General features: G+C 42.4%; 2 protein-coding genes across 3 annotated transcripts; one reads left to right on the top strand and one right to left on the bottom strand.

The window, feature by feature from the left end:
- Nucleotides 1-7654: 7654 nt before the first annotated feature.
- FAM237B (family with sequence similarity 237 member B) lies at nt 7655-28989 on the top strand. Its single transcript, XM_089666416.1, has 3 exons — nt 7655-7785; nt 23754-24149; nt 27174-28989. The coding sequence occupies exons 2-3, from the start codon at nt 23759-23761 to the stop codon at nt 27200-27202; spliced, it is 420 nt and encodes a 139-aa protein (XP_089522542.1). The 5' UTR covers nt 7655-7785; nt 23754-23758; the 3' UTR covers nt 27203-28989.
- A 7260-nt stretch (nt 28990-36249) lies between these two features.
- On the bottom strand, nt 36250-123382 carry CFAP69 (cilia and flagella associated protein 69). Of its 2 annotated transcripts, XM_089666232.1 has the most exons (23): nt 122964-123378; nt 105280-105342; nt 102112-102177; nt 100367-100476; nt 95369-95445; nt 91476-91574; nt 86078-86230; nt 77097-77271; nt 73452-73575; nt 67536-67584; nt 66922-67043; nt 65046-65262; nt 61978-62142; nt 56605-56723; nt 53379-53497; nt 52350-52431; nt 50448-50640; nt 48433-48570; nt 48003-48079; nt 45240-45437; nt 40873-40959; nt 40074-40178; nt 36250-37405 (listed from the first exon to the last, which is right to left on the bottom strand). In XM_089666232.1, the coding sequence occupies exons 1-23, from the start codon at nt 123081-123083 to the stop codon at nt 37259-37261; spliced, it is 2805 nt and encodes a 934-aa protein (XP_089522358.1). In that variant the 5' UTR covers nt 123084-123378; the 3' UTR covers nt 36250-37258. The 2 variants fall into 2 exon arrangements, with proteins under 2 accessions (XP_089522358.1, XP_089522359.1); XM_089666233.1 differs by lacking the exons at nt 36250-37405; nt 40074-40178; nt 40873-40959; nt 45240-45437 and adding an exon at nt 46363-47005 and having other exon boundaries at nt 122964-123382.
- Between the last annotated feature and the right edge of the window lie 12421 nt (nt 123383-135803).

Raw genomic sequence — 135803 nt, 5'->3', positions numbered from 1 at the left:
CTCTGTTCCCCTGCCCCTCTCTCCCTCTGTCCTCCTGCCCCCCTCTCCCTCTGTCCCCCCATCTCTCTGTCCCTCTGTCCTTCCGTCCTTCTACCCCTCTGTCCCCCTGCCCCTCTTTCTCCCTGCTCCTCTGTCCTCCTCATTTGTCCCTCATTCTGGTCTGATCTCTGTAGTTGTATATAAAATGTACTATTTATCAAAAAGTGTTTCCCAGTGCCAAATCTTTCATCCATCTGTTATTTGGAGGGAGATTTGTGCTAGGAGGGGGAAATTGGGGGGAGGTTGTGCTATGAGGGGTGATTTGTGTTAGGAGGGGGGATTGGGAAGAGTTGTACTAGGAGAGGGGATTGGGAGGGGTTGTGCTAGGAGAGGGGTTGTACTAGGAGGGGGGATTTGTGTTAAGAGGGGGGAATTGGGGGGAGGTTGTGCTATGAGGGGTAATTTGTGTTAGGAGGGGGGATTGGGAAGAGTTGTACTAGGAGGGGGGATTGGGAGGGGTTGTATTAGAAGAGGGGATTGGGAGGGGTTGTGCTAGGAGGGGGGATTTGGGGGAAGTTGTAATATTAATGGTGATTTGGGGGGGGGGATTTGTGCTAGGAGTGGGGAATAGGGGAGAGGATTTGTTCTAGGGTGAAACATTTGAGGGTAAAGAGCATGTGTGCTAGGAGGGGTGAAGTAGAACTACAGGGGAATTATTTTTTTCTTGGTGGTGGGGGGGATTTGTGCTAATAAGGGTGATTGGGGGGGATTTGTGCTTGGAGGGGGGATTGAAGGGAGGTTGTGCTAGGAGGGGTGATTTTTTTTGGGGGGGGGAATTTGTGCTGGGAGAGAGGATTGGTTGGAATTTGTGCTGGGAGAGGGGATTGGTGGGAATTTGTGCTGGGAGAGGGGATTGGTGGGAATTTGTGCTGGGAGAGGGGATTGGTGGGAATTTGTGCTAGGAGGGGAGATTTGTGGTAGCAGGGGGGGATTGGGAGGGAATTTGTGCTAGGAGGGGGGAATTTGTGTCAGGAGGGTGGATTGGAAGGGGTTATGCTAAGAGAGGGGATTTGTGCTATGAGGGGGGATTGGGAGGGGTTGTCTCCATAGACCTGCATAGTTGCCAACTCTCATGAATTGCCCAGGACACTCGCAGATTTTTGAATGCTGTCCCGAGAGGTCTTTGCCTCGGGCAGCATCCCAAAAATCAAAGCAGGTCACAGACAGTGAAGCGCTGCGGGTGGCTCCTGCAGCTACGTCCAAATAGCAGACACATGGGGCAAGCTGCGACTGTGTGCTCCGTCCGCACTGCCTAGAGGAGTTTGCTTTCATGCTGACACTACTCTCCGGGGTCCTGAAACAACCCCCCCCTCCCCCACGTCTCCCCCATCAGCAATCCTTACCAATATCTCTACATTCCTTGTATGCAGAGGGAGGAAAGAAAATTTCTGCCTCCCCCCGCCATGCTCTGTAAACTCTGGATGGCTTCAGCTGGAGGGGTGACTGTGGAGGGGGGCAGAAATTATTATTATTATTATACAGTATTTATATAGCGCTAAAAGGTTTGCTCAGCGCTGTACATTATAGTGGGGGGACAGAACATGAGACAATACAGTAACAGAACAAAACACGAGGGATTCAAGGGCCCTGCTCTTTCGAACTTACAATCTAGGAGGGAGGGGATAGTGGTACAGGAGGAAGTGGCTGTGGGGGATGGAGTGGTAGGAGGAGAGGAGGAGATCGGCTGTTAGGTGAGGGCGGGGTAGGCTTCCCTGAAGAGATGGGTTTTTAGGGTGCGCCTAAAGGTGAGGAGGGTAGGTGACAGTCTTATGGATTGGGGTAGTGAGTTCCAGAGGATGGGGGAAGTCCTGGAGAAGTCCTGCAGTCAGGGCGTGGGAGGTGGAGACCAGGGAGCTAGAAAGTAGGAGGTCTTGTGAGGAGCGAAGATTACGGGTTGGGTGGTATTTGGGTATCAGGTCGGTGAGGTAGTTTGGGGCAGCATTATGAATGGCTTTGTATGTCAGTGTTAGTAGTTTGAATTTAATGCGTTAGGCATCGGGAGCCAGTGGAGGGAATGACAGAGGGGGGTGGCGGATACGGAGCGGTTGGTAAGGTGGATGAGTCTGGCCGTTGAGTTCAGGATAGACTGAAGCGGGGATAGTCTGCGATGAGGTAGGCCAGTGAGAAGGGAGTTGCAGTAGTCCAAACGTGAGATAATAAGGGAGTGAACGAGTTGTTTAGTAGTGTCTGAGGTTAGGAACAAACGTATTTTGGAGATGTTGTAGAGGTGGAGCCGGCATGAGTTTTTCAACGATTGGACATGGGGTTGGAAGGACAGGTTTGAGTCTAGAGTGACACCTAGGACTTTGGCTTGCGGGGTGGGACTGATGGTGGCGTTGTTGGTCGTGATGGAGAGGGGGGGGGCACGGGCTAGGGGGAAAATCAGGAGCTCGGTTTTGGAAAGGTTCAATTTGAGGAAATGGAGCGACATCCAGTCTGATATGTCGTTCAGTAGGTGGGTGATACGGGCGGAGACTGAAGGGGTGAGGCGAGTTGTGGAGAGGTAAATTTGCATGTCATCGGCGTAGAGGTGATAGTTGAAGCCATGGGAGTGTATCAGTTTGCCGAGGGAGGAGGTGTAGATGGAGAAGGGGCCCCAAGGACCGAGCCTTGGGGGACCCCAACAGAGAGGGGGAGGTGGTAGCGTTATAGGTAATCCTGAAGGAGCGTTGGGATAGATAGGAGGAGAGCCAGCAGAGAGCGGAGTCTCTGATGCCAAGGGAGTGTAGTATATTGAGGAGGAGGGGGTGGTCGACTGTGTCGAAGGCCGCGGAGAGGTCGAGGAGTAGGAGGACTGAGTAGTGGCCATTAGCTTTGGTGGTTAGCAGGTGATTAGTGATTTTGAGTAGGGCGGTTTTGGTGGAGTGTAGGGGACGGAAGCCAGACTGTAGTGGATCGAGGAGGTTATTGTCAGTGAGGTGGGCGCTTAGGCGATTGTAGACTAAGCGCTCAAGGAGCTTGGAAGTAAATGGCAGCAGGGAGATGGGTCTAAGGTTGTTCAGGTCGGTGGGGTCCAGGGAGGGTTTTTTGAGTATGGGGGTGATATGTGCGTGCTTTAGGGGGGAGGGGAATGCGCCAGTAGAGAGGAAGAGATTGAAGATGTAGGTGAGGGAGCGTAGGATGGAGGAGGAGGGTGACCGGAGGAGTTGTGTGGGGACAGGGTCAAGGGGGCAAGTGGTGAGGCGGGCTTCTGTGAAGACCTTAGTGACCTCCTCAGTGGTAGCAAGGCTGAAGGAGCGGAGTGTTGGGGTGGTTATAGTGTCCGGGACGTTAGGTGTGGTGGGGGGCAGGGCAGTTGCGAGGTCAGAGGAGGGAAGAGTTGGTGGGGTTATGGTGGGAGGGAGGCTAGGTGGGGAGGTAGGATGAGCATTGTCGATGTCCTTACGGATTGCGTCGATCTTATTTTAGAAGTGATTTGCAATCTCATGGGTGGTGAGTGAGGTACTGGGTGGGGGTGGGGAGGAGAGAGTAGGGAGTTGAAAGTGGAGAAGAGCCGGCGAGGACAGGTGGAGAGGGTGTTGATGAGGGTTACGAAGTGGGCTTGTTTGGCGGCGTGTGTGTAAGTGTAATCAGCGGTGCAGCAGAAAAGGGGTTAACTGTGGCAGCTCTGTTATGGTTGTTGATCGGCGATCGGCTTCTTATGCCTAAAACCGTGACATGCGCAGTTGCTTCAAGGAGGACAGATCTTCATGGGAGACAGATCTTGCTGCTACAGGCACCGATCATCAGGGCACTGATGATCAGTGCCCTGGTGATCGGTGCCCAGCAGTGCCACCCACCAGTTCCGCCCACCTGTGCTCAGCAGTGCTGCCTCCTTTGCCACACACCTGTGCCCAGAAGTGCCACCTACCTGTGCCCACCAGTGCCACCCACCTATGCCCAGCAGTGCTGCCAGTCAGTGCCACCAGTCAGTGCCCAGCGGTTGTGCCAGTCAGTGCCCAGAAGTTGCGCCAGTCAATGCCTAGCAGTGCCACCAGTCAGTGCCCAGCAGTGATGCTAGTCAGTGCCACCTATCAGTGCTGTCTATCAGTGCCACCTATCAGTGCCACCTATCCGTGACACCTCATTAGTGCTGCCTATCAGTGCTGCCTATTAGTGCCCATCAGTGCTGCCTCATCAACACACATCAATGAAGGAGAAAAATTACCTGTTTGAAAAATTTTATAATAGAAACAAACTTTTTTTTTTTCAAATTTTTTGCACTTTTTTTGTTTATAGCGCAAAAAGTAAAGTGCCCAGCGGCGATTAAATACCACCAAAAGAAAGCTCTATTTGTGAGAAAAAAATTATAAAAATTTCATATTTGTACAATCTTGCATGACCGCGCAATTGTCAAAGTGTGACAGCCCTGAAAGTTGAAAATTGGCCTGGTAAAGAAGGGGTATAAGTGCCCGGTAGGCAAGTGGTTAATAGGGATGCACCGATACCCTTTTTTGATCAGTGAGTATGAGTACCAATACTTTTGGTCAAGTACTCGCCAATACTGTGTACCTATACTTTGCGGTGTGATTTGCGTTACTACAAAATATATGGAAACCGATTCTATACATTTATTCAAAATGTATGAAAGCTGCTTCACAGGTCTGGAAATTTAAAATCCTGGTGGCCTTTTTGCAGTACAGGCTAGACCATGGCGGTGCTGACCAGTCAAAAGCAGTCCAGCTCATACTGTCATCCCTGCATTGAGAGGAGAGAAAGTCGTGGGGATTTAATATCCCCAGCTTTTCCTTCTGTGACAGAATGGGATTGGTGCAGGGAGGTTTCCCTGTGTGAACGTAGGCTATGACAAGCCCCACTGGAGCAGTGGGAAAACTGCCTGCAATATGGACAGGAACTGCATTCTTGTTCAAATCACATGCTATTCTTTGCGGTGCAATTTGCGTTCATACATTTTGTATTGACGCAAATCGCACTGCAAAGTATCGGTTTCAGGTATTGGGAGCATTTTCTCAAGTACGAGTACTCGTGAAAATACTTGGGACCGATATCAGTATTGGTGCTTCCCTAGTAGTTTAACTGATACTAAAGGTATGGCATGGACATGGCAACCAGACGGCAAAAGGAAGGTACCAGCATGGGCTCTTTGTTTAGCAAGGGGATTGGTTCTCTGATTTCCTTCCTAGCAGTTGTGCCCCAAATACTCGGGACTGGACCCACGTATCAGAGACCTCATGGACCTAGATGCAGGTACGGGAGGAGTTAAAGAAGTTGTCATGCACGCAGGTTGTTAAATTGTGCTACTCTATCATTGGGAGTGAGGTGAGGGGAAAGCTGGACTGGTGGAGCAGAACACAAGCTCAGCGGTGTTCCCCTCTAAATGCTACATTCCACAAGACAAGGTGTGCAGTAATTCCTCAAAGCATAAAGCCTCAAGCTTGTACGCAGTTGCACCAGGTATACAGCTCACTCAAGTTTGGGTGCCACCTTAATGTCACATATCAAGGCATTCACATGAAGGCGACCTCACCTGGTCCGGGGCATTAGAGAGCATATATACGTGAGAAAGGTACTCCCACATATAGGGTGAGTTTGCCCACCCACAAAATAAATACATTCTAAATTGAAAAACATTTGTATCTGGACTATTAATTTGTGGCTTGGTACGTCAATCTTAAATTCTTTTAGCTACATTACAAACAGTGGAAACCTTGGTGTGCAGAACCTGACAGCCCAAAATCAGATAGCAGCACCAATAGGACAATTTTAGGGTCCAATGCTACTTATGCATTTCTTTACAATTTTCTGCAACGTTGTTTGGAGGTGGCCATTTTCTTAGAGGAAAAGGTTTTACTTTCTATTGTCAACACTGCCCTTCCTCCCAGTTACTGCTGGGGTAATGAATAAGAAGCTGAAGAAAGGAAGGTGAAGAATAAAGCAGAATTAGGGAGGATTCTTGCACTGCAGGTACAGCTTGCTCACCAGCAAGGAGAACAGTGAGCAGCAGATTAGTGACATCACCAAATCTCAACCAAAATCTGGTGAAACTAACAGTCAGAGACAGCAATGTCTTAGATAATGTCACTCTGGAGAAGTTACAGCAACAAAGTTGAAAAACAGGAGTTCATAGAGAAAATGGCATGCCAGGACTATTGTTCACCAATTTTTTTTAAAAAAAAAGAATACTGTATATCAGGGCACAATTTACATTTATAGATGTCCCTTATAAAATAGCAAATCTTCATTTTGTGTACAGGTCCACTTTATCCCAGCATCAGCTTTCAATTCCAAGCAGAAGCTGCAAAATCAAAAACATTTTTTTGCTTGGGTAAAAACTGATACAAAAGGCAAGTAAAGCATGAGTCCTGTATCAATTGCTTGTAAGTCTGCATCATTAATATGGATGAGATCTGAAGAGGGTTTATAGTTTAGACACCAAATTAAGTACATGTAAACCATTTGCTCAATCATTATACTGTTTTCATCTTCTTATGAAGCTTTTCTTCATTGAAAGAAAATACAAGATGTTTACTAAATGGAGGAGCTAGAGTATGAGCAACTCGCTGATCTGAGTTCAGCCAGAACCGGAACTTTCAGCACTAGATGTTCAAGGGTAAGTTCATCTTTAGAACATGTTACATGTTCCACCCATTTTTAGGGTGGAACATGCAACATGTTCCTACACCTGTATCCCGCACCCCCAATTCCCCCCCTTCCCATGACAGCGGGCAAGAGATCTTATCCCCGCACTCGCTGTCACAATTTGAAAACAACATGGCTGTGCGGGGCTCCGCCCATGCGGCCCTGTCATTCATTCAGTTTCCTGAATGGATAAACTACACGTACCATCAGCCATTACGGCTGACGGCTTGTAGTTCTCAATGAACGGGGGCGAGGGCGCTGGTGAGTTAATTGATCTTCCTGTTCTCTAGTAACTACCTACCTGTATGAGGTACAGGCAGACAGCTATCCTGAGAGTCTGCAGGAGCCTGAGATTGCACCCACTATCTGCTGATTACAGGTGCAATCCTCTGCGTGCTCCTTAGAAAAAAAATAATAAATGCAATTTTTTTTCCTACAAAAAATGTGCCTTTTTGTATTTTTTTTTCAAAAGGTGAACTTGTCCTTAAAGCACTACCTGCACGGTACACGGCTGAGCGAAAATCAGCCTAGGCACATTAAACACACTTCATTACTATGGATTTGATTTTTTTTTGCTGAGTTCAGCTTTAACACCTGTGTGTATGTACTGTATATATCACAATATTTCCATACATAATTTTCCCTATATCTGCAAAAAAAATGAACCATATTATTTTTATGCTTTTTGTTTCCTTTTTTGTCTATTTAACAAGTAGCATTTTTACTTTTCAGATATATGATCACTATTTGACACAGATCATCATTCAGTTAAACTGTATGTGCTCCATTAGATGTGGGGATGGAGTGTAGCAGAGGAGTTGCAATGTGTTGTTTGTGCTGAGTGACTTGTTCCCGTGTCTGCGTTCTTCTTGCTCACAGCGGTGATCTCAGCACTGCACACTGATAGGAATACTCCTGACTCACAGACAGTATCTGGCCCCCCTTGTGACGCAGGACCGTAGGAGGAGCGTCAATATAAAAATTGTCTAGGCTGTCCCACTCCTCACCTGTCATCCTCCGATCAGAAGACTGCAAAGGTCTGCACAAGTCACTCTATCATCTCTTTCCTGCTGTATTCTCTGCACAATCCTATCCGATGTTACATACTTCTTGTAATAACTTTGTCAATTTTTTTGTATTTTTTAGGTCATATTGCACACACTGTAGGTAAGTCAACTTGATTATAAATGTTTTTACATTTCTTGTATACGTAAATCACTCTATAAATGGTTTTCTTGTTCCATTATTTTATTTATTCACTTTTTTAGTTTTGGATGGAGTGGTGAGAGGTTAGAATCTATGCCAAGTTTTTATTGCTGTCTGTGTCTGCTGGATATAGTCCCTCTCCCTAATTGTCCTGGTGACCCTTGGCAAGTCAGGTAAATGCCAAAATTGTAGAGTTGTCACCAGAACAAGAGGTAAGGGTAAATGTTCCAGTGGGGACACTTTTGACCCATCAACTGGTAACAATTGTCTAAAGCTCGGTTCACATCTATTTGTGTTGGCAATGCATGCAAAAATGCACTGATCTTTAGCAGACATGCAGGGTGCCGTTAATTCTTGATGGCACCCCTACACATTGGCACCCGACAAGCTGCAATTTTACAAAGGGGTCAGGGATTTTAGTCTTTCTCGCGGGTAGGGCAGCTCATTGAAATGAAGAGGATGCCCTACACATGATGCGCAAGATGCATAGGTGGGAACCAAGACTAAGGCTGGCCATACACCAAGGGCGGACTGACCATTTCGAGGGCCCAGGGTCAGTAGGGGGCCCCATGAGATGCCCCTGGTACCTTTTTCATAGGCTTTTTTGAGTTTGGGCAAGGACACAGGGGCCCCATGATCCCCTATTGCCCGGGGGCCCCATGATTTGTCAGTCCGCCCCTGCCATACACTATACAATTTTCTAACCAATTTCTGCTCAATTTCCTTTAGATTCACCTTCAGCTATGTAGTGCAAGAGCCTGCCTAATTGGATACAATTGAAAGTGTTGTTACGTTTGACCTCCTATTATTATTATTATTTTTGGTAAATCTAAACCAAAAATCTCAAGAAAATTGGATAATCTATGGCCAGCCTTAGGCCTCATTCATACAGGTTTTTTTTTATCACAGCTGCTGCAAGAGCCCAGAGTATTCCCAGGGCTATGCTTACAGGTGGATGCGGAGAGTTGCTCTCGCTCAGCCTGCACAAAGCATTGACAGGCTGATAGTAGGTGCAGCTGTTCACTGGTGTTTGGATATAGTTGCACAAGGAGCAGTCACCTTTGTTTGGGAACAGATGATGGTCCCTGGATGCAGGCTGTTTATATCCATGGGCAATCATCTGTCTCTAACCACAGGTAGTCACTCCATTGGTGATTACGTCCAAACACCCAAGGTCATCTGTGGCTGCTGTTGCTTTGTAAATGCTGAGCAGGCACAACTATCTGCATGTATTTGTATACACAGCTATGCGATGACACTGGGTTTTTGTTGCAGTTGTGAATGAGGCCTACAAGGGATTCCCTTCACTTTGTAGAGATCTCTTCTCTCTTCTTCCACGACAGGGGGTGCAAGGAAATCTCCCTAATGAGGCACAGACAGCAAAAAGAGCAAAAAGGGGTTATAACCATTGGGTACTCTGTCCAAAGCTAGAGAAGTTTGGATATGCATATGATTTAAAGTAATGAAAAGCAAAACTTTTTTTTACATTTTAGATAGTGTAAGGAAGATTTATATAAGTTTTGTTAGGTCTTTTTGCCATCTGTGTCCATTGAGGAGATTTCCCTTCACTTCCTGTCCCATAGTCAAAATGGGAAGTGAGAAAAAATCCCTCCAAGGGAGGGAATCCTTGGTTTTTACGAGAACTAGTTTCCCCATTGGAAGATTTCCCCGCTATTACTGTTCTGGGGACAGCTCAAAATTTAAGATTTTCTTTCTGTGATTCTGTCACCATGACATATACAGAAGATGAGTCTACCTAACGGGGACACAGACAGAAATAAGAACCTAACAGGGGTTCTAATCCTTCACCACTGATCCTAAACTAAAAAAAAAGCCTTTACCTTCAGCTATACTTTAACAAGCGTAATGTAAAGGATAAGTGTTCTTTCGGATCAAATACAGTGATCTAGCTTCCTTAGCGCCCCTGATCAAAATGACCCCCTATCTCTGTCTCAGATGCATAATTACCAGAATTGGACAGCTGCAGCCTAAAGCACACTTATTTTCACTTTCAATTTTTCAGCGGGAAATCCATTCTGTCAGCTCCAGCTTTCACCCTCTGCTCCCCACTCACCACTGTCACATTTAACCACTTGCCAATCTGCACACATTAAATGTACCGTGAGCGGATGGCACAGGCAGGCATGGCAACGTACTGGTACGTTGCCCATGCACATTAGCGCGCTCTCCGGGCATGCAGAGACGTGATCCTGTGACCACTTTGTCCATTGGACACAGCGAATCACAGTGCTCAGTGCCCAGGCGCTCATGTGGTCGCTATGATTAGTCACATGATGTTATGTAAACAAACTGTCATGAATGGCTTTCATTCATGAACAGTTTGCCTGTTGTTGTGATGCTGTGATTGGCCCACAGCTATCACATGGTACCTGGAACCCTGTACCATGCGATTATCTGTAGCCAATCATAGCATGTCAACAGTAAGCAAGCTGTCATGAATGGAAAGCCATTCATGACTGTTAAAAGTATTGATTATAACAGTGATGACATGTATACAGTAATGATTACTGTATACATGTCATATTACTATAATGGAGTACAGGGGAGGGGGGATATACATTACTGTATACATGTCATATCACTATAATGGAGTACAGGGGAGGGGGGATATACATACTGTATACATGTCATATCACTATAATGGAGTACAGGGGAGGGGGGATATACATACTGTATACATGTCATATCACTATAATGGAGTACAGGGGAGGGGAGATATACATACTGTATACATGTCATATCACTATAATGGAGTACAGGGGGGCTGGGATATACATTACTGTATACATGTCATATCACTATAATGGAGTACAGGGGAGGGGGGATATACATACTGTATACATGTCATATCACTATAATGGAGTACAGGGGAGGGGGGATATACATTACTGTATACATGTCATATCACTATAATGGAGTACAGGGGAGGGGGATATACATTACTGTATACATGTCATCACTATAATGGAGTACAGGGGAGGGGGGATATACATTACTGTATACATGTCATATCACTATAATGGAGTACAGGGGAGGGGGATATACATTACTGTATACACGTCATATCACTATAATGGAGTACAGGGGAGGGGAGATATACATACTGTATACATGTCATATCACTATAATGGAGTACAGGGGGGCTGGGATATACATACTGTATACATGTCATCACTATAATGGAGTACAGGGGAGGGGGGATATACATTACTGTATACATGTCATATCACTATAATGGAGTACAGGGGAGGAGGATATACATTACTGTATACATGTCATATCACTATAATGGAGTACAGGGGAGGGGGGATATACATTACTGTATACATGTCATATCACTATAATGGAGTACAGGGGAGGGGGATATACATTACTGTATACATGTCATATCACTATAATGGAGTACAGGGGAGCTGGGATATACATTACTGTATACATGTCATATCACTATAATGGAGTACAGGGGAGCTGGGATATACATTACTGTATACATGTCATATCACTATAATGGAGTACAGGGGAGGGGGGATATACATTACTGTATACGTGTCATATCACTATAATGGAGTACAGGGGAGGGGGATATACATTACTGTATACATGTCATATCACTATAATGGAGTACAGGAGAGCTGGGATATACATTACTGTATACATGTCATATCACTATAATGGAGTACAGGGGAGGGGGGATATACATTACTGTATACACGTCATATCACTATAATGGAGTACAGGGGAGGGGGGATATACATTACTGTATACATGTCATATCACTATAATGGAGTACAGGGGAGGGGGATATACATACTGTATACATGTCATATCACTATAATGGAGTACAGGGGAGGGGGGATATACATTACTGTATACATGTCATATCACTATAATGGAGTACAGGGGAGGGGGATATACATTACTGTATACATGTCATATCACTATAATGGAGTACAGGGGAGGGGGATATACATTACTGTATACATGTCATATCACTATAATAGAGTACAGGAGAGCTGGGATATACATTACTGTATACATGTCATATCACTATAATGGAGTACAGGAGAGCTGGGATATATATTACTGTGTACAGTTTTATATTTTGGACTCTTTATTTTAAAGAAAAATGTAATTTCTTAACCTTTAAGGGGGCGTGGTTGGGGTGGGTTTTGGGGCGGGCCAGGGGCGGGGATGGGGGCGGACCTGGGCAAGGTTGGGTAGTGCAACTGGTGGAGAGTAAGTTTTGTGACCTGCTAGTAGGTCTGGACTCGAAATTTTAACCCCTGCTGTAAGCCATCAGTACTGATCATTTTTCAGATATATATACAGTACCATAGTTTGTAGACTCCATAAATGTCACATAAATAATATAGATTGAATTGGGCTGAATATGTGCTGAGAATGGAAGTGAAGGCACTCATAAAAGGATGACCAGATATCTTCTGTTCTTCAGTGTCAGCAACATGTCTTCTATGTCCACCCTCTACTATTATGCATATATGAATATTATTAGGAACTTTAAAGTGACATTTTAGGGAATAACTACAGAGGAAAACTAGACCAAACTAGAAACCTGTATTGCTCGGTGTTCATCCACTATGGAGTGTACATCAAGGAGTTCAAGGAACAACGGTGAATCATGACAAGAATCAAAGGCAGGATAGGACAGTGTACTTATGTGACAAAGCACTTAGTGGCAGATGTTTTGAGTGATCATTTTAACCGCTTGCCGCCCTGCCACTGTGTTTATACGTGTGCAGGGCGGCAGTGGAGCGCAAAACCACGTTTAAAAACGGGTTCCGCGCTCCCGACACTTTCGCGGGCAGGGGGCGCGCGCGCGCGCGCCCGCCGACCCGCGGGTGATCCGATTCGATCCAGGAGGGATCAATCATTAGATTTCAGCCAGTGATTTCTGGCTGAAATCGGATGATCGGTCCCTGTCCTATCCTGTCCTGTGTTGATATTTACACAGGGCAGGATATGATGTCATTCTTCTCTGCCTGGACACATTCCGTTCCAGACAGAGAAGAAGAGACATTTAAACGTGAGTAAAACACTACACTAACAGTTAGAACACACTCTAGGACACATTTAACCCCCTGATTGCCCCCCCCCAGTTAACCCTTCACTGCCCTGTCACCAGTGTACCTGATCAGTGAAGCGATTTTTATTGATCACTGTATCAGTGTCGCTGGCGACTTCCAATAGTGCTAGCGCCCCTCCCAGATAGCGCCAGTTTGCCCCCCAGTACACCAATAAAGCCATTTAACCCCTTAATTTCCCCCCCCACCCCCCCAGTTAACCCCTTAACTGCCCTGTCACCAGTGTCACTGATCAGTGAAGCGATTTTTACTGATCACTGTATCAGTGTCGCTGGCGACTTCCGATAGTGTTAGCGCCCCTCCCAGATAGCGCCAGATTGCCCACTAATACACCAGTAGTCCCGTCTAACCCCTTGATCGCCCCCCCCCCCCTGAGTTGACCCCTTCACTGCCCTCTCACCAGTGTCACTGATCAGTGAACCAATTTTTACTGATCACTGTATTAGTGTCGCTGGCGACTTCCGTTAGTGTTAGCGCCCCTCCCAGATAGCGCCAGATTGCCCGCTAATACACCAGTAGTCCCGTCTAACCCCTTGATCGCCCCCCCCCCCTCCCCGAGTTGACCCCTTCACTGCCCTGTCACCAGTGTCACTGATCAGTGAACCAATTTTTACTGATCACTGTATCAGTGTCGCTGGCGACTTCCGTTAGTGTTAGCGCCCCTCCCAGATAGCGCCAGATTGCCCGCTAATACACCAGTGATCCCGTCTAACCCCTTGATCGCCCCCCCCCCTCCCCCCTGAGTTGACCCCTTCACTGCCCTCTCACCAGTGTCACTGATCAGTGAACCAATTTTTACTGATCACTGTATTAGTGTCGCTGGCGACTTCCGTTAGTGTTAGCGCCCCTCCCAGATAGCGCCAGATTGCCCGCTAATACACCAGTAGTCCCGTCTAACCCCTTGATCGCCCCCCCCCCCTCCCCGAGTTGACCCCTTCACTGCCCTGTCACCAGTGTCACTGATCAGTGAACCAATTTTTACTGATCACTGTATCAGTGTCGCTGGCGACTTCCGTTAGTGTTAGCGCCCCTCCCAGATAGCGCCAGATTGCCCGCTAATACACCAGTGATCCCGTCTAACCCCTTGATCGCCCCCCCCCCTCCCCCCTGAGTTGACCCCTTCACTGCCCTGTCACCAGTGTCACTGCTCAGTGAACCAATTTTTACTGATCACTGTATCAGTGTCGCTAGCGACTTCCAATAGTGTTAGCGCCCCTCCCAGATAGCACCAGTTTGCCCGCTAGTACACAGATAATCACATTTGACCCCTTGATTGCCAGGAACACGCTTACTTGCACGCTAAACCTTCATTGCTAGTATAGTGTCTGATTGGATCAATATCTTTGATCAGATCAGCGCTATACCAGCATTCACATTACTTTAGTATCCCCAAAAACGCAGTGTTAGCGGGATCAGCCCCAACACCTGCCAGCACCTGCGTTTAGCCCCTACGCCCCCCCTTCTCCCCCGGCAAGTGCAGTGTCAGTAGATAACTGTCACTTGATACATATTACACACAAAACCGCAGTGTTCACAGAATCAGGCCTGATATCTGTTAGCACTTGTCGGTAAATTTTTTGTAGCGGTTCAAGCAGTCCCTGACAGCCAGGCGCTCTTTTTCCCGTGAGTCGCACTAGGTACCTGTAAATTTAGTGGCCAAAATGTCTAAGCAAAGGTACACTAGTGAAGAGGCCTATAGGATTCTGAGCATGTCAAGTGAGAGCGAAGGGGAAGACTCACTGGCAGAATCAGGCTCAGAATACGAACCTATAGACAGCAGCGGCACCCTGACAGCTAGCTCAGGCGACGAGGAAGTGGTCCCTGCTAAGGTCAGGCGTACCCGATCCCATTCACAGGTTGCTGAGGTGGTACAAATGCATGATGACTCTCATATGCAGCAGAGTGCCAGTACTAGTGCCGCAGTATCTTTTGGTGAACTGGCGAGCACCAGCGGCCTAGTACGTCCTGGTCGTAGGCATACCAGCACTGCAGTATCACTTGGTGACGTGGCGAGTCCCATAAGTGCAGTACAAGCTGGTGCGGTGGCGAGTACAAGTAGTGTCCCGCGGCCACCAAGAATTCGCAGACAGGCCCGTAGAGCCCCTAGTGTCCTTCCGGATGTGCTTGCAAATCCCGATTGGCAGCCCACAAATTCTGCAGCACCCGTACTTCCCCCATTCACTGCCCAACCCGGAATTCAGGTGGAAACAGCAAATTTAAATACTCCCCTTAATTTTTTTGAGCTGTTTTTCACAGAAGATCTTTATGCATTGATTGTGGATCAAAGCAATTTATATGCACGCCAATTTATCGCCGCCAACCCAAATTCAAACCTTGCCAGACCATTCGCATGGAAACCCATTACGGTTTCCGAATTTAAAGTTTTTTTGGGCCTAACCCTCAACATGGGCATTAATGATAAAAATCAATTGCGGTTGTATTGGTCCACCGACCCTCTTGTTCACATGCCCGTGTTCTCTGCTGCCATGGCCAGGCATAGATATGAGAGTATAATGCGTTTTATGCACTTCTACGACAACTCACTCAGTCTTCCTCGGGGTGACCCTGAATTTGACCGGCTCCACAAAATTCGGCCCCTCGTAAATCACTTTAACCAAAAATTTGCAGATGTGTATACTCCCCAGAAAAACATCTGCATCGATGAGTCCCTCATTCAATATTCTGGCCGCCTTGTAATCAAACAATATCTCCCCAGCAAGCGTGCCAGATATGGGATCAAGATGTATAAGACCTGTGAGAGGGCAACAGGCTATACATGTAAGTTTCGGATTTACGAGGGAAAAGATAGTTACTTGGAGCCCCCCGGATGCCCAGACTACATGGGGAGCAGTGGCAAGATAGTTTGGGACTTGGCGTCATCCTATTTCCACATGGGGTACCACTTATACGTGGACAATTTTTATTCAAGCGTGCCACTATTTAGACATTTGTTCAATTTGGGAATTTGCACATGTGGCACTGTGCGATCTAATCGCCGAGGCTTCCCCCAACGGCTTGTAAATACCCGTCTTAAAAAGGGGGAAAAAGCCTGCTTGAGAAATGAAGAATTGCTCGCAGTGAAGTGGAAGGACAAACGGGATGTTTACCTCCTGTCTTCCATTCATGCAGATACGACCGTCCAAATTACCACGGCAACTGGTGTTGTTGAGAAGCCCCTCTGTGTCCACGATTATAACCTTAACATGGGAGGGGTGGACTTCAATGACCAGATGATGCAGCCGTATTTAGTTTCCCGAAAATCCAAACGCTGGTACATAAAAGTGTCAGTTTATTTATTTCAATTGGCTCTATATAATGCTTTTGTTCTCTATAAAGCAACTGGACATAGTGGATCATACCTAAATTTCCAGTTAGAGAACATCAGGGCCCTTTTGTATCCAGAAGGTGCTGTGCCCCAAATCCCTCTCCCAGATGCAGTTAGCCGTCTGCATGAGAGACATTTTCTCGATACCATTCCTGGTACCCCAACCCAAAGAAGACCCCAAAAAAGATGTCGTGTCTGCAGCAAACGTGGAATTAGGCGTGACAGCCGCTATTGTTGTCCCTCCTGTCCTGGCCAACCTGGCCTCTGCATCAAGCCCTGCTTCCGCCTCTACCATACACTAGTGAACTATTAGTATAGGGTACAGCACGGCACAGATCAGGGCACATTTACACAGGGTCTCAAAAGATGTTCGGTAGTCAGGAAACTGGCTATCGCATTTGGAGAGACCCTACCAGCTGTTTAAATGTTTGAAGTTTGGAAAAAAAAGTTAAAAAAAATAAAAAAAATAAATAAAAGTACAAATACCCCCCAAAAAAATAAAAAATGTAAAAACCAAAAATAGTTATAGTTTTTTTTGTTGTTGTCATTTTTGTGATTGTTCGACTTTCACTGGTTTATTGTTGTTTTATTGTTAACCATTTCTGTTTGCAGGAATGCTTTCAGCTGCAGCGCTGACCTGTTTATTCTGACAGCAACAGGAACTTGCTCTCAGAATAGACATAAGTCAGCGTGAGCAGCGCTGTTGGATGAGATTTTTCATCCGCAGTTATAAAAAACAGAATATATGCCAAAGCATGGGGGCCTGGGGTGGCCTGTGGGTGGATGGCCCCTATGCTTCGGCATATATATTTTATATTTGTTGGCACATTTCATGTGTGCCCACCATTAGAAGTGGGTGGATTGAGGGAGGTTTCTAATGGTGGGCATACCACCACACACTTTTCCTTATAAAGTTGTTTTATTGAGTTTATGTTTTATTGTTAACCATTGTTGATTTTTTTGCAGGAACGTCAAACTGCAGCACTGACCTGTTTATTCTGACAGCAACAGGGTCTTGCTTTCAGAATAGACATAAGTAGGTGTGTGCAGTGCTGTCGGATGAGATTTTTCATCCGCAGTTAAAAAAAAGAAAATATATGCCAAAGCATGGGGGCCTGGGGTGGCCAGTGGGTGGATGGCCCCCATGCTTCGGCATATATATTTTATATTTGTTGGCACATTTCATATGTGCCCACCATTAGAAGTGGGTGGATTGAGGGAGGTTTCTAATGGTGGGCATACCACACACTTTTTCTGGCAGAGATTTCTTCTCTTTTTTTTCATTCAGCCCACAGGCTGCATAAAGAAAAAAAGAACATAGCATATACACCCAACAAGGACCAGTGACGTACTGGTACATCACTGGACTTTGAATGGTTATACCAGGGTGATGCCTGCAGCTGCAGGCATCATCCTGGTTTTATTTTTTTCAGCCGGAAATGGGCTTTCATGTAAAAGCATTCCTAGTGGTTAATTAGCTGCAGAATTGCCTTTACAAGCAGCGGGAGAAAATGGCCCCCCCTCCCCCTCCCTGAGATTTGCTTTCCAAAAAGGGGTCATTTGGGGGTGTTTGTTCTATCCTGGTATTTTAGCACCTCAAGAGATGTGATGGGCGGTCAGAAAGTAAAAGCTGTGTAAATTTCAAATTATCTATACCATAGTTTGTAGACGCTATAACTTTCACACAAAGCAATCAATATACACTTATTGGGATTTTTTTTACCAAAAACATGTAGCAGAATACATTTTGGCTTAAATTTATGACTAACTTTGAGTTTACGATATATTTTTTATAGCTGAAAGTAGAAAAAATTGTTTTTTTTTCAAGATTTTCGTGTTTTTTTGTTTATAGCGCCAAAAATAAAAAGCGCACAGGTGATCAAATACCACCAAAAGAAAGCTCTATTTGTGTGAAAAAAAGGACGTAAATTTCGATTGGGTACAGCATTGCATGACCGCGCAATTATCATTTGAATTAGTGCAGCGCTGTATAGCAAAAAAAGGCATAAATTACAGTATCTATACCATAGTTTGTAGACGCTATAACGTTCACACAAAGCAATCAATATACACTTATTGGGATTTTTTTTACCAAAAACATGTAGCAGAATACATTTTGGCTGAAATTTATGACTAACTTTGAGTTTACGATATATTTTTTATAGCTGAAAGTAGAAAAAATTGTTTTTTTTTCAAGATTTTCGTGTTTTTTTGTTTATAGCGCCAAAAATAAAAAGCGCACAGGTGATCAAATACCACCAAAAGAAAGCTCTATTTGTGTGAAAAAAAGGACGTAAATTTCGATTGGGTACAGCATTGCATGACCGCGCAATTATCATTTGAATTAGTGCAGCGCTGTATAGCAAAAAAAGGCATAAATTACAGTATCTATACCATAGTTTGTAGACGCTATAACGTTCACACAAAGCAATCAATATACACTTCTTGGGATTTTTTTTACCAAAAACATGTAGCAGAATACATTTTGGCTGAAATTTATGACTAACTTTGAGTTTACGATATATTTTTTATAGCTGAAAGTAGAAAAAATTGGTTTTTTTTCAAGATTTTCGTGTTTTTTTTGTTTATAGCGCCGAAAATAAAAAGCGCACAGGTGATCAAATACCACCAAAAGAAAGCTCCATTTGTGTGAAGAAAAGGACGTAAATTTTGTTTGGGTACAGCATTGCATGACCGCGCAATTATCATTTGAATTAGTGCAGCGCTGTATAGCAAAAAAAGGCATAAATTACAGTATCTATACCATAGTTTGTAGACGCTATAACGTTCACACAAAGCAATCAATATACACTTATTGGGATTTTTTTTACCAAAAACATGTAGCAGAATACATTTTGGCTGAAATTTATGACTAACTTTGAGTTTACGATATATTTTTTATAGCTGAAAGTAGAAAAAATTGGTTTTTTTTCAAGATTTTCGTGTTTTTTTGTTTATAGCGCCAAAAATAAAAAGCGCACAGGTGATCAAATACCACCAAAAGAAAGCTCTATTTGTGTGAAAAAAAGGACGTAAATTTCGATTGGGTACAGCATTGCATGACCGCGCAATTATCATTTGAATTAGTGCAGCGCTGTATAGCAAAAAAAGGCATAAATTACAGTATCTATACCATAGTTTGTAGACGCTATAACGTTCACACAAAGCAATCAATATACACTTCTTGGGATTTTTTTTACCAAAAACATGTAGCAGAATACATTTTGGCTGAAATTTATGACTAACTTTGAGTTTACGATATATTTTTTATAGCTGAAAGTAGAAAAAATTGGTTTTTTTTCAAGATTTTCGTGTTTTTTTTGTTTATAGCGCCGAAAATAAAAAGCGCACAGGTGATCAAATACCACCAAAAGAAAGCTCCATTTGTGTGAAGAAAAGGACGTAAATTTTGTTTGGGTACAGCATTGCATGACCGCGCAATTATCATTTGAATTAGTGCAGCGCTGTATAGCAAAAAAAGGCATAAATTACAGTATCTATACCATAGTTTGTAGACGCTATAACGTTCACACAAAGCAATCAATATACACTTATTGGGATTTTTTTTACCAAAAACATGTAGCAGAATACATTTTGGCTGAAATTTATGACTAACTTTGAGTTTACGATATATTTTTTATAGCTGAAAGTAGAAAAAATTGTTTTTTTTTCAAGATTTTCGTGTTTTTTTGTTTATAGCGCCAAAAATAAAAAGCGCACAGGTGATCAAATACCACCAAAAGAAAGCTCTATTTGTGTGAAAAAAAGGACGTAAATTTCGATTGGGTACAGCATTGCATGACCGCGCAATTATCATTTGAATTAGTGCAGCGCTGTATAGCAAAAAAAGGCATAAATTACAGTATCTATACCATAGTTTGTAGACGCTATAACGTTCACACAAAGCAATCAATATACACTTATTGGGATTTTTTTTACCAAAAACATGTAGCAGAATACATTTTGGCTGAAATTTATGACTAACTTTGAGTTTACGATATATTTTTTATAGCTGAAAGTAGAAAAAATTGTTTTTTTTTCAAGATTTTCGTGTTTTTTTGTTTATAGCGCCAAAAATAAAAAGCGCACAGGTGATCAAATACCACCAAAAGAAAGCTCTATTTGTGTGAAAAAAAGGACGTAAATTTTGATTAGGTACAGCATTGCATGACCGCGCAATTATCATTTGAATTAGTGCAGCGCTGTATAGCAAAAAAAGGCATAAATTACAGTATCTATACCATAGTTTGTAGACGCTATAACGTTCACACAAAGCAATCAATATACACTTCTTGGGATTTTTTTTACCAAAAACATGTAGCAGAATACATTTTGGCTTAAATTTATGACTAACTTTGAGTTTACGATATATTTTTTATAGCTGAAAGTAGAAAAAATTGGTTTTTTTTCAAGATTTTCGTGTTTTTTTTGTTTATAGCGCCGAAAATAAAAAGCGCACAGGTGATCAAATACCACCAAAAGAAAGCTCCATTTGTGTGAAGAAAAGGACGTAAATTTTGTTTGGGTACAGCATTGCATGACCGCGCAATTATCATTTGAATTAGTGCAGCGCCAAACAGCAAAAAAAGGCCTGGTCATTAAGGGGGGTAAATCCTCTGGGGCTCAAGTGGTTAAACATGAAGGATAGTAAACAAAACTCTTCTCCCTCTGTCATCTTATTGACATTGAATTCTTGCAGGTAAACATCTTCAATGCACGCACAAGGTTGTTCTCTGAAGAGAATGTTGTTTTTGTTTACAACAGTGAGGTGCCGTTAGATTGAAGTTTCATGATTGGCAAATTGTCATGGACAAAAAGTTTGTCAAGAATCTCTTAAAGTGGTTATAAAGCCTAAACATTTTTTACCTTCATGCATTCCTTGCATTAACCAGTTGTCAACCGCCCTATAGCATCTTTACTGCTACAGGGCAGCTGCTGTATGCAGAATCACATATATATATATATATATATATAAATACAAACATACACATGAATCCGCACTTCCCAGTAGGGCGGATGTGCACTCTCGGCACTCTGCTTCTGCTGTGATTAGTCACAGCAGAAGCCGATCAGCGACTGCCAGCCAATGGATGACCACCAGCACTCGCTGATCGGCGAGGAGAGTGGTTTGGTTTACATAGTGAGGGTTTACATGTACTTTAATATTCAAATACTTTGTATGGGTGTTATCAGAGTAATTTTGTAACTTGGGAAAATACGACAAAGATTAAGCTGAAATTCAGGCATCATCATTATTTTAGCATATTTAGACTTAACATATCATTATCTTTTCACCTTTAAAGTGTTCCATTTTTTCTCATGACTTCAAACTGCATAACATTCTGGTTATTGCAAACATAAAAACTGCTGTGCTGCCTCCCCCCAAAAACTACTTTAAATAATTCATTAAATATTAAATTCTGGTTATAGTTGCTCCTGTGTAGAGATAAGAATCTTCCCTCCAATATTTATCCTGGTCCCTGCTGTCCCCGAAATTAGTGACACTGGTCACAAAAGAGGGTGCAAAAGCCTAGTGCATTATCTCCATCACTGTATTAAAAGATACAAATTAAACTCACAAACCAAAAAGGAATGTTAGCGTAACAAGGTTTCAGAATCTAGAAGTCAGCCCTCCAACTTCATGGAACAGCACTGATGACAAAACCAGCTTACAGATTTTAGGGGACTGGCTGCCTTCCTCAGAACAATGTCTCAGACACTTGAATTAAATGCCTACCATCACAAAACTGAAACAATCTTATTCTACATTGAGAGACATAGAGGAAGGAGCACAGCATAAAGTTCTCTCCAAAGGCCTAACCTGAGCTGACAAATTGCCTATATATGACAATCTTCTCGAAGGAGACAAGTGATAGAAGTGGTATTGGTAAGAACAGATGAGATCAAAGGGTCCCTAACTGAATTCAGGCATGGGAATGTAGGTTAGTGCAAGCACCAATTACTCCTGCCAATTGGAGTCCCTTAAAAGTATTTGTAGAAGACATACATTAGTCCACGGGAGAAGTAGTACTTACTGGTTCCTCATGTGCATTGGTGAAAATTACATAATCATATTCAGCCTTCAAGTCTGGATCTTCATGATCATGCAACTGAATACCTTAAAGTATAACTAAAGGCAAAACCTTTTAAAAGTTTTGGACAGAGTGGAGAAGGATTAGAACACCTGTTATGTTTTTATTGTTGTCTGTGCTCCTGTTAGAGAGATTCACCCTCTTTATTTGTCCTGCTTACCATTATTACCAAATGCTGGGTTGTCCCCAGAAAAGTAATAGAGGGGAAATATTCCAATGGGGACACTAGTTCTGGTTATGAGAACAAAGGACGTCCGATCTGCTGCACTCCAAACAATCCCCACTTTATTGAACCAAGATAAAACCAATACAGACAGTGGAAATACATTGGGGGACTGGCAGGCAAACGCGTTTCACATTAAAGACAGCATTTATTCATTAGCCAGTGGACCCATGTACAAAGTGTTGGTTTTAAGTAACAGCTGTTCCTCCTAATCAACACTGGGTCCACCTCCTGCTACACCAAACCAATTTAAAGGTAAGACCGTGTATAAGCACTGTCTTAGCATGAAATGCGTTTACCTGCCAGTCCCCCACTGTACTTCCACGGTCTATGTTGGTTTTATCTTGGTTCAATAAAGTGGATTGTTTGGAGTGCAGCTGATCGGACGTCCTTTGTTCTCATCACCAGAACTAGTCCTCCACTGTATTTCCACTGTCTGTGTTGGTTTTATCTTGGTTCGATAAAGTGGATTGTTTGGAGTGCAGCCGATTGGACGTCCTTTGTTCTCATCTATGCACCACACGAGCTGGGCTAGCACTTACAGGAGGAGTTGTGCTTGGAGATTGGGAGTCTCTCTACCTTGAGCAGTGGTAAAAATACTAGTTCTGGTGACTTTGGGGTCCCCAAGCAATTCCCCTAATTTGCAGGGATTTCCTCTCACTTTCTGTTTTGCTATGGGACAGGAAGGAAGTGAAATCTCTGCAATAGGACACAGATGGCGAAAAAAAATCTGACAGGGGTTATTACCCTCCTTTGCTCTATCCAAAATGAAAAAAATGCCTATAGTTCAAGTTTCAAATATTTATTACATTTTGCAATATTTATATAATAAGATTGTAACAATAAAGAAAAGCAAAAGTAAAAAGAGAAATTCTGCTGTACAATCCTGTCTCTACACTAGATTATCTTGTGTTTTTTTTTATTTGGAACCACTTTTTCCAAAATCCCATTTTGTTACCCTATCCTTTATTGTCCTCTAAGCTTGTGATCCATAGTGCTACTACAAGACCAAAAAAATTACTACATCTTAGTGATTGGCCTTTTCAAAGAAATATAAATTCAACCTGTTGTGAAGACTGCTGTGACTTACACCAGAAAAAAGTGTTGTTATCAGCTTGAAAACTTGTTTTAATTTGTTGTTCATTGCTGTTCTTGCTTGCTTATAGAGACAATGGATTTGGCAGCAAGTAATTGGTATCTCCAGTTTATCTCCCTTCTGATGGTGACCTCAATATATGCTAGATCCATGTATAACAAAGAATCACAGAGACATCTAAATGCGGACGGTCTTGGTGAGATTGATCACGAGTGCTGGGAGGCAGCATCCCGCAAGCTGGTGGAAATGAAGAAGCTTAGGGTGGCAGACACTATCATGGGCCTTTGGGACTTCATGGTCTATTTGAAGGAATCGACAAACCCCAAACATAACGCTCTGTTTGATGGGTTAGCACAGGACTTCTGGGACATATATGTAGACTGTGTGCTCTCCAGGTCTCACGGGATGGGCAGAAGACAACTAGCATCTCCAAATTTATCATTATACCTACACAAACCAGATAAAGGTAACCCCATCAGAATGTCACACCATCTTTATTTATGTGCTGAATAATGAAAGGCATATCGCTCAAAGACAATTTTTTGGGGGTATCAAAGCAAAAGGCTTTATAAGAAACATTTTGAATAATTTGGGGTTTCAAAAATTTTTGGGTGATACCTGACTGGAATCTTCTGTGCTGTATGAGGCAAGCCAAAGGATTGTGTTTGAGTATCAAAAAGTAACTAAAAGATTAATACAGTGCTTTTGAATCCTAAAAATGGTATCACATGACAAATTAAAAAGATTCAAACCCAAAATCAAAAATTCAATGTACTGCAACTTACTAGTTATTAGATGTGGTGGCTGCATGTTTTCTTTTTTCTCAGGCTAAGTAATTTTTATGCAAGCATTGAAATATACATCTTGCCAAAAATCTAGTATTCTTGTGAATTCCTGTGCAATTAAATTTAACAATAAACAATCTCATCAGGCTTCCTATCTATTTTTTGGGAACAGCTGGAGACCTTCTCCCTATGTATGATGATGCGGGAGGTGTTTGTAGTCCAAATCAGAAAAGCAGCCTATGCCCCTCCATAGATAAAGTTCAATGAGTGTTGTGTTACTGGCAGGGTCACTGGGTAAAAATAAATAGAACAAAAGTCTAAGAAAAGGAAACTATGGCAGTCACAACATCTAAATATATTTTTGTTGTTGGGCTTAGATACGCTTTACAAGGTGATTAGACAAAAACGTTTTTTATATAAGTGATCTTTTAAAGACTTACAAGAACGTTAGATCCCTTGGGATTTATTGGGAGCAATGATGCGCAGGATTTTTACCCTAAAACATGTGGTGCCACCAAACTCCCATCCTCCAATCTCTGCTCTGTAGGATTAGTTGATGGGCCCATAAATGTCAATAGAGATGTTTTTGACTACCAGGGTGGAGTGCAGCCATGACCACAGATTCCAGGACAAAGATCTCTGGTTCTTGAGCACTGAGGTAAATATAATGCACATCATTAAAATTACATCACCGCGATCTAGATGTCAATATTCCTACAGCTCTTCTTTCATGATATTCTAGCAAGCAAAAAAAGTCTGGCTAAAGATAAACTTGAAGCTAGAAATCATGACTAGTGATACTTTTTACCAGGTCAGCGACTCAGAAAATATTAAAGCCATGGCAAGACATATTCTATGGCTAGCAGATGTCCTATTCCTTTTAGTGAGACATCTATCAGTCTTTCAGTGGGTAGACTGTGATGGTAAAATAGGTTGACCTTGATGGACATTAGTCTTCTTTTTCCATCTCTACTAGCAATGTTATTATACAGTATGTCCAACAGTTAGTGATTAGATGTTTTTTTTTTCACTTAGCATTAAAGTGGAGGTTCAGGCAAAACTGAACTAAGGCTAAAATGATCACATGGTGTCTTCAGTGATGGCTTCTGTGTAGAGAAGAGATCGCAGACAACGGCTGGAAATGCCTGGGAGATGACATCACCCATAGACTTACTATGGGGCATCCACTGTCAGCTTCCTCCCCTCTACACAGAAGCCACAGCTGATCATGGAACCAGACCAGAGCAACTTCAGAATAGGTAAATATTCAGATCCTGTCTTTACAGGGTTAGATAGAATAGGCTTAGAATGGGGGTGGGAATAGGTTTAGCCTTAGTTACCATATTTTTCGCCGTATAAGACGCACCTGACCATAAGACACACCTAGGTTTTAGAGGCAGAAAACAGGAAAAATAAAAATTCTGAACTAATGGACTGCAGACACAGTACAGGAGATGACCAGAGACTGCGGACAGCACAGGGATGACCAGAGACTGCGGACAGCACAGGAATGACCAGAGACTGCGGACAGTACAGGTGACTGCTGACCTTTGGGGAGGTGGGGAGCGGGTACCTGAATTTGACAGGTACCCGCTCTTACTTCCGCAGAGTTTTTGTTTGATCTTACCTGTTCCTCGATCCAGCCGCGCGCTGTCTTCCCGGCTTCTGTAATGGCGCTCGGCATGACAGCCGGGTGCCCAGTGCGCATGAGCGAGAAGCACTTGCGCTTTGTGATTGGTATGGCGGCTTCTGGGATCTGTCATGTGTCCCAGGTACCGCCTTACCACTCACAAAAAGCACCGCTTCTTGCGCATGCGCACTTGGCACCCGGCTGCCCAGTGCCCACACTACAGAAGCCGGGAAGACAGCACGCCGCTGGATAGAGGAACAGGTAAGGTCCCGCTGCAGAGCTGAGCGGCCGGCCCGGTATTCTGACACGGCCGCGGTGGAAATACCGGACCGGCCGCTCCATATTCGCTCCATAAGACGCACTGACATTTCCCCCCCAGTTTTGGGGAAGAAAAAGTGCGTCTTATACGGTGAAAAATACGGTAGGTTTTGCCTGAACATCCAACTTTAACTTTGTGAGTGTTGGAAAGTACACTCTATAACTAAAAGAATGCAGACACCCCAGCAGATTATTGAGTTCAGGTGTTTCCAGTGAATGGTAATGTTAATGTTACAACATGCAAAGGCATTTTAGACAATTATGCACTTCCAACATCATGGTAACAGTTTACGGAAGGCCCTTTTCTGTTTTACCATGACTATGCCAGTGTAGAAAGCCAGCTCTATTACGACAGTACTTGGTTAGTTTGGTGTGGCAGAAGTCAAGTGTACTTCACAGATTCCTGACCTCAACCCTAATGAACAAATTTGGGATGGACTGGAAGGTTGATTTCGAGCCAGGTCTTCTCATCTCACATCGGTACATGACCTCACACATGGTTTTTTGGCTAACTGAGCACAAAGTCTCGGACACTCTCCAAAATCTTGTGGAAAGTCTTCCCAGAAAAGTGAAGGCTCCTATAGCTGCCAGGGAGGGGTATGCAACTCCATACTAATGCCCACCATCTTGGAATTGAATGTTCACCAAGCTATACATGTGATGGACAAAGGTCTGCATTCCTTTTGGCCATATAATGTATTTAGTGAAATATAAATCTGTGTTTAATACGTATTATTCTTTTTGTTTTGTTCCACAGGTGTCACATTTATTAATCCCTGGATTTGATGTCTGATGCCAGCTCCTGAAACACTTCATTTTAGAGGGCATTTTGTAAATCTTAAGCTCCAAAACTACGCACAATTTGATTAATTCACATAATTATTGCCCGGGTGTGCAGTTCTTTCTGCATGAAACAGCCCTTTACACCTATGCCCGCGTTTTCATACGCATTGACGTGCCTTGTGGTACATGTGCCCATTTATTTCTTATTGGTCCTCAACCAGCATCGTTGCACCAAAAAACCTCCCAAAAACAAAACAAAACAAAACATACCTGACCCCTTTTCGCACATAAATGCATTGTGGAGCATTAAAGGATGAGGTGAGATGTCTGCTGCATACATGTGCATTAGGGGCCCATTAGAAATGAATGGGACCACCTCCAAAACACCAAAACACAAGGCCTGAAGCTAGTGGTATTGTAAGCAGTGGTAACGCTTCTGATTACAATTATTATACTGCAGAAATCAATAAAACAGCTTGTGGTGATAAATTCAGCTGATCCATGTGATAAAGATGTATTTTCCTTCTTGACCTTCTCTGTAGTACAACCCCCCCCAATCCTAAATTAGTACCCGTATTTGCCGGCGTATAAGACGACTTTTCAACCCGTGAAAATCTTTTGAAAAGTCGGGGGTCGTCTTATACGCTGGTATACGGCGAGCCAGGGTCAGGGCGGCACTTTTTCGAGGGGCGGCTCCACCCCCCCTCCTCCTCCAACGGACACAAAGTACAGGGGTGGGCAGAGGGGCTGCTGTACCTTACCTGGCTCCGGTCCCGGTCCGACGACGACCCGGTCCAAGAAGTGCGACTGCTCCTTCTTTCAGTTCGGCCGCTCTATGGTCCCGCCGCCCGCTCGGCTCCGCCTCCTCACCGGTGATTGGGCGCCAGCACTGGAAAGGCACACAGATGACCAATCACCGGCGAGGAGGCGGAGCCAAACGGCCCCGCTAAAATCAAGCGGCCGAACTGAAAGAAGGCGCAGCCGCTCCTCTCCCCCACTGACACTAATGATGGGGCACTGTTCCTCCCCCACTGACACCAACGATGGGGCACTATTCCTCCTCCACACTGACACCAACGATGGGGCACTATTCCTCCTCCCCACTGACACTAACCATGGGGCACTATTCCTCCCCCACTGACACCAACGATGGGGCACTATTCCTCCTCCCCACTGACACCAACCATGGGGCACTATTCCTCCTCCCCACTGACACCAACCATGGGGCACTATTCCTCCCCCACTGACACCAACGATGGGGCACTATTCCTCCTCCCCACTGACACCAACGATAGGGCACTATTCCTCCTCCCCACTGACACCAACCATGGGGCACTATTCCTCCCCCACTGACACCAATGATGGGGCACTTTTCTCCCCACTGACACCAATGATGGGGCACTATTCCTCCCCCACTGACACCAATGATGGGGCACTTTTCTCCCCACTGACACCAATGATGGGGCACTATTCCTCCTCCCCACTGACACCAACCATGGAGCACTCTTCTCCCCACTGATACCAATGATGGGGCACTATTCCTCCTCCCCACTGACACCAACCATGGGGCACTATTCCTCCTCCCCACTGACACCAACCATGGGGCACTCTTCTCCCCACTGATACCAACGATGGGGCACTATTCTCCCTACTGACAACAATGATGGGGCGCTATTCCTTCCACTGATACCAATGATGGGGAGCTATTCCTCCCACTGACACCAATGATGGGGCGCAATTCCTGCCACTGATACCAATGATGGGGCGCTATTCCTCCCACTGACACCAATGATGGGGCGCAATTCCTGCCACTGATACCAATGATGGGGCGCTATTCCTCCCACTGACACCAATGATGTGGTGCTATTCCTCCCACTGACACTAATGATGGGACACTATTCCTCCCACTGACACCAATGATGGGGCACGATTCTTCCCACTGACACCAATGATGGGGCACTATTCCTCCCACTGACTAATGATGGGGCACTATTCCTCCCACTGACACTAATGATGGGACACTATTCCTCACACACTGACACTAATGATGGGGCACCATCATTGGTGTCAGTGGGAGGAATAGTGTCCCATCATTGGTATCAGTGGGAGGAATAGCGTCCCATCATTGGTATCAGTGGGAGGAATAGTGTCCCATCATTAGTGTCAGTGGATGAAATAGTGCCCCATCATTGGTATCAGTGAGAGGAATAGTGCCCCATCATTGGTATCAGTGGGAGGAATAGCGTCCCATCATTGGTATCAGTGAGAGGAATAGTGCCCCATCATTGGTGTCAGTGGGAGGAATAGTGCCCCATCATTGGTGCCAGTGGGAGGAATAGCACCCCATCATTGGAATACCATACTGAAATACCATACCATATTGAAATCAAATCTGATGTTTTTTCATTTTTATTTGGTGTGCGTTGGAAGAGGGGTAGTCTTATACGGCGAGTATAGCTCAAACCCTATATTTTAACAGGAAAAGTAGGGGGTCGTCTTATACGCCCAGTCATCTTATACGCCGGCAAATACGGTACTTGTTTACATCAGGAGGACAACCGTAGTCTGCTCAGAGCAATAGCCTTGTTTAAAACCTTAAGCCAAAGTCCTCCTGAATGCTGGCCATGCCTGCACAGTGAACTCTCATAGAGTTACATAGGGCCATCTGTGAGCCAGCATTGTCAATGTTAAAGTGAGGCCAGAAAATGTAAACAAGGCCGCTGATCAGGACAGGCTAGAGCAATCTTTCTAAGGCACATCAGCTGGAATGGGGGATGCTATAGAATAGATCAGGAGGACTGGGGGTTTCGTGAACTGAAAGTAACCTTACCTTATAAAACTGGTAAATAGTGCATGGTAATGAAAATACTGCACGCCGTAGTGAGCTGACACTTTTGTGCACCTGGGAAGATTCTTTCATGGCGATCTCCGAATATGTTTTTCTAAAACCAAGGTTGCCTTCTTTCTAATGTCTTTATGTCAGATTACTCTCAAGTAGGCGATGCCCACTTACATCCAACCAAAACATGTCATGAATCTATGAAGTTGGCATAGAAATTGTTTCAGCTTGGTATTCTTGACAACGGCTGCTGGGAATAGATCTGTCATTGCTAAGGATACATAAAACGCATTCAGCATTTTACAATTATGTAATTTATTTATATATCTGAATGAAATAAAGATGACATATTTTTGGTATTCAAGAACTGCAACAAGTGTGTGATTACTGGATTACTAACATAAAACACCCCTGATGCCAATCTTACCCATCTTTTGATAGTTGATCAGCATACTGACTAGGCATCCAGCATTTTCATGTATTTCTCTTGTTGAGGTATGTGTAAATTCAAGCTATTCATAACTTACCCTTTTCCTAACCATACCCTGTAAAGGTAAGTAAAAAAAAAAGGCTGTAAATACCTTATTCTCATTAGTTTGTCAACGGTCATGAGACTGCACAGTCTCCTTCCCCTAGCTCCAGGGGTTGGGGGCATTGTCTCCAAAGGGTACACAGCAGCTTCTCCTTTGGTAATGATACTGCATACAGGAGCTGCAGTCAATGAAAACCAATGAGTGGGCCTGGAAGTGTGGTTGCCCTTAGCATAGACTGATTATAAATGAATGAGGAAGAACAAAATGGGAGAAAAATTAATGGGAGTAAGAGGACTGCCTGTCACATGACCAGCCTAAAGACTTCTGGAAAAGAGAATTATTGAATAAAAGCATAAAACTAGAAAAGCTACAATTTCTGGGGAAATTGTGTGAAGTGTTCTTGCCTCCACCAGTAGTCTACAACTGGAGTAGGTGGAGTAACTGGGTGGAGTGGCTTGAGTAACTGTTGTGTGGTTGGAGTGGGCGGAGTAACTGTTGTGTGGTTGGAGTGGCTGGAGTAACTGTTGTGTGGTTGGAGTGGCTTGAGTAACTGTTGTGTGGTTGGAGTGGGCGGAGTAACTGTTGTGTGGTTGGAGTGGGCGGAGTAACTGTTGTGTGGTTGGAGTGGCTGGAGTAACTGTTGTGTGGTTGGAGTGGCTGGAGTAACTGTGAAAAGGTTTTGTCAGTTCCCACTCTAGTTTTGAACATTCCGCCATTCATTCCTATGGAACCAATTTCACCACAAAAACGCAGATATTTCGTGAACCATTCGGCGAAATGTTTCACAAAGTAATAGCACACCAATCGGGAACAATCCGCACGTTTCGGTATATTACTGTCTATGTAGTGTAAAAACTGTGGGAGGAGTTAGGGTGGTAAATTTGGCTATAATAATAAGAATATATATGTGAGATAACAGTAAGTGGTCTTGCCATACAAGAACAATTAATAAAGAAGGGAGGTTTGTGGCTTGGGGGAGGGGGCTGAGCCTGGAGTTAGGCTTTAAGTTGAATGTCCACTTGCTTATAGCGTATGTATAGCCAAAACATTTTTTTGACTAGGGAAGGTTATTGTGCTGTGTTCTGGTATAGAGATTTCCCTTTACTTCATGCCCTGGAGACCTAGAATGAGGAAATATCACCAAAGCGATAGAAATTTCTGGCTCAGACAGTTATAGCGTGAACATTTGTGCCCATTAACCGAATAAGGTATACCTACAGCTAAAGCTTTTTTTTCTAATAGGGTAGGGGAAGTTAAAAATAGCTTTATGGGTTTTTTTCTTCCATCTGCCTCACATTTAGGAGATTTGCCCCTTCATTTCTTGTCCTGTAGACCAGTGTTTCTCAACCTTTTTCCAGTCATGGCAATCTTTAAAATAAAGGTCAATCTTAAGGCATCCCATTCTAAAGAGGAAAAATGAAACGAATAGTTTTACATAATGCAGTAGACGCTACCCATGTAGAACACTCAACATTAGAGGTGATTTTATACAAAGCAATATACATTTGAACACTGGTACTGACTAGTATTCTTTCTTCCTTCAGTTTATCTCCCTTATTCAAATAACATGACCCCAGTGCTGATGGAATGAGGCAGGGGAGGGGCAAACAAGGACATCCTCAGGTGCCCAACATCCTCCTTATCAACCTATGATGGCATCAGTTATAAGGAAGTCGACTGATGGCCTGCATGGTGTCCAAGGTTGTAATGCTGCACAATAAAATCCTGTAGCTTTGTGTAAGAAAAAAAGGAAGGCTTGATCTTCCTACCAGGTTGTTGAAAAGTTCTGGTAATTTGGGGTGATGGTGCCCTGGTTGAAAAAGGCTTCTGTAGACTCATCCGGAAGTGATCGAATATGTTTTTAACTTGAGAGAAATTCCCTCTTAGACAGCTATAATGAGAGACAGTATCCCCATTGGAAGTTTCTCCCTCTCTTCTTGCTTTTGTAGCAACTCCTCCTTTTGAAAATACCCTGACTTTCATTCCCAGTGACTTTGGTGATCAGGAAAATTAGAAAAGCGGAATCTCTCTACCAGGGAGCAATATAAACCTGACATCGATTCTAAACTCTTGCCAAAGACACTTTAAAATTAAGTCATCCTGCCAAACTGGTCAGTTTAAACAAGAACCTGAACAAATTATATTCAAACTGAAAAAGTATATAACACAAGCACAGAGATACTGCTGTCCTGGAAGACTCATGGAAGTCTAACTCCGGATTTCCCAAATCGTCTTCCAGGACAGCATATGACAGGATTAACAAGAATTTACCAGTCTAGGGAAGAACAATAAAAACTAGAAAATCTACAATTTCTGGGGAAATTGTGTGAAGTGTTCTTGCAGCCAACCGTAACCAAATGATTGATGAAATGTAAGCAGTGCACATGGCAAGCCTGATAGAGTGAGAAATGCATTTCAACTTGGTCACTCAGCTGCCTGTGAGTCATCTTTGGTTGCTGTGGCAACTCACTCAGTCAGGAAGCTGACAGGCTTCTGTAAACAAACTGCTCCAACTTGCCAATTTCACTGGCGATTGGCATCTTCAAACGGTTGTAGTTTTAAAAGTATAAATGCTACTGTGAAAAGGTTTATATTGTTCGAATCACAAGAGCCAGACCTAAATTTTGATGTATAGTATGTCTCTGAAATATTAAAAATGAAGGCACAGTCGCAGTTTAAAAATGTCCCTTCAAATTTCAGGTGGCTGTGAGTGAAGTTTCAATGAAAGTCAATGGGAGGGATGAGTTGCAAACAAATGGTCATATTGTGAAAACTATCAGGAGTATGGCTTAGCCGTGAACATTTGTAGTGACAGCAGGGTTAGCTGAACGTTTTGATATAAGATATGTGTAGGTGGGCTTAAAAATGACAGAGTGACGGCAGTTTACAAATCATGTTCTGATTTTTCCTTCCACACTAGCTTTTCTGTGCTGCCACTGTAGTTGCTCCATTCATTCCTATGGGAAAATTTCACCACAAAAACCGCGATATTTCGTGAACGATTCGGCGAAACGTTCCACAAAGTAACAGCAATCCGATCGGGAACAATCCGCACGTTTTGATATATTACTTGTCTTTGTAGTGTAAAAACTGTGGGAGGAGTTAGCGTGGCAAATTTGGCTATAATAAGAAACGGAATAAGAATATATTTGTGAGATAACAATAAGTGTTCTTGGAAGAACACTTAATAAAAAAATCTACAATTTCTGGGGAAATTGTGTGAAGTGTTCTTACCTGCAGCAGTAGTCTACAACTGGAGTGGGCGGAGTAGCCTTGGTCACTCTGCTGACACAGCTGAATTGCTATGGCAACTCACTCTGAGAGGAATTTTTGTAAACACACTGCTCCAACTTGCTCACTTCACTGGCGATTGCCATCTTCAAACGGTTGTAGTTGTAAAAGTATAAATGCTACTGCGAAGAGCTTTATACTGTGAGAATCACAAGACTCAGACCTACATTTTGATGTTTCTGAAATATTAAAAATGAAGGCACAGTCGCAGTTTAAAAATGTCCCTTAACATTTCAGGTGGCTGTGAGTGAAGTTTCAATGAAAGTCAATGGGAGAGGTGAGTTGCAAACAAATGGTCATATTGTGAAAACTATCAGGACTATGGCTTAGCCGTGGATATTTCTAGTGACAGCAGGGATAGCTGAATGTTTTGATATAAGATATGTGTAGGTGGGCTTGAAAATGAGGGAGTGATGGCAGTTTACAAATCATGTTCTGATTTTTACTTCCACACTCTAGCTTTGTCAGTTCCCACTCTAGTTGCGCCATTCATTCCTATGGGACAAATTTCACCACAAAAACGGCAATATTTCGTGAACCATTTGGCGAAATGTTCCACAAAGTAATAGCAATCCGATTGGGAACAATCCGCACGTTTTGATATATTACTTGTCTTTGTAGTGTAAAAACTGTGGGAGGAGTTAGCATGGCAAATTGGCTATAATAAGAAACGGAATAAGAATATATTTGTGAGATAACAATAAGTGTTTTGCAAGAACACTTAAAAAGACCCCACTGACCATAATTATCACAGATATGGTGGACTCTGTTATATTACATTTTCAACAAAGAGAAACCCAAGGCAGGAGAAAATAAGAGCTCAAAGCTGCACAGGATGGATCCCGAAAATATATCAGTTATAAAACCCTATATCCAACCCTACTGAGGCCTTGGTCAACTAAGGAGATATGAATGCCCCTGTCTGTGTGGCCGATATAACACGGAAATTGAAGGATTTTAATAAGCCAGCTATTTAGTTCAGATACCTTTGTTCATTGCTGTATATAGAATGTAAAAAATAAAGAAAGCATATAACCAAAGAAAACTGTATATGAAGACTTGAGGACAAGCTGAAAAAAAAAACTAGCCACAACAGAACATACATGGGTTGTCTAGGACTGAGCTATGATGGGGACATAAAACCACACCCTATATAGAATCACATATGAAAGGCCTTCTGCAGAAGTTAAGCCCATTGTATACTGTCCTACAATGCAGATACCCAGACAACTGGACTGAGAACCTATTTTGCCTGTGTTAGTCCCTGTCAAGGGGGTTTACCACTAACAGACATGGCCTTCGCTATGCACAGAAGGAGAAGGGGGACTAAGCGATCTTCCTGTACTGGGGAGGGGTCCTGGAGTGCAATCTAGCAGACAACCTTACCAGCTGCTTCCAGGGGAGCCAGGTAGGTAAAGGGTGGGTGGAGCAAAAAGATGGCTGGAGAAACCAAGGCCTCCCTTACTCAGCTCCGAGGCAATGCATCTTTTCTGGACAGAGGAAACATTAAAAACTGACCAGTTTGGCAGAAGGACTGCCTTTTAAAGTGTCTTTGGTGATGTGTTTTCTATTCCTATTGGGTGAAGTACCTATACCTCATATGCTGTCCAGAAAAAACAATTTGGAAAAAGGTTTTGCCTTTGGTTATATTGTTTGCTTTTTTCCAGTAAGAATATATAGAGGAGAGATGAGTGCCTCAGTATTCAGCGCATCTCCCCTGCAGCATTAGGGTCCGCAGTTTGAATTTCCACCAGAATAATATCTGCATGGAGATTGCATGTTCTTGTGCTTACAAGGGCTTCCTCCCACACTCCAAAGTCACGCTTGTAGGTTAATTGGCTCCTGCGTAAATTGGCCCTAGTGTATGCACGTATGTATGTAAGTTAGGGGCCTTAGATTTTGAGCTCCTTGTGGACAGGGATTGGTGCGAATGAATAGTATGTAAAGTGTTGCATACATTGACAATGCTATATAAATACATGCAATCATTAATAAATAAATAATATAGAAAATCACCTGATCTCATTTAAAACCAACTTCACATTCAGTAGGACCTCCCAACCCTGTTAACATATAAAAGTAATTTTTGGATATATAATGCTGATTTATTGCTGGTACATGCGAGACAAAATAACAATTAGTGAGGTTTTCTGCTGCTAGAGGCAGAAAAGACACATCTATACTTATACTGCTTGCCCACAAACATACAGGGAAATGTGAGTACAGCAGTGGGCTCAGTTACAAACATTAGTATGAAAACCTGTAAAATGTAGGTAGCAGGACTTTTACAATGTGAACATTAAAAGTTTCAAGAAGGAATTAGTTAAAGCTATACACAAAGTGGAAACCCATTATTGCAGTAAATACATTTCCATCAATCATATAAATATAGTTCATGTTACCTTTATTTATTTTTATCAGCTTTTTACAGATCAATTAACCCTTAGGGAGTATTTCACCCAAAATTACATTTTTGTTGCAAGGGATGCCTAAAATCTCACTTGTGTCTTAGTGAAGACTTCTGGGAAAATCAGTGAGCCAATCACACAAACAGGAAATGACATTTCTGTGGATGTTTTGTACACCAACTGTGTAGAGAAGTTCTGTAGGCTGCCATATTGCATAGAATTTTACAGAAAATTACAGCACTGCAGATTGAAAAGGAAATGTAATTTTTTAATAACATTAAATTACAATATGGCTTGTGTAGCAGTTGCATATGTTATATTATTTTTATTTATTTGCTTTTTTTCATTAAAGTGGAGTTACCCTTTAACTTCAGGATAGAGCTTGCCGAATCTCACTTTTGGAAAGAATTGAAAAATATCAAAACCCCTGTTACAGCTGTCTGTTTTCCCTGTGGAAGATATCACTTCACCTCTTGTTCCAGAAACATGATGAAAAGTGTGGGCAAACTTCCCCAGCATAAATGGAAATTCCACCATTGTCAGCTGTCACCCCAGTTGGTGATTTCCCCTAACCTCCTTTTCTCGTGACAGCTCCAATAAGTCACAATCTTTCTCAATGACACCAGTCAACAAAACAGAAAATGAGAGGAAATTCCCCTAGTGGGGACACTTTCAGAAGCACTAACCTTTTTCCACCCTTTCTTGAAGTTTTAATGGCAGTTCCACTTTAAGGGCTACCATAGCTCTTACATACACTTCTAGGATATTACTCAAAAAAGTTGTAGTCAGATGCAATAAATGACAAGGAAGGAAGATCATAGAGTTTGATAAATTCTTGTCCCAGCCTACAACTATGACATAAAAATACACTGCATATATTCATGTATTGGTAAAACTAATTCTATGTCACAAGGATGTGTTCTTAGACGATGTTTATAAATTAAATAATTCTATCCAAAGTGTACCCTAGAAGCAATTAATAGTTTGCTTATTTCAGCAGTTTAACAGATCTGGTCTTCTGTAGAGCTCCTCCTCGGATTGGGACCCTCTTGAGGGCAAGATCTGTATCAGCCAAGGGACCACCTGTCAGCCTAGACGGTGTGCTTTCTACAGTCACAACACGGCCACTAGCAACCTGCAAAAGAATAGGCAAACATTGGGACAACATATATTGGAGTGAAAGTACCTGTACTCACACAGGTCAATCTACATGATCAGACTTTGGATGGCTCAAGCTTTAGATCAGGGGTGTCAAACTGCGGCCCTCCAGCTGTTGCGGAACTACAAATCCCATGAAGCATTGCAGAGCTGACAGTTAAAAGCAGAGGCATATTGGGACTTGTAGTTACTCAATAGCTGGAGGGCCGCAGTTTGACACCTGTGCTTTAAGTCGAATGGCCATACACAAGGTGGACCATATCAGATGGATCAGTGAGAGGAACAATAAATAGGACATTGGATCATGGCATAATGCAGACGTAATCAATGTACTATTACATCTACCATCTTGCTGGATACGGGAGCAGTAAAGCCTCTTCTTAAAAGTTATGAACAGCGCATACATGGACCAATTAGCACTGGAGTAGGTCTAAAACAACCTACTTTGTCTGGTAGCCTGGCTGTATATAGAGATTAACACAATAACTCACTAACACAATTGAATGTGGGTGTAACCATCCATCAATCTCCCATTACGGCAGCATCCTGAATTGTTAACGGTTTCCATATATTTTCTCCCAAATTCTCATCACTCATTCTCAAATAATTAGAAATATTTACTCATTAGCCCTATTCACGACCTACCCCTGTGAATGAACACCCTCCCAGAAAGTTCCTTCTTCTAGGATGTGTTTTTTTTTTTGTTAATCAAGAAGAGAGTTTATTAAGGGCTCGTTCACACTTGACTTTTTTGCCCCTATAGCGTTTGGCAAGCGTTGGTCCGGCGTTTGCGGAGCGTTTTTTAACGCTCAGCAAACGCTCTGAAAACGCCGCATGCGTGGTTTAGCGGTGGTTGCTAGGCGTTTGCCGAGCGTTAAAAACGCCCCACAAACGCCTACAATGAAGTTTGAAAGGTGTTACCGCCCCGCAACCGCGTCGCAACCGCACCGCAAACGCCGGCTGGGTGTTTGCAGAGCGGCACCATAGACTAGAATACGAGGCTTCAACGCCTCCTGACTCGACCAGAGGCGTCCATTTTGCCGTGACGAGACACTAACACTACCGTTAGAACAGCACCATGTGCTGCAATGTGCAGAATTGTCAGAGGTGTTTGGAAAGCGGTAAAAACGCTTCCCAAACGCCTCACTGCCGTCTGCACACAATGCTAGTGTGAACGTAGCCTTAGTGTTACAAAAGTCCTCAGAGATCACAATTATTACAAAGAGCTTGAAGAGGTACAATGAGCACATACATGTACATGGAACTATCGCAATTCCTAGATTGTAAGCTCGAAAGAGCAGGGCCCTCAATCCCCTCATGATTTGCATTGTATTGGTATTGTTCTGTCACATGTTCTGTCCCCCTTTGTAATGTACAGCGCTGAGCAAACTATTGGCGCTTTATAAATACTGTATAATAATAATAATAATAATAATAAAGATACTAGCCATATACAGCATATTGGCATTCTGAAAAAGCAATAGTACAGCAGCACACACTACCATGAGGCGAGTACAGCAACCCACATACAGAGGCATTGAGTCATAACCCAATAGGAGAGTAAATATAGGAGTCTATCAATACAAGATCAATGGGGGATAGGCTCAGTGTAGCTAACCAGTTATCCCACAGCTTGTTAAATTTTCTGGGGCATGCCTTGTGCTGAAAAATAAGTTTCTCTAGGCACAATGTATGGCCCATTCGTTCAACCCATTCTCTACGTGTTGGCAGCTGCTCCGCCTTCCAGTGCTGCAAAATGAGATTTTTGGCTTGGAACAAAGCCCTATTAATGGCTACCTGGGAGCAATCTGTTAACAGAGGATCATTCAATACACCAAATGGGCACAATTTGAGGTCTAAGGGCAAATTCCAGGAGGAGGTTAATTAAAGTCAGGTCACTTTCAACTGCAGGAGGCTTCAGAGATTGATTTGATCTCCCCACAGACGACTGCACAGTCAATCATGAACATCAGACTTATACAAAACAAGGGGGGAGAGTTACTAAAACTGGAGCACTCAGAATTTGCTGCAGCTCTTCATAGTTACATAGTTAGTCTGGCTGAAAAAAAGACAAAAGTCCATCCAGTTCAACCAAAAAAAAAAATATATATATAATCCTATACCCACAGTTGATCCAGAGGAAGGCAAACAACCCAGCAAAGCACGATCCAATTTGCTCCTGCAGGGAAAAAAATCTTTTGTGATCCCCCGAGAGGCAATCAGATATTCCCTGGATCAACTTTACCTATAAATGTTAGTATCCAGTTATATTCTGTGTATCTAGGAAAGAATCTAGGACTTTTTTAAAGCAAACCACTGAGCTGGCCAGAACCAACTCTTGAGGGAGTCTATTCCACATTTTCACAGCTCTTACTGTGAAGAAACCTTTCCATGTTTGGAGATTACATTTCTTTTCCTCCAGACGTAAAGAGTGCCCACTTGTCCTCTGTGATGACCCCATTTCTGTGTTCTGTTCATCGATGCTATTATTCCCTCCCAGTCTACGTCTTGGTGAGCAGGTGGTAGCCAATCAGTTTCTAACGTGATTGAAAGCTAATTTCTATGCAGAGCTGCACCAGATTTTGCACTCTCCAGTTTTAGTAAACCAACCCTCAAAGTTTTTCCGGCAGCTATTTCTCACTTACCGTAGTATTAAGGTTTGCGATTTGTGTACAATGAAAGCTTAAATTTTGCAGTCTGGCTTTCGGTCTCGATGATTCAATGGACTTTTCCTGCAGTCGTTTTGCTTTCTAAAAAAAAATAAATTCATATTGGTGCTGATAGCTGATAAGTGACTGTAAAAATTATATCTTTTTTTTTTCAGCCAAGTTTTTATTTTTGTTAAATTATTTTTTTGGATGGAGGAAGGGAAGGCTTAAAATCCCCACTGGGTTATTTCATAGCTGTGTACCCTTGGGAAGATTTCTCTCTGCAACTGAAAAATTAAAGAAATCGTTTATAGTGACAGTTGTTACTGAAACATTTGTCCCCACTGGAAGAAAATCCCTTCAAAATTAAGGCGTGGGGTGGCAGTATGGGTGGTGCGTGTGTTGTTACAATGCGTCTCATGGTCTAGAAGTTACCCATAGCTCTTGCTCTAGTGGCATCTTTACAGTGTTGGACTACCCATCATTTCCTGAAGAAAAAATGCATTGCATATATCTATATATATATACAGTATATTACTACTATTACCAAACCTTTATTTTATTCATAAACATTTAAAACCTTACAGAAGTTTTGTGAAGAGTCATATGGGGTCCTATATGCAGAGCAGAGGGAGAGTGGGGTGTATCCTTCATTTAACATGTTCAGATGTCCATATAATTTAAGCGCCTGCTAACACACACTAAAGAACACACATTTTACTTCACTATTATTGTAATCCTGCTTTTTTGATACTGTATAAGGCGTATATGACTGAAGACAGTAAATGACCATTACCTTTAAGGCTTCATAATTAGATGTCCTGGCCAGGAATTTATCCCATGTTTTCATGACTATTTCACTCTGTTTGTGGTTAGCTTTAATCTGCATTAAGAAAAGCAAAATAGATTTGATTAGAAGTAATCATGAATCATTTAACCTTCAATGCTCCCTTGGACCCCATCAACAGAAAGAGGAAAGTGGACTGGACATTGCAAGATGGAAAGAGTGTCCAGTAGTGGACTGGCCAAGCCACTAAATGGGGTACATGTACTACAAGCAGAGTCCAAAATCTGGTACAGCTGCGCATGGTAGCCAATCAGCTTATAACTTCAGCTTGTTTTATAAGCCCTGCTTCACACCGTTGCGACTTGTTATACGATTTGACAGTGTTCACCAATGGAACTGATCTAATCACTGTGACTTAATTGGCGTCACACCGATTTGAAAAGTAGTTCCTGCACTATTTTTGCCAATTTCTAGTGCGACTTGCATTGACATCTGTGCATGAAGTCACACAGATATCTACCAAGTTGCACCTGAAGTCGCACTGACATGCGACTTTAAAATCGTGTGACTTCAAGTGAAGTCACGATTTCAAATTTGGATCTAGTGTGAACCAGGGCTTAAGCTTTGACAAGAAAAAAAAACTAGAAGCTGATTGGTTTCTAGGCAGAGCTGCACCAGATTTTGCACTCCATAGTTTTAGTAAATCAACCCCATAGTGTAGTTAATCTATTCAGTCTTTGGTGGATAATCTACAAATCTCTACATGTAACAAAAAAGAAAGAGGAAGTGTGTATATACAGTGCCTTGAAAAAGTATTCATCCCCCTTGACATTTTCCACATTTTGTTATGTTACAACCAAAAACGTAAATGTATTTTATTGGGATTTATGTGATAGACCAACACAAAGTGACACATAATTGTGAAGTGGAAGGAAAATGATAAATAGTTTTCAAAATTTTTTACAAATAAATGTGTGAAAAGTGTGGCATGAATTTGTATTCAGCCCCCCGGAGTCAATACTTTGTAGGACCCCCTTTCGCTGCATTACAGCTGCAAGTCTTTTTGGGGATGTCTCTACCAGCTTTGCACATCTAGAGAGGGACATTTTTGCCCATTCTTCTTTGCAAAATAGCTCAAGCTCTGTCAGATTGGATGGAGAGTGTCTGTGAACAGCAATATTCAAGTCTGGCCACAGATTCTCAATTGGATTTAGGTCTGGACTGTGACTGGGCCATTCTAACACATGAAGATGCTTTGATTTAACCATTCCATTGTAGCTCTGGCTGGATGTTTTGGGTCATTGTGCTGCTGGAAGGTGAACCTCCGCCCCAGTCTCAAGTCTTTTGCAGACTCCAACAGATTTTCTTCTAAAATTGCCCTGTATTTGGCTCCATCCATCTTCCCATCAACTCTTGCCAGCTTCCCTGTCCCTGCTGAAGAAAGCATCTCCACAACATGATGCTGCCACCACCATGTTTCACGGTGGGGATGGTGTGTTCAGGGTGATGTGCAGTGTTAGTTTTCCGCCACATATAGCGATTTGCTATTAGGCCAAAAAGTTCAATTTTGGCCTCATGTGACCAGAGCACCTTCTTCCACGTGTTTGTTGTGTCCCCCACATGGCTTCTCGCAAACTGCAAACGGGACTTCTTATGACTTTCTTTCATCAATGGCTTTCTTCTTGCCACTCTTCCATAAAGGCCAGATTTGTGGAGTGCACTACTAATAGTTGACCTGTGAACAGATTCTCCCACCTGAGCTGTGGATCTCTGCAGCTCCTCCAGAGTTACTATGAGCCTTTTGGCTGCTTTTCTGATTTATGATCTTCTTGCCGGGCCTGTCAGTTTAGGTGGATGGCCATGTCTTGGTAGGTTTGCGATTATGCCATACTCCTTCCTTTTTTGGATGATGGATTAAACAGTGCTCCATGAGATGTTCAAAGCTTGGGATATTGTTTCATAACCTAACCCTGCTTTAAACTTATCCACGACTTTATCCCTGACCTGACTGGTGTGTTCCTTGCCCTTCATGATGCTGTTTGTTCACTAATGTTCTCTAACAAACCTCTGAGGGCTTCACAGAACATCTGTATTTATACTGAGATTACATTGCACACAGGTGGACTCTATTTACTAACTAGGTGACTTCTGAAGGCAATTGGTTCCACTAGATTTTAGTCAGGGGTATCAGAGTAAAGGGGGCTGAATACAAATGCATGCCACTCTTTTCAGATATGTATTTATAAAAAAAATGTGAAAACCATTTATCAATTTCCTTCCAATTATGTGCCACTTTGTGTTGGTCTATCACATAAAATCCTAAAAAAAAACATTTACATTTTTGGTTGTAACATGACAAAATGTGGACATTTCAAAGGGTATGAATACTTTTTCGAGGCACTGTAAAATGAGTAAAAACAAAAACAACTTAACCCATTTCAAAACGGGCATGTTACATTACCTTCATTACCAGGCCATTTTTTCAGTTTTTAGCACTGTGATAGTTTGACTGACAATTACTTGGTCATGAAACACCGTACCTAAATGAATTTTATATATGTTTTTTAGACAGGTAGCATTTTCTTTTGGTGGTAATTAATAACCAATGGGGTTTAATTTTTTTACTATATAAAGAAAATACCATATATTTTGGGACAAATCTGTTCCTCTTATACAATTATATCAAACAAAAATACCAGGACATTACATACACCCCCAAAACTACCCCCTTTTGGAAAATAGACACCCCCAGGTGTATTTTACCCACTTTTCTTGGAAGAAACAGGCTGGTATTGAGGTAGTGAAGGTGTGCTTAGCCTTAAAAGTTGCCCCGTTAATTCAAGTGCAATCTTTTGTTATTATCAGAAGGAAGTCCCCTGTAGGATGAAATTGCATTGTGTGCAATAGATAGATGTCTTGGATAAACTCAAAATAATACCCCACACACACACACACCATAAACAATCCCACAATGCCCAGGTAGCCCTTTAACCGCCTCCTGTCTGCCATATAAGGAAATGATGGGCAGGCGGCGGTTCTCTCGTTTTGGGAGGACGTCATATGACGTCCTCCAGCTCTAGCTGCGCATGAGCGCCCCCGGGGGTCCCTGCACATGGCGCAGCGGTCCCTGGGAAACAGTGGATCACCGATTGCAGTAAAGAGCAGATGACGTAGGCTCTATCATGTGATCAGCTGTGTCCAATCACAGCTGATCGCATGTAAATAGGAAATGCCGGTTATCGGCAGTCCTCTCCTCACGCTGAGAGCGTGGAGAGGAGAGCCGGTAATTGGCATTCCTCAGAACGGACATCTACACTGATCATCAGGGCACTGATCATCAGTGCCCAGATGATCAGTGTAGCCCCATTAGTGCCACCTGTCAGTGCCCATAATTGCCACCTGTCGGTGCCCATAATTGCCACCTGCCAGTGCTCATCAATGCCACATACCAGTGTCCATCAGTGCACATCAATGCCACATATCAGTGCCCATCAGAGCTGCCTTTCAGTGCTAACAATCAGTACCAGTCAGTGCTGCCTATCAGTGCCGGTCAGTGCCATCTAACAATTCCTATCAGTGCCAGTCAGTGCCACCTATCAGTGCCGGCTATGAGTGCCATATATGAGTGCTACCTTTCAGTACCCATCAGTGATGCCCATCAATGCCTCCTCATCAGTCCAGCCTATCAGTGCAGCCAGTCAGTGCCCATCACTGCAGCCTCATTAGTGCACATCAGTGAAGGAGAGAAATTACTTATTTAGAACATTTTAAAAAAGAAACTAAGAGGAGACAGAGACCTGGGACAGCTGAGGCTGTCATGCACATTGCTGGATCTCCATGGGGCTCAGATAAGTATTGAGGGGACTCAGGGGCACTGCTGCACACTGAAGGTGTTTTTACCTTCATGCATAGAATGCATGAAGGTAAAAAAACTTGACCCTTTACAACTGCTTTAAGGCTTTAGAACCACTTTATTGAATGGATTAATTAAATCTTCTTCCTTCCCCTTCTTCCTTTGTGAGAAGAATGGGAGGGTTCTCTAATGTAAACAGTGGTACATTGCTTACTGTACATTTGTGATTGCTGTGAATGGCCATCACAGTGACCACATGACACAGAGCCGCTGTGCTTTTTAGCCTGTGCTCTCTGCTGTCCAATGGCAGAGAAAGCATTGGCACTGTGTGTTTGGGTGCGTATACAATGATAAGTGAATAAGACTTTATAAATGGCTTGTCAGAATAACTGCTTCCCCCTAGCAGCTGTTTTACTACAAAGACTGGAATAGGGGCGGTAAGTTTAAAAAAGGCACTAAAACCTCAAAATATGCATTTACAGAAAACTGATAAGCTATACACTGGGCAACAATGAAGCTTTACCTCTGAAAATGTTTGCTGTTCTTCCTGCAGATTCATTTGTAGGTGATTTTCAATCATTTCTGTCTGGTGAGTAGCAACAAGTTTACTGATGTTTTCTGCAGATTTTTCAATGACTTCTAGAGCTTCATAATCAGAGGTTACTGGCATGATGTCTTCTGCTTTCAGTTCAGCTCTGATCTCACTCCACACTTCTCCTACCTTAAAATACACAAACATTAAGACTGGAACTGTAGAAATAATGACAACAGTAATAAAGAACAAAACAGTTGAATATTGGGATAGAAATAGCAGACTAACATCAGAAATTGTGCATGTCTGCGGATATATTTATTCGTTTGCTTACTAGCCCGGTCATATCTTTGTCCAATCTGTTTTATTTGTTACAGCATTTTGCTTCCATCTCAGGGCTCTATGTAAATAAAGTCTTGCATATTAGACTCCTATTTCACGTTTGGCAGCACATTCAGGACAACTTTTAGTTAATATAGACTCTTTATAAGTGTCCCTATTTGAGCATTCACTTGGCTAACTCCCTTGACACTTTATGGGCAACTACCCACCTTCGATACATCAACTTTGGGATTTAATACTAGGGGTTCCTCATGCCATTAGCTACTATGCAAATTTCCCAAATGGCCTTCTCCATGCTCAACCAAACACACCTTTTAGGAGCATTTGGAAGATTATTTAGCATCTTTAATTTCTACTCATGTACTATTGTGGCTCCCTCCCTCTTATTGTAAGCCTCTCCCCAGCCCTGTTACATCCCATTCTCTTAAAATTACATCAAAGGACACCAAGCTTGAAGGGCGCAATAGAAAACCAATTGGAGCTTGACCACCACCAACTTCCAGGAGAATCCCATCCTGGGACAAAATGCATTTCCTACTGTTGTTTGGGCTTAGTGTTGTTTGACTCCATCAAAGACTTGCATACTATACAGCGTAAACAAATATTTTGTTTTGTAAAAATATACAGTATATACAGTGCATTCGGAAAGTATTCACAGCGCTTAACTTTTGCCACATTTTCTTATGTTGCAGCCTTATTCCAAAATGGATTAAATTAATTTTTTTCCTCAACATTCTACAAACAATACCCCATAATGACAACATGAAAGAAGTTTGTTTTGAAATCTTTGCAATTTATTAAAAATAAAAAATTAAATATAGGTGTATCCATACAGTAAAGCAATACTATTGGCAAAAAGTTAGATCAGACTCCTTATTTACTATGTTGCACGTGGATGAGCTAGGGAGGTTTGACTCTCGGAGTTTAGTTCGAAGAAGGATGGTTTGATTCGTCTTGTTTTTGTTGTTGTCAAATTGTTGATAACTATTTTGATTTTACAACTCGTGCTTTTTTTTCTTCTGTTTTTTCAAAACCTTTTTTGGAGTCTGGATTTTTTTTTTGTTCCTATCTCTCTTTTTCAAGAAAGGATCTGGAAAATGTTGTGGTCTTGAATCTATGGTTATATCCTTGGTCTACATGTTTTTTTTGTACCCCCTTTTATATTTTAATGATGTAATTTGTTGATATTATGGCTACACTCCGTTAGAGATTGTGGTTGTCTGATTGTATCTGTACACGGATCCATACTTCAGCCAAAAAAATTATCTAATAAAAAAAAAATGAAAAATGAAAAAAAAAAAACACATGTACATAAGTATTCACAGCCTTTGCCATGACACTCAAAATTGAGCTCTGGGGCATCCTGTTTCCACTGATCATCCTTGAGATGTTTCCACAACTTGATGTGAGTCCACCTGTGGGAAATTTAGTTGATTGGACATGATTAGGAAAGGCATAAACCTGTCTATATAAGGCCACACAGTTAACAGTGCATATCAGAGCTCAAACCAAGCCATGAAGTCCAAGGAATTGTCCGTAGAACTCTGAGACAGGATTAAATCAAGGCACAGATCTGGGGAAGGGTACAGAAAAGTTTCTGCAGCATTGAAGGTCCAAATGAACACAGTGGCCTCCATCATCCATAAATGGAAGAAGTTTGGAACCATCAGGAATCTTCCTTGAGTGGGCCGCCTGGCCAAACTGAACAATCAAGGGAGAAGGGCCTTTGCCAGGGAGGTAACCAAGCACCTGATGGTCATTCTGAAAGAGCTCCAGCGTTTCTTTGTGGAGAGAGGAGAACCTTCCAGAAGAACAACCATCTCTGTAGCACTCCACCAATCAGGCCTGTATGGTACGGAAGCCACTCCTCCATAAAAGGCAAATGGCAGCCTGCTTGGAGTTTGCCAAAAGGCACCTGAGGGACTCTCAGGCCATGAGAAACAAAACTCTCTGGTCTGATGAAACAGAGATTGAACTCTTTGGCCTGAATGCCAACCACCATGTCTGGAGGAAACCAGGCACTACTCACCACCTGGCCAATACCATCCCTACAGTGAAGCATGGTGGTGGCAGTATCATGCTGTGGGGATGTTTTTCAGCGGCAGGAACTGAGAGATTAGTCAGGATCGAAGGAAAGATGAATGCAGCAATGTACGGAGACATCCTTGATGAAAACCTGTTCCAGAACACTCTGGACCTTAGACTGGGGCGAAGGTTCATCTTTCAACAGGACAACGACCCTAAGCATACAGCCCACATAACAAAGGGGTGGCTACGGGCCAACTCTGTGAATGTCCTGGAGTGGCCCAGCCACTAAAGGTGAGGAGGAGTAAAGGTGAGGAGCGTGAGGCGATTAGCTAATGTGTGTGATTTATACACCATATAGAAATACAGTATTAAACCGTCACTTACTTTAAAATCAAGATATCTGCTTATTACACTGAGTGTAACATAATCCAGTGCGGATAAACCAGGTAAATTTTCAAAACCTAAAAGGGATAAGATTTTCAAATTATATAGTGTAATATAAATATCTGGCAAAATGATATCTGAAAATGTGAAGGGTTCCATCTAAAATGGATTACTCAGTCCTTATTGGACTCCGCAGACTTAGATCATTATGCCCTGTTACAGTGTTGGCCAATGTAATGCTTCCTGCTAAGTGACGTTGGGAACAGAAATATGCAGGCACTATCAGGCAAAACAATCAATCCATCATTGCACATAGTTCAAGGCACATCATGTCTTCTTTGCAGGAACCCCAGAGTTTCACAACCCCAATTAGCAGGTGCTGCACAACATAATATACTGTGTGTTATTACATGGAGGTGATGGCTCTTACCTAGCCTGGAAAAAACTGAGTAGATTTTGGCTCTGATATTTTCAGCCACTTCCATGATGGCAACACTAAAGCAGTTGGCTGGCATTGGCACGACTTCCTGCTCTTCCTGGAAATGACCAACCAGGGGTCTCTGCGCATCTGTAAATATGGAATAATCCAATTAAATTAGTACAATATATGTATCTGAAACATAGACATTGGACAATCTCAAGCATTAACTGGGACTGTAGGCAAAAATCTCTAGCAGCATACATTTGGGGTGAACAGAAGAGGTTCCCTGCTCTTTCAGGAATTGGGGAAAAATGTAGTGATGTATCAGTGCACCATCCTCTAATATCTACAGGAGTAGGTATGTCCACCTTAATGAGACCCTGTCACCAACTTCAACAACTGCAGGTAAAAGCAAAAAAAATAAATATATAGCATTTTAAATGCATGCATAGTTTTTCCTTCTTATTAATTATTTTTTATTCATTTGAATGTGTCTTTAAACTTACTAGAAAATGGGACTACTGCAGGAAGAGCCAATTCCAATGCACAGCCCCCTAGCTTTACTTGCACATTATAGCCATCACCTCTCATCACCTGTAAAACCATTCCTGTTTTGGGGGTTGTTTCATTGATGCCCATATAGTGCACCTGTTGTTAATTTCATTAACACCAAAGCAGCAGAAACTGATTAACAACCCCCTCTGCTACTTAACTGACCAGATCAATATCCAAGGAGTTTAATTGACTTGATGCTATACTCTGATTAAAAAGTGTTCCTTTAATTTTTTTGAGCAGTGTATATATATATATATATATATATATATATATATATATATATATATATATATACATATATATATATACACACACACAAACACATTCAGTCGTACCTGACATCCATTTATGATACCAATGAAAGCCTTTCCATGCAATGTTTTACAAGGTAGGTTTCCAGCTCTTTTTTCAACCCCCCCAATCGTTTAGGTTTGGAAATGACAAGCAGAATGTATAACACATGTGCATAGGCAAACTGTACACACATGCTAAGGCCAGTTTGGAGGGGAGCCAATTAACCTACCAGTAAGTCTGTGGCATGTGAGAGGAAACTGAAGTACTTGGAGATAATCTACATAAACACGGGGAGAACATACAAACTCCAGTGCTGCAAAGAACAAGTGCCACCTAATGTTGAAGTAAAAAAGACATTAAAATGCTACTAAACCCAGGACCCTGCAGTCACTATATCTGGCCTCCAAAAGTACACAGAAAATGGAAATGCAATTATTTTAGTAAATATAAACTTCTAAATATGTTTTCTCATCAGCAGCTAGAGCAATCTTGTGATTTCTATCAGTGTCTAGCTGAGCACTGGATAAAGCTTGTAGGAGGAGTTTTCATTCACCCTGATTGTCCTATGAAGCTTCATAACCCCTGACCCTCTGTCTGGACAGGAGAGTACTGATTGGCCCTGTACTCCCCCAAGAAAAAAAACCTCTGTAGCAATATACACCAAACTGAACATGTGCAGCTTACCCCCCAAGGCTCTGTTCTATCATCAGATGGATTGAGGACAGTAGAAGAAGGGGAGAATCAGAGAAGACAGGATCAAACATCCTTTTTCCATAATGTAGAGGATTAACCCCTTAGGTTCCACAGTGAGAATAAAAAGCATGCTTTACTGCATATACAGACTGATTTTACTTTCATGGGTTTAGCAACACTTAAGTGACTGTGATGTTTTAGTATTTGATAAATTATTCTTTTAGGCAACACATGCAATAAAACTTATTGATGGCCAAAATTTGTTTGCAGAAATTTCTGGCACTGAAAGTCCTACAGCAGAAACAAACTAAACAAATTGAATCTAAGCCTTATTTATAAAAGTTCCTATTGAAAACTAATTCCCACAGCATAGTATTTATTTCCAAACTGTTACTGGTCAAATGACAGTTGGCATCTAAAATGTTGCAATAAACAAAAGACAGTTCTTCCAAGCTAATCAATCCTAGTTCTTCAATATTTACCAATAATACGCCCATAACTGTCTCTCCTTACTCCTAGCTCCTCTTCTTCCTGTTTCCACAATCGAACAAGGAGTTTTGGGATCGTTTCATTATTCTTTCCCCTCCAGGTTAAAATATGTGGAATGGTTTTAGGATTATCACAGAATTCCACCAATATCCCAAGTAACAGGTTGTTCATATTTTTCAGATTAAGCTTCAGGAGAAAGTAAACGTGTGTATAGAGTCAATCGGAGTGGAATCAAAATAAATCTTACATAAAAATCCTCATTTAAATTATGGGCAGCCATTTTTATCAACAGATTATGACTGAGTAATAAAACCTGGTAAAGGGTTGAGCTGGCTACTTTTCATGTGAATGTACAAAACAGTGGGATGAACAGTGCTACAGGAAGGTATGTATACACCTTCACTACAACCAGGGCAGGATCCATGCCTCCTGCATCTTTGGTCAGCTGTTTTGTGCTGCCTCCTACCCGAGTAAACAAACTAGCTTTATCATCATACTAAAATCAGTCTTTATAGTCACACAATTATTATTATTATACAGGATTTATATAGCGCCAACAGTTTGCTCAGCGCTTTACAATATAACGGGAGACAGTACAGCAACAATACAGTTCAATACAAGAGGGAAAGGAGGGCCTGATCCTGGGAGCTTACAATCTAAGAAGGAGGAGCTAGTGGTACAAAAGGTAATAACTGTGGGGGATGAACTGGTAGGAGGAATAGAAGATTCCGTTATTAGCTGAAGGCAGGATAGGCTTCCCTGAAGAGATAGGTTTTCAGAGATCACCTAAAAGTGAGCAGAGTAGGCGATAGTCTGATAAATTGGGATAGAGAGTTCCAGAGGATGGAGGAAGCTCTGGAGAAGTCCTGGAGACAAGCATGGGAGGAGGAGACAAGGGAGCAAGACGGCAGGAGGTTGTGCGAGGAGCGGAGAGGACGGTTTGGGTGATATTTGGAGACAAGATTGGTGATGTAATTTGGGGCGGAGTTATGGCTTTATATGTTAATGTTTTGAATTTTATCCGTTGGGCAATGGGAAGCCAGTGGAGGGATTGGCAGAGAGGGGTGGCAGATATGGAACGGTTAGTAAGGTGGATGAGTCTGGCAGCAGCATTCATGATAGACCGAAGAGGGGATAGCCTGCGATGAGGTAGGCCAATGAGGAGGAAGTTACAATAGTCAAGGCATGGATAATGCATGGATATAGACACTAAATTACAAGAATTTGCTCACTCTGCACCAGTGAACCTAGAATTGAGGGGAATTATGGGCAAACCGATCAATGGTATGCTAAACTACTGGTTTGCTAGTAGTTTATTTTATGGATATTTGTGGATGGCTCTTCGTTGCCCCTGGCAGCCCTAGGACATCAGAACATGTTATCATAAGGGATTCATCAATTTGCATTTCCAGTAAGAAATGTAGACTTTTTACTAACATTTCTTAAAGTGGTGTGTAGTTGCACGCCTTCTCTTCCTTCTTCCTGGTCTCACAGGCTTTGCTGATAAGAGTGCTGTGGTCAAATCCAGTGAGCAGAGAGTGGGGAGCTGGGCCAAGCCGCACTGTGTGTGCCCATGGACACACACACATACACAGCCCAGCTTGGGATCGAGCCTGCACATCTGCCCTCACAGCAAGCAACTTGCCATGGAGGCAGACACAGAGAAGTAGGAGCCAAGATCCCTGGGGAATGCAGAGAAGCGGTTCGGGGCGCCTTCGTACAATACCATTTTACAGAGCAGGTGAGTATAAGCCGGTTTATTATTTTAATTAAAAAAAACAGACGTTCCAATTACTTTAAATCCTGCAGTTTTAACATTACAGTGACTATATCTGAAAGTACAGGTCTTCCTATTTAATCACAAGAGGCTAGAGCAGATCAGTTTACATACTTACTGCTAGTAAATCCAGAATGATAAACAAGCCCTCTTTTTCAAGAAAGTAGTCCTCTGATGAGAAACATCCTATAATGCAACTCCTAATAAAAAAGCACAAAAGACAATATAAATATAACACATTCAGCTATCACTTCTGAAGGCATGCAACAAACGTAGTCACCACCCTTGGCTTGCAGCACTACTGCCCTGGGTTTAATTCCCAAACAGCACATTATCTGTATGGAGTTTACATAATTTCTCTGTGTGTATATCCTTCACAAAAATTGGAATAAGGTACAAAGCCTATGAAGAACACAGAGCGTATGCCTCATTTCTGGCATCTGTAAGGTGACTGGAGCTGGGCACCAGCATGATACAACTCCAGCACATACAGTATGTGCAGAAGTTACATCATCAGTAGCTGCCCAATGGCAAAGCTGAAAGATGCTAGACGCAGAAGAAAACATGGAGATGTCAAAGCGCCAATGGAACATAAGGAACATGGATGTTGTAATGCTGGAGGAGGGCAAACTAGAGCAGCCTTTCTCAGTCTTTTCAACACAGAGGAACCCTTGAAATAACTTTCCGGTGTCAGGGAACCCCTGCTAAAAATGACTCTCTCTACAATTCATGATGCCTTAGTGTCAGTGGGAAGAATGATCCTTACACTTGTTGTCATTGGGAAGAATTATCCCCTTACAGATAGCTAAAAAGATCAATGGTGTCAGTGGGAACTTATCCGAGAGGCAGAAATTTCCTATTGCTCAAGGAACCCCTAGCAACCTTTTGAGGAACCCTAGTGTTCCATGGAGCCCTGGTTGAGAAATTGTGCTCTAGAGGGCAATTGGCTAAAATGTGCAAATATGGTGGGTATACTTCCATATTAAGGCAAAAGCTCACCCAAGCCAAAAGCAGTAAAGTTCCTTTTCTATGTATTAGTAGGTAAGAGTGCTAGCCACTTAGCCATCATGAATCCAATGTTTTTCAATAAATGTGAAATATCAATTCTAAGTGATACTACATGCAATCAAGTCTGAACAATAGTTACCAAGCAGAATCTAGTGTGCAGAAAAGTAGTTTGTTGTGACCAAGACCACTATAAAACTTAGAGGGGTCCATCTTGAGAAGCCGTATGAGTACATCCACTCCTTCTGATCCAAACAACTCCTGAGAAAGAGCAAGATTTGACAAAATAACTACCCCAGACAGCGTACTCCTCTTTTGTGTACATGTATGCGCTGAGACAAGTTCCATAAACTTTCTTCATGAAAATTATCAACAAACAAATATTCTGCAATCATTTTATGCAAATACTATGACCTTAGGGTGATTGCACATTGCTTTTAATCAATTGCATAGCCCTCTACTGTGACACAAATTACTTCTCCAAGTGACCACTGCTGCCAAGCAACCACTGCAAACGTCTGGAAAACTAGTTCCCTTAACATTGTGGAAACAAAAAACAGAGTCGATAGAGTCGACCACTACACTAAACTATGGCAACCTTGGGTATGCCACTATCCCCCCCCTCAATTTGCCAAAATCCTCCTGCTATCATGATCTACGCTAATACTTTCCCACCAGAACCGGACTGGACCCTCTCACAGGTACGACCATGGGTAGACACTCCAGATCCCCCTCTCTTCTACCCCTTTCCTCTCTTTTCCCTCTATATACTTCTATTTCACTTCTCTGTTTCTAATGCTTCATCAACTAGTCTAATCGTCATCCTGGTTAGGCTGCATGGAGACATGTGAACCCAGGGAGTAAGCCACACCTCCTTGCCACTCAATAACACCAATATCTCAGCAACTGGCCACTCCCTGACCCTCTAGGTACCTCACTTAGGAAAGGATAGGAAAGGAAAGAGACATCATGGCTATAAAGATGGGGGAGAAGGAGAAAAAGGAAGTGGGGGGGGGAGGAAGGGGGGAGGAGAAGGGGAAAAAAGGAAGGGGGTGAGAAAAAGAAAAAAGGAAGGGGGTGGGGAAGAAGGGGAAAAAAGGAAGGGGGGGGGGGGAGAAGGGGAAAAAAGGAAGGGGGGAGCTATGCGTGTGACGAGTCGAGCGGACAAAAAAATATCTCAAATGGTGTCCCTGGCATCTCCAAAGCATTTGTTTCATGTTTGAGAGCCCAAAATATCACGGTAATCAGGTGAATAAGCAAACTCAATACAGGAGTACCACGTATTACGGAAACAGTCTTTCCTGTGATTTGCCAAAGTCATGAGTTCTTTTATAAGTTTGATTTCATTAACATAGCGAACCACAGACCACAAGAAGCAATGATTTGTTTCCAAAACAATGGGATACATGTCTTTACTGCACTGAGTAAATGCATCAGTAGAGAAAACTTGCAGCATTTCAGAGACAAAAGGGTTGGGTAAAGCAGGACAGCAGCAGTGTTATCTGACATTTGAATGTCCATAAATTTCAAAATCCAGTATTGAACTTATCCAAAAGTCCTTAAGACCTGTACAAGAGCAGAAAATGTGGAACAGGGAACATTCTTCCTCCAACATCTCCAACACAGCAGGGAACTCTAGAAACAGTCATTCTAACATGACATAAGAAACAAGAACACAACTAAACTAAACTAAGTCAGTCTTTCAAAGCATGAGAACTGATTGTATAACCTATACCAGTGGTCGGCAAGCCGCGGCTCGCGAGCCACATGCGGCTCTTTACAAACTTAAATGCGTCTCTTCTGTGTGTCGGGCGCCCGCTCCCCTCCCTCCTCTCGGGCGGCCGCCCGCTCCCCTCCCTCCTCTCGGGCAGCCGCCCCCTCCCCTCCCTCCTCTCGGGCGGCCGCCCCAAAAGTCAGGACTCTGCAGCTGTCAGGATGTAGGCGGGGCAGCCAGCATGTAGGCGGGGCAGCCAGGATGTAGGCGGGGCAGCGTGACGAACTCCTCTCCTCTCACAGTCCGCCCTGAAGACCAGAACGGCGCGGGAACACGGCGAGAAGAACGCGCGGAGCAAAGGTAAGTGAATTGACACAGGGGGGACTTACTATATGGGGGATGAATTACTATATGGGGGACTTACTATATGGGGGATGAATTACTATAGGGGGGATGAATTACTATATGGGGGATTAATTACTATATGGGGGATGAATTACTATGGGGGATGAATTACTATATGGGGGATGAATTACTATGGGGGATGAATTACTATGGGGGATGAATTACTATATGGGGGATGAATTACTATATGGGGGATGAATTAATATGGGGAATGAATTACTATAGGGGGGATGAATTACTATATGGGGGATGAATTACTATATGGGGGATGAATTACTATGGGGGATGAATTACTATATGGGGGATTAATTACTATATGGGGGATTAATTACTATGGGGGATGAATTACTATATGGGGGATTAATTACTATGGGGAATGAATTACTATATGGGGGATGAATTACTATATGGGGGATGAATTACTATATGGGGGATTAATTACTATGGGGGATGAATTACTATATGGGGGATGAATTACTATATGGGGGATTAATTACTATATGGGGGATGAATTACTATGGGGAATGAATTACTATATGGGGGATGAATTACTATATGGGGGATGAATTACTATGGGGGATGAATTACTATATGGGGGATGAATTAATATGGGGAATGAATTACTATATGGGGGATGAATTACTATATGGGGGATGAATTACTATATGGGGGATGAATTACTATGGGGGATGAATTACTATATGGGGGATGAATTACTATATGGGGGATTAATTACTATATGGGGGATTTATTACTATATGGGGGATGAATTACTATATGGGGGATTAATTACTATATGGGGGATTTATTACTATATGGGGGATGAATTACTATATGGGGGATGAATTACTATGGGGGATGAATTACTATATGGGGGATGAATTACTATATGGGGGATGAATTACTATATGGGGGATGAATTACTATGGGGGATGAATTACTATATGGGGGATGAATTACTATGGGGGATGAATTACTATATGGGGGATGAATTACTATGGGGGATGAATTACTATATAGGAGATGTATTTTCAGTTTTAAAAATGTGGCTCTCAAAATAAATTTCAATCGTGGTTTTGGCGAGATTTGGCTCAGTTGAAAAAAAAGGTTGCCCACCACTGACCTATACAGATGGTCATTTTTACAGGACATGAGAAATAACACAGATTACCCATACAGTCATTCTTACTGGGTATGAGAAATGATAACACAGCTTACAATTCCTAATGCCCGCAGATCAAGTACAAACCTTTCGGTGTGTATCATTCTCACAAAGTGAGGAGAGAATGAAGAGGATGTCAGACTGGATTTCCAGCAAAATGGAGATGTCATTTCCACTAGAATCAGCCAGACTTTTCTTCAGTATCCCTGACAAAAACAGCAAATGTCATTCTCACACAGAGTCCTTTATCTTATATATCCACACTAATGCAAGGCTGCTCATTTATTAAAGTGAAAGTAGAACTCATTGCTTGCCTCAGACCAACAAATTAGATGCAAATCTGGATGGGAAATAGAAATTTGGAGAATGTTTAAATGTGACTGGTTACAGTGTCACCACACCATTCTTTTTTGCAATTACAGTGATAAACACAGCCTACCCTTCATAATCTGAAATATTTCCATCATCCCTAGTCTCTCATTAATTGCCTTTCATGCATCACAGCCTTAGGAGGGAACCAGTCCACACAGGGATGTCTGGACACAAATTTAATTTAATTCTTGCAGCTGCACGTATGAAATTAAAGGATAACAACTGGGTTGACTTAAAAATAGGGAATAAGGTAGTTGTAAATATATATATATATATATATATTCATTCTAATATGGAATCATGTAGTGAATCAAATTCATTCAGATGCTTACTGCAAACTTCTATCTGCGTCTCGGTAAATCTGTAACTTTAATTCTTCTTTATTCCCACTGAAAAATTTTTTAAAGCTCATATCTAACCTAAAACTTTTATTTCTATCTGATGGAGTCAGAATGGGCTTACAATCTGTGTCATAATTTCAGTGCTTTCTGTGTCCCCACTGGGGTGTTTTTCCCCCACTTCCTGTCCCAGTGAGAGGGTCAGAAGGACAGAAAGTGGCCTGTGATGAAGCATAATTTCTATTTTTAGTAGAGTTAGGGAAAGGTTAGAACCTCTTTACTGTACGGTACTGTAAGCCCAGCCTACATGGTGTAAAAATTACATAAAAATATTTCCTGGCGTTTGCTTTTATTCCTTCCTAGCAGCTGTAAGCATATATGTGGCTTTATGGAAGTGGGCTTTTATCCTTGGGGCCACATCAATGCGCAGCTGTGTTTGTGCTGAGAGTGCGCTGCGCAGCACACTCCCAACACAAGAGCCCAGGGTCTTCTGCTAATGATCGGGAACAAGGAGGGCCTGATTGCTGAGATTTGTTTTCTTCTTTTTTAAATTCCTTTATTTATATATTTTCTGGTCAGGTAGCCAACAATGGTACAATATACAGTACACAGAAAGTAAAAACACATGGCAATAAGTGAACCAAGCATAACAGATACATAAGTAGACTATCAACGTTATGACACAAAAAAAAACAGACAACAGCATAACAAATCAGTTATATGGTCACAGCATTGGACCCGGGGTGCCTGAGGGCAAAAGACCAATGGAAACAACCATCCAGCCTTGTACATTTTAATAGGGTGGTCTGTAAGGTGCAATAAACACGCCGCTGGGTCGCATGCCACACCAACACTCGCCAAGTCCTTAATAATGCTGGTCACTATCAGCCAGAATGGTTTGATTTTGGGGCAGGTCCAGGAAATATGCATAATCGTACCCCGATCAGTGCCGCACCTCCAACATAGGTCCGAGATCTGGGGGAAAATGCGGTGTAGGAACCCTATACCACCTGGTCAGGATTTTATAACCAGTTTCCTGGACCCTGTAAGCAATGGATGATTTCTGTGCCAAGTGGAGAATCTTCTCCTTCTGCATGTCCGTGAAATGGAGGCCCAAGTCAGCTTCCCAGCGGGAAAGGAAGGTAGGTGTAAAGTCATCTTGTGGACTGATCAAGGCAGAATAAAGAATAGAGAGGCAATGGTGGATAGGTTCCTTCTTGTGACAGATATTTTCCAATTCCGTAAGACGACGTCGGGTTGCCGGAGGTCGGGAACATTGTCGAAGAAAATGTCGAAGTTGTAGGCTGTTCCAAAAGGCCAGTGGTGGGTCCGCGGCCGCCGACAAGGCAGCGGGGGCAAGGTTGCCATCTGGATCCAAGAAATCATAAAGATGAAGGCACCCAGTAACAGCCAAGCGTTGAAACTGGGGGGTCATCCAGTCCCGGTGTTAAGCTGCCTGGCAGAGTCTCTAGCAACCCACCGCACGGACGCCCTCAGGGCGCGGGGTCTAAGTCCCAGCCTGCTGTTCACCAGGGCCCCTGATGGTGGGGATGGACTTGGTGCAGACTGAAACCAGGTCGCGACCCCCGAGTGCGACCCGCGGTGGTAGAGAATACTGACAGGGGAGTGCAGGAACGGAATCTATTTGGAAGAGGCAGACAGATACACTGATCTGATCCAAGCCGGATGGATGGACGGGTACGGTATGCGTGGTCAGACAGGCCGGGTCGGTATTATGCGGGCAGCGAGGTACAAGAGGAGCGAGCTAAGAATGGTCAGGTCACAAGCCAGGTTCAGCAGGGTGCGAGCAAATACAGTACCAGGGATCAGACAGAAGAGTAGTCAGGCAAGCCAGGGGTTAAACAGGAGAAGAGCAGGATCAGGAACAAGCAGAGGTCGGCAACGGGGTATACAGCAACACAGGAACAGGATACAAGACCAAACGGCAACTAACATACCTGTTCCTACGTTTAAATAGCCCACCTCCCGCTGTCATTGGTGCCAGGCGCGCGTCCGTGATCCCGAGTGCGCATGTGCGAACCCCGCCGCTGCCATGCGCGGCCAGGTCCTGCCGCCCGCTGGGTAGAGAGAGTTGGTGTTCTGCGCATGCGCCGCCCGACGCGATGCCACAGAACACCCAGATCCTGACACCCGGTTGGAATTCTGGATTTCCCAAAACAGGGAGCATGGGGGATGGCAGCAGAGAAAGGGAAGAGTTACGAAAAGTCTCCCGGGACACCAACAGAGTGCTACCGAGCGTAGAGTGGTCCACCAGATCCTGGGGCATTCGTGACGAGATCCAAGGCCAGCTTCTGGCGGTGCCCCGAGAGTCCTCCAACTCCATTGCCACCCAAAGTTTTGTCTCTACATGGCAATGCCAATCTACTAACCTTGTCAGGTGGGCCGCTCTGTAGTAGGCTTGAACATCCGGGAGACCCAGCCCACCGAGGCGCTTAGGAAGGTGTAGAAGCCGGAGCTAAAGAAGGGGCTTCCGATGAGACCAAATGAAAGGCCGGAAGAGAGCATTTATCTTTTTGAAAAATAAGGGTGGCAAGCAAACGGGGAGAGCATGAAGAAGGTAAAGGATCCTAGGGAGCAGAGTCATTTTGAGCGCATTACAGCGGCCAAACCATGTGAGGGTGAGAGAATGCCAGCATAGCAGATCCGAACATGTGTGCTGTAGAAGCGGTTCAAAGTTAGCCAGATAAAGAGCATCTGTGTCTGGGGTAATATGGACTCCCAAGAAGCGGATGTAGTCAGTGGTCCATTGGAAGGGGAACAAAGGACGAAGGCATCTCACCTCATCTTCCGGTACTGAAATATTGAGGGATGTGGACTTGGAGATGTTAATCCGAAAGTAGGACAGGGATCCAAATTCATGAAAAGCATTAAGCAGGGAAAGCAAAAAGGTAAGTGGGTCAGTTATGAAGAAAATCAGATCGTCCGCAAATGCCGCCACTTTGTGGATCCCTGAGGCCTTGACATAGCCCAGGATACCGGACTCTCGTCTGATCGTGCAAAGGAAAGGTTCCAATGAAAGCACAAAGATCAGGGGGGACAGCGGACAATCCTGGCGGTTACGTTAGGGATCTCAAAAAAATCAGACCTAGTTTCGTTGACCTTTACAGCAGTGGATGGGCAAGAATAGAGAGAGGAGATCCAGGACAGCATGGCCGGCCCCATGCCAATATGTTGTAGAGTGATTTGGATAAACAGCCAGTTGTCCCTGTCAAAAGCCTTCTCCGCGTCCATAGACAGCAAGAGAAGGGGATGAAGGGAGGTCTTGGCCGCATTAATTAAATTCAGGACTCTAATCGTGTTGTCTCTTGGTTCCCGAAGTGGAACAAACCTGCCTGGTCCTGATGTACAAGACATGGAATGCGGGCGTAATCTATTAGCCAGTATCCTGGCAAAAAATTTCAGGTCAGATTAAAGTAAAGCCATCGGCCTATAAATTCCACATCTGGAGAGGTCATTGCCTTCCTTGGGTATCAAGGAGATATAGGCTCTGAGAGCATCACGAGTCATGAGCTGCCCTTGTAAAATAGAGCTGAGTGTAGGGACCAAGTGTGGGAAGAGAGAACATCAAAAAAGGTCCTATAGTAGGTTGGAGTGAAACCATCAGAGCTGGGGACCTTTTTAGGTTTTGGACTGTGTCAATGCTAATCCGAATTCCTCAATCTTAATCGGCTCTTCCAACTCTGCACATACCTCCGGAGAAAGGGATGGCATGCCCGAAGCCGAAATGTAGGAATGAAGCAAGAACATCCCCTGCAGAAGGGAGGAATCCACAAGAGATTGGCCTGAATTGTAGAGGTCATGGTAGAATCTATGGAATTCAGCAGCCATATCGGCAGAGGTGGTCAATTTCTGTCTGGTTGGGGTTTGTATGTGCGGAATGTAAGTTTTGGTTCGAGGGCCTTGGAGGGCCTGAGCCAACAAGGTGCCTTTTAGAAAATTCATACATAGAGTGGTGGGCCCAAGCCATTTTTTGTTTCATTTTAAGATACAGAAGAGACCACAAGTCCTCCTGGACTCGAGAAAGTTTGTGGTAGATGGCACATGCTAACATCACTTTATGGGAACGTTCAAGCCTGCTCAAATCCTGCAAGCTGAGATAGCCTTTGATTGAAATCACAGTGATCAGTCACAGTACAGCCAGCCTGTGTTGTTTTCTCTTGAATGGAGAAAAAGATAAATTGTAACTTTATCTCCTTGCTAAAGGAGAAAAATGTACACAAAGAAGTGGGTGTAAATAAAAAAATAAAATAAAAATAAAAGGAAAAAAAGGTCAGAGTCAGTGTATTTTATGTAGGGTTAAAAAAAATTATTTTAGTTTATAATCAGTGTCAGGTGTTTTAAGTAGAATACAAAAAGCGAAATATGCACTATTATTTCTGGGCCCTACTACAGGTACAAACAAAATATAACATACACATATGTGGCATCAGTTTTATTGCTGGGGGCAGGAAAATTTATTTTGGGTTGCTCTTTTGGTGGTAGGTTTTGGTAACAGCAAGAAATATACATCTAAATTAAATATATATTTATATATATTTATTTTTTTACTATTTTGCCAATTTTCCTTTGATAATAGAAAAAAATCAGGAGAGATCCATAACCATATACCACCAAATGAAAGCACAATTTGCCCTAAAAAAAACAAGGTACAATTCATCTGGCTACACTCAGTAGTTGCAATGATATGTGCAGTTTTACATTGCAATAAGAAATATTTGATTTGACTTACCTAAGAGCTGACTAATTGCTCCCTGATCACAGAGGTCTTGATTTACAGCCTCATCCCCTATGGACACCATAGCCCTCAGTAGTCTCAAGCTGTAGCGCATCTGGGCGTGCTTGTTGCCCCGACCACCTGTGCCATGGAAACAATTACCCTGACCAGAGAATCCATCTGAAAAAGAAGCGTAAATCTTAGTCATATGTACTTAAGAAAGGTTTCAGGGCCTAAAGGGACTTTCAAGTAAGCATATAGTCCTCCATGTAGTACACATGCTCTGTCTACAAAAGCCAACATTCACGAAGGTACAAGATTTGCCATGCACTGCCCTTTACAAACCCTGAAGTGACCATGTCACTATAGGATCACTTGTAAACTAAGTTCCAATGCATACGTTCCTGAGAAGTGGCTGTAAAAGTGAGTGGGTGCTGCAATGACCACCGGCTGGAACTGTTGATAGTCAAGATAATGTCACCAGCACACGATGGATTTCCAGAACAGGTCCAAAGCTTTTTTCTGCAATCACATAGAAGTACTGTCTCAGAGACTCGTAGGACCCCGTCTGTCACATGCCTGATGAAGGGGTCCTGCGAGGCTCCGAAACGTTGCTTCTATGTGATCGCTGAATAAAGCTCTGGACCTGTTCTGGCAATCCATGGCATGCTGGTGACATTGTCTTGCTCTGTCACTTGTAAAAAAGAGCATGTACTGTATATTTTACTTTCGTGGCCTATGTCTTCAAAACTCTGTTGCTTTACTACGCCTCCACTGATGCAGACATTCTACACAGCCCCTGAAGTGTTGAATGCTTGTAGCAAATGGGATCCAGCAAAGTGGGAGAGTTACAACAGGCTGCTGAGAAGCTAAGTATACATGTTCTTCTAATATAATGCAGTTCACTAATCCTTAGATGTGGTGGCTGCTTTACTTTTCTTTAGGCTGTTATCTTTACTTTTACCTGAAGACCCCGCCAGTAACCCACTTCCTGTTCTAGGGTGAAAAACCACTAATGCAGGCCATAGACTGTTCATTTATCGACCGATTTTTCGTCCGAAAGAATAATCGGCCGATTTTCGCACTGTTAGTGGGGCAATGGCATTGGCTGATTTTCATGATTCCTCCTCATTTTTTTTATCGGTCATGCTGGATAATTTAAGAAATATGGCAGATTTTCGCAATCATTGGTGGCAAACAGAACGACCGATGTTTCGTTTTTCGGACAAAAAATTGGCCGATAAATGAACCGTCTATGGCCTGCATTACTGTGCTGTATCTGTGGACAAAATTGTCACCTAGATTGCTTGCTCTGGATTTGAACTACAGCACTCCTTTCCCACTCCTCATCTTCATCACATAGGAGATGTTCTGCAAATCACAGTGGTAAAGTGGGCAGGGCTGATAAGACTCCTTCAAATTTCAATTCAGAAAAGGCACTGTGTTGTCAGCTCACTACAGGATGTTAGAAGCTCATCAGATTAATGGCAGGATCAACCATTTTTTTGCCAACTATCAGACAGATATAATGAAACATTTTCAACTGAATATTTAATAGACCAAAAGGAAGAAAATAACAGAAGTTGATTGTTAAGGTTTATTTTAAGGCTAATGTTAGAAATATACCCAAAACATTCCTAAACCCATGGCTCCTCTCCAGACTTGCTCCTTTCATCCCAAACAGATGACCTGGGTGCTGGAAATCACAGCTTGTCTGCACTCTCTGTCAAAGTATAAGCCCACTCCAAAATGTAGCTCTTCTCTGTATTCATTTTGTCAAAAAAAAAAAAAAAAAGAATTTAATTCTGTGAACATTTACAGCAGCAGTGACTTTATCACAAAAATGGGGAAATCCCATCGAGGAAACGCACCAAGAAAGGTGGTTTTGGGTGGAGACATCAATGTTTGCAGTCTTTAATTCTTTTTTTCTTGACAAATTAATTACAGAGAGAAGAGCTAAGTTTTGAACCTTCAGTATTGCTTTAACTCTCATTTAAAAGTATAAAAAATACTTTTAACTGAGAGTTAAAGCAATAGTAAAGGTTCATTTTTTTTGTAAAATAACAAACATATCTATACCTACCTGCTCTGTGTAGTGATTTTTCACCCTGCACCTCCTTTCTGACGAGTGCCCCCATAGCAAGCAGCTTGATATGGGGGCACCCGCTGCTCCGTGTATCCATTCATACATGGAGACGTAGCTTGCTGACTAGCTGTGATTGCCAGCAGTGGGAGCCAATGGCCAATGGCTCCAGCTTGCTGTCTCAGCCAATGAGGAGGCAGACACCAGGGACAACCGAGGCTGTCGTGCACATTGCTGGATCTCGATTGGGCTCAGTAAGTATTTGCGGGGGCTGGGGGCACTGCTGCACACAGAAGGTTTTTTACCTTCATGCAGAAAATCCATGAAGATAAAAAACCTTGAGCTTTTACAACCGTCTTAAGGTTAATGTTGCTAGAGTTAATGATTATTTATAGCTAAATTTGGTTAGGTTTTAGTTAGAATTTGGTAATTTTTATAGCAAAGATTTACATGGAAATTAAATTTTCTTGAAAATTCACTTTTTTAATGGCTTCTGCAGGAATATTTATTTATATTGATAACAGTTTACATACTGTACATTCACATCAGTCCCTGGCCTCATACACATTCTAGGGCCAACTTAGAATCAAGTTAACCTTTCATGAGGAAACCCTTTCATGAGTACCATGAGGAAACCCACTCATGCACAGGGAGAACATGCAAACTCCATGAAGATAGTGTCCTGGATGGGAATCAAACTGAAGACCCAAGTGCTGCAAAGCAGAATTTCTAACCACTAAGCCACCATGTTGCCAATATGCTATTCTTCCCTTCCCTGCCACACCACCCATCTCTGGGAATAAGGAGAAGAATCCCTAACAGGGCTTCCCCAGTCCTATAGTTTAAACAGAGCTGGGGACTCTTCATCCACATGGACAAAGCCAAGGCTTATTTTGAAATAATTATATCACAGCTTTTTAGCTTTTTATACTGAACCATGAATGTATCTTTTTAAATGACACACAATTAAGGGAGAGAGACAATGATGTGCTGGTATTACCTTGGCTGGAGCACCACTCTAGAAAGAGGAGTATGCGGGTGTTCCCTTGGCAGGTGATGTATTCCTCCACCAGCAGAGGGGCTACTATTGATAAGGTTGCAATGGCATGAAGCTGTAAGTCTTCAAAACGAGCAGCAGGCCAGTCATGGATTCCAGGCTTTTCACTTGCTTTGACATAGTTAAAAAGGGCTAAAACCACCTTTCCATCAGAGAGCAACTAAATGAGTAACACAGACAGTCATTATGTAGCAACATTGCTGTCATTACTAATTTACTGCAGCGCCAGCAGGATACAAATCAAAAACATGCAGCCACTTTGTCTAAGGCTGACCATACATTATGTAATTTTATTTCCTTCAACAAAGAAAATTGCTTGATTCCCCCATTCCTGCTGAACCAGCCAAATGTCTATGGCCGGCTAAAGAGTTTTAAAGTCGTTCTATAGCTTTTTATCTTTAAAATAATAAAACACATCATATTCACCTGCTCTGTGTAATGGCTTTGTACACAGCAGCCCTGATCCTCCTCTTCTCAGGCCCCCCTTGCCGAGAGCCCCCAGAGCAAGCTGCTTGCTCTGGGGGCACTCGTGCGTGCTTGCTCCTGAGCCGCCTGTGTATCTATGGGACACTCCCTCCCCGCTTGCTGTAATTAACAGCAGCCGGAGCCAATTGCCAGTGTTTCAGCCAATCAGATGAGAGAGTCCTGAGACAGCCTTGGCTCTTGTGCACATTGCTGGATCAGAATTGGGCTCAGGTAAGCATTAGGGGGGCTGTGGGGGGAACTGCAGCCTGAAGGTTTTTTACCATAATACATAGAATGCATGAAGGTAAAAAACCTTCAGTCTTTAGAACCACTTTAACTAGGTGTGAACACTTTTACAAGGGCAATCATTATTTCTAAACATACACTTCTAGGAAACTTTCACCCAGCATGAAAAAAAACCAGACACATGACTTAGAGGTATTGATCATAATCCAAAGCCTAATTTATGTAAACAGCTATTATACAGATAAAATAAGTATTAAGAAGCAGATTACCTGCTAAAAAATTAGTATTACTATCAATTATATTCCATGAGATTTAAACAGCTTTGCCACACAGTGTAGCCCTGTCTGGCAGGGTAGAATCAGGGACGGACTGACAACTCATGGGGCCCCTGGGCAATAGAGGATCATGGGCCCCTGTGTCCTTGCCCAAACTCAAAAAAGCCTATGAAAAAGGTACCAGGGGCATCTCATGGGGCCCCCTACTGACCCTGGGCCCTCGGGCAGTGCCCTAGTTTCCAAATAGTCAGTCCGCCCCTGGGTAGAATAACAACTTTTTCTCTGCTGCAGTTAAAAAGGAACTAAACCCACTGATGTAACAACTTCACAAAACAGTTACATTCAAGGTATGCAGTGAAAGATAGTTGTCTTTGCTCTCAACCAAACTGTCAAGTCATTAAATAACTGGCGTCATAACAGATCACATGTACAGCACCAGAGCAACTGCAGATCAAACAGAGGTTAAGATGACAGCTTCCTTGGCTGTAAAGGATGGGTGTGTGGGGGGGTTGTTGTGTTTTAAGTAACATGTTTTGTCCCTTTTTCTGCCTCTCTGTACTTTCCTATCAGCATGTTTCCTGTTAGCACATGCACACTGCACCACAGCTGAAAAGCTACTTGTGCTGCATTTTCCTCTCCCAGTCTTAGCTCTGCTGTACAGGGGACTGGAAGAGGTTGATACCAAATCAAATTCAGGTACTTTGCTTACATTTAAAAATAAATATAATACTGCATTCATGAATACAGAGAGCTGCATTATTTTATGCTTTTTAAATTGGGCTTGAGTTCAGCTTTAACAGGGTTTCTGTAAAAGTATAGTCACAAAATCTAACCTGAATGGTTGACAGATCCTTAACCAACACCACCATCATGTTCAACAGCAGCTTCTTCATCTCAAAGTCTTCATGCTTGTGTAAAAGCTTTAAACTTTTAACCAATGGGTTGTGGCTTTTAACTAGTTAGAAAGGAAGATGTTACATGGTAAACATTTTTTACTTATATCATTGTCATATACAGTATTAATATTGTCAATGCTGAGAGAGATAATATATATATATATATATATATATATATATATATATAAACAGACTGGGGAAGTGAAAGTAAGTCTGTGTAACTATGGACTCTGATTCAGTCTCTGTAACAGTCAAGTGCCTGAGCAGCAGTAGGCTGTTCCAGGACAAGTAGTTAGGTTCCTGTGTATTTAGATGCCCAAGGTGTCGAGGGTTTATTTTCTGTTTTGTTTTTATTTTTGCCATTTTGATGCCTGTACTTTGTAAACACAGATGTTGTTAATAAACCACAATTGTGTTTCACCAAAATTCTGCTGTCTTGCTGTTCCTTTCATCACTGTGCTGCGACTCATGCAGGGAGTCACGCACAACCAGCTAATTCCTCAAAAAATTTTTATATATATCACATGTGTTATTAACAAATGTGTACTCACCTTCAGAGAAAGTCGCAAACAAGATCAGTTGCTTGGCAAATCCACTTTCCTGAATATAAAATGCAAAGCATGAATGACATGAAACATTTTCTATCCAAACATATTGTATCAGTTTTTAGTTTTTTAATGTTTGAACTGCTTTTTTTGTTCCAATCCTTTGTTTTAAAAAGATAAGGTTTTAAAAAATAGGGAATATATAGATCAGCATGGTGGATATCCCTTGGTGTACACCATAGGTCCACAAATTTTCTAAACAAAGGAGAGGTTTACTGTCATTTATACTATACAGGTGCTGGACTACAGTCAATGGCAATAGAATATGCCACAGCATTAGTGAGAATAAACTATATTTCAGGCTTGGTATTCAGTGGGATTAAAAAATTACATAATGCCTGTGCCCACTTGGTGGAGGAATAGTGTGCCCCATCACTGATATCAATGGGAGGAATAGTGTCCATCATTGGTGTCAGTGGGAGGAATAGTGCCCTGTCATTGGTGTCAATGGGAGGAATAGTGCCCCATCATTGGTATCAATGGGAGGAATAGTGTCCATCATTGGTGTCAGTGGGAGGAATAGTGCCCTGTCATTGGTGTCAATGGGAGGAATGGTGCCCCACTGTTGAGATCAGTGGAAGGATTTTTGTCTCATCAGTGATGTCAGTGGGAGGAACACTGCCTTATCAATGGTGTCAGAAATAGTGCCTCATATCAGTGGGAAGAACACTGCCCTAAGGGCCGGATAAAGGCAAACAAAGGGCCACATATGGCCTATGGCCCACAGTTTGGAGATCACTAGAGTATAAAAAAAAAACAATAATTAATGGAAGAGTTCAACTTTGGTGGTGTAAGATGTTAGTATGTTAGCTAACCTTCCATTACAGGTTAAAAACATATGATAATCTCTCAAAGATCTAGAAAATTGAACCTCACCAGCACAACATAATGCTCTGGACATATCTAATTATTGTTCACATTTTAAGCAACGTTTCAGAGCACTAAGCCCCTTCATTAGGCAAATTTTGACAATTTCAATATACAGAAAGACCCGATCAAAGAGAACCCCTTACATAACACCCAGAGACCACTCTCATACAACACAACACAAACAATTAACTTACCCAGAATTTGATCACTGTAAGCTCAGTCTCTCAAATGGATCAGTGTAGGCAAGGGGGGTCCAACAGTCATTCAAAAAATGTTAATAATGGCAAACCAACCTTCTAAAACATTATAGAACTCCATTTGTGCCACACATCTGACAGCAAATAGTGTATGGTTGATACAATAATTACCCTGCATAGCCACCACCTACCTGGAAGTGATGGAACTACAATGCGACTTGCAGCTCAAATTAATATATATAGCATGTCCCAAAGAAACTAAATTTAGTTCCTGGTTGCTAGTGTCACTGTTTGTCTGATGGTGGTGCTTAGTGCTCTAAAATGTTGATACTGTGAACAACAAATGGCTCTGCCTAGACCAGGGGTGCTCAACCTCCGGCTCGTGGAGCCATTTGATGTGGCCCATGACCTCAAACCAGGGAAGTGCATGCCCAGGGTTGGCAATCTATTAATCACAGTCTGGGCATTCAGAAAGTGCACCACACACACAAGATATAATCAAGTCTACAGCCCTGGCCAAAAGTTTTGAGAATTACACAAATATTAATTTTCACAAAGTCTGCTGCTTCAGTGTTTTTATATCTTTTTGTCAGATGTCACTATAGTATACTAAAGTAAAATTACAAGCATTTCATAAGTGTCAAAGTTTTTTATTGACAATTATATTAAGTTAATGCAAAGATTCAATCTTTGCAGTGTTGACCCTTCTTTTTCAAGACCTCTGCAATTTGTCCTGGCATGCTTTCAGTCAATTTCTGGGCCACATCTTTACTGTGGCAGCCCATTCTTGCATAATCAATGCTTCGAATTTTGCTTTGACCTCCTGAGGATTGACCACAAGCTCATAATGGGATTAAGGTCTGGGGAGTTTCCTGGCCATGGACCCAAAATTTCGATGTTTTGTTACCCAAGCCACTTAGTTATCACTTTTGCTTTATGGCAAGGTGCTCCATCATGCTGGAAAAGGCATTGTTCATCACCAATCTGTTCTTGGATGGTTGGGAGAAGTTCCTCTCAGAGGATGTTTTCGTACCATTCTTTATTCATGGCTGTGTTCTTAGGCAAAATTGTGAGTGAGCCCACTGCTTTGGCTGAGAAGCAACACACAACATAAAATGGTCTCATAATGCTTTACTGTTGGCATGACATAGGACTGATGTTAGCGCTTACTTTTTCTCCTCCAGCCAAGGGATGCCCCAAACAATCAGAAAAGGGATTCATCAGAGAAAATGACTTTACACCAGTCCTCAGCAGTCCAATCCCTGTACCTTTTGCAGAATATTAGTCTGTCCCTGATGTTTTTCCTGGAAAGAAGTGGCTTCTTTGCTGCCCTTTTTGACACCAGGCCATCCTCCAAAAGTCTTCTCCTTACTGTGCATGCAGATGCCTACTGCCATTCCCGAGCAAGCTCTGCACTGGTGGTGCCCCAATCCTGCAGCTAAATCAACTTTAGGAGACAGCTCTGGTGCTTGCTGGACTTTCTTGGGCGACCTGAAGCATTCTTCATAACAAGTGAACCTCTCTCCTTGAAGTTCTTGATGATCCGATAAATGGTTAATGCAATCTTAGTAGCAGCAATATCCTTGCCTGTGAATCCCTTTTTCTGCAAAGCAATGATGACTACACGTGTTTCCCTGAAGGTAAATTAATATTTGTGTCATTCTCAAGTCTAAGGCAAAGCCGCAGGTGCGAGTAAACTGCAACGTGTCAGTGTGAAAGCAGCCTTATAGGGGGCTCAATTCAGTAAGGGATCGATTAAATTTTCAGTTTGGGCAGCTCAGTAAAACTCCATAGTTGAGGCATGTCACCCCACAACAACTGGTGTAGTGTAGTCCCATGCAGCCTCCTTGTCACATTCTGTTTTAAAGGAGAAAAATGTTCATTATTCTATTCAAATTATAAAACAAAATCGACATTGTAAACCACTTCATTTCATTGTGACCGGTTACCAAATCTCTTAAGTGGCCCTCGCTCTTCAAAAGGATGGGTACCCCTGGCCTAGAGCCTATGATGTGCTGGTGACGTTTGATATTCTAGATTCCTGATGAGCACGCCATTCGCCATTCTCACCACAGCACTCAAACCTCTCAGCCGGAACTGTTTGGAGTGCACGTTCCTATCAAATATGGCGTCCCATTACAATTACAGTAAAACTGAAAATATTTCTCGTTATTTCCCCTCCTAGACATTTTTTAAAATCTAACTGTAGGCTAGTAAAAGCATATATACTGTAGATATGAAACTGTACGCGTGCTTAAGTAGAATTAAACCCACGTTTGCAGTGAATGTTAACTGTCACAATTGCTTGTACTCTCAATCGAACTGACAAACCATCAAATGGCTGGTGTCATATCTGATCACATGTGCAGCATCAAGGCAACTGCAGAACAACAGAGACCGAGATGGAGCTTCCTTGGCTGTAAAGTAGATGAGGGTTTAGTTCCGCTTTAATGGTAACCATTCTTAAAATGGTAAAGAACTCAGAAAATAAAAAGTTTCTAGAAGGTAGGAGGGTTTTTTGGCAAAAAAAGACAGTAAGTGTCTCTATTGCCAATAAACGTTTTTCTCATGCCTTAGCGGGTTTTTGTTTTCCGTAAGCTGTCTTTGGTGCACCTTGAAGAACAAGTTGATTTGCTGTTATGCTGAACCTCTTAATTGATTTCTTAAAGTCACTAACCCAGAAAAGGTATGCAGATAAGGACTTTGGGTTATTCTCTGCCTTTCGTGATCTACAACATTTTTTAGGTCAGCCACTCAGAAAGTATTGGAGCCACAGGGTTAGCATAACTGATAGGCAACTATAGTGGTCAACAATGGCAGCCAAATATTTCTCTTAGGGAAGCATTGTAGAGCTGGCCCACTCAACAACTCTCTTGAACAATAATAGCATCCTTCACTGGTCGCTAAGCCATTCTCAGTGGACCAGGGGCTGTTTGACTGGAGATCAGCTCCAAAGGAAGAGGATGAGCCCCGAATAGTTACAAACACCGGCCATTAGTAAGAAAGTGTAATGGGTGTCACGGCAGTCAAAACCAGAATAACGCAAGCCATGATACATGCAAAGGTGGAAGTCACAATTCTCGACACGATTCCTAAATTCTTGCGCATATGGAGCCCCTGGGTAGAGCGCTTCCTCCCGCCTAATTTTGACGAATCACTCCTTCTCCCCTGATTTGTGTACTATGCGCTAAAGATATTGTCATTGGCCCTTTGTACGCAACACGTAGGGGTTATTGTACACTTGCTGAACGCTCATGGAGTTGTTGCTGTTCCTCTTCCCCTCCCCCCCTCCCACCCCTGTCTGACCCCCCTTCAAACTTCCCCCTACTTCTTTAATGCATTTGGGAGACATCACTTTGATTGGCTGGAACAATAATGTCTTTTGTTGTCAACTTTTACCTACCTGTTTCCGCTAGTAATGTATAGACAATTGTACTATGACCCTCATTCATATTGTTTTTTTTATGTCCTATTGCCACTTCAATGTCCAGTGTACATTAGCAATGTCTCTTTGTTTGTCCCACTCTGATTTATTGTTAATAAAATAGTTTGAACAAGAAAGTGTAATGGGAAGGGCACACAATGGAGGGATTTCTGGCTAACAAAAGTAATAGTGGGAAATGTGAACTTCCTATAAGATCCTGGCAGTACAGAAGGACAGACAATGTACAGACAGGCATATGTACATGTAAAGAAAGGATCAAGAAAATGTAACAATGTCTCCAGACAGTATCTTAGTTTAAATGTAAATACAAAATGTAGGATCTAGATCAGCAATGGGCAAACTACGGCGCGCGGGCCGTATACGGCCCGGCGGACCTTTTAATCCGGCCCGCGGAGCTAGGCTCCCGCTAGGCTCATCTCACAGTCCGCCCTGAAGACCGGTGTAGCATGAAAATCTGTCTCCTATGAGGATCTGTCCCCCTCGACGTATCTGCGCATGTGCCAGAGATCGCCGATCGGCTGCTAATGCCTGAAACTGGCACATGCGCAGATACGTCGAGGGGGACAGATCCTCATAGGAGACAGATTTTCATGCAACACCGGAACGGCGCGGGAACACGGTGAGAGGAACGCGCGGAGCAAAGGTAAGTGAATTGACACAGGGGGGACTTGGGGACTTAATATGGGGGATGAATTAATATGGGGAATGAATTACTATATGGGGGATGAATTACTATGGGGGATGAATTACTATATGGGGGATGAATTACTATATGGGGGATGAATTACTATATGGGGGATGAATTACTATATGGGGGATGAATTACTATATGGGGGATGAATTACTACGGGGGGTGAATTACTACGGGGGGTGAATTACTATGGGGGATGAGTTACTATGGGGGATGAATTACTACATGGGGGATGAATTACTATATGGGGGATTAATTACTATATGGGGGATGAATTACTATATGGGGGATGAATTACTATATGGGGGATTAATTACTATGCTTACTATGGGGGAATATTACTATACTTACTATGGATGACACATACACATCATTCATCTACTCTTGGTCCGGCCCCCGGGTCCAATATATGAACCCATTGCGGCCCTCAAGTCAAAAAGTTTGCCCACCCCTGATCTAGATACTAAATGGGTCTAAATGTAGACACTTTGTGGACAGATCATACGTTTCACATTAGTTCACATATTAAGTTACTATGGAGGCCGTAGACAAGGAAAAAAAAGACTAGACACAACAGGACACAGAGGGGTAAACAAAAAAAGGGTGGGAGAGAAAAGCACCATGTTTGATACTGTGTACTATATTAACAATTTGCTTACAACCAGTGGAGAGCAATTGTTCTCTGCAATCAATGTAGCAATCACCAAAAGATCATTTCGCAGCTGCCGGTCGTAATGTCTGTATCCATTGGTGAGAAGACGTACAAAGGAGTCCTTGAGTGCACTGGAAACGGACACAGTAGATATAAAATAACAAGAAGTGTACTTATAGTCTATAACAGTCAATCAGATCCTTACATCTACCTATACTGCACTGGGAGAAGGGAAAATCAGACTAGTTACGATGAGCAACAACAGAAGTTTTTCTCTCATATACTATGATAGATAGTTCTGTACCCCCACGTTATGATTTGCAGCTGATCTTTGTTTGGAAATGCCTTAAGCGCTAGCTCACACCAGGAGTGCTCTGTGTTCCTGTGTGATTCAGTGTGATGCAATTTTCAGACCTTTCATTTGAAAGGGCTGAAATCGAGCTAGATCACACCAAAAGCAGTGTATGCACTACTTTTAAAAACACACTGCAACTGAATCGGTACTGCAATACTATGAGAACCGGTGCAGGCAAACGCACTGCATTTGCAATATCAGAAAATGTGCTGTGTTGAAAGTGAAATAATACCTTACCAAGAATACATTTGCATGATAATTAAAAATGAATTAAAAATGTATAAGTTTTAAAAAGTGAAGAATCATAAAAATAAATATGACTTAAAAATTCTTCCACAATTCATCCACAAAAGTGTCCAAAGCGTTCAGAAAAGTCCATTAATGTAAATAAATAAATTAAATAAATAAATAAAAAGTATCAAAAAGTTCATAATAAACAATAATGTGATCAAAGTGTCAATAGTGTCCATATTTATATCCAAATATACAGTTGTGCTCAAAAGATGGCTTCGGCCTTCTAAGTGGCCGAGCCACAATGACGCCATTCCCGTGCGTATGCGTGGAAGTTTCAGCCGTGGCATGGAGCCTTGAAGGGACAGCACAGGTATACCGTCCCTTCAGAATGTATGTACCAGATGACGTCGCAGACTGCATTCAGTGTAAATATCTCCTGAACAGTGCAAGGAGACATTCACTGTACCTACAGGTAAGCCTGATTATAGGTTTAAAAAAAGACATTACTTCCACTTTAAGAACTCTGAGATTTCATTGCTTGCTACAAAACTGAGGTACTTCCTGTATGGGAGGGGCTAAATAGGGGAGGACTTCCTGTTTTGTCTGCCAGTGTCCATTCACCTATATGTGGCACATAACCCAGATACTAATGACTAAAGCCTGCTCTGTGTCCCATGATGTACTTTAAGAAATGGATTTTACAAGTAATATGTAGAAAAAATCCAATTTTCTTTATCGTACATCACGGGACACAGAGCAGGCTGCTTGCTGTGTCCCATGATCTACAATAAAGAAAAACATATTGATCTTGTCAGAAATTCTGAGTAGTCCTGTGCACACTTCCCATGATATCTCAAAGAGCCCTCCTATTTCTTATTATGGAGTACAGAATGATTAGCCTTTATGTTGTACAGATCTGAGATTGGGACAGTTGAATAGCTCAGAAAATGAGCAAAAAAATGGGGAGGTCTGAAAATAGTCTTTGCTGACTTTTTTTTTTAAAGTTACAAGCCACCAGCCTGTCATCATTGATCTGGAAAAAGCATGAAGGTAGTGATTTCCAATTTTATTGGCTGCATCCATGTTCTAATTTTAAAAAAATCTCTATGTGAATTAGCCGGTGCTTCCCATCTCTTAATAAGAAGGGGTAAGGAAGGTGTTAGCTGTGTGATCATCCCTTTAGTCCATTAGGAAGGTGGCAGGAGAAACTTTGGCTTGTCTCAGTGCTACAGCTGCGGGGGAAAATCCACCCATCGTTTTCAGGGAGACATCTGCCTGTCTATGGTTAGTATTTTACAGTGACCATATGGCAGGGTGCTACAGCCTGTTCATGTAAGGTCTGAGAAGACAGTAGCATTAATAATTTTGAATTTAACCACTTGCCGACCGCGCATAGCCGAAAGACGGCTTCACCGCGCACCCGGCGATCTCCGTGATCGCTGTGTCCTACGGACACAGCTGATCACGTGATGTGGTGAAAGGCCGATCCCACCGGCCTTTTACCACGTGATCAGCGGTGTCCAATGACACGCTGATCACAGGAAAATGCAAGTGCCGGTTCTCGGCTGCACTTTCCTCACGCTGTCAGATCGTGAGGAAAGTACTGCCGAGAACCGGCAGTTCTCAGAGCGGGGATCGGCACCGATCATCAGGGCACTGATGATCAGTGCCCTGATGATCGGTGCCCAGCAGTGACCCCCGCAAGTTCCGATCAGCAGTGCGCCCACTAGCCCCGCCCACCCATTCCCAGCAGTGCCCCCACCTGTGCCCAGCAGTGCCCCCACCTGTGCCCAGCAGTGCACCCACCTGTGCCACTCTGCAGTGCCACCTACCTGTGCCCAGAAGTGCCACCTACATGTGCCCAGCAGTGCCACCCACCTGTGCCCACCCACCTGTGCCCACCAGTGCCACCCACCTGTGCCCACCAGTGCCACCCACCTGTGCCCACCCACCAGTGCCACCCACCAGTGCAGCCCAGCAGTGCTGCCAGTCAGTGCCACCAGTCAGTGCCCAGGGGTTGTGCCAGTCAGTGCCGCCAGTCAGTGCCCAGAAGTGATGCCAGTCAGTGCCGTCTATCAGTACCCATCATCAGTGTCACCTATCAGTGTCGCCTATCAGTGCTGCATATCAGTGCCGCCTATCCGTGACCCCTAATTAGTGCTGTCTATCAGTGCCGCCTATCCGTGCCACCTCATTAGTACTGCCTATCAGTGCCCTTTAGTGCTGCCTATCAGTGCCCATCAGTGCCGCCTATCAGTGCCCATCAGTGCCGCCTCATCAACGCAAATCAGTGAAGGAGAAAAAATACCTGTTTGAAAAATTTTATAAAAGAAACAAATAAACTTTTTTTTTTTTTTCAAATTTTTTGCACTTTTTTTAATTTATAGCGCAAAAAGTAAAGCGCCCAGTGGCGATTAAATACCACCAAAAGAAAGCTCTATTTGTGAGAAAAAAATGATCAAAATTTCATATGGGTACAATGTTGCATGACCGCGCAATTGTCAATCAAAGTGCGGCAGCGCTGAAAGCTGAAAATTGGCCTGGTAAGGAAGGGGGTATAAGTGCCCGGTAGGCAAGTGGTTAAACCAATTATCAGCAGATTTGGCATAATAGCTTAATTAGTCAGATTATTATCCCATCTATATGATTGTAAACTGTCCACGTCTACTATTAACCCAGTCAGATTTTGTTTTAGATCTCATTGCCATATCAATAAAGTTTAAAGCCGGCCATAGACGGATCAAAATTCAGCCAGTTCACCAGGAAGCGGTCGAATTTCCATCCGACTATGGGCAGGCTGGTTGTACTAAAGCTGATCCAGCAATTGACTTCAGTACAACCAGCCTGTTGGGTTTGCAGTAGAAGATTGCACAATGTATGGCTTGCTTAACTGTCATGTAGTCTGCAGGGGGTTCCCCATGCAATCAATTTCATTCATTCCATCCAGTCACACAGACTCTCATGCTGCATAGTTGTGCTGATATGTAAAAAAATCTGACAGGAAAGATTTAAAAGATCCAACAGAAAAGGGACTGACTGTGTTGTAATGGTAAATGTCCTTACTAGATACATTCGATGTTACTGATCTGATTAATGATTTCTTCTTTAGGTCCATTTTCCAGCAGATTCCAGAGAATCTCAGAGGACCGAAAGAGAACCTGTCCGGAGGGGTCCGGGTCGTTGAGTCGGGAACAGATCCGGCAGGCAGCCTGAGCTTTGGCCATAAGCTTACAATTCTCTATATAGAAGGAAGAGAAAAATATTGTAAGTGGTTTGTACAGTATATGTTTCCAGTGTGACAGGTCCACATTAAGATCGATACGTTTAACAGTAGCTTGCCATGTCTCATGATTGTCATGGTAATTTTTTTTAATGTTTCAAAGGGGATTGTAGACATCAAAGACAAGCACAAAAAATTGCTTTCGTTCACCCTTTGAGAGCTGAAATGTAAAAAAACAAACAAAAAAAAGCCAACAAATATCAGTTGTTAAGTAGCAGGGCCACCACATCTTTAACAACTGACGATTCATTCTACTGTCAGCAGGGTTCTACAGAACAAAGGGATGAACTTCAATCTGCAGATGAAGTCATTTAAAAATAACTTGTTAGGTAAAAAAGGTGTTTTTTTTCTTAACTAAATGTTGCTTTGTTTAACCCCTTCTTAGTCCTTAATTTACTCTAATCAACACTAATACACTCATTGTTCTCCTTCTCATTTAATGATGTGAATGTACCATATACAATGCTCAGCATAAATCAGTACACCCCTTTGAAAAGTAAGATTTTAATAAATATCTCAATGAAAACAAGAACAATTTCCAAAATTTTGACAAAACTGAGTTTTATAGAACGTTTGTTTAGCTCATTACAGGAAAGTAAGGTTAATAGTATAACTTAGATTACAAAATCTTCAGTTTTACTCAAATTAGTTGATGCAAAAACGAATACACCCCACAACAAAAACTACAACATCTAGTATTTTGTATGACCTCCATTATTTGTAAGGACAGCACCAAGTCTTCTAGGCATGGAATGAACAAGTTGGTGACATATTGCAACATCGATCTTTTTCCATTCTTCAAGAACGACCTCTTTTAGAGTCTGGATGCTGGATGGAGAGCGATGCTCAACTTTTCTATTCAGAATTTCCAATAGGTGTTCGATTGGGTTCAGATCAGGAGACATGATTGACCACTGAATCACTTTCACCCTGTTCTTCTTCAGAAATGCAACATTGGCCTTAGATGAGTGTTTTGGATCATTGTCATGTTGGAAAAGTGCACAACCAAGGGCATGGAGTGATGGTAGCATCTACTCTTTCAATATAGTACATCTGTGAATTCATAATACTATCAATAAAATGCAACTCCCCGACACCAGCAGCACTCATGCAGCCCCACAGAAGGACACTGCCACCGCCATGTTTCACTGTAGGCACCATGCATTTTTCTTTGTACTTCAAATTTGTGACGCCACACAGTTTTGAAGCCATCAGTTTCAAAAACATTTATCTTGGTCTCATCACCCCAGAGTACAGAGTCCCAGTAGTCTTCTTCTTTTTCAGCATGGGCCCTGGAAAATTCTAGGTGGGCTTTTTTGTGCATGGGCTATACAAGAGGCTTCCTTCATGAACATGCATGCCATTCTTCTGCAGTGTACGCTATTTTCTTTAACCCTTCTCATCAGAAGACACTCCTGTCGAGGTGTTAACATCCATGGATCACTTGGACGTCTCTGTGAGATGGTTGCAATTCCATCTTTGTATCAGTTTTGCTAAAGTATTCTGACTAATAAGTAAGGCTTTGCTGATCTTCTTGTAGCCTTCACCTTTCTTGTGTAAAGAAATTATTTTCTTTCTCAGACCTTGTGACATTTCTCTTCCATGTGGTGCCTGTTATGGACCTGCCGGAATTCCCCAAGGCGTAGAATCTAAGCCCAGACCTGCTTGTGCACCAGGGCCCCTGATGGTGGGGATGGACTTGGAGCAGGCCGAAACCAGGTCGCGGCCCCTGGGTGCACCCAGCTGTGGTAGAAGCACTTGCCGGAGGTGTATAGCAGGCGAGAGCCTGAGGTAAGGAGGTAGAGAGAGAGGAGTCGGACAGGCCGGGTCGGTAGCGGTGGAGGCAGAATGCTACAACACAGTAGACAGAAGGATAAACTGGTCACGAGCCGGTTTCGGTAACAGGAGATCAAAATGTGCAGGATTAGACAGGAGAATGGTCAGACAATCCAGGGATCAGAGCAGGAGAAAGTCAGTGAATCAAGGTCAGGCGGGGTCGGCAACAAGGTAATATACTTCAGGAAACACAAGATACAGGTAAGACCATAAGGCAACTAGAGCACAGACCTGACCTGTTTAAATAGGGCGCCCTGCGCCCTCATTGGTGCCAGGCGCGCGTCCGCGATCGCAAGTGCACATGCATGACCGCCGCTGCTGTCGCGGGTGCCCAGGTCCTAATGCTCGCACGCTAGTGCGGCCTGGCATACCGCGCATGCGCAGACCCGTGCGCCGCGGAAAGATCTGGGATCCCTGACAGTGCCATTGCTGACAGCATAAAATGGGAGGGGTTTGCCCTTTTATAATCAACTGTCTGCTGGACATCTGTTTAATGAATATTTAGACTCACCTGCAGTTGAATTCTTGTTAATTAGGATTTTGTTGTCTAAAATTTAGCTTTGCTCCTAATGCCTTGTACACACTATAAGAAAATTGTACGAACATTTTTGTACGAGGACCGATCGTCCGATAATCGGATCATTAGTACACAGCTTTCGAGAGCCGATCACGACAATTCATACGACAATATCCAAAGGGACAGGCGCAAAAACTTTTCTCGTACGACACCAGATTGCACGATTTTCGTTTAATCAGTACAGTAGTCATCTGAAAATACAATACAAATACAATGCAATACATGACATCACTTTCCAAATTTATTTCTTTCTTAGGAGAATTTTCGTATCTTTAGTAACCATTTTACTTTCGATGTGAGACTAGCAGGCGAAAAAAAAATGGCCAATCGTTCGTCTGATATTCTCATCGTGTGTACGGGGCATAAGACTTTCATTGGGGTGTATTCATTTTTGCAACATGGTCTTGAATGAATTTGTTAGGAAAAATATTTTTTTTTTTGTGTAAATTAACAAATCTTGTTTGCAATAAATGGCCCACATTTGTGGGAGTATTTTGTAGTATAATGTCCCATAGAAAATGTTGATTCTGAAAGGAAAGTGAAGGTTTTCTGACAAATATGTTGGGATGAACTCACTTATGCTGAGCACCGTATATAGGTGTAAAGCACTGCTATTGCACTAAATTGACGGCGCTTAATAAGTACTAATAATAATAATAATTATTATTTTCATGCTGATTTTTTTTGTTCATCTATATTTTATAAGCTATTAATAATTAAAACTTTTTTTTTTGTGTTTGTTTGCTTTATCCCTTAATATTTTTACACCTTAACATATATTTACAAGTTTAACATTGAAAAATGTGCAGAATTTAAAAAAAATTATTTATTTCATTTGTAAATACATTTTCAATGCTTTGTACCAGAATCATAATTTCAGTGTCATTTTAAACAGGAAAAATTACAGAATAACATGCATATATTTTATGTGCAATAACACTATTTATTTTTAAACTAAAACTGCTCAAAAAAAGAGTGTATTTTTTTAGTTTTGTTTTATTTAATTGTCTAAGGATTGTGAAAAAAATATCATTGTTGCAAGACAATATTCATGAAAAGAAAACCTTGTTTGTCCTTAAAAAACAATATATGTATTATGTTGTTATCTTAAGTATTGACAAAGTTATCACTGAATAAACAGGTCTATAGAAGAAATGTAAAAATTGCTCTGGTCTATAAGGGGTGAACAGGTGTGAGAGTCGAAGTGGTTAAGGAGCTGGGCTGCTGCATTCTTAATGAATGATCACTCATACAGCTGTCAGTGGGGTTGGTAATTGGTATTGGTGAGTACAAAAAAAAGGTATCAGTACTTGTACGCACTGTAAAAAAAATTTAATTGGTGCATCCCTAGTATACACATAAAATATACAAATGGAAAATCAGCAGGTCGAAATAAAAACAGAGCTACATTAATGTATGTTGGTATTAGGCCAGGCCGCCAGTCCAATGAATCCAATGCATAATGCCTCATTTGTTTTCCTTGCATTTGTGTCATTGTATCAATGTAACCAGCATACATCTATGAATACATCTATGAAACGTTTTTACTTCTAGTCACTTAGCAAGTTGTCGTGAGCTGAAAGTCCCATTTCTCCTCTGTGGAGTTCCAATTTAATCTGTCTCTGTCCCAAAGCCAATGGCAAAATTAAATACTGTAGATTAATTCAATGATCGATTGATTGAATAACTAAACAGTGATTACCAGACTGTCTGTCCTACTTTTGACAGTTGTCACCAGAACAATTGCTCCCACTGGGAGATTTCTCTTGTTTCCTGTTTTGTACCAAATGTATTTAGATTTTCCCTCAGTTTTTATAAGGTCTCCAGAACACAAAGTGAGACTAGATAGACCATCTTGGACAAAGACAGCAAAAAAAACCCTGTTATCTTTACCCTACATGATTCCTGTCCTTTCCTATTCTATCCTAACCTCTTACTTAAAAAAAGAATTCCATGTATAGATATAAGATATTTTATACATAGTTACGTTGGTCCATCTTGGACCAGTGTAACTATGTATATACCATACCTGACCAATCCCCCTGGAAGCTGGATCACTGAAGCACAGGGGCGGACTGACCATTTGGAAACTCGGGCACTGCCCGAGGGCCCGGAGTCAGTAGGGGGCCCCATGAGATGCCCCTGGTACCTTTTTCATAGGCTTTTTTGAGTTTGGGCAAGGACACAGGGGCCCCATGATACCCTATTGCCCGGGGGCCCCATGAGTTGTCAGTCCGCCCCTGCTGAAGCACATACCACTACACCAGTGATCTCCACTTGCTTCTGGGTCCCAGGACGAGTGGCTGCCCTGCTGCATTCTGAACACAGGAGGTCAGCTGCACAGAATGGGCACCATTCAGAGAATATTTTGTATTTTCTGAATGAATGCAAATGCAAAAAGTTCTCTGGTTGGACGAAGTGGAGAACATGACATCACCACCTATTTCTCCACTTCATCCAAGCATGCTTTACATTTATCTAGAAACTGAAAAGCATTCTCTGAATAGCATTGGTGCCGATCAACCAACCTCCCGTGTTGAGTATAGAGCAGGGAAGCTGCTTGACATGGGGCCTGAAAACAAGTGCAGATCACTGAAGTGGTGGTTTGTACTTCAATGATTTCCAGCTTTCAGGAGCATTTGCCAGGTACAGTATATGCATAGTTCTCTTGGTCCAAGCTGTAACTATGTTTAAACTATCTATACCTGGAATTCTTCTTTAACCCCTCCTCCCATTCCCTCTAACCTTTCCCCTCAACCACAGACTTTTTTGTGAATCTTTTCCTGTAATAGACCCTTTCTGGAGGGGTCAGGGGTCCCATTATAATAATCTCTGGTACTCTTGATGATCAGTTGGTTCCTGCACTTCGAGTGAAATTAGGGAAGCTGTTCCACTATGCCAACAAAGGAGTCAGTCTATAGTCTGGTCCCTCACTCATGCTCATAGTTTAGGCAGCATCACAATGGCATAATATAGTGGTGTTGGAGTAACTCTATTGATCTCCTGACTCCCCACTAGATACCAGACCCCTATCCATGTCTCAACCTCTTCTTGTCTTCATATTTAATGTTCACAAGTATTGTTGCCTAAGATGTTTTCATACTTTTTTATATGCAAAAATGTAAAGTTTGGTTGTATGTACAGTGGGGAAAATAATTATTTGATCCTCTGCAGACTTTGTAAGTTTGCCCACTTACAAAGAAATGAAGGGTCTATAATTGTTATCATAGGTGTATTTTAAATGATAGACAGAATATCAACCAAAAATCCAGAAAAAACATGATATAAATGTTATATATTGAGTTGCAGTTCAGTGAATAAAATAAACATTTGATCCCCTACCAACCAACAATAATTCTTGCTCATGTGGTACACAGATTAGTCCTGTCAATTTAAGAAGGTGCTCCTAACGACAACTCGTTATGTGTATAAAAGACACCTGTCCACAGAATCTCTTTCATTCAAACCTTGCCACCATGGGCAAAACCATAGAGCTGTCAAAGGATATCAGGGACAAGCCTGTAGACCTGCACAAGGCTGGAATGGGCTACAAGACCATCAGCAAGAAGCTTGGTGAGAAGGAGACAACTGTCAGAGCGATTATTTGCAAATGGAAAAAATACAAAATAACCATCAATTACCCTTAGTCTGGAGCTGCATGCAAGATTTCGCTTCGTGGGATAAGGATGATCGTGACAAAAGTGAGGAATCAGCCTAGAACTACACAGGAGGAGCTTGTAAATGATCTCAAGGAAGTTGGGACCACAGTCACCAAACAAACCATTGGTAACACAATACACCGCCATGGATTATAATACTGCAGTGCCCGTAACGTCCCCCTCCTCAAGAAGGCACATGCACAGGCTCGTCTGAAGTTTGCCAGTGAATATCTAAATGATTCAGAGAAGGATTGGGAGAAAGTGCTGTGGTCAGATGAGACCAAAATTGAGCTCTTTGGCATTAACTCAACTAGCCGTGTTTGGAGGAAGAAAAATGCTGACTATGGCCCTAAGAACACCATCCCTACAGTCAAGCACAGAGGTGGAAACATTGTGCTTTGGGGCTGTTTGTCTGCTAAAGGTACAGGCTGACTTTGCCGCATTGTGAGGCCAATGGACGGGCCATGTATTGTAAAATCTTGGATGAGAACCTTCTTCCCTCAGCAAGAACACTGAAGATGGGCCTTGGATGGGTGTTCCAGCATGACAATGACCCAAAACATACCACCAAGGCAACAAAGGAGTAGCTCAAGTAGAAGCACATTAAGGTCATGGAGTGGCCTAGCCAGTCTCCAGACCTTAATCCTACTTAAAATTTATGGAGGGAGCTGAAAGTTCGAGTTGCCAAGCGGCAGCCAAGAAACCTTAAGGATTTAGTGAAGATCTGTAAAGAAGAGTGGACCAAAATCCCTCCTGAGATGTGTGCAAACCTGGTAACCAACTAAAAAAACGTCTTACCTTTGTGCTTGCCAACAAGGGTTTCTCCACCAAGTACTAAGTCATGTTTTCCTTGGGGGACAAATACTAATTTTACTCACTGAACTGCAACTCAATTTATAACGTATCATGTGTTTATTCTGGATTTTTGGTTGATATTCTGTCTTTATTATTTAAAATACACCTATGATAAAAATTATAGACCCTTCATTTTTTTGTAAGTGGGCAAACTTACAAAATCTGCAGGGGATCAAATAACTATTGTCCCCACTGTATGTACAAAATGAATAAAACAAAAACCTGATAAGTTCTAATCTTCCACGCAGTCAGGCAAGTAGCATGATTCGTCACTCAAGAGAACATGTCTCTACTGCTCTAGAGTCCAGTGGCGGTGTGCTTTGCACCACTGCATCCAACGCTTCGCATTGAACTTGGTGATGTAAGATTTGGATGCAGCTGCTCGGCCATGGAAACCCATTCCATGAAGCTCTATATGCACTTTTGTTGTTCCAATCTGAAGGCCACACGAAGTTTTTGTAGTTCTTTATCTATTGACTCTGGAGACAGTTGGCAACTTCTGTGCACTGTGCACTTCAGCATGCGCTGACCCCGCTGTCATTTTACGAGGCCTAAAACTTTGTGGCTGAGTTGCTGTTGTTCCCAGTTCCTTTCACTTTGTTACAATACCACTAACAGTTGACTGTGGAATATTTAGTAGCAAACGAAATTTCATGGGTATTGCACAGGTGGTAACCTATCATGGTACGACACTTGAATTCACTGAGCGACCCATTCTTTCACAAATGGAAAATTGTAGTATAGTAGAGGACCCCCTCCTCTCCTTGGAAGAGGAGATGTTGGTGGAAGTGGCAGCAGAGGAGGGGGACCTCTGGAACCAGCAGATTCCAGCTATTTCCCAAGGCTTGATGACCATTCCACAGATGGAAGTTCACCTATTTGACCCGCCTATCTAGAGTCATCCTGGTGGTTATAATATTATATGCGCATTACCTATGCGCGTCCGGTGAGTGCGCACTTTTACTATTCGTTCGTGTCACAAGTCTACTCTGTATCTGCTGCTGAATGTATTACCCTTTGGATTTATCACATGCACTAATTCAATATATTTTCATATCACCGGACTCTTTTATGCATTATTTACTTTTATTATTGGATATTCATTTATTATATTTATTTATTAGCGCTGCACCTATATTTATACTGATTCTTTCACAAATGTTTGTAGAAGCAGTCTGCATGCCTAAGTGCGTGATTTTCTATACTTGTGGCCATTGGAAGGGTGTCCCAATACTTTTGACGATAAAATGTATATAATTTTGAGTAGAGTAGTTAGCAGACAGAGGCAGCAGTGCCTAGATAGACTGCAGATATACAGCTATGAGGCTGTAGGCATGGGAGTGCCTAGGCACACTCACATACCAGGAGGTTTTTTCAGGATTTCAAGACACTAAGTAACATTTTTTGGATACTGCTTTGGCAAAATTAACATTTCTAAATATTTCCAATAAAACGGCTAATCTTTAACCTTTGAGCATAGTTCCACTTTAAAACAGTTCCCTAGCTCCTCTGGAAATAAAATCATATCATGCCACAGTATGTTATAGTAGATATAAGCACACTAGGCAAAAGACTATGGGGGAGATTTACTGAAAGTGGTGCACTCAAGAATCTGTGCAGCTGTGCATGGTAGCTAATCAGCTTCTAAATTAAGCTTGTTCAATTAAGCTTTGGCAATAAACCCTGGAAGCTGATTGGTTTCTATGCAGAGCTGCACCAGATTTTGCACTCTCCAGTTTTACTAAAAAAAAAAAACCTTCATATGTTCAAATCACAGTAAAATGGGGCCATCACACTAGTCAATGTGCTTATATCACATCACAGTTATCATACATACCAATGGAGTCTGAGAAAAGCTGCAGTACTTTCAGCAGTGCTATCTTCTCATGCAGATGATTCTCAAGCAATGTCAGAGACAAAGCAAGGGTCTCCGCCATGCCCCCCACTTCAGCCATCTGTATCTTGTAAGCTATGCTGGTTGGTTTAAAACCTGTGTAGAAAAATATGGGCATGCAAAATATAAATGTTCATTATTTTTACAAATCATCAATAAGAATCGATAAGAACAGAGAATTTACAAGTCAGCACAAACAGCTGCTTTTCTTAAAGAATATCTAAACCCAAAAAAACTAAATATATTGCAGATTACCAGTCCTTAAAAATGGTGGCTGCATTAGTTTTATTATTTAAGGCTCACTAAATTTTCTGCAAACACAGAAAAAAACCTCTTATCAGAAATCTTGTATCCCTGAAATCTGAAGCATTGTTGTCAGCTTTCCCAGCTATCTTCTGTGAACTATAAAACACCCCCCCATGTAATGAATATAATGAAAATGTGAGATGTTTGTAGTCCATGTGTGCAGGAGTTACATTCTTGCTGGCACCCAGTTTTATTATTGGCCTGCCCAAAAATTCTAGGGCCCTTTTTACATTAGGTGGACTCCGCTTTGATCAGCAGGGGAACTATCCGCTGATCCCCTGCCGATCGGAGAAGAGCAGACAAATAACAGGTCTGTGCCCACTCAGTTTTTGCAGAATGGACACAGACAGAGCCCGCTATACTCTATGGGCAGCAAGGTGTAAACTGACTCTGCTATCCGTTTACACCCAACTACCTCTGATCCATGTAGATGGAGGAGGACGAATCCCCCTTCGTTTGTTTTTTGTGGACCAGATCACACCAGAGGTAGACGGGTGTAAACAGACAGCTGAGTCAGTTTACACCTGGCTGTTCATAGAGTAGAGCAGGCTCTGTCCGTCTGAAAAACTGACCTTATTGGAACAGTCATGTGACAGGGGCCTGACTCCCAGTGAATTTTTGTTGCGGGACTATAGTGCCGTCTTACGTCCTGTTAGTTTTTAGAAGAGAAAATATGATAGAACAACCTCTAGATTTCTATTTGCAGAGTTCCTCTCCTATCCCCTCAGCTGCTTATAATCTCGGTGCCAACAGATGTAACAAACCAGAGCACACAGAATCATGAAAATCTTATTAAAAAAATGTATTTTTATAAAAATGTGTTGTACTGCGAGGAGGAGAGTACAGCTATTGAAATGTGTTAGCTACAATGGGGTGATTGGAGAGGAGACTGAATCATAGATTCTGATGGCTCCTGCACACTATAGCAGCAGTTTTGATTTTATGTAATACAATCTTTGAAAGACAGCCTGTACAATACGTTTTTATTTGACAAATTGTTTTTAAATTTGAAGCTGGTATGCTGTCTGTATTGGTAGAGTTGACACACCAGGTTAAGTAAACGGTGGCAAGGCTGAGTATTTAGGAACAAACTGCACTTGTGTGGAAACGTCCTGAACAAATCCATTGGTGCTTTGAAGAGTTCAGTTGTATCCTGTTCAGTACAAGCGTTGGTGCAAGCATAGAGCCAAAAACACTCAATTCCACATCCTAGCCTCCTAGGATTGCTATAGTGTAAAGAAAGAGTGGTAATTCACTACTTCATACACTTCGAGGGCGTGTTTAGATAGGAGGCATCCAGTCACCAGTCTGGTGATGCTGATCTTCCCCCTTTGATGCACTCCACAAAGTGCACCCCACTGTGATCCATTCACTTAAAGGCTGTCAAGATAGGCAAAGCTGGGTGGGGGGTGGCAGCCTGTGATGGCACTCTTTACGTCTGGAGGTAAAGAAATTTAATCTCCAAACATGTAAAGGTTTCTTCACAGTAAGAAATGTGGAAAAGACTCCCTTAAGAGTCTTTCTTAGATACACAGAATATAACTGGATAGTAACATTTATAAGTAAAGCTGATCCAGGGAATATCCGATTGCCTCTCGGGGGATCAGGAAGGAATGTTTTTCCCTGCAGGAGAAAACTGAATCATGCTTTGCTGGGTTTTTTTGCCTTCCTCTGGATCAACTGTGGGTATAGGATTATAACTTTTTTTGTTTAATGGTTGAACTGGTTGGACTTTTGTCTTTTTTCAGCCAGACTAACTATGTAACTATGCAAGTCACAGCTTGGTGTCAGGGACTGGACCTGAACCCGTGACCTCTGCTGTGTCTAGTAGTAACTGTTCTTGCTGAGCCACCTGATATGCTGGACAGCTCCCTGCCTAATTGCTTAGACTAGCATTTCTCAACCAGGGTACCTTGAGGCTTCTTCAGGGATGCCTTGGCAAAATGACTAAGAATTGTCTAAAACATGTACACAGGCCAGTGGGTGGAACAAGCCTACCTTTTAGTTGCAGAACGTCACAGGTTTTCATTGTGAACCATTACGACATTCTAGCCACCGGTGTCCTGACAACCAATGACATCATCAGTTGATAAGGAGGATGTCAGCTGCCTGCACAGCATCCTAGTTTGACCCTCCCTTTCCCCTCGTAATCAGTGCTGGGGTCACATTAGCTCAGTGATGGAGAAAACCTGAGAGAGAAGAGAAACACTGGAATACTAGTCAGTACCAGTGTGCAAAAAAGTATTTGCTTTGGAAGAATAAATCACCTCTAATGTTGGGTGTCCTACATGTGTGGATGTTGCTGCGTTCTGTAAAACTATTAGAATAGTTTTTCACATTTTAGAATGAGGTGCCTCAAGACATAATTTCAAAGGGTGCCTCAGGATTGTCCATAAATTTAAAGAGTGCCTTGACTGAAAAAAGGTTGAGGAACACTGGCTTAGACAACCTTGCCTTATGTCTTGTTTCTCATAAACCTTGAACCCTTTGCTCTTCCCATGAACTACCTAATTAAAGCCATTTTGCCAGATTATAGTGCTCTCTCCAGCCAATATCTCACTCTTGTCACTTCTGCTGCCGTCTGTACTTTCACTACCACTCGTTACCGACCTTTGGCTTGTTCCACCACTACTCTTCTACTTGATCCCAACCTGCAATCACTTGTTACCAAACTTTAGCTTGTTTACTGACTATGCTTCTGTTTGATCCCTACGTGCTATATCTGCTACTGGACCCTGACATGCACACTTCCTGATGGGGCGATCCTGAGGACTACAACCTGGCATGGTGGGAAATCAAGAGGAATGCCAGGATCACCAGGTATTTATTGTGTATTCAACACACTTTATAAATAAAAGTAAGCTGTATGTTCATAATGAAGGCCAGAGGAACACAGTACAAAACTATTAATGATAAAATGGACGTAAAACATTTTCTAAAAATGGCTGACAGGTAGGGTTTTCATGACAGAAGAGATCTGCTATCTTTCTTCTGCCATAATTGCTTCTCTTTACCTGTTAGCATTTGTGTACAGTAAGCCATGCATGCACAGCTCAGTGTACAGTGTCAGCATGATTCTGTGCCAAGATGAAGCAGCTCCCATATGCATGAGCAGAAGTTATGTTATCCTTGCCTGATCAATCAAGAAGCCGAAGACTCAGAACCCAGAAGAAAAGCGGGAGAAGACATTGTGGCACTGGAGTGGTTCGCTTGCAGGGTAAGCATGCAATAATGTGTTAATATGACGCACATTGCAGCAAAAAGTTCCTGGAGGCCAAACATGTTTCTTTTGTGGTGGCGGTTTCAGACACTCAGTTTAAAAAACACAATTAACTACTTCGGTATTCTCATTTTTTATCACATCGACTTTTTAACTGTAAACCAGAGAATATTGCTTGGTGTGGGTATGATTAACCTTTACAACTTATTATATATCTTATTTATACTGTCAAAATATTAATGGTTTTAGTTTGTAAACAGAGCTTCTGTCAAATTTCAGGTTGTCAGCAAAAGATGTGCTCTGTAAGTTAATTTTGTATGTTTTGTCAGTGTAAGATAGGAGTGGGAGGTTGGCAACTCTGTTCTGAATTTCCCCAAAATAAATTAAAACATGACAAATAATAAATTAAAAACAAACAAGCAAAAAAGCAAATAAAATTGTGTATATTTCCTAACATTCTCATGACAGGCTCAATTCACTAAACTATAATGTAGGTGTTATTTGCCATAAAAATCGTTATTTGCTGTTTCCAGTATTATTGGCTGGCAAAGTTGCATTTGCGGTTTCTAATATCTGGATATAATTTTATTGCTACAATTTCTACAGTTTTGATTATCTTGTAACAAGATATAGTGTTAGCAGCTTCACTTTTATATGATTTAATATTTTCTCCTAAGCACGGATTCTTTTATTTGGAGGTTTTGCTGCAGGCAACAATTTGAAATGAATGGAATTTTGTTTGTGAAGTGTCTTGGAGCTTCCAGCTACAAAACGCACAAGTGTGATTCAGGCCTATTCAGCAGTACATTTGAAACTTTAGTGAGCATTTTATCGAAAAGCTAGACCAGATCTGGTTATTGCATAAAGTGTTAGACAACAGAAACTGGCCGCTCACAATTTTCTTGCAGCTAAGCGTATCATAGCCAAGGCCTGGAAGAAACCCATGGTCTCATTTGCAGCAGCAAAAGACTGACCACTATGATGATCAATGAAAAGATGATAAGCATCTTGCATGATTCCCATTTTAAAAGTTCTAAAAATATGGAAACCTTGGCTATCTTACGCTTTCCCCACACTGCACCCAGTCAGTTATCGCACCTTGTGACTTTCTAGTGGATTAATACCAGCGTCTGTGAGATTCCCCCCTTTTTTCTCTCTTTTTCTTGCTCTATACTTGTATCTTCTCTACTTTCCTTTCTGGCTCCTTCTTAGTGTTCTGAAGGAAGAAGGTTTTTTAACCTTAATGCATTCTCTGCATTAAGGTAAAAAACCTTCTGGGTGCAGCTCCCCCCCTAGCTCCTCCTTATGCTTACCTGAACCACATCTCGATCCAACGATATGTGTATGAGAGCAGTGGCTCTCCTGGGTCTTTGTCTCCTCACTTGCTCACACAGCAGCTGGAGCTATTGGCTCAGGATCGAGAGAGCCTGCTTCAGTGCATCCATAGCAAGAGGCTATTCGGCAGAGGTAAGGGGCCAGGAGCGCCAGCGGGGCACCCGAGAAGAGGAGGCTCAGGGCTGCTCTGCGCAAAACCTGTGCACAGAGCAGGTAAGTATACCATGTTTGTTATTTTAAAAAAAAAAGGCTGATGCCTTTGCTGTGTGGCTGTGTTGTTCAATCCCAAAAATATTGTTCATTAAACTATCAAGCATGCACCCACCTCTTGACAGTTGCTGTTTGAAGGTGTAAATGATGTTCAGCTTTACATGACTGTATAAGGCCCCCTGCATGGGTGACTTTTGCATTGTATTTTCTTTCCATTTTTAATAAAAATTATTGTACTGAAAAACACGGTAGACATTACAGCTACTGTACCGTCAGTCTGCTGTTTTGTCATCTCTGCATTATAAAAGTTGGCAATGGACTTGCAGATCTGTATCCTGAGTTGAGAACTTGGCACCCTCATCAGGCAGCCTGCAATACAGAACAATTTTAGCACAGTTATTACAAACAGCACATGTCTGGAGGTTAAATTAAAATGAGCCCGCAAGGTACACACATATAGGACCAGTGCATATTTATTTTTAAATTGACTTTATACCACACTTCCAGGTGTTTAGAAAACCACAATCAGTGTATTATATTTAAAAATAAAAAAAATAAAATATGTACCTGGCTAGGGGTACCATAGGTTCCATGGCTTTCAAATGTACCTAGTTTTGTAAGATTATATGGCATCCCATTTTATGATATTTTAAAAATAACTTTATAGAAGTATAACATTACATTGTGATATTAGATTTTGGTACATACTTTTTATCAATAGCAGATTAGTGTTACTTTATGAGTATAATTGGATCCAGAGCAGTAAACGTGGACATATAATCTTCACTGGTATATAATCACCTATCTTTACCAGTAAGACATTTTAAAATGTAAAATGAAAAGTCCTGTAGGATAAGGGGTCTGCTGTTTTATTAGTTTATTTAGTCATTTATTAGTTAAAAAAAAAAAACATTCTACCTACGTTAGCCATACACATTAAACAAGAGAAATCAGTAGATTCCCCCATCCATACTTAACAGGAGGAGGAATCCTCTTGTCATCTTTTGTATTCTGACAGCCTCTGTTTCTGCAGCTGTCAAAATACCCAAACAGTGACAACATCTGAGAGCCTACTGTCACTTTTGGCCATCATTGTTCTGCCCGATTCTATAAATTTTCAAATTAAAGTGCTTCCAGGGCCACCAATGGCTTGAATTTAAGCACATTTAGCAGAAATTAGTTGAAATGCAGGCTCCGTATGGTCCACATAACCCACTGATTTAGCTTCACTTTGTTGCTGAGGTCTGATGTCCCTGACTCCTGGACTGAGGTTCATTATGCACTGGTGGTTGTAGTACTGTGGTAGAATCATGGAGTTGCAGGTACCACCTTAACCTTACCCTCGCTGTCCGAAATGCTGCTGAATTTCGCTAGTAACAACAGCCACCCGGTTCTGCCAGTGAGGGAGCAACACGAAAGGAGAAGGCCTAAACACTTAGCAAACCCCTGTACATTGAGAACTCATCAGTAGCCATTAAAGGCATTCTTATTGCATGCAGGTGGATAGGGCTTAGCGCAAAAACCAGGAAAGTCAAACTCCTTTGGACAATGTGAAATTAATTTAGAGAAGCATAAAGAGATTATTTTTTGGCTAATAACCGTAACAAGAGGATTTTAAAGAGGCTATACATTGTTGAAAGGATAATTTTAAAGTAATATTAAAGGTTTTGGGGTTTTTTTTTTTGTTAAATTAAAAAAAGATGTTATACTTACCTGCTGTGTGCAATGATATTGCACAGAGCGGTCCTTTACTTCCCCTTTTGACAGTCCCCCACCGGCACTCTCCGCTGCTACTTTCTCCTCCGGGTGCCTCTATAGCAAACCAGGTGCTAAGGAGGCACATATGTGCTTGCGCTTCTGAGCCTGGCTGTGTGCATCCATAGACACACACAGCACTGGTAAACTACGCCCCACACTCACGCTTCACAGGAGTTTGATGGACAGCAGCAGGAACCTATGGCTTCCACTGCTCTCAGTGTCTCCTGCAAGACCAGGAAGTGAGGAGCAGTGACAGGAGTCAGGTAAGGGGACGTTTTTTACTTTAATGCAAAGAATGTATTAAGGTAAAAAAAATATAGACTTAACCACTTAAACTGTACCACAGCTTGCAATGCACCACTAGATACAAGCGTAAGATGCCGTCATTATCCGAGAGTACCAACAGCTTGTGTCATATTTTCATCATGGGGATTACGTCAACCCTGACTGGTAAACACTCAGATGATTTTCAGGGCTGGATTAACCACTTCCCGTCCGGCCATTGTATATAAACGGCCAGACGGTGGCAGTGCAGGGCCTTTATAAACGGCCTCCCCGCACCCTGCTTGTGCGCGCTCCCTGGGAGTGCGCAGCACTGTGATCCGGTGCCCGCTGTGTCCTCCGGACAGTGGAACACTGATCATCTGACAAGACCTCTGTGCAAGGTCCCGATCATCTGATCACTGATTGGCCAATCAGTGATCACATGCAGAGTAGTAAGCAAGATGTCATTTGTGACATCATTGCTTACTACGTGTGAAATCTGTGAATGATCACAGAGGTCACGTGGTACAAGGCTATTCACAACAGCCTTGTACCATGTGACAAGCTGTGACCAGTCACAGCTCACTCAGTAGTTCTCAATGGCTGCAAGAATGCAGCCAGAGAGAAGGAGGAATGATTGCTTTTACAGCCTTTATGGGTGTAAAAGCAATCAGTGTAAAACAAAAAAAAAATCTTCATCACCCCCCACAAGTAGTACAGTGTCACCATGGTGACACTGTACTGCTAGGGTGACAGTATGTAAAAAAAATAAAAAATAAAACATAAATAATAATATAAAAAATTTTTAAAAAAGGTTAAAAAAAAGTTTAAAAATTATAATTTTGGTTATAAACTAATTTGTGTTGTTTTTTTTTTTTGTACTAAAAAGATAACGGAATAAATTTTGGCCAAGATTTATGATGAAATACTATTTATTTGCAAAATTTTAAAAGAAAAACACTTTTTTCAAAATTTTTGGAATTTTTCATTTACATAGCAAAAAAAATAAAAATCCCAATGGTGAATAAGTACCACCAAAATAAAGCTTTATCTGTCTCCAAAAAATTCTAAAAAATACATATGGGTACAGTGTTGCATGACCACGCAATTGTCATTCAAAGTGTGATAGCACTGAAAGCTGAAAATTGGCCTGGACTGGAAGGGGGTAAAAGTGTCCGGACTGGAAGTGGTTAATGATTGAGCAAAATTAGCATATGGTTAGGGCACTACAGAGATTTCTCCTAGCTATCATTCCCTTAAAGGTGTGCTTATTTTTTTTTGCCTCTTTAGCCTGAGCGGCTGCCTCCTCCAAGACTTTTCTCTCTTGGCCATCAAGGCGCATTTTTAAGATTTAAATTAATATTAAAGCATAAGCAAGTAATTTGCTTACAAGGCAAGTTCACACCACAAAAATGTACCCTGGAGATGCTTGTCTGCTTACAGCTGACACCACACTCCATTCCGGTGCGATTTTGATGAGTTTTGCTGTGTTCCAGTACAGTTCTGTGCAGAAAAAAATGCAGCATGTTCTACTTACTTTTTCTGCACCAGAAACACTGGAACTGGCTGCACTGGTGTGAACTAGGGCCATCGGAATACATGGAAAACACTGTGCATTTATTTCTGATGCTGAAAATAAACGCACTGTACTGCATCTAGTGTGAACTAGACCACAGGGATTTTAAGTTCAAAGTGAACATTTTTTTAACGTTAAAGTTAATTTTTTTTTAATAAAACGGTTTTGAGTACATTTTAAATTTTTTTAATGATGATAATATGATTGGTTTCTTCAATAATGCACCCTATTTCCTAAAAAAAACCTTTTCTTAAAAAAAAATATCTAGTTCTCATTCCTTGCCCCCCCCCCCCCCCCCAGTCTATCCTATACCCCTTACTAAAAACGTCAGATCAGCTGGCACTCCTGAACATATCATAGAATATATTTCTTTATATATAGGTAGTACAATGATACGAATTAAGAAATCTTACAATCCTTGAACAGGATTAAAATACAACTGATAAAAAATCATACCTTCAATGAAACTAAAATAATACACAATAAATACACAATTGCTATTTGAGGAATTTATTGTTGCTGTTTAAGTGCCATGGTTTGTGTGATGCCTTGTAAAACCACTTACCCAACTGAGAAAATGAATCTGCAACATCCTGTGCATACCTGGCTTCATCGGACATCCTCTCTTTTAGAAATGGAAGGCTGAAGATACAACAAACAATGAGACCAAATTGTAAACAGACCACCGATTCATCAACATCACCTAAAGCAATCTTACCTCCAATTTTGCAGTTCCACAGCCCTCCTGCAGGGCTTTACAGCATGGATGATCACAACTCCTTTCTGCAGCTATTGTATTTTGACAGCCGGCGCTGCCAGATGTCAAAATACGTAAACAGTGGCTGCATCTGACTTGATAGAGATGCTGTTTGGCTGACAATTTTCCACCTGGCTCTTTCAGTTTTTAACTGAGGGACGCTAGGTAGGAGGTGGTTGATGGGCCAACCACTGAACGAATCTCGGATGGTTCTTCTGAAACTGGCTGAAATTCACTCCATGTACGGCCAAGTTTTAAAGAGTAACTTCACTTTTGTTGAGAAAAAAAACTTTTGTTGCAGATTCTGACCCTACAGCCATCTTCTCTTTATATCCATTTTTCATCTATTTACATCTGTTGCAGACTTGTTCCTTTTAAAAAAACAGACCTGAACAGAAGAGGGCAAAAAACTGATGTAAATAGACAACTTCCGTTGACATCCGCTTGCCCATAGGAATGCATTGCTGTGTGTTTTTCTTCGGTCAACAGATGAAACAGACAGATGAAACAGCCGTGTGAAAGGGACCTTATTCTGAAGAAACAGCTGTTTGTCTGTGTCCATGTGCAGAGAAAATCTGTATGGGAGTGGCTTTACAATTATCAATCAGCTGCTGCACCTGCAGTGCTGTAATGAGTGTCAGGGTCTGCATCCCTTTAGATGCATATTACTTTTGGGAGTATCTCATCAAAATGACATTGTTGTTGCAGGGGATGCCCAAAATCTGACTTGTATCTTAGTGCTGACTTGTGGGAAAATCAGTGAGCCAATCACACAAGCAAGAAATTATATTGCTGGAGGGAGTTCTGTGCACAATCTGTGTACAGAACCCCTCCAAGTTGCCATGTTCCATTGCATTTTACAATTAAATTACAGCACTGCAGATTGAAAAGGAAAGGTAATGTTTTAATAACATTCAATTACAATAGGACTTGTGTCGTAATTGTATATGCTATATTTATTATTTGCCATTTTTTTCACCAACAAATGTGGAGTTATCCTTTAAAAAAGCTAATTTCAGCATTGTACAGTACAACAGTTAATAGTGCTATATCAACTATTTAGATGTCAGACCAAGAATGCTGGCCCACATTAACAGCCATTTCACAGATTTTGCTAGGTTTTCTGGGGTGGGGGACACCCGCAAAACTTAACGCGTGTCTAATATAAAACTACAGTGTTAAAGGAAACACTGGCATGTATTGTTAGTGGATAGGGTATTAGGATTTGTGATACCTCCTAAACCTACTTTCTGCATGCCGTAAATGCAGGGCATGTAGGATAGCTAGAAATAATGTGAAAAATAGCACTCATTTTACATTGTGAATAACTAATAAATCGTATAATATATCAGAATTCATTACTTCCCCTCCTTCCTAGATTGTAAGCTCGAAAGAGCAGGGCCCTCGAACCCCTCCAGTAGTGTATTGTTACTGTCTTGTCTCATGTTCTGTCCCCCTTGCTACTGTACAGTGCTGAGCATACCCTTTGGCGCTATATAAATACTGTATAATAATAATAATTACTTGTGACACTACTCACCTAGTAATAGTATATGCACTGCAGTGCCCTTGTGGCCTGCAGTATGTGGGCCGGACCAAGTGCCCTTTAAAGAAACGATTGGTAGAACATGTAAAAATTCAGCATAGTAATCATAATGTGTCATTGCACTTTAGGGAAGTACATGGAAAGAATCCTGATGGGCTAAAACTTTGGGGACTGGATAGGATTTATCCATCATGGAGGGAATAAATATGGTGAGGAAACTTTCTAAACGTGAAACAACGTGGATAGACAAACTTCAGACCCTAACCCCATCAGGCCTGAATGTGGGGGGTGAACATTAATTGTTTTATTAGTGATGTATAATGTGGATGGATAATTATAATCGGTATTTATTAGATACAGAAAGTTCCATAATATTGTATAAAGGGTATTTTGATTACTATTGTATAAAGGGTATTTTGATTACTATTGTATAAAGGGTATTTTGATTACTATTGTATAAAGGGTATTTTGATTAATGTGGTATACTTTTCTTATATTTTGCACTAATATTTTTTTCATTTAAGGATTTTTTTCATATATATTTCTGAATTTTATATAATTAAGCTTTTATTGATAATTTTATTGCTAATTAATTGTATTTGATAAATTAGGTTTCACTGTATTATTGGTAGATCATAACTTCACTGATTAATTTTTGTAATTTAGTCAGGTGATATAATGCTAAGTTTTATTGGGCTACAGATTGTCGTGGCATTATGTATTATGTCATTATTCTTTCATCATATTAATTGGTATATTTTATGTTATTTATTGTTTATTGAATTATTTTATTAATGGGGTATTGCATTATTTTGTGTAAATGTACTGATCAATTATCATCATTGATTTATGGGTTGTTAATATATTTTTAACTACAAGATGGAACCTCTTTGGTCTTATATGATCGGCAGCGTCCGGTCATGCGGGAATTCATGAGAATAAGCAATACGTTATATAAGCGGAAGTGTTGCGCTGTGTGGATAACCCTTTGATAAAGTCACATGACGAAACGCGTCAGTGGCGGTCCACACGACATAGGAGACAGCCGGGACATTCCGCCTGCAGTAGCAAAGTTGGTTGGGTGAGATGCTACGTGAGATGCCTGTTACACACTAAGCCTACCCAATGTGGGAGTATACATATTTTTGGCTATTGATTCATGCTTGTTTGTGAGTACCCTACAGGATGATTAATAAATTGATGTTTTTTACAGTAATACACTATTGGTTCCTCTTTTATTTCATTTTCTGGAAAGGAGTATTATTGAATAACCATCCCTTTAGCTGTATTGACGCACTGTGGTTGGTTGGTAAAGCTGATAAGAAGGAGGAGTAATTTACAAGAGCTTTCACTTATCAGATTAAGTCATACTATTCGGTGAGTGGCAGTGAATAAGGGGTGACCTATCTGGACACGTGGTGTTTGAGAACGGAGTTGACTGATTATTACATGCACATTGAAGATTTTTTTCTGTCACTCAGTGTGAGAAGGGGACTATGGACTTTTAATACTATTTATGGTGGAGTCTGTGCTATGTTTGCTTCATTTTTTAGTTTTCGTTTTTTGATTGTATTACTTATTGATTGATTCACATATTTATATTGATCCTTTAACACTGTAGTTTTATATTAGACACATGCGCTGCTATTGTTGCATTAAGTTATATTTGAGAGGGATGTTATATTCATGCAGCTTATAAGCAGCAGCATTATTAGGAGTGGATTGGCATCACATTATTGGGAACATATTGAGCTGGAGTGACATATTCACTATTTTGAAGCTTACTGTACTTACGTTACTGTAAACAGGTGGTGTGTTCCTGCTCAAATAAAATACTAAAAATGAAAGCTCTACATGCTGCCTCCTGCTGGTTGGATGCAATATTGTGTAATTTACACAAATTCAACAGTTCATGCCTTTTCCTTGGGGCTCATGTACACTGCAGCTGATAAACTGACATTCAGGAGCTTTTCTGCGGTTTTTTTTTTTAGCAGCCCCTGAACTCTCTCTAATGTTTTCCTATGTGTCCATGTACACTATGTAGTTTACAGTCGTTTACAGGCAGTTGAGTTTACAGTTGTTTTTTTGAATGCGCCAAGCTTGCGTTCAGGAGATTTTATCAGCGTTTCAAATACCAAACGCTTGTAAACACGGCTAACCGCGTTTATAAGTGTTTGCGTTTAGAAGCGTTTTTTTAACTGTTCCATATCCAAATGCTGTCCAGAGCCTTTTTTCATCATCAGAAATACTTGCAAAGTGTTTTCCATGTATTCAAATGGACCCAGTACACCAGTGCAGTCAGTTCCAGGTTTTGCGTGAAGGAAAAACTGGTAGAACGTGCCGCATTATACTCATGATGGGATCCATAGTGAATACAACCAGCTGCTCTCTCTGCTTCTGCTCTCTCTATTTCTCTCAAAATGTCTGAGATAGTTAATTTTTTACTGTTTGCAGTGCATTCTGGGCATTTTGGAAGGTCTCCTGAGGTTATCTTTAAAAAACGCTTCTAAATGCAAACGCTCATAAACGCGCATAAATGTGGTATGCAAACGCAGCTAAACAGACTTTTTTAACCCATGTATTCCAGCAGTCAGTTTCCATCATTCAGAAGTGTTTTCCAAACGTCGCGTGTTCATGGAGCCTTACACTGTAATACACCGACATAGCCAAAAAGTTTCTATGTCTCATTACAGACAACTTTACAAATATATATATATATATATATATATATATATATATAAAACCCCCTCTCTGCACTTCAGATAGTAAAAAAAAAATTCAAAGTAAAATAAAATGTGAAATCTCCCACAAAATCACTGCTGCTACTTAAAACCCTCTCAAAACAACTATCATAAAGTAATCAAACAATATAGTGCCCAAATCATTAGTAGTGCTATGAAAAACATATAAACAAACAAAAAAAATGTGAAAAAATATATATATAAGTCCACTGTGCTCAAAGTGAAAAAAATGTTTTTAATCAAAGCATAAGAGCCCAGTGCATTCAGTACCAAGAAACTTTGAAGTCATTTTATAAACATGAAATCCACTCCTGTGTCTTCTTTCCACTTTAAACATATACTGTACCACCGATGGTGTGTTCAGTGACTACCACCAATCACCCCAGTCCAGTGTAACTCACCAGATCATATTGCCTCTCATATTTCATAGGCAAAAGCGCTTTAGAACAGCATCCAGACCAGCTGAGTTTATAACAACTTTAATTCTTTTTATGGGTTCACCTAAAGACATCTACTTACCCGCACAGCTTCACAATGTCACACATGGGATCTATGTATTCTGTATGGTCTCCTGCCCTTGCTGCACAGATGTTTAAAATTTTCACTATCTGTGGAAGATCTTTCAAGAACTTTATTAAATGTTTACATCAAGGAAAACACATAAACAACATAGGGCAATACCACATACTAAGAATAGGATAGAAAGACATTGGTCTAGAGAACTAATCCAAATGCTCTGTGGGGTCTGGAAGGAATTTGTTTTCCCAATAAGTCATTATTGGTCACAGGGCTGAAATATTACATTTAGGTGGAGCTGGATGCATGCTTGTTCCAGGTCAGCGACTCAACTCAAACCCAGTATAAGGAAAGCAGTCACAGTGCTTATATTAATATAACAAACATGTTATACTTACCTGCTCTGTCCAGTGGTATCACACAGAGCGGCCCGATCCTTCTCTTCTCGGGTCCCCTGGCAGAGATCTTGGCTCCTCCTCTTCTTAGTGTGTCCCCATAGCATGTCGTTGTCTGCGCACTCCCGAGCTGTGTGTCTATTGAGCCACGCTGCATTGGCTTACACAGCGGGATTTAGCCCCGCCCCCACCATCTCCTAACTTCATGTGATTGACAGCAGCACGAGCCAAGGACTCCTGCTGCCGCTTGAGTCCTGTGTGAAGAGGAAGAGAGGGGAGAAGAGATGCAGCTGTGCACAATGAAGGATCTATTCTCCCCTTTCTTCCCCTTCACACAGGGAAGGGGGGGGGGGGGCGAGAAATAGAAAATGTTTTTTACCTTAATGCAAGGATGCATTAAAGGAGAAGTATAGTCAAAGCTCTTTTGGCTGTACTTCTCCTGTAGATCACAGGAGTGCAGTTTGTTCTGCACTCCTGTGACCCGTTCTCAGCTGATAGTGGGCTGAAGTCCGCTGATTTACTCAGCCGGTCCAGGCTGGGGAAAGATCCCGACTGTAAAGTCGGGATCTTTCCCCAGCCTGGACCGGCTGGGGAGTATGAAGCGGCACCTGGCTCAGCCTCACAGCAAGCCACTCAGATCCTGAGCCAGCCGCTCTCTCCCCCTTCACAGCCCAGCGCTCCAGTGAGTGCAGGGGGGGCAGAGCAGACATTGGTGACTGACAGTCACCGCTCTCTGCTCAGAGCGGCTGTGAGAAGTCAGGTCTGTGATCACGGAGTTCTCACACTTAGAGCCAGCGGGGGACACATGCTGATGCTTCGTCCACCTAGCTAGGTATAATTTGGGGGAAAAAAATATTTCCATACTTCTCCTTTAAGGTAAAAAAAAATGTTGTTACCTTTTAGTATCACTTTAAGTGAACTACACCAGCTCTCACTGCCAGTGATGTCCCTGGGAAAGGAAGTCCGGGGAAGTTTCTCCAGGGCCGGCCTGACTGAATGTACACTGAATACAGCGTATAAATTGACCCACATACTACATGTTGGTAATTCTCAAAGAAATAGTATAGAGGTTGTCCAATCAGATTGCAATGTGTATGGCCAGAATAAGAGCTAGATTTTCATATATTTCATCTCACTATCGTAACCAATGGTCCTCATTTATCAAACTTTCTATAATAAGAACAGCCTGAGGAGCAAGCAAACAGATTCAACCCTTTACTCAAAACAACAGCAGAAACACAATGGGTTGAATTGCTAAAGCTGGATAGTGCAAAATCTGGTGCAGCTGTGCATAGAATACTGATGATTAGAGTATTAGTAGAAACAACAATAAACAAAGATGCAAAAGGATACAAAACCATTACAATATGTTCTGGCGACTTTCCTTAAAACTCTGACATGCCTCTCTACTAAATCTCTCTGTAACAAAAAAAAAAAAGAAGAAACAAAACACATATGTAAAAAGATCAAACAAAGCATTGGTCTAATGTCACAGGGGAGGTCTTGTATCAGATATAAATTGCTGCTACATATTGCTAATACCAGCGAATAACATAATAGTGATTTCTAAGCTGCCGTTTAAGGCCTCACATTTTTCAGACGGACCCTATCAGAATCTCTATTCTCCTCTTTGGAGAGGTGAGTGTAAACAGATGTGTTCGTTTAAACTACCAACATCCAATCTGGGGATTCGTTCCTCTTCTGTTCATTGAATGGAAATGGACAGGCAGCCCATTTCCATCCAACCACCCATAGAGGACAGCGGGCTGTGTCCACTCTCAAAAGCAGATCGGACACAGACCTGTCCTCTTAGATTGTAAGCTCCAAGGAGCAGGGCCCTCCTATTCCTCTTGTATTAAACTGTATTGTTGCTGTATTGTCTCCCGTTCAGGGGCGGACTGACAACTCATGGGGCCCCGGGCAATAGGGGATCATGGGGCACCTGTGTCCTTGGCCAAACTCAAAAAAGCCTATGAAAAAGGTACCAGGGGCATCTCATGGGGCCAAAGATAGTTTTTTTTGGAGGTTACAAAATAAATTACTGTATCACCCAATATATGGCTTCCATTCAGTAGCCCAAAGAGGCATACAAAAAAGAAGGGTTTGTGAAAAGGAATTCACAGAAAGCGGCTACATTATGAACAGAATGTGATACTCAGAAAAATTTCCAAAAATTATGCTTTATTACATATAAATATTTGACATATGGGCAATCGCCCTTGTTTACCATCACCTCAGTATGAGACAATACACACAGACCTAAAACCATATAAAATCACACCAAGACCGGTCTGGATAGATGTACTGCAAAGACAATGACCACTGAAGTCTAAAGTCTTTGTAGCACTGGCACATAGGTTAACACTTCCCAAAGGAGGTGTACACAGAAATTATACCATAGGTATATAGTGTCACATGTAATAAATATAAAGACATGTGTCAAAACCATATAGGTTCTATCCCATAGAGGGGAATTCCCAAAAATTATACCAAAGGTATGAAATATCACATGTATACAATGCAGCGAGCACAGTGTGCGTCAAAAGAGAGGCATAACCATAAGCCTATGTTAGGCAGCAAAAAGGATATCACAAATGAAATGCAGTACAGTCCCATGCCGGCACATGTGGCTGGGGCCCATTCATCTGTAATCTAAGTGACTGATTCTTAGGACTTTTAGATATAAATAACGCCCCAGTTGTTGCCTGGATGGAGAAACAGATGCATCTGTCTGTGTGTATTGTCTGTGTGTATTGTCTCATACTGAGGTGATGGTAAACCAGGGCGATTGCCCATATGTCAAATATTTATATGTAATAAAGCATAATTTTTGGAAATTTTTCTGAGTGTCACATTCTGTTCATAATGTAGCCGCTTTCTGTGAATTCCTTTTCACAAACCCTTCTTTTTTGTATGCATCTCATGGGGCCCCCTACTGACCCCGGGCCCTCGGGCAGTGCCCGAGTTTCCAAATGGTCAGTCCGCCCCTGCTCCCGTTATATTGTAAAGCGCTGAGCAAACTGTTGGCGCTATATAAATCCTGTATAATAATAATCTGCTTGCTCAGCGGGGATCAGCAGACAGACCCCCTTCTGAGCAATTGGATCTGCTGTTGGGTCCTCCCCGTGTGAAAGGGACCTTAGTCACTAAAGTTGCCAGCAATTAGTTGCTGGTGCTAAACTGGTGCTGCCGCATTGGGTTGGTGTGATCTGCTACAAAAGCCTCTCCTTCAGCGATTGCCCTATTCCACTACTGATAGAACGATTATGGCAAAACCACATCCTGCTCTGATCTGTGTTGTACTACATTACCAAAACTGCAGGTATGTCATTCTTAAAGTTCCTGCTCTGTGCCCAGTGACCTTGTTCCCATGAAATGTGTGATATGAAATACATGTCAGTTAAAGACTTTACAAAAAAGTCTATCCAAAGGGGTTACAGACAAACATAAAGATCTGAAAGAAAATGTAACCCTTCCCTACTATATCCAAAACAAACAATAAACATAAATACATTGTCAGGAGGTATTAGGCCCCGTTCACATACCGCGTACCGAGAACGAACATTCCCAAGCATGAGGCATAGGGCCAGCCCATTCACTTGAATGTTCTGCTCTATACGCGTTTGTCACCCAAGAAGAAGCTCCTGCTCCTTTTCGAGCGACAAGCTTCACGCGATTTTCAGGCACAGTTTTCTGTTTTTGATTCTGTTTTTTTTCCTCTGTGTGTTGAACTGGATAAACTTGTGTCTTTTTTCAACCAAATTAACTATGTAGCTATGTAATCGAGGCAGAATAGCAGTGCTTTTGGGGTGCCATTGAAGGATAATGGCACCCAAACGCGCAGCTCGCATTTTGCAACGATTGTCATGCGACTTGGAATCATGCGCAGAAACGCGGCGATTCTGTCTGCGATTCCAAATCGCGAAATTTGAATGGTGCCTTACTGTCCAGGAAACATCTACTGTTGAGCTATATAAATATACAGTATTTTACATCGTAAGGCTAGATTTAGATGTGTGTCTAAACCTGCTGCTCCTCCACGCTCAGATCATTTTTCAGAGGTAACTGACATGCGGTGAGGACGCGATGTGGCGCCTCCTTACCACCCGTTTTAATCCCATTTTTGACAAATGCATGCTGCTTGCAGCATATCAATCACAACATTGGATAGCTATTGCTGCAGTTGCGAAGCAAAGCATCACAACTGTGGCATGTAAATACTCCCGTCCACTGCTATTGCAACTGAAGATAGGGAGGTGAAGGCAGTAAAAATGTGGCTCAACAGCACTTTTTTTTTTACCAATCCCCCCCTTCCCCCAACCACACATTTAAACTTAGCTTAACAGATGCATGGTTCAATGTCCGATAATACTACTGTATTTTCCTACCAAACAGAAAAGTAATAATTCATACTTGCAGACACAATTTACACACCAGTCATCCACCTAATTATGTTTATAACAGTCAGTTTCAGATATGTAGATTTTAGTAGGTAAAAGGTGCAAGAAGAAAGATACTTACAGAGAATGGATCTTCAAACAATTTCATTACTCGGTTCATATCAATAGGTGTTAAGGGAACTGCCTAAAAAATAACGTTTGTTATATTTGTAGATGCAGCAAATGTATTATACAAAGTAAATAGTACATTTGTTTGATTTTTACAATATATTTTTGAGCGGACAAAGTTAGCAATAGAACAAGCAACTGAAAACCAACAAAAAGAACAAACAGATTCATGTAAATAAGCTATAAAATCCATCTGGTCTTAAAGTAGTACTAAAGGCAAATCTTTTTTCCACCATTTAGGAAAAAATGAAAGGGGGTTAAAACCCCTGTCAGATTTTTTCGTGCCATTTGTGTCCGATTGGGTAGATTTCCCTTCACTTTCTGTCTCATAGCCAAAAAAAGCCAAAAAAAGGAAGGATAGCATACATAGCTCAGTGCTTTAGAATATAAAGGGAGACAATACAGCAACAATACAAGAGGGTTAGGAGGGCCCTGGTCCTGGAGCTTACAATCTAAGAGGGAGGGGCTGGTGGTACAAAAGGTAATAACTGTGGGGAGATACTGATTGGAGAAATAGAAGATTTGTTCATTAGCTGAAGGCAGGATAGGCTTCCCTGAAGAGATAGGTTTTCAGGGATCACCTAAAAGTGGGCAGAGTAGGCGATAGTCAGATAGATTGGGGTAGAGAGTTCCAGTGGATGGGTGAGGCTCTGGAGAAGTCCTGGAGATGAGCATGGGAGGAGGAGATAAGGGAGCTAGAAAGCAGGAGGTCGTGGGAGGAGCAGAGAGGACGGTTTGGGTGATATTTGGAGACAAGATTGGTGATGTAATTTGGGGCAGAGTTATAAACGGCTTTATATGTTATTGTTAATGTTTTGAATTGTATTCTTTGGACATTGGGAAGCCAGTGGAGGGATTGACAGAGAGGGATGGCAGATATGGAAGGTTGATGAGTCTGGCAGCAGCATTCATGATAGACTGAAGAGGGGATAGCCTGCGATGAGGTAGGCCAATGAGGAGGGAGTTACAATAGTCAAGGCGAGAGATAACAAGGGAGTGAATAAGTTGCTTAGTGGTTTCCGAGGTTAGGAACGGTCGTATCTTGGAGAAGTTGTGGAGGTGAAGTCTACAAGATTTGGACAGTGATTGGATTTGGGGCTGAAAGGACAGATGGGAGACCAGGATTACACCTAGTACCCTGGCATGAGGGGAGGGACTGATGGTTGTATTATTGATCTTGATGGAGAAGACGGGAGGGGGCACGGGCTGGAGGGAATACTAAGAGCTCAGTTTTGGAAAGATTTAGTTTGAGGAAGTGGAGTGACATCCATGCTGATATGTTGCTTAGTAGGTTAGTAATGCGAGAGGAGACTGAAGTGATGAGGTGAGGAAAAAGATAGATTTGTGTGTCATTAGCATAGAGATGGTACTTAAAGCCATGGGAGTTTATCAAGTGACCAAGGGAGGAGGTGTAGATGGAGAAGAGAAGGGGTCCAAGGACAGAACCTTGAGGGACCCCTACAGAAAGAGGGAGTGGAGAGGAGGAGATAGAGTTATATGTAACGCTGAAGGAGCACTGCGATAGGTAGGAGGAGAGCCAGGAGAGAGCAGAGTCTCGAAGGAAAAGAGAGTGGAGTTTTTTGAGGAGGAGGGGATGGTCAACAGTATCAAAAGCCACAGAGAGGTCAAGTAGTAAGAGTACGGAGTAGTGGCCATTGGTTTTAGCAGTTAGTAAATCATTAGTGAGTTTTAGTAGGGCAGTTTCAGTGGAGCGTAGTGAGCGAAAGCCAGACTGTAAAGGGTCAAGAAGGTTGTTGTCAGTGAGGTGGGAGCTCAGGCGATTGTAGACTAAGTGTTCTAAGAGTTTAGAGGTAAACGGGAGCAGGGAGATAGGTCTTAAGTTTTCCAGGTCGGTGGGGTCCAGGGAGGGCTTTTTAAGTATGGTAGTGATGTGTGCATGCTTTAGAGGGGCGGGGAAGGAGCCAGTAGAGAGGGAGAGATTGAAGATGTGAGTGAGGGAGCGTAGGATATGAGGAATTCCCTGGGCATCAACAGAACTATTATTAGTGTCACTATTAGAATATTTCCCCCTTATTCCTATTCTAAATGTGTGATTTTCTTTCAGTGATAATGGTCACCAGGACAAACAGAGAGGATGAGTCTATGTAATGGGGACACAGACAGCAAAAAAAAAAAACCTGGCAGGGGTTCTAATCCTTCCCCACTTATCCTAATCTATATATATAAAAAAAGCCCTATGCCTTCAGTTATACTTTAACGGGGCTAATTTTAAGGTTTCAGATAAACTACAGTGATCCATCCTCCTTAGCCCCCTTGATCAAAATGACCCCCTACCTCTCCGTCCCAACTGTATACTTACAAGAATTGGAAAGCTGCGGCCTCAGGCAATGTTTTCAACCACATCTGCACAGTGGATCATCTTAAGCAGCCCACAGATTATGCAATTGCTTGATTCCCCCATCAACACAGTCAGTGGTAATGGGGGAATGCCTCCCACAGCACTACTGTGTTCTGCCAGGAAAAGGGGGGGGGAGCAGGGAGCCCTCCCTGTCCCCACAACACTATGGTTACTGCTGGTGGCTATAGACATCAGCAGTGATCGCATGAAAAAAAATCCAACAGGCTGGGTGTACTGAAGTTGATTGATGGATGGACTTCAGTACATCCAGCCTGCCTATAGATGGATCAAATCTCGGGACACACTGATCAGTGCTGCAGCCGATTGGAATTAAGCCCTGGTACACACTGGATCTGACTTTGAAATCGTGCAAATTCAGTTGAAGTTGCACAAATTCAAAGCCGCATGTTAGAGCGACTTGGCAGACATATGTGCAACTTCATGCAAGTCGCACCAGAAATTGCAAAAGGTAGCACAGGAACCTTTTTTTCAAATCGGTGCGGAATCGCAAAGTTGAGCATCAATTTGAACGGCTCCATTGCTGACAATAATGTGTGACTTGTCATGCAATTTGAAATTGTCAAATCACATGAAAAGATGCACCACTGTGAACCAGTGTGGGCTTAAAGGAAAACAGCCATGGGAATGATACAGTTTCTGACAGGGTGGGTTGGCATTTCCAGGGTTTAAACAGGCAGTGAGGAAATGACACAAAGGGGTCATTTACTTAAACTGGAGAGGGTAAAATCTGGTGCAATTCTGCATAGAAACCAATCAGCTTCCAGGTTATTTTTTGTCAAAGCTTAATTGAAGTTAGAAGCTGATTGGCTACCATGCACCAGGTTTTTCACTCTCCAGTTTTAGTAAATCAACTCCATTGCCTCCTCATTGCCTGTCAAATACCTCTAAAAAGTGATCTACATTGAATTGCTTTTTAGAGGAGCAGCAAGGGCTGCTGGGTGTAAGAACAAGCCCTTATCCCTTTACTGCCAAAGGCTTTGCTTTAAAAATAAAAAGATTAGAAAAATCTTTATGTCCAGTTAGGGTGATAACAGCAAGCTACTAAAACCACTAAACACATTTTTTGGCCCTGGTGCCCAACCTACGTCTCTCTGGCACTTACTGCAAGTCCCTCGTAGCACCTGTGCGCAGTAGTCTGTGCTCCCTTGTATGCAAAAGCACAAAAAAGAGGCTCTGAAAAGGCTTTTAATATTCAGGGTAAAATAATTTTTGTTCTTCTAAGTCAAGATGAAACAGACCCTTCCTAACAGACCAATAATCGTCTTTGTTCCAGGCAGGATTACAGCAATTAACGTTTTGACATTTTCAGGGACTGCTTAGATCTTGCATGCAGCATTTATGAAAAGACTATAAAAAGGAATTCTATAAACACTCCCACGCTGCAATCCGAGAATTAGAGCTTATTAGGATCAACCCATGAAATGTGGAGGTTAAATGAACTCTAAGTGATGGTAAGAGGCAGGTGCTATTTAGCTTTATACCGGCTAATGCATCCGCAAGAGATCAAAGACATCTACACCTTTGTTGTTCCTTCGAAGAGAAAATTGGGCTGATGTAAAAATCTTGCAGAAATAAAAAGAGTCTATATTTTTCATAAAAAAGGTTATCAAATTCCAGTAGTCAGGGAGGAAAGCAGAGACGGAGCTACTGGGATGTGGAAAGCTGCCCTGCCTGGGTTCACTGGTACAAAGTAAAAAAAAAAAAAAAAAAAGTATTTTTTTTGTGAATCATTCCTAGAACATTAAGGACAACTGTGCCTTTACTGTATATTATTATTATTATACAGTATTTATAAAGCGCCAATAGTTCGCTCAGCGCTGTACATTACAAAGGGGGACAGAACATGTGACAGAACAATACTAATACAATGCAAAACATGAGGGGATCGAGGGCCCTGCTCTTTGGAGCTTACAATCTAGGAGGGAGGGGATGGTGGCACAGGAGGAGATAGCTGTGGGGGATGGAGTGGTAGGAAGAGTGGAGGAGGTCGGCAAGTTAGCAGGGGGTGGGGTAGGCTTCCCTGAAGAGATGGGTTTTCAGGGTGCACCTAAAGGAGAGGAGAGTAGGTGATAATCTGATGGGTTGGGGCAGGGAGTTCCAGAGTATGGGTGACACCCTGGAGAAGTCCTGGAGGCGGGCATGGGAGGAGGAGTCCAGGGAACTAGAGAGAAGGAGGTCTTGTGAGGAGCGGAGTGTGCGTGCTGGGTGGTAATTGGATATTAGGTCAGAGATGTAGTTCGGGGCAGTATGTGGACAGCTTATATTGTATCTTTTAATTTTGGTTGAAGCAGCGAGGGGTTCATCTGTGTACCCACTGGAGATATTCACTTTTCTATTTGCCCTGTGACCATTGTCATTGACCATTAGGGCTCATTGACATGTGTGGCAGGGACTGCTGCTCCTCTTGAAGCCAATCCACACTCGGATCACCTTTCAGAGGACACTTAGTGAGGAGGCACCGTACAGCTGAGGAAGGGGGCTTGTCTCCCGAAACGCGTCAGTTTATCCTGATTAAGGACACAATATTGCACTGACTGTTTTTGCGGACCACTCAACCTGTTTTTTATTTCCATTGGTTTGTGAGTATATTTCATCATTTTTTTACACAATAAATACGTGGTGTACCACGTTAATGCACGATGAGAGTGCGCCCTTGTCTGCTTTTGTTCACTAGTGTCCAGATTTCCCGATCTTTGAAGGGCAGCACCTCTTCGTTTGGCATCCTGAAATTTCTTTTGGTCTGCATGAGGATTTGAGTGCTGGTTTTGTTTATTTGTCGTTGGATTGAGCCTTCTCACTACCTGTGATTGTAAAGGTTGAGACCTGGTTCACACTAATGTGGTGCGGAAAACGCAGCAAATCCTGAACCCATTGATTTAGCCCACAACAGTAAAATCATTCTGTATATGCAGTAAAGCATGCTTGTTATACTCACTGTAGAACCTGAGGCGTTAATCATCTGCATTTTGTAAAAAGGATGCTCGATACTGTCTTCTCTGATCCTCCCCTTCATTTTCATGTCACCAATCCATCTTCCATAATTAGAGAAGCAGTGGCAAGTCTGCACATGCTCAGTTTGGTGTGTATTGCTAGGTGTTTTGTTTTTGTTTTTGGGGGAGGGTGCATGTGATCGGCACAGGGCCAATCAGTGCTGCCCAGACAGAGGGTCAGGGGCTATGCAGCCTCATAGGACAGTCAGAGAAGAATAAAAACACCTCCTACAAGATTAACCAGTGCTTGGTCAGATACTGATAGAAGTCACAAGACTGCTACATACTGCTGATGATAAAAGGTATTTAGCAGTTTATATTTACTAAACTAATTGCACTTTCATGTTCTGTGTACTATAGAAGACCGGATATAGTGAATGCAGGGTCCTGGGTTTAGTAACACTTTAATGCATTTTCTGTATTAAGGTAAAATTCTGTGTTTAGCCCCCCTCCCCCCCCCATCCCCAGCTGTTAACATCCACTGCTTAGAGCCCGACCCACACAATTATTTTCAGCATGGCTGTATACCGAGGATCTGAATATGAATGATTTAAAACTTTGGACCTTGGACTTGTTTGATGTAGTGGGGTTCTGAGGGTCTGGAAATCCCTTTGACAACACCATTGTAAATGTCCTCTTAGGCTCCTCAGGGCTGCTTCAGAAGTTAGTGGTTGATGTTGAGGTTGATGAGGATTGATGAGGGTTGATCCCCACATCTGGATAGACATACGTTCTCTAAGTTGGTTGGCGAGTTCCTGAATAGGCTTGAACGTCACAGACGTAAACTCATAGAACATAACCCCTACGGCACCCCTGAGGAAGCCCTTTGTGGGCGAAATCTGTTGGGCCTAGTTTTATACATAACTTACCCACACGTTTTGGACCAAATTGAGACAGTGTTTGTTTCGGGTTTTACTTAGAAATTAATATTTCTGTTTTAAATATGCTGAAGTTCCCAACATTGTGACCCAATACAAATAGACTGAGCTGGAAGGAAATGCTCTTGGGAATCTGGTCCAGTATTGCACAGGAATTGAGAATAAGAAGACCAAGAGTAGAGAGAATAGAGATATTCAGTGGTAAGAAACCAGAGACTCCCCTTCACCTCTGCGATGGACAGAGAAGATATATACACTGATCAGCCATAACATTATGACCACTGGCAGGTAAAGTGAATAATATTGATTATCTTGCTACAATGGCACCTGAAAGTGGGTGGGATATATTAGGCAGCAAGTGAACATGTTGTCCCTGAAGTTGATGTGTCGCAAGCACAAAAAATGGGCAAACGTAAGGATTTGAGCGACTTTGACAAGGGCCAAATTGTTATGGCTAGAAAACAATTCCAAAACAGCAGCTCATGTAGGATGTCCCCAGTCTGCAGTGGTCAGGACTGACCAAAAGTAGTCCAAAGAAGGAAAACTAGTGACAGGGTCATGGGCAGCCAAGCCACACTGATGCAGCCTTGAAGCGAAGGCAGTCCTGTGCAGTCCAATCCAATGGAAGAGCTACTGTAGCTCAAATTACTGAAAAAGGTAAACTATAACTAAAGGTTAAATTTTTTTTGTTTGTTCTAGATTTGGACAGAGTGGAGATATAGTAGAGCTGTCTGTGCCCCCGTTAGGGGGATTCCTTGTCTCTCTTTGTCCTGTTCACCATTAGCAGTGAAAGTAAAATCCCAAATTTTGGGTTGTCCCTGGGTCAGAAACAGAGGGAAAATCTTCCTTTGGGGACATTAGTTCTTGTGACAACCAGGGATTCCCTCACTTTGTAGGGATTTCTTCTTGCTTCCTGTTTTGGCTATGAGACAGGAAGGAAAATCTCCCCAGTGGTACACAGATGACAGGAAAAAAAAAAAGTCACAGGGGTTTTAACCCTCCCTTGCTCTATTCAAAATAGAAAAAAAAAGTTGTGTCTTTAGTTACACTTTAACCACCTCCCGCCCGCCATATAAGGAAATGACGGGCGCAAGGCGGTTCTCTCGTTCTGGGAGGACATCATATGATGTCCTCCCACTCTAACTGCAAGTGCATGCTTCCAGGGGTGCACAGAGCGGCGATCGGTGGTGCGCTGTGTCCCTAGGCCACAGCGGATCACCGATCAGCGGAAAGAGACGATGACTTTGGCTCTGTCATGTGATCAGCTGTGTCCAATCACAGCTGATCACATGTAAATGTCACCCTGACAGCTCCTGAGGAGAGCCCGTAATCAGCATTCCTCAGAGGGGACATCTACACTGATCATCAGGGCATTGATGATCAGTGCCCTGATGATCAGTATATAGCCCCATCAGTGCCACCTGTCAGTGTCCATCAATGCCACCTGTCATTGCCCATTAATGCCACCTATCAGTGCCTATCAGTGCACATCAATCCCACATATCAGTGCCTACCAGTGCACATCAGTGCCACATATCAGTGCCCATCTGAGCTGCCTTTCAGTGCCAACTATCAGTGCCGCCTATCAGTGCCTGCCAGTGCCACCTAACAGTTCCAGTCAGTGTCACCTAACAGTGCCAGTCAGTGCCACCTGTCAGTGCTGCCTATCAGTGCCATATATGAGTACTGCCTTTCAGTGCCCATCAGTGATGTCTGTGAATGCCCACCAGTGATGCTTGTCAATGCCCATCAGTGCCACCTACCATTGCCTCCTCATCAGTGCCCATCAGTGCAATCTATCAGTGCCCATCACTGCAGCCTCATTAGTGCACATCAGTGAAGGAGAAAAATTACTCATTTACAAGATTTTATAACAGAAACTAAGAAAAAAACTTTTTTTTTCAACATTTTCTTTTGTTTTTGGTTTGTATATCAAAAAATAAAAACCCAAAGGTGATTAAATACCACCAAAAGAAAGCTCTATCTGTCTCAAAAAAATGATTAAAAGTTCATATGGGTACAGTGTTGCATGACCGCACAATTGTCATTCAAAGTGCAACAGCACTGAAAGCTGAAAATTGGCCTGGGCAGGAAGGGGGTGAAAGTGCCAGGTAGGCAAGTGATTAAAGCAGAACTTCACCCATAAGGGGAAGTTCCGCTTTAAGGCCTCCCCCCTTCCTCTTTCACAACTGGCAATATTTTTGGGAGAGGGGGGAGTGGGTACCTGTTTTTGACTGGGGGACCAATCACAAGGCGCAGTGAGCACCCGACTCTGAAGCTGCAAACTGTCACAGCCAGGTGCCCACAGCTAAGATACTGGCACCATGGACAGAAGACGCCCCCTCGGGTGAACACACTGCTAAATCCGGAGACAGGTAAGTGTCTGTTCCCTTAAAGTCAGTAGCTACGTTTTTTGTAGCTGCTGACTTTTAATTTTCATGCTGGTTCCCATAGAAAGGTGTTAGAACACACGGTGCATCAGTTTCCTATGTATGGGACTGCGTAGCCGCAGACTGGTTACGGTGCCCATGCTGACCTGTGTCCATCGCCAAATGTACCTACAATGGGCACATGAGCATCAGAACTGCACCACAGAGCAATGGAAGAAGGTGGCTTGGTCTGATGAATCACATTTTCTATTACATCAGGTGCATGTGCGTCACTTACCTGGAGAAGAGAAGTCACCAGGATGCAGTATGGGAAGAAGGCAGTGTGATGCTTTAGGAAATGTTTTGCTGGGAAATTGGGTTCCTGCCATTGGATGTTACTTGACATATACCACCTACCTAGACATTGCTGGTGACCTAGTACACCATTCATGGAAACAGTATTCCCTGATAGCAGGGCCCTCTTTCAGCCAGATAATGCACCCTGCCACACTGCAAAAATGGTTCAGGACTGCTTTTAGGAATGCAACAATGGGTTTACGGTGTTGACTTGGCCTCCAGATTTTCCAGATCTCAATCCAATCAAGTAGCTGTGGGATGTGGCTTCCGATTGCCCAGCGAATTAAATTCAAAATACTAACAACATACAAAGCTATTCACAACTCTGCCCTGAGCTAAATCACCAATCTTGCCTTCAAATATCACCCAGCTTGGAAGCTGAGAGTTTCATTTCATTGCTACATTTTTGAGAAGACTGGCAGTGCAGTTACTATCAGATAAAGGGGTCACTTTCTGATAGATGCCATATAGACTTCTTCTATTTGGGGCTGTCTTGACGATATAAGCACTGTTTGGATACGGTATGTACTTAACTGACGCTCCTAAACAGATCCAAGTTGCTATGTTTTCCCACCTCTCCTCTCTTTTTTTCAGGAGAAAGGTTGGATCTTTTTAAATTATAGTGTTTTGTAATAATTAACTTGAGAATTTGACTATATAACTTGGCATGAAGTTGCTAGTCCCTCTTATGGATAGTATATGTTTTGAATATTTTTTTCTCTTGTTTCAATTTCAGAGCTTTAATATACAACTCGTTTGGGGAGTAGGGGTGTAGCTTGTAATGCTCTGGGACATTTAAACATTTTTATGTTTTGATGATTTTTCTTCCTATTATGGATTTGTAACTTTTCCCAACTGGCGGATAACCATCCTTCTAATTGAGTGATCCTTTCCTTCCCTTCCTTGTGGGATCCATTGTTCATGTTTTTCCACTGGCCTCCCATAAAGTCCATGATGTCATCAATGGGTAATATGCTGATAGGGCATTTGTTAGATCTATCATTATATTTCTAAACATGCTATATATTCAATTATACTTTTTTGTCCATTTTTGTATAATTCTAGAATCACAGATTTTGTCTCCCTGAAGAAGCGGGCTGTGCCCCGCGAAACGCGTTGGAGAAACTAGCAAAGTATTAACTTGGAACAATCACAGTTATCATGACATTTATATTGCTCAAGAACATATCTTGTAATGGTTTATATTGATTGTGTTTGTTATTAGCACATTGTGCTTTTCAAGATGAACGTTTTGTCTGTTTAACCCTCAACACCACAACTGTGGTTTGAATTTTATTAATAAGCTATATTCTGTTACTTTTTTGAATATTTCATTTTGTGGTATGGTGCCTCCAAAGCCCCATTTTTTTCATTAGTTAGGGTTATTTTTCCAGTATCACCCAAACTGTCCTCTCTGCTCCTCTCATGATCTTCTGCTGTCAAGTTCCCTTGTCTCCTCCCATGCTTGTCTCCAGGACTTTGCCAGAGGCGCTTCCATCCTTTAGAAGTCTCTACCTCAATCTGTCCAGCTATCCTCTACTCTGGCTGCCTTTAGGCGATCCATAAAAACTCATCTCTTCAGGCAAGCCTAGCACACCTCCAATTAAACATTCATCCAGGGCAGCCATCAGACATTTTGGGGCCCCCTACACAGCTTGAGGCCTTGCTTGCCTCCCCCGGGCCTGACGACCAACATTCCACAGGGCCTGCCCACTGGCTGTCCCACCGAGTCAGCCCACTTGCCATTCCACCGAGTCCTTCAGTGCACCCACTTTTATTTTAACACTCTTACAACTTAATATATGAAAATTGTATTCCAAGTCATAAGTGCTTTCAAGATTTACCAGTATGAAATTATATTTTGGCCAAAGAGCAGCAAAGAGACATCCCCATATATTCAGCAAAGAGACAGCCCAATCCAGTAAAGACACATCACCATATATTCATCAAAGTGACAGCCCAATCCAGCAAACAGACATCCCCATATATTCGGCAAAGAGACAGTCCTATATATTCAGCAAAGAGACATCCAAATCCAGTAAAGAGACATTATATATTCATCAAAGAGACAGCCCAATCCAGCAAACTAACATCCCCATATATTCAAAGAGACAGTCCTATATATTCAGCAAGGAGACATCCAAATCCAGTAAAGAGGCATCCCCATTTATTCATCAAAGAGACAGCCCAATCCAGCAAACAAACATCCCCATATATTCAAAGAGACAGCCCCATATATTCAGCAAAGAGACATCCCAATCCAGCAAAGAGACAACCCCAAATATCTAGCACAGAGATATCCCAATCCAGCAAAGAGATAGCCCCATATATTCAGCAAAGAGACAGTCCCATATTCAGCAAAGACACCCCAATCTAGCAATGAGACAGCCCCATATATTCAGCAAAGAGAAAGCCCATATATTCAGCAAATAGACATCCCAATCCAGCAAAGAGACAGACCTACATATTCAGCAAAGAGAATGCCCAATCCAGCAAAGAGACAGCTCCATATATTCAGCAAAGAGACACCCCAATCCAGCAAAGAGACATGCCAATCCAGCAAAAAAGACAGCCCCGTATATTCAGCAAAGAGGCATCCCCATATATTCAGCAACGAGACAGCCCAATATATTCATCAAAGAGACAGCCCCATATATTCAGGAAAAAGACATCCAAATCCAGCAAAGAGAAAGCAGCATATATTCAGCAAAGAGACATCCTGACCCAGCAAAGAAACAACCTCACATATTCAAAGAGAAAGCTAAATCCAGCAAAGAGACATCCCCATATATTAAGCAAAGAGTCAGTCCAATCCAGCAGAGACAGCCCCAAATATTCAGCAAAGAGACATCCCAATCCAGCAAAGAGACAGCCTCATATATTCAGCACAGATCCATCCCAATCAAGCAAAGAGACAGATCAATATAGAAAAAAGATATCCCCATATATTCAGCAAAGAGACAGCCCCATATATACAGCAAAAAGACATCCCAATCTAGCAAAGAGACAACCCCATATATTAAAAAAGAAAAAAAAACACATATTCAGCAAAGAGACAGTCTAATCCAGCAAAGAGACAGCCCCAAATATTCAGCAAAGAGACATCCCAATCCAGCAAAGAGACAGACCCATATATTCAGCAAGGAGACACCCCAGTCAAGGAAAGTGACATCTCAATCCAGCAAAGACACAGCCCCATATATTCAACAAAAAAGACATCCCAATACAGCAAAGAGACAGACCCGTTACACAAAGAGACATTTCCATATATACAGCAAGGTGACATCCCAATACATTAAGCAAAGAGATATCCCAATCCAGCAAAAAGACAGACCCATATAGCCAGCAAAGAGACATCCCAAGCCAGCAGACATCCCCATATATTCAGCAAAGAAACATCCCAATCTAGCACAGAGACAGACCCATGTATTAAGCAAAGAGACATCGCAATCCAGCAAAAGAAACAGACCCACACAGCCCGCAAAGAGACTGCCCAATCCAGCAAAGAGACAGTGGACTGAAACCTGAACACATTACTCACAACCTGGACTGTCTGGGTGAATCTTGGACAAGTGGAAACATTAATTGTCACCCCTCCTTCATGATACAGGGGCCCCCATAGAGACCCCCATTAGATCAGAGTTCCCTTATTACAGCACCCCCTTATGGGGAGGTTGATACAGTAATGGGGAGTGCTGACTGCTGATCTAATGGTTGGTCACCAATCATTAGATCAGCAGTCCCCCCTTCAAGACCCCCCTTTAGTCCCTAGCACCCCCAAACTCCACTCCGTAGAGACCTGCTTTAGATCTCCCTTACAGAAGTAATTAGGTCAGAGTCCCCTCCCCCTGCCCCTAAAGACCCCAATTAACTCTCCTTACCGGTGGGAGCCGCTGCAACCCAGGACGTGTGGGAGTCGGAGTTTGGGGAGACAGCTGAGAGGTGGAGCAGCTCTACCGTAGCGTTATCTTCCTCCCACTGTGTGAGGGGGAGAGGAGAGATCGTATGGACAGGGGCTGCTGTGCTGGACCGACACAAGATTGGAATCCTCACTGGTGCAGAGCACCTGGCACTTGCTTTGGCACTGGGTCAGGACGATTGAACTGGAGATACACTATATTGCCAAAAGTATTGGGACACCCCTCCAAATCATTGGATTCAGAGATTGCCTCCAAATCATTGGATTCAGGTGTTCCAATCCCCTCCATGCCCACAGGGGTATAAAATCAAGCACCTAGGCATGCAGACTGCTTCTACAAACATTTGCGAAAGAATGGGTCACTCTCAGGAATTCAAGCATCAAACTGTGAGAAGTTGCCACCAGTGCAATAAATTCATCCGTGACATTTCCTGGCTACTAAATATTCCACGGTCAACTGTTAGTGGTATTATAACAAAGTGGAAGCAACTGGGAACAACAGCAACTCAGCCACCAATTGGTAGGCCACGTAACATGACAGAGCGGGGTCAATGAATGCTGAAGCGCACAGTGCGCAGAAGTCGCTAACTGTCTGCAGAGTCAATAGCTAAGGACCACCAAACTTGGTGTGGCCTTCAGATTAGAACAGCAGTGTGTATAGAGCTTCATGGAATGGGTTTCCATGGCTGAGCAGCTGCATCCAAGCCTTGCATCAACAAGTGCAATACAAAGCGTCAGATGCAGTGGTGTAAAGCACGCTGCCACTGGACTCTAGAGTAGTGGAGACATGTTCTCTGGAGCGATGAATCACGCTTCTCTATCTGCCAATCAGATGGATGTGTTTGGATTTGGCGGTTGCCATGAGAATGGTAATTGCCCGACTGCATTGTGCAAAGTGTAATGTTTGGTGGAGGGGGGATTATGGTGTGGGGTTGTTTTTCAGGGGTTGGGGTTGGCCCCTTAGTTCCAGTGAACTCAGCATACCAAGACATTTTGGGCAATTTCATGCTCCCAACTTTGTGGGAACAGTTTGGGGATGGCCCCTTCCTGTTCCAACATGACTGCACACCAGTGCACAAAGCAAGGTCCATAAAGACATGGATGAGAGAGTTTGGGGTGGAGGAACTGAACTGGCCTGCACAGAGTCCTGACCTCAACCCAATAGAACACCTTTGGGATGAATTAGAGTGGAGACTGTGAGCCAGGCCTCCTCCCCCGACATCAGTGCCTGACCTCACAAATGTGCTTCTGGAAGAATGGTCAAACCTTCCCATAGATACCCTCCTAAACCTTGTGGACAGCCTTCCCAGAAGAGTTGAAGCTGTTATAGCTGCAAAGGGCGGGGCCAACTCAATATTGAACCCTACGGACTAAGACTGGGATGCTATTAACCACTTGACCTCCAGAGGATTTACCCCCCTTAATGACCAGGCCTCTTTTTGCTACTCGGCGCTGCACTAATTCAACTGATAATTGCGCGGTCATGCAATGCTGCACCCAAACGAAATTTATGTCCTTTTTTTCACACAAATAGAGCTTTCTTTCGGTGGTATTTGATCACTTGTGCGCTTTTTATTTTTCACACTATAAACAAAAAAAGGCCAAAAATGTTGAAGAAAAACAATATTTTTTACTTTCAGCTATAAAAAATATATAGTAAACTCAAAGTTGGTTATAAATTTAGGCCAAAATGTATTCTGCTCCATGTTTTTGTAAGAAAAAAATCCCAATAAGTGTATATTCATTGCTTTGTGTGAAAGTTATAGCGTCTACAAACTATGGTATAGATACTGCAATTTACGCCATTTTTTTGCTATACAGCACTGCACTAGTTTAACGGACAATTGTGCGTTTCATAAATGAAATTTACATCCTTTTTTTTCCCACAAATTGAGCTTTCTTTCGGTGGTATTTGATCGCTTGTGCGGTTTTTATTTTTTGCGCTATAAAAAAAAGGCTGACAATTTTGAGGAAAAAAAACAATATTTTGGACTTTTTGCTATAAAACATGTCCAGTAAAAAAAAATTTAAAAATCAAATTTAGTCATACATTTCTGCCAAAATGCATTCTGCGACATGTCTTTGCTAAAAAAAAACCCAATACGTGTAAATTAATTGGTTTACGTGAAAGTTATAGCGTTTACAAATGGCGGGAAAGATACTGGGATTTTTATACTAATAATGGCGGCGATCAGCGACTTATGGCAGCGATCAGTGACTTATGGCAGCGATCAGCGACTTATGGTGGAACTTCGGTGGATATTCTGACATTGGGGGGTACTGACTTGGGGTCACTGACATCCCCAGTGACACCAATACAGTGATCAGTGCAAAAAAAAAACACTGACACTGTACTAATGGCACTGGGGAGGAAGGGGTTAAGTTTAATATTCAGGGAAAGGGTTAACTGTGTGAGGGGAGTGTTTTACTAGGGGGCGGGGGTGTCTACTGCAGGGAACACCGCTGATCGGGAGAGAGAAACTCTTCTGTCTGGATCAGCGTGTCCTGGAGCTGTCAGGGAACTGACAGAAAGCACAGCTACTGCAGCTGTGCTCTCTGTCAGCGATTGCCGCAGATCGCCGGGACATAGCTGGTAACGACCGGCTGTGACCCGGCGACTGACATCCGCGGCTGTGATCAACGGGACAGGTAGGGTGGCGGCGCGCCTCGCGCGGGCCCCCTACCTGTTTTCAAAACACACGTTTTTTTGCCCAGCCGTGCTGCCCTGCCGCCGTATTTCTACAGTGGCTGGGTGGCATGTGGTTAAAGTTCCCAAACTACCTCACCAACCCGATACCCAAATACCACTCAACCCGTACTCTTCGCTCCTCACAAGACCTCCTACTTTCTAGCTCCCTGATCTCCACCTCCCATGCCCGACTGCAGGACTTCTCCAGGACTTCCCCCATCCTCTGGAACTCACTACCCCAATCCATCAGACTGTCACCTACCCTCCTCACCTTTAGGAGCACCCTGAAAACCCACCTCTTGTTCCTATCCCTGAGGACTTCCATTTACCACTAATGGAGGTGGCTTTGAGACTTTCCTTTTTCTATGTGGACGCCGATTGTAGTCTTTATTTCTCCCATTATGGATGCCGATTTCAGCCTTCTTCTATGTAAGTTGATACAATAAATTGTGTTTTTACTTGATCATAATACTGACCCCTGATCTGTCTATGAGGTCTGTGGAAGAGTATCCAGAGAAGCATATGGCATTTTGATGAAGCTCCATCCCACATATGGATTCAATGCTGGTTATGTTTACCTTGGGGTAATTATGCATTTTTTACCTTACCGTGTGCAGTGGGTTCATTTTATTTAGTTGTATGTTCACGATTGCTGTGGCACTTGTTTATTTTGCATGTAGCACGAGTGGCATACTTATGTTATCCTAAGATAATACACTATCTTTAGGTTTTGTTTTATTTGAGGTATATGAGGAATATCTGGAATCCATCATCAACCCCTCTGGAATCTAAGCTATTTGGATCTCCTTTCACATGTTGTTGGATTATTTTTGGACTTTCAGTTTTCACCATCATTTATTTATTTAAGTCTGCTGCATTATATAGTTATTGTTCCTTCAGGGTGAAGGATTGTATAGGCTGACTTGTTTTGCCATCTATTAGAGTATAGGGGGTGTGTGCTATCCAACTGTTATTCTCTTTTGATGCAAAGTATGTCTCTGAAATATTAAAAATGAAGGCACAGTCGCAGTTTAGAAATTGCCCTTCAAATTTGAGGTGGCTACAGTGGAGTTTCAATGAATGTCAATGGGCGGCGTGAGTTGCAAACAAATGGTCATATTGTGAAAACTATCATGACTATGGCATAGCCGTGGACATTTTTAGTGGCAGCAAGGACAGCTGAACGTTTGATATACGATTTGTGTAGGTGGGCTTGAAAATGAGGGAGTGATGGCAGTTTGGAAATCATGTCCTGATTTTTCAGCTCACACTCTAGCTTTTGTCAGCTCCCACTCTAGTTTTGAACATTCCGCCATTCATTCCTATGGGACCAATTTCACCACAAAAACGCCGATATTTCGTGAACCATTCGGCGAAACGTTCCACAAAGTAATAGCACACCAATCGGGAACAATCCGCACGTTTCGGTATATTACTGTCTATGTAGTGTAAAAACTGTGGGAGGCGTTAGGGTGGTAAATTTGGCTATAATAATAAGAACATATATGTGAGATAACAGTAAGTGGTCGCCATACAAGAACACTTAATAATGTGGTGAAAAAACAAGTCTGTACCGGACCTGAAGGATCTGCTACTGATGGCTCGGTGTCAAATACCACAGCATATACAATACCTTCAGAGGTGTAGTGATGTCCATGTCCAGAGGGGTCAGGGCTGTTGGGGGGAAAACACCCAATATTAGGTGGGTGGTCATACAGGGGTGGGTGTAATCAGGGGCGGACTGACAACTCATGGGGCCCCCGGGCAATAGGGGATCATGGGGCCCCTGTGTCCTTGCCCAAACTGAAAAAAGCCTATGAAAAAGGTACCAGGGGCATTTCAGGAGGCCCCCTACTGACCCCGGGCCCTCGGGCGGTGCACGAGTGCTTGAATGATCAGTCCCTGGGTGTAATATATATATATAATGAAGGACATGTCCTGCTGGGACTTGTAGTTCCAGGCCTGGCTGGGACTATCTCTGCCCCTCACATCCAGTATATACGACATTGGGTATTTCCTCCTTCAGCTCGGTGTGTATACGGTAGTCGGTATTACCTCTCGCTCCCCCAGCTCGGGATCGGTCACCACCAGCCTCACCACAGGCCGCCCGCCGCTCTTCTTGCCATTGACCGGCCGGGGGGTCCCCAAGACCGGGGCCGCTGCCACCTCCGGCATGATGGTGAGGAAGGCTCTCCGCTCTCTCCCGGGAGTTTCACGTTGCTTGTCAACACAAGCGGCGCCCCGTTACCATGGTGACCAAGCTCCGCTCCGACTACGGCAGCCGCACTGACTCACACAGGCACATCATGGAATCGCCCGTTCATGTATCCTCCTTTCTGTACATACAGCATTCTGCAGTACACGGCTTTGTGCTGTCCCGGATTTCACAGCCCTACGGCACCTGAATCTCGGGTGATAGCTGGGCTCTGGCCTGATCACTTTCTGGCAATTTGCCCACAGCAAAGATGGTGGCCGTGCTTAGTAGAAGCCCACTGCTCATGCTCAGTAAGTCAGAGCTCTGCACATGAGAAGTCTGGAAGTGATAGTGGTGTGAAAGTGCCTCCACATGGAGATTTCTCCTCAGGGGTAGCCAGACAGAGATTTTTCAAGGCTTTGGGGGAAATTGAAAAAAAATTCCTGTAATAAATAAGTACATGGTACTGTCTTTCTTCTCAGCTTTTTGGCTGAAATTGAGTGTAGTATTTGCTGTTATCAGTTTTCAGGAACAGAGAGCAAATTCCCTTTCCCTGTTGGTTAGAAATTCCCAATGTAATAAGGTGAGTATGGTGGGAGGGATACTTAAAGTGTTACTAAACCCACAACAGTAAAATCAGTCTGTATATGCAGTAAAGCATGCTTGTTATACTCACTGTGGAACCTAAGGGGTTAATCCTCTGCATTGTGTAAAAATGCTGTTTGATCCTGTCTTCTCTGCCCCTCCTCTTGTTCAAATGTCCACATCTTATCTCCTGATAAGACAAACTATATCCGTAGCCACATGCACATGCTCAGTTTTGTGTGCATTGCTAGAGAGGGTTTTTTTTTCCTTGGGAGAGTGCATGTGATCAGCACAGGGCCAATCAGCACTGTCCAGGCAGAGGTCAGTGTAACAGCGTATACCCAGAGATGGACGCGGTTCAACCATTTTGGCTTCAACCTCCATCTTGGCAAAGGGATTAACCATCCTGACAAATATATTTCTCCGTCATTCTTCCCCCCTCCCTTTCTGAGAGTCCCAGTGACATTTGGCCAGTGTGTGTGTCACAGAAGGGTCATAGGAGCTATAAAGCCCCCCAAGGGAGCCGGGGCCTCCCTGTCCATAAAACCTGCAAATTGTAACACCTCGTAAGAGATAAGGCAAGCTTTCCCAGGAGTTAAAAGAGATTCCAACCTAATAAACCTAACTCAGCATATGTGACAGAATCAGATAAACACTTTTCAAATCCATTTTTCCCCTATGTCTCATATCTTGGAATACAAGAGACTTACATAAAAAACAGACATATCGTCAGATTGGCTAATAAAAGACGAACAATTTGATGGGTCACTTGCCTTGTCTCGAATACATAGGAAAGCAGAAAAGTAGATCTTGTGAACCGTTCAGTATAGAATTACATATTTCATCTCTAATCAATCCTCAGACGTGTCTGCATAATAATCTACCCACGGGTGGAATGTCACTTGTGCATAGGAAAAGTTATGAGCCCAAATATGAACTACACCAGATTTTGGCTCTAGTTTAGGTCGACACCCAGACCTCCACACCCTACACGGGGTATTGGTCCTTGACGTCAGAGACACCCTTGCTGGGTAACTACAAATTGGGCTGTCAGGCCTAAGAGAGTTAAGTTGAATACGTCTCTCATTTTAACATCAATACCACCTGGGGAGACCCGTGCCCTTTTGCTCTGAAACTTGGATCTGCTAACCCAGGACTTTGGCAAGTACCTTAACCCTTTCACCTCTCTCTGATATCTCTTTGCTGTGTCGTTGGTCTCTGTATATTTATATATCTTAGTTACATCTTTTCTGTAAATATTTTTATTGCACCCGTTTGACCTTTTAGTAATAAATCTTTCCTTCTGAAAGTGTTGAACTGTTTCTATAGCGCTTTATTGCAATTTACGAATTCCTGCCTCTAAAGAGAACGCTACTGTGTTTGTTTAACCCTCTGTATAACCATGTTATTTAGACGATTACCTCAACCATTATAGTGTTATAACTGATATCGCCAAGTTTCCTCTTTCTCTGTACAAAAAGGAGGTGGTGGCAGTGTGAAGGGTTAATTGCGTAATTAACCTGACCCAGTAACAATCGCTCAGGCTGCCGGTACATTGATTGTGGTCCAATTAGCTGGAAAATCGTTGTGCAGGGTGCAGCTGGGTGTGGCATTGTTACGCATGTGACATCGCAGTTTTAGATCGGCTAGTCTTTCGGTCACGAGTTTGGTGAGAAGGGCTGGGGTGTGAAGCCGCGATTGTGACAGTCAGGAGTTCTGCATCCTCCTAGAGCAGAAAGAAAACTCCTACAAGCTTTAACCAATGCTCAGCTGGACACTGATATAATTCACAAGACTGCTCTAACTGCTGATGAGAAAAGATAATTAGCAGTTTATATTTACAAAAATAATTGCATTTCCATTTTCCATGTACTGTGGGAGCCCAGATATAGTGAATGCAGGGTCCAGGGTTTAGTGACACTCAGGGGCGGACTGACAACTCATGGGGCCCCCAGGCAATAGGGGATCATGGGGCCCCATTGTCCTCACCCACACCCAAAAAAGCCTATGAAAAAGCCAATGAAAGGTACCAGCAGCATCTCATGGGGCCCCCTCCTGACCCCGGGCCCTTGGGCAGTGCCCGAGTGCTCGAATGGTCAGTCCGCCCCTGGTGACACTTAAATTCTGGCCTGGTTCACTAGGACTGTCCCCAGTTGAAGACGGGACTCTCCCTAAGTGCTAATGCCTTTCTAGTAGGAATAGGGCTGTATTTGTCTGGCTTGCAGCCAGGAGGTGCAAGGTGTTCCTCAGAATGTGCCCCCTGGAAGTGGTTTCCAATTGGGAAAGGCTGGAGGAGGATCTTGGGACATGTAGTCCTCTTAGGAGTTGTTCTGCCTCCAGCAGGGAACTTCAGCCTGCAATATGAAATGTGGCCACTAGATGGAGCCTGGAGTAGACCTACTATTTTGCAGAGGCCAGAGTCTATTTGGTTAATAAAAGCTCCCATCATCAATCGTTCTGGGAAGGCGAAGCATGTGCATCTTGGGAGCTCAGACTCCATTTTTAGAACTGAGGAAAAGGAGGCAGTTTTAAATCTCTGCGGCACATGTCATGGAATGAACTTACAGTTGTGACCAAAATTATTCAACCCCCACTGAAATTGAGTGTTTTGGCCAGTTTGACATTGCTTTTGATCATTCAGTCATCTTGCTTACATTTACATTAAAGAGGCACTTGTAGGTCAGACAAATATAACATAACAGTTATAATGAAATAACCACAAATGTCTTTTCTGTGCTCACAGCATTATCAGTTTTATTCAACCCCCAAGTGACATTCAATCTTAGTACTTAGTACAGCATCCTTTTACAGTTATAACAGCTTTTAAACGTGAAGCATAGCTTGACACAAGTGTCTTGCAGCGATCTACGGGTATCTTCGCCCATTCTTCATGGGCAAAGGCCTCCAGTTCAGTCACATTCTTAGGCTTGCGCACTGCAACTGCTTTCTTTAAGTCCCACCAGAGGTTCTCAATCGGATTTAAGTCTGGTGACTGCGATGGCCACTCCAAAATGTTCCAGCCTTTCCTCTGCAACCATGCTCTAGTGGACTTGGAGGTATGCTTGGGATCATTGTCCTGTTGAAAGGTCCAACGTCTCCCAAGCCTCAGGTGTGTGACGGACTGCATCACGTTTCCATCCAATATCTCCTGGTACTGAAGAGAATTCATGGTACCTTGCACACGCTGAAGCTTCCCTGTACCTGCAGAAGCAAAACAGCCCCAAAGCATGATTGACCCTCCACCATGCTTCACAGTAGGCAAGGTGTTCTTTTCATCATAGGCCTTGTTCTTCCTCCTCCAAACATAGCGTTGATCCATGGGCCCAAACAGTTCTAATTTTGTTTCATCAGTCCACAGAACACTATCCCACAACTTTTGTGGTTTGTCCACATGGCTTTTGGCATACTGCAGTCGACTCTTCTTATTCTTTGGAGACAGCAAGGGGGTACGCCTGGGAGTTCTGGCACGGAGGCCTTCATTACGCAGTGTGCGTCTTATTGTCTGGGCTGAAACTTCTGTACCCACATCTGACAAATCTTTTCTCAGTTCCTCAGCAGTCACACGGGGACTTCTCTCCACTCTACGCTTCAGGTAGCGCACAGCAGTCGAAGTCAGCATCTTCTTTCTGCCACGACCAGGTAGCGTTTCAACAGTGCCCTTTGCCTTGAATTTGCGAATGATGCTTCCTAAGGTGTCTCTTGGTATGTTTAACATCTTTGCAATCTTCTTATAGCCATTGCCCTTCCTGTGAAGAGAAATCACCTCTTCTCTTGTCTTCCTGGACCATTCTCTTGCCTTCACCATGTTTGTAACCACACCAGTAAATGTCTAGAAGGAGCTGAGTATCACAGTCATTTTAAAGCTGCCTAATTGGTGCTTATTATGCTTGATTGCTGCTCGGTGACATCCACAGGTGTTTTCAATACCTGATGGAAAGCACCTGTATGAACCTCTGTTCTTCAGAGTGGTAGTCTTTAAGGGGTTGAATAATTGTGGCAATGAAGAAACCACATAAGAACCATTTACTACTGTATTACATAAACAATTGATGTCATTTTAGTTGCATTTGGGTAGTTACAACGTCCTTGTAGGATTTGATTCTGAATACAATTCCAAATGTACACTATAGTCCCTAAACCCCTTTACAGCATTGGGGGTTGAATAATTTTGGTCACAACTGTACGTCCCCTACAGACAGCATTGCTGGTGAGCATGCACTTGTTGCCATCCACAATCTAATCATTTCATTGTGTTTGTATATTTCATATATTGATTATATGTACTTCTTATCTGTTTATCCTAATACAGTAGTTTCACCCCACCCTGTTTTGTTAATAAAGCTTCAAGATTGCATTCTGTCTGGTTTATTGCAGAATAGGGGGGTTTAGCTGCATGTCGAGTTACACACAGGGAACATGTAGAGGACGGAACAAGGGTGCTGCCCCATTGGCAGTAATGGTGCTTGAGTCCTGGAGGAGGAGGAAAACAGGACTTGTCCCAGAAAATTCACCAAAGGTTGGGGAGAGTAGCGTGTAGTGAGAGAGCATAAGGACCTGCTATAGCACTCTGTGACTATATCCGGGAAAGTACCACATGTGACCTGTGAGCTGAGAGATTAAGCCACTGCCAGTATATAGTCCATGCTGCTGTGCTGAGGACTGGAGAAATCCCAGGCAACCCAGAAGTGAACTGACAACTCACCAGAGGGACCACTGCTGCTGGTACAAGGGCACTGCGGCCATAACCTGTTCCTACTAAAGAAACTAAGCCCTTTAGGAACTGATTACACAGCTGCCTAGTAGCCTTATTTCTGCCTGCAGGTTTGACTGGGACTGTTGTCATGTGCTCCAACAGTACAACTGGGCCTCAACACCAACTGGTTGAAGAGTTAGGTCTAAAGGCTGCCGCTTTACAGTTGCTACACAGAGACCTTTGCCCATTGCTTAGTTTAAGAGGTACCTCTCAGGAGACATTGCACCAAACCCTAGCCATTCAAACTGCACTCTGAACCAGTTACAGTATTCTCATCCACACTAAAGTTAAAATGATACTAAAGTCTTGTTTTGTTTTTTGGGGTTTTCTTTTGTAAATAACAAACATGTTATACTTTCCTGCTCTGTGCAGTGGTTTTGCACAGAGCAGTCTGGATCTTCCTCTTATCAGGTCCCCCACCGGCACTCCTGGCCCCTCCATCTTGTAGGGTGCCCCCACAGCAAGCAGCTTGCTATGGGGGCACCCGAGCCATGGCTCTTCATGTCCATTCACACACAGAGCCGTGGCTCGGCCCCACCCCCTCCTCTGGGTTTGCTCACTGGCTGTGATTGACAGCAGTGGGAGACAATGGCTCCCTTAGCCAGTCAGGAGTGTGAGTCCCCGGAGAACTGAGGCTCTCGTGGACATCACTGGATTGGGATGGGACTCGGGTAAGGGGGACTGCTATACACAGAAGACTTTTTACCTTCATGCATAGATTGAATGAGGGTAAAAAACTTGAGCCTTTGCAACCACTTTAACCACTTACCTACCATGCATTTTCACCCCCTTCCTGCCCAGGCCAATTTTCAGCTTTCAGTGCTATTGCACATTGAATGACAATTGTGTGGCTTGCAACACTGTACCCATATTTTATTTATTTTTTTTTGCAAAAATAGAGCTTTATTTTGGTGGTATTTAATCGCCTCTGGGGTTTTTATTGTTTGTACTGTAAACAAAAAAAAAAGCAAAAATATGGTAAAACATTTTTTTTTCTATTATAAAATGTTGCAAACAGGTAATTTTTCTTCTTCACTGATGTGCGTTGATGAGGCTGTACTGATAAGTAGCACTGATGGGCACTGATAGGCAGCACTGATGGGCACTGATGAGACGGAACTGACAGGTAGCACTGATGGGCACTGATAGGCTGCACTGATGAGGCGGCACTGATGGGCATTGATGAGGAGGCACTGATGATGCACTGATATGAAGCAATGATGGGCACTGATAGGCGATACTGATGGGCACTGATAGGAGACACTGATGGGCACTGACTGATAGCACTGACTGGCGGCACTGCTGGGCACTATTGTTTACATACAGTTCTCTCCTTCCGTCGGTAATGCTCCTCGATCAATCGGGTTCCGGCATGTACTCACTGGCTGGTATCTGGTGATTGACAGCCAAGGCCGTGAATAGCGGTGTGGGTAGGGCCGCGCACCCCCTGCCTGAAAATACAAAATGATATATATATATATATATATATATATATATATATATATATATATACACACACACAGTTGTGTTCAAAATAATAGCAGTGTGTTGAAGAAAGTGAATAAAGCTCAAAATCCTTCTAATAGCTTTTATTTCCATACACACAAATGCATTGGGAACACGACACATTCTATTCCAAATCAAAACATGAAGAAAAATATATCAAATTTGTGTTGTTCCTCTAAAAAAATTGAAGAAAAGTGAATATTAGACTGTTCAAAAAATAGCAGTGTTTGTATTCTTCTTTACAAACTCAAACATTCACTATATAAACTGAAAAATGTTTGAAGATTTTGCTTTCCTTTGAATCACTTAATGAATATTTGGTTGTATAAGCACTATTTCTGAGAACTGCTGTACATCTGTGTTGCATGGAGTCAACCAACTTCTGGCCCCTGTGAACAGGTATTCCAGCCCAGGATGATTGGACTGCATTCCACAGTTCTTCTCTATTTCTTGATTTTGCCTCAGAAACTGCATTTTTGATGTCACCCCACAAGTTTTCTATTGGATTAAGATCCGGGGATTGGGCTGGCCACTCCATAACGTCAATCTTGTTGGTTTGGAACCAAGATGTTGCACGTTTACTGGTGTGTTTGGGGTCGTTGTCTTGTTGGAACACCCATTTCAAGGGCATTTCCTCTTCAGCATAAGGCAGCATGACCTCTTCAAGTATTCTGATGTATTCAAACTGATCCATGATCCCTGGTATGGGATAAATAGGCCCAACACCGTAGTATGAGAAACATCCCCATATCATGATGCTTGCGCAACCATGCTTCACTGTCTTCACAGTGTACTGTGGCTTGAATTCAGTGTTTGGGGGTCGTCTGACAAACTGTCTCCGGCCACTAGACCGAAAAAGAACAATCTTACTTTCATCAGTCCACAAAATGTTGCGCCATTTCTCTTTAGGCCAATCAATGTGCTCTTTGGCAAATTGTAACCTCTTCAGCACGTCTTTTTTTCAACTGTGGGACTTTGCGGGGGCTTCTTGCAGATAGCTTGGCTTCACATAGGCGTCTTCTAATTGTAACAGTACTCACAGGCAACTTTACACCTTCTTTCATCTTCCTGGAGCTGATTGTTGGCTGAGTCCTTGCCATTTTAGCTATTCTTCTATCCATTCGAATGGTAGTTTTTCGCTTTCTTCCACGTCTTTCAGGTTTTGGTTGCCATTTTAAAGCATTTGCGATCATTTTAGCTGAACAGCCTATCATTTTCTGCACTTCTTTATATGTTTTCCCCTCTCCAATCAACTTTTTAATCAAGGTACGCTGTTCTGAACAATGTCTGGAACGACCCATTTTCCTCAGAATTTCAGAGAGAAATGCACTGTAACCAGCATGTACAACATTTGCTGCCTTCCTTCCTTAAATAAGGGCAATAATTGCCACCTGTTTTTCAAAGAATGAATGACCTCACTAATAGAACTCCACACTGCTATTATTTTGAACATGCCCCTTTCAATTAGTGATTCAATTACACAGAATCAGCAGCATGCATGTCATGACTGTTGGGTCTGTTGGATTTCTATTACTCTACTACACCTGCTAGTAAATTATTTGCCATGTAGAAATATCATTTCTACCAAAAACAGTTATTGATCAGGTTAGTGATGTCTGACTGCTATTATTTTGAACACAACTGTGTATATATATATACATGATTTTGCGCATCCCTGCTGCCCTGTAGCTGTATATCTGCTGTAGGGTGGTGGGAAAGCGGTTAATTTATGCTCAAAACCTCTATCTATTTTAACCTGTACCAATACATTGAGTTAATTTACCACTAAACCGTATTGTGCCTATTTTCTGGTGCTAATTCACAGCCAAGTTAAAGGTATCTATGCTCCTGTTCCTATAAGTGCTTGCAGTAACTTTCATTCAACCAGGTGTGTCAGAGACGTGGCTCTGAGGAAGAGGCAAGTCCTCAAAACGCGTCAGCCTATTGGATGTCTACACTCCCTATTGCGGGTAGTCACTTAGCGCGGTGTTCACCAAGCTGTTCTTTTATGACGTGCCTTTGACTACTGTCGTTTGTGAGTACAACACCTACTTTTATTTCTTATTAAACATTTTTTATGGTATAGCACTGGGCCTAGTGCACCCTCTGTTTGTTTTTTCCTTATTCAGATGTGTCAGAGAGGCTGAGGGTGTTCTTTATGATGCAAACAATGCTAAGCAAAATCATACCTTCTCATGTACTATTTACAGAGAACACATTAAACTTTGCACATCAGAGCTGACTTGGCCTTGTTATTGTTCAGGATGTCTGCCAAAAGATAAGCCGCATTAAGTAGAAGAGGTCACAGGACTTTCAGTAACTCATCCATTAGAGAGAAAAATAAGACAAAAATGTATCTGTCTGTTCAATTGACTGGAACGGGATCTGTAACCTCTGCGGCTGAAAGTCGTTTGGAAAACTTTGAAGCAGAAAAGCATTTTTAGATTCCTCGTGGTGAAACAAGGGTATTTTTTCCCCTCTGCGGTACACAGGATTCATTCATTGTTGCACATGGTATAGGTTTCATTTTCAGGCCTAGGCTATTTGGCTTATTGTCAGAGAAATTCCCATCATGCTATAGTATGTACATATCTTTTCTGCTATACAGGCGTACCTTGGTTTACGAATTTTCATATTGCAAAAAATTTGTAACCTGAAACGCGGTTTCCCATAGGAATGCATTGAAAACCAATTAATCCATTCCGGAGGTCAGAAAAAAGTAAAAAAAAAAGTCTTTTATCTGTTCAAAACTCATTATAAAGTGCACTTTAAAGGCATAAATACTGTACAGTGACATTATTAAAAAAAATTCTTAAATGCAGTGAAAACCAATTAATCTGTTCCGGAGGTCAGAAAAAAGTCAAAAGTTTTATCTGTTCAAAACTCTTTATAAAGTGCACTTTAAAGGCATAGTACTGTACAGAGACATGATGAAAACAAATTAATAAATGCATTGAAAACCAATTAATCCGTTTGTATTGTGAAAAAAATTCCTAAACTGAGGCATTATTTTCAATGGATTTTCATTCGTAAAATTACATTAACCGAGGCGTTCGTAACTGAGGTACGCCTGTATTTATGTAACTAGGTGCTGGCTATATCATTATGCCATTCAGGGACTTTTACAAATGCGACTATTGTATGGTTAATCCATATCCCCCTGGTGCCCAGTACTGGGACTGCTACATCACTACCTGTTATCAGAGTGGATTCAGTTTTTCTGACAGCAGAGCATCTTGGGACCTGTAGTCCGATAGCCAATACATACAGTACTGTATTCCTGAGTGCTGATTGAACTACAACTACCAGAGAGCTAGTGAACCAGAAGGATGCTGAAAGAGCAGATATATTCTACAGCAAGGGACTGGCTCTCTCTTGGTGTGGGATTCAGAGCTGAACACAGGGGGACTGCTGGTCTCCTCCAGAGACAGATTGCTGGCCTACTGCTGAGAGACTCTACACATCAGTTCAGCACAGCGGTGATGTCGATTGCCAAACTGGAAGTGCGTCAGCTTCTCTGCATTGGGACTGTCACAGTCCAATCTTCACACAGACATCTCTTCCTACTGCGCTGACAGGCTGTCAGACAGTAACTGCACATCTCTGCAAACAGTCAAGAGCCTGGGCAAATCTCTTGTTCCTAGAAGACCGTGCTATCCATTGGATTGGTGCCCCTCACGGATGCTCAACCTCTTTCTGTCATCACTCTAAAGACACTGCATGCAGATACCTTTTACACCTCAATAACCAAGAGACCTTTGCTTTTAGCAGTACCACAGCTTATTTGTTTAACTTCTTTGAATTACCAGCATTCACTAGAGTTTATGGGCTCCACCATTGCTAGCAAAAGACAGTGGATACCACCATATAAGGAACTTTAAACATCACAGAATTCAAGTTGCAATCCCTAGTTAAAGGGACCTTTAAAGGGTCCTCTTCTAAGGCGAATGAATGCAATTTAGGGTACTTATATCTATTTATGCCAGAGTATACATTTACAGAATTCTCTGCATGCCCTGTTGCGGTGCCGGTGGCACAGAGGGAGCTGATAAGTCAACAAGCCAATGCAGTGCCTTGTAAATAAAAAAAAATGGAATCACTATTATAATCCTTATATAATTACATCCACCCTAGCACTGAACCTATAAAGAATTAAAGGGTCAGTCCACCCAAACCTGATATTTCAGTTCTTCTTAGATGCTGGAGAATTAAAGGCATAGTCCACCCACATTAATAAAAGAAAAAGTGTGCAATTTTTAATTTTTGCATTGATGCCTGAAGAGCATTACATCTGCAATTGTTTACATCCCTGGCTCCTGCATTGTTTACATCCCAGGCCCAGGTCTGCATGGACTTAAAGAGGAGACCCACACACAGCCCTACCAAGCACAAATAGAAGACTGCAAGGAAAAGAAACAAAGCGATCTTTCCCTTTTTACAGAGCTCTGCGTTGTTTGTCAACACAGGCCTCTGGGCTGTGATTGGACACAGCTGGTCAGCAGGTCCCGGCCATGAATCATTATTATGTATCTGTTTCAGCATCAAGCTCAGGTAGCAGATAGGATGGCCATATAACCTGACACACGGTCTGACATTTCTGCTCTGACAGGAAGAGAATACAAGTAAATAATAGCAAACCTCTGATAGGTAGGGCTACAATATTCTAACAGATCAAGATTGGAGATTCAGATTTCTACACATGGTTGTTAGTGACTGGTTCTCTTTAAATTAAACCATAAATATAAAACATTTATACCGTCTTGCAAAATCACAAATGACACACGACACACAAATGACTTTGCTTTTCTCTATTTCTTTATGAACAACTGCAAAAGGATTGGCACACATGCTACACGGAGGTCCATGTAATGTTTGGCAGCATACACATGTATATTACATACAATATTTGTGATCTCTGACAACTCTTATGCTCATGAATCAATGTTTTAAAATTCCTCTGTTTACAAATCTCTTGATTAAAAAAATTAAAAACCCGATATCACTACAAAGCTGATGTGATGGACTGCTGAAAATACAAAACACATCACAAGCTGCTATTAAAATCCCTGTAACACCGAAGGGTCAATTCACTAATATGTAGGAGTTGTTCTCACTGAGTTTGGTATTTCATCACATGATAAACGTTTCTGTAAAACGGTTCATTTACGAAAAAGGCTGTTAAGGTGTGCCAGCGCTAAATTATTTTGTGTAAAATAGTGAATGAATCTCTGAGAGTCATTAATTGGTGTTTTATTCTAAATGGTCCTTCTATCATCACTTCAAATGACTCTGCTCTCCTCAATAGACACCTCATTGAAACTCACAGTTACTGTCAACCTAAAGCTAGAGGTAATTTGAAGCCCAACCAGGGGCGGACTGACAACTCATGGGGCCCCCGGGCAATAGGGGATCATGGGGCCCCTGTGTCCTTGCCCAAACTCAAAAAAGCCTATGAAAAAGGTATCAGGGCATCTCATGGGGCCCCCTACTGATCCCGGGCCCTCGGGCAGTGCCCGAGTTTCCAAATGGTCAGTCCACCCCTGAGCCCAACTTTGAAGAAAGGAAAAATGCTCCCTTGCAGTGGGGTTGCTGCTACACTGCAAGGATTCGTTGCTCTTGGTATTTAGTATTAGTTTTTATTTTATATTAGTATTTAGACAATATTTGTTTAGCCCTAAATTCAGCTTTAATTCCTCCAGCTCCAATTCCTTGCAGTGACAATCTGGGGTTTATTTACTAAAGCTGGAGAGTCCAAAATCAGACTCCCTTCTGCCTAGAAACCAATCAGCTTCTAACCTCAGCTTGTTCAATAAAGCTTTGGCAATGAAACCTGGAAGCTGATTGGTTTCTATGCAGA

Source organism: Staurois parvus, unplaced genomic scaffold (assembly GCF_062004578.1).
Source record: "Staurois parvus isolate SC_StPar_1 unplaced genomic scaffold, SC_StPar_1.0 ptg000051l, whole genome shotgun sequence".
Taxonomy (NCBI): Eukaryota; Metazoa; Chordata; class Amphibia; order Anura; family Ranidae; genus Staurois; species Staurois parvus.
The sequence above is the reverse complement of the archived record's forward strand: the minus strand, read 5'-3'. Positions and strand labels throughout refer to the sequence as shown.

What these genes read in the sequence shown, in the direction of transcription:
- FAM237B (XM_089666416.1), top strand. Translation starts at nt 23,759, where the DNA reads ATGGATTTGGCAGCAAGTAATTGGTATCTCCAGTTTATCTCCCTTCTG. An exon ending in CCTACACAAACCAGATAAAG is followed by an intron (nt 24,150 to 27,173) that starts GTAACCCCATCA and finishes TTTGTTCCACAG; the next exon opens with GTGTCACATTTATTAATCCC.
- CFAP69 (XM_089666232.1), bottom strand. Translation starts at nt 123,083, where the DNA reads ATGCCGGAGGTGGCAGCGGCCCCGGTCTTGGGGACCCCCCGGCCGGTC. An exon ending in TGTTTGAAGATCCATTCTCT is followed by an intron (nt 102,178 to 105,279) that starts GTAAGTATCTTT and finishes TTTTTGTTACAG; the next exon opens with AGAGATTTAGTAGAGAGGCA. An exon ending in CAGTTATGGGCGTATTATTG is followed by an intron (nt 48,571 to 50,447) that starts GTAAATATTGAA and finishes CCATATTTACAG; the next exon opens with ATGCGCAGAGACCCCTGGTT.